This window comes from Numenius arquata, chromosome 7, assembly GCF_964106895.1.
Source record: "Numenius arquata chromosome 7, bNumArq3.hap1.1, whole genome shotgun sequence".
Lineage (NCBI taxonomy): Eukaryota > Metazoa > Chordata > Aves > Charadriiformes > Scolopacidae > Numenius > Numenius arquata.
This window is the reverse complement of record NC_133582.1, coordinates 23,090,548-23,234,726: the sequence shown is the minus strand read 5'-3', so window position 1 is coordinate 23,234,726 and position 144,179 is coordinate 23,090,548. Positions and strand designations below refer to the sequence as shown.

General features: G+C 41.1%; 1 protein-coding gene across 2 annotated transcripts; it reads right to left on the bottom strand.

Annotated features, from left to right (window-relative positions):
* Positions 1–51,599: 51,599 nt before the first annotated feature.
* On the bottom strand, positions 51,600–132,975 carry CCDC85A (coiled-coil domain containing 85A). Of its 2 annotated transcripts, XM_074150566.1 has the most exons (5): positions 132,559–132,777; positions 128,957–129,872; positions 68,909–68,985; positions 59,309–59,428; positions 52,799–52,888 (listed from the first exon to the last, which is right to left on the bottom strand). In XM_074150566.1, the coding sequence occupies exons 1-5, from the start codon at positions 132,775–132,777 to the stop codon at positions 52,799–52,801; spliced, it is 1,422 nt and encodes a 473-aa protein (XP_074006667.1). The 2 variants fall into 2 exon arrangements, with proteins under 2 accessions (XP_074006668.1, XP_074006667.1); XM_074150567.1 differs by lacking the exon at positions 59,309–59,428 and having other exon boundaries at positions 51,600–52,888; positions 132,559–132,975.
* Positions 132,976–144,179: the final 11,204 nt, after the last annotated feature.

Genomic DNA, 144,179 nt, shown 5'->3' with positions numbered 1-144,179 from the left:
GGTAAGTTTTATTTCTAGTTTTCTTCATGTCTTAGTGCTATGGACTCTGAGACTGTTAATGTCAGTGTCAGCTGAAATCACATGCAGTTTTGGAACAGTGAATAGCCATATATTGGCAACTGGTTTTAAAAAAAACCACAACTGTCCAAGAAAGCAAAATAATACAAAAAATGGAAAAAAAGTAAAGATGAGCAGGCATGATATTTTTTTTTTATTCTTGGCAAACCAGCTATACTGAGATTTCCATGTGATTAACTTTAAATATAGAGGGGTTTATAAGCTTGTCTTCATGTTTTCATTCCAGCACCTATGAAAACCACATGTGCAAAGGAAAATATACTAAATATGAAATTGGGGTTTCTTTTACTGAGTACCAGAACAAGTCATGAGTCACAGTTCCAGATGAATCCATTATGGAAGATTTCCCCACTATTTTTTGGCTTTTCAGCTGTTCTGTTAATATTTTCATTGAAGTTTGCCCCTGACTTTTCTGCAATATGTTCCTTGCCTAAGGAGCTTTCGGCTCACAGAGTTTTCTAGATTGACCTTACTGCTGTCCTTGCCATAATGTGCATCTCACAAAGGAGCCCATTGCTCTGCTAATGCCATTAAATAAATCTCTGGCCTCAGTAAATGCATGTCTCTTTTGCAGCGGGACAACTCCATGGGAACTTTGTCTAAACAAAGTCTTTTAAGATTCAACCTGTGCAGAGCATCTATCCATACACAAATGCAACTGTTTCCTTTCAAGAAATAATGACTAATAATAAAGTGAATCAGTGATCTCCACTGGACTTCAGGAAACATTACCTTCAGGAAACAACATATTTTGGCAAGTTGTCTGGTTTGTGAAGAACAAAGGTACTTCAAATCATGTCACAGAAGTGTGCCTATAGTCCCAAGCCCCATGTTGGAAAAAAAAGCAAAAAAACTCTCTTGAGTAGTTTAAACCCCTCTACCGATGTTCTTAAATAAAGACTTGCATTTGTCTTTCAATTTCATGTGTCTTTTCATTTAGAAATGTCTATTTTCTGTTATTTTTAAACAAAATGTTTTTGCAATCAAACTGAGGCCTTCCATTTTAGTTTGACTTGAAGCTACTTTTGAAAATTTTTTAAATTATTATTATGACATTCATAACTGCCAGTGAGCTGAAAAATAAGTTTCCAAACAGTTCTGATTCACTTGTTGTTATTCTGCAAGTCTGGCTATTACAGATGTTTCAGAATTTTCCACTGGGAGGCTCTGATCACCAGAATGAAATGATCAATTGCTCTAATTTAGCTTTTAAACTGAACTGAATCAGATTCTCCATGATGTCCTTGTTCATGGGTTTTCAAAATGAAGTCTCTTAGAAGAGGAGGGGAGAGGTACTTATAATGGCTGCAAAACAGCAGGCCAATTTCCTGCCATTTAACATCACAATAGTGGAGTCACTGCTAATAGCAAATTCAATTTATAATTCCATTAAAACAACAAAACAGCCTGATTTGCTATATAAAAAGTAATGGTTGTGTCCTAGAAGAAAAGATGTTTGTTTCAACAAGACAGGGAAGAGAGTTGTTTTTGTGATTACTGTCCTTTTTGCCCCCTCTGCTTATACAATACGCAAGATTTGTAAATGTTCTTACTTCCAGCAGCTTTCAGGGGCCAGTTTCTGCCCTCAGCTGTTCTCATGAAAACCTGCTTAAAGCAAGAACTGAACCAACATCTAATTGAGGGCAGACACTGACCCAAATGTGTTCAAGTAAAAAGACTCAGGGGCTCAGCAGGAATTCAAGCAAAAATGGGAATGAGAAGCAGGAAAGGAGGGCCCTTGTGTTGCCATGGGCTTTGCACTCCCAGCTTGCCTTGCCCAAACCCAGAGGGGTTTTGCCCCATCTGAGCTGCCAGTGCCACAGGCTGCAACCAGTGCTGGAGCTCCTGCAGGTATTTGCTCACCAGATTTTATTCCTGGAGCCTCACATCGTAATCTCCATAGGTAGGGTGTGTAAATGTTTCTATGATGCCAATAGTTGTACTAATAGTACAACCATTCAGAGTCAATTACAGTTATAGATTTTGACTGCAGAGATTTTGTATTCAAAACATCACAGTGAAGATTCTCAAGGCAAATATCAAAAACCTAGATCATTTTACATGTAAATCTTTGAGCCCTACAAAACAAATTACAGGAATGAACGATGCAGGCATTTGATAGAGTAATTGTTGTTAATTAGATTTTGACACAATCTTTGGGAGACAGACATTTGAAGGGACATTCTTGTATGTCATTCAAAATTCACAAAAAATGGCAGTTGTTGTGTTGAAAAGCCAGATACAGCAGCTTGGTGCTAAGAGAGATGATTCCGCACAATCAAGAGGTAAAGAGTCCTGAAGCCACCCATCTCTTCCCATCCCCGAGAAGCCTCTCCTGGCCTCAAGGGGTGCATGTCCAGTGCAGCAGCAGTGCTGTCTTGCAGAATCCTCCTTCCACCCCCTCTGCTAAATACCCTATGGATATTTCAGAGTCACATTCCCATTTTTCTCACAATCCTATTTCTTGCTATATGTCCTCCTCATCACGGTGTTTGTGTCAGTTTGTACCTTGCCTCACCTTAAAAATGGACATATTTCCTGACACCTGCAATAATCCACCCAATCACTCAGTAACATGGATGAAAAGAAGAAATTACCTTCCCAGTTATTCCAGGTGGGTCTGTGTCTTGTGCTGCCTGTCACACAGCCTGTAAGCTGTCTGCAAGAAGGACCATTTCCACGTTTTAACAGTAGAGAAAACACCGTTAATATATAACAAAAACCCAGCAGGTACTCATTTCTTAGGCCTGGACTGGACAAAAAGAGATGGGGAAAAACAGAGGAGGAAAAGGGAGATTTTAGTCAGAAAATGAACACTAAGAGAAAGGTTTGAGCTTTCCTTCATCCCTGCCTGATGGCAAGGAGGAATTTACCATTTTTGCTTCCACTAAATAGAACCATAATTTTATGGAAACTAAAAATAGATTTGACCTGTTCTTAGCTCCTTATGACTGCATATTCTATTTTACAGTTTCCTTCATGTCTTTTGCTTGAATAAATTGCACAGAGTGGTTGGTTAAATGTGTAGTATAGAGATGTTTTCCCTTCTTCATTAAGATCCCTCCCCAGGGAATACAGCCTCCTCATCAATTGCTTTTTTGGCTTTGAATAGCTGAGAGCCACATTAGTGTCCCCTTGACTGGAGCGTGGACTGGGACACCGCTCTGCCGGTTCTCACTTTCTTTCATCTGCCTCCTGAACAGCCTTTGGTAATCCTTCCATTTGAAACTTCCATTTCAAGTGGTTGAATATCCTTTTAACTCATTTGCACTATCTGAGGAGGATTAGCACTGAGGAATCAGCCACGTTCGCTCCTTCTCTCTCTTTTCTCCTGTGTCCCTTTAGCACTCCTGAGTCTTAAATACATATCACTGTTTTTTTACTCCTGAGTATCCCAGTGCTGTCCATCAGCTTCCTCTCACTTTCTGTTTTAAGGAGTTGATGGGTACCTCATAAAACTGCACTTGTGCCATGTTTTTTATTCCAGTAAATGTGCTTTCACCAGAGCAGAAGCAACAAATCATAACCTCACAGTAAAGGCAACTTTACTTGAAAGGGTCCTTCATGAGAAGACTTGCAGGCAAAGAACACATCCAAAGCTGGGGTCCCCCCAGATCTGAAAGTAATACAGCTGCATGTTTGGAAGCCCCTTAAATCAACAATGTGCAATTACTTAGTCCTTCTTCATTTAATATCTCTCTATATGTATGTGTTTGTATATTTGTTACCTAATAATTCTCTAGTAACTCCTGTGAGAGGCAAGGGCACCAAACACACAGAAATCAAAAAGAGAAAAGCAGGTCCCTTTGCTCTGCACTTGGTATTCAACAGAGTAAGCAACGCTGAAATATATGGAAACCTAGACCTACACCAAACCAGTCCCACCAAGGCCTCCTCTTGCTTTGGACGGGAGATGGCTGCTTTCTTGAACCATCTTCAGGCCTGTACCATGCAGCAGGTTCAAATATCCTGCTTGTTGGAAGCTTCTGGAAAATAAAATCTGATCTATGCGCATACACTTAAACCCTGAAATAAACAAGTCAGTAATCTTTCCATGTCCTGCAGTGAAATAGGAGAAATTTTATCTTCTGTGATTAAATCAGTGCTTGGCCTGCAAAAACAGTTGTAGCATATGATTACCCAGGATTACTTCTGTGTAAAACACTTTTCTTATTTTCTCTCTAATTCTCAGTTGCAACTAGACTCCCATTTTGGGAGATGACCATTTACTCTTACACATTTCACCCTGCAGATTACATCATGTCCAAGAGTTTTTAATTCACTGCAGCTCTCACTTGTATTTTTGTTTTCTAGCACATTTTGCTGCTGCTACCTTAACACATTAGGAGCCAAATTATCAAAAGTAAGCAGCAATGGGGACATTCATGTGTTTGCATTTGCTCAGATTTCATCATTTCACTCTAGGAGGTCCAGTAGATACACACATACATTTTTCAAGTGATCAATTATCCTATTTTTGTATGCTTGCACACTCAGTGCAGTATTTCCATCTTATTCCCATAGCATGCAAAAGGCTCAAATCTTATTTAGGTACCACCAAGCAACAGGTGAATGTTTATGTAGAGGCTTCAAGAAGGTTTAAAATAAGACAGAACAAACTCACTCTTCTCTGACAGCAAACATGAAAACAATAAATTGTCTTAACACAGACCGGTGGTCATGGCCAGTGGAAAATAATGAGCATCCCTGTCTGGTTTTGAGGGATTCCCTAGGGATGCTATGTAACCAGCAAACGCTTTTTTGTCTAACCAAGACAAATCAACCTGCAATCCTGTCAGCCTTTCTTGTAGAATAAATGAGACAGAAATACTGAAATAGCAATTATCAGTAGGCCCATGAATTATTTAAAAAGCTGAATGTTGGCAGGTCCCCCATTCACCAAAGTGGACTGTTTTGAATGCACTACCTACCATAGCTGCTCCTGCACGTAACAAATAGGATGATCATCTTGATAAAGTCAGCCTCAACTGCACCCTGCATTGCTGCAAATGCAACCTGTCCCCTGAGACCAATGCACCTGGTGGCTGCAGCTGAAAATCTGGCCCATGGTATTTAATGGGATTACACATCTGTGACTGAGAAATCTCCCTGTTATGTCCCAGTGTTAGCCAAGAAAAATGACAGATTCAATAGAGAGCTAGCAAAATGAAGACTAATTATTGGGTCTGATCTTTGAAATTCTGAAATGAAACTGCCTGGTTTAGAACCAGACTGTCAGAAAGAGGCATAATTTAGCTCTTTCTGACCCATGGGTATATCTACTGAAGCCACAGCAAGTTCATTAATAGAGTAGTTTGAGAGCAGAGCAATATCTTGAGTAAATAGGGCTGAGAAGGAGCTTCATGCTCCTCATTTATAAAGACAGTTACGGAGCTAGCCCATTTAGCTGAGAGCACCACTGAAGCAGGGGCAACATGAGGCTGAACAAGGTACCTGCCAGCATGAGCCTGCCCCAGAAACATCATTCTCTTCTTACAAAGCTTAGTCACTGCTTTTTTCTCATGAGTTTCAGACACAAAAAAAACAGACCCAAACCCCACAACATTTTCCGCATTTGTCATCGTGAAAAAGGAGATTCTGAGTGCAAGAGATTCAGAGTTGATAAAGTGGTATAGGACTTTCAACATGATATAGGACAAGCTTGGCTGCAACTACACTTTTAGGCATGAGCTTTGCCTCATTTCTACACCCCAAAACTCAGTCCTCTGTCTTCCTGACTGTGCCGGCAAAACCCTGGCATGGCACGCGATGCTAGCGGCTGCTTTTTGCTGCATGATTGGCAGTTCAAAGGTGTAAAGCGCTATTTCTGCTCTAACCTGATTTGGGGCTGGGATGAATTTTATAACGTTTGCAGATAGATATTCATCAATGCAGGCTGACAACATTTGATCTTGCACAAAATCTATAGCAGAAACTAATGAGAAATTTAAGAAAGAAGAGGAAAAAGAAGAAAGGGGAAGAGATAAAAGAAATGTATTGTTTCTTAAAAAACCCCAACCAACAACAATAAGCAGAAAAACTAGAAAGTAAAAGAAAACATTTTTCTGAAACCCTTCAGCTCTTTAGTTCCTGAGGCGTATGTGCTGGTGTTTGTGTCTCCCCTGAGTTTTCTTACCCTTCTCACTAATTCTGCATTATCAATTCCTCTAACTGCAGAGAGCAAAAAAACAAAGTACGTTAATAATCATTTCTCCTTTTAGTCCATTTTCGCAGTATACCTTTGCAGACTGTATTATTTACCATTAAACAATTTTATATTCAGCACTTCAGGATACATTTTCTTCAGTAACAGTTCTGTTTGTCACTGTAAGATGCAGCTGCTGACTTTAAAGCAGAGGGAATTTTAACAGCAGTCAGCAGAATTGCCACTATGTATAAGTAACTCTTTCATAATAAATACAGAAAAGTCTATTTAATTGGCATAACTCTGGTAGAACTGGAGAGAGCAGCTAAGGGCTGTCCTCTCCATGTAATACAGGGACAGGGGGAACATGCAGCATCCAGTGGGAAGTGAAGGGAGGCTGTAAAGTACACGTCACACTGTTAATCTGTTACCCTATTGCACCTGGGGGAGTAAAAGGCTTTACTGAGTTATTTTTCTTGTATGTTCTGAAGCCAGGGAAGAGAGAGAGGCCATGAAGTCTTTCAGGTACATTTCCTATGATTAAAACCTCAAGTTAATAATGTCAAATAATAATATATCAATAACTTCTGCAAATGCATCTCAGATGCTCTCAGCTGAACCTGTTTTGCCTTCTCTCAGGCTGACTTTGAGATGCAAAACGCTGCGCAGTTTTGGGTCCCAGAGGACCAGAATGATAACAGTATTGTAGAAAGGAGAGTGGGAAGAGATCTTACAAGGTCAGTTACTCCCTTCCCCAAAGCGGGATCAGCTCTACTAAATCAATCCTGACGTTATTTGTCTAGAGTGTTCTGAAAAATCTAGCAGTAGACCTTAAATTTGCAGTGCCAGAGTGTGATCTTCAACACCTCTCTGGCGAATAACTTTTTGCCACCACTCACTGCGTGCAGCCTTAGCGTTAGCCAAGCAGGACAGCAGTGGACCCCCTTGCAGCAGCGATTTTCAGGTGTTTGAGACTTCAAAGCAGAATAGCCACATGGTTCCTCTAAATACAGGTTAGAAATGAGGCTAGACATTTAGGACTTACAATTTGCATTGTGCAATTTTCTTTCCATACTCTCACAATGATTTTATCATTTCTCTGCTAAACAAGGAAATGCTTAATCCTTACATTAACCTTCTTTGGATATTCCAGTATTCTCATTTATTTCAGTCTCTCACAGCTCAAAGACAACAGCGAATAAAGCCCCACGGCATACTCTTAATGAAAGGCTAATGAATTTAAACCAGCCTCCATCCTACAAATGCAATATAAACCATAGGCTTCATGTAAAATACCACCAGACATATTTATAGGAACAAATCATCTTGCTTCATGCAACACTTTCACACTGCAACAAAATATGTTCACATTGCAAAGCTGAAGGCAGAGGCCGATGCGCTGGAGTTAGAGTGAGAAGAGCCTGTGCCAACCTCTCCCCTTTCCCACTTCTTGGTTTTCCTGTCACAGCTACTAACTCGATTTGGAAAGAACTGAAAAACTAATTTTTCCACCCCATCAGAGCAATGGCTCCTACCAGTGGCTGCACACATGGAAGGTTTTCAGAGATCCTTAAATCCCAAGAAGACTTAAAGTTATAGTAAAAACAGAGAAAGAGAAACGTTCGAGTAAAATAATTTTTTTCCCATTACGATGTTATGGCAGTAATAACTATGTCTTCAAGGCTGCTAAAATAAGAGCACTGCTTTTTCTTGAAAAAGAGTGGTGTTGAACTTTCATTTTAAATCACCCAAAACACACTCAGTTAGAGGTGATAAGGTTCAAAAGTTAAAGCAGTAAGAAAAAATCTGATGAAAAGTGGGAAATTCAACCAGCTGTTAATAAAACAAATGAATCATGGTATATCCATGGACTGAAGAGAAATCCTGTGTGCTTTTGAGAGAAATCATAATGTTCAAACATTTGTAGACAATTTTGATGCTTTCCGTTGCCTCTTTTCAAAGTGACTTTGAACCAATGCCTGTCACAAAACAGGGTCAAATACATTCCTTTGCTCAACAGGGGGAAAAAGCAAGTACCAAACAGATTTTTGCTCCCAAGTGCTTATGCATTAAGCTCTTTGGTCACTTGGACATTCACGAATGTGTTATCCCATTCTTCTGTAACAATATCTGCTAAATTATCCTCCCTGTCCCTGGCAAGGGAGCAAGCTTGGACAGAGGCCAGCCACCAGCTGAGAGCTCTCCTGGCCAAGTCTGTCAAGTAAATTCATTTTCCTCCAAGACCCTTTGAGCAAAAAGAAGCCATATTTCATCTCCTTTTTGCTCAAAGGTCCTGGAGCAAGAATCTCAAATTTGGACTAGAGGACACAAAGGGACCCAGGGACCACTGGCCACCTACAAAAATTTTGGGTGTGGCCTAAGTTTGGGCCATCTTGACAGCACAAGCCACTCACACAGACAGTTTCACTGTCCTCTGCAGCTGTGCTGGGCCGTGGTAAGTTGTCCAGTCACTCAGGGGACCAGAGATGTCAATCAAAGTTCAGAAAACCTCCCATTCCTCAAAAATATAGTTAAAAGGGCAAAGTGCAGTATGTTGCATGGCAGGAAGTCATGAGCGAGGTGAGTCCCTGTGTATACTTCTCCTCATGCTGAAGATGAACTTTGCTATACAGCCCCCATCTCCGTTGTCTCAGCTGCTATTGAGCCCACTGTAAGCACCATTTTGGGAACATCTAGGGCACATCTGTTCTCCTGGAGCTGAAAGCTTGTGTAGACAGCAATGCTGCCCAGTATCAGTGGCAGCCGATGAAGGATCAGCTGTGAAGGACCTCACTCATTTCCGAGATACAAATGCATTGGTCTGTCTGCTTGTTCAGTGCAGATATTTTTGAGGTACTGTGCTTGGTGGTTTTTTTTTTTTTATTTTCCTTTCCATCATACTGTTCCTCAGTTCATAGACAGTTCTGGAAATCCATAAAAATCAGCAGACTTGTGAAAAAAAAAGTAAATTGAAGATATTTGTTGCACCAGGGTAGCCTGTAACATCACTCTGGTGCATCGTTGCCTCAAGAGAAAATAACTAGAGAAGATGTATTGTGTACCCTCAAGACTAGCAGAGGAAATAAAATCTGAAGCCAAAGGTTTTACCACTGAAAATACCCACATTTCTGCCTTTGAAGAGGCAGCTCTTATGACTTCTCCTAAGTTTTGCAAGAAGGGAAGCACAGTAAAGACAACAGCATCTGTAACACTAGAGATGTCACATTTCTGGTTTAAGGACATATTATACAGCAGCACTTCTATACAAGCTGTGGAGAGTTGATTAATGTAATTTCTTTCATGTAATGGCCGTCAGTCCCATGTTTGCAATCACTCCTTGCCCTGGTCAGGGTGAGACTCTGTTCCCTGGGTCTTCAGCTAAATTGTTGCCCCACCACAGCCCTTTGCTCAGCAGCAACAAATGGGTAAATAAACAAACAAGAAGCAGCCTTGTAGTGATGCTGTTATTTTTACCATTTCAAAAGGAGTTGTGTGCCTAGTCCTGGCACTGCTCAAACTTTGGAATAACCTTTTGAGTCCTGATATTTCACATAAGGGTCTTATTAGCAATTGATTGCTGTGAAAAAAGCTTCCTACAGTCTTAATGTCTTTTTAATGGAAGTCAATGCTAAACACGTAACGTTTTAGCAGAAATATATCTGCCGTGTAAGAAAGTAAGAAAACTAACCTCTGCAAACTGTGGTCGAACTCTAAATGGTTTTATTTAAAACCTAAACGGTTTTGTTTTAATTACAATTATTGTTGCCAATTTCATTAGGACAATCCCTTTGCCTTACCTGACTTTCATCTAGGTTTCCAGAAGTGGAAGAAATACATATTCCATTGAACTGCAGCATTTCTGTGGAGCTTTCTTCACTTTACACTGAGTTCTTTCTGAAAACTTCACTTTACCTCATACACACCAGAAAGGAGAATAAGATGTGATATAATTTACTGCACTGTGAACACTGTCAGGCTTTTTGGTTTAGTCTATGCTAAAAACCAGCTGTGAAATCTAGGTTTTCATCTGGGCTTAAATGTAAATCATCCATTGGGAAAGAGAGAGTAAGGTCATTTCATCTCAGCATTTTATCTTGGATTTTCTACCCCCTCAGCTGGAACAGCAACCTGCTAGGTGTGATGAAAATCTTGTTTGGAAGCACTCAGATAAGAAGAACTATCACTGTTTATATTACAGACTTAAAATATGATAAAGTCTATTGTACCTTAACTCTCTGTGGCTTAATATAAGCTTTAATATTTCCCTTACTGATTGTAAATCCAGCCCCTCTCCAATTTTACCTTGCCAGGGATAGTTCAGAGTGCTCCAGGTCAAACTGTAATCGACCTCAGTAACACAGCTGCTCCTGAACTCCAGCAAGCACCTCGAAAGTGGCATTGGCAGTGGTCGGGGAGGATTAGGGGCCTGTGCCTGGTCTCTGCCCTTGCAGGAGTACTGGGGAGAGCCAGTCATGCTTTGCTCATGTGTAATTTAGTGCACCGGCTCCCCAGGATGCCCCTACTAAATACAGTCTCATAGAGACACAATATGTTCAGCTTTTATATATATAAGAGCAAGGATGATTCTTTACATCTTCAAATGTATGTGTCTGTCCATGGTGGGTATTGGGGATGGGAGTAATTGGGAATGGTGAGGAATGAAGATCTTTTTCTCAACCACAGAAGGGAAAAATTCTGGAGTAAAGGAAGGACTTGCAAATAGTCAGGCTCATCCCTTCTGTACAGGCATACAGCTCTACCCAGAAACTCACCACTGGCCTTGGACAGAGAATGAATCGAACTTCTTTGAAGCCCAGTTCTCCTTCCTGGCCCAGGACAGACCCTGGCAATGAGCAGAAGAGCTTGCAAACAGCACCACTGAATCCATCCTCTGCAATTTCATGATTTTTTATTGTCTCTTCTGTTTTCAAAAGCCTTCATCAAATAGGCTTGTTAGCAATTAATATGAAAATACAAGGATGAAGGCAATCAGATTGTTAGTGCAGAGTATCACTGCCTGCTGCCTGCAGAAGCTCTCCATATGAGAAGATGCAGTGGGAGACAAATTTGTGGTGCTTGATCACTGTAGAGAGGCTAAGCTCAATTATTGAACTGCACAACCACGTAAACCAAACCACATCACAATCACTTGGTGGACAAAGCCACTCCAAACCCTTCCTCCCACACTTGTATCATTCCCAGTCACCAGTGGAACCCCAGATCAAAATGAGGACAGTCTAAATCTATTGCAACCATTCAGCCATTAATGAGATGCTTCCCTATGGCATGGTGACAAAGAGTTGGGTACTACTGATATAGCACAAATTCTCTGATCTTTCTCCTTGGAAAAAAGGCTCCTAATAAAAGCAGCAGAATGCCATGAATCTTGTCTGTCTGAGAGCAAGAGGTACTACAAGTGTAGCCCATTGGCATGGTTTGGGACATACTGGCCGCTGAAACAAATGACAGATGCTCTCCCCTATCTCCCCTATCTATAAATTCCTTCAGGAATTTAAAAGAAATGAAAACACTTTAATGAAATAGTAATAATAGAATAATAAAAAGAAACGATAATAATATCAAAAAAAAGAAAACAATGAAATATATACAATATATACAAAACCAGTATCAAGCTCCCAGAATGACGATGATGTCACTGGCAGGTGCTGGTAAAGCCCCAGACTGGACTCAGTGACAGACAGGAACTGGATTCTGGATCTGGATTCAGGAACACACAGATCAGGATCAAAGGCAGACAAACAGACAGAGTCCTCCTCAGACACCGGCCATTGAATAAGAGGATTAATCCCTTTGATCCCTCAGCTTTTATACGGAGTGCGATGCATGTGGGATGGAATACCCCACTGGTCAGGTTTGCATCACCTGTCCTGTCCGCTTCTCCCCACAGGTGCAATCCCTCCACATTTTTTCACTTCCAACCCTCCAATGTGGGACATAGCAAAGTTAGCTGACCTTCGATGTTATAGCAGTAAGTATAAGCAATAGCCTCTCTGCACACCATGCCTTGGTATTCACTATAAACATCAGGTCTTATCACTGAAAAATACGCTGTTAATTTCAAGGAGTTCAGTTAGAAGAGCTTAGCTGAAAAGTGAAATTACTGAACAGAAATTTCATTCTATTTTACCTTAAACCAGGACATGCATCCAAGAGGGATGAGAAGAAATAAAACATCACAAATGGTCAAAAATCCATGGGGCAGATCTGCAGTTAGCAGATGTGGACAAGTTTGTTTCCACCTGCATATTTCAACGCACTATTACAACCTCAACAAGAGACAGGATGCACATGGAATTGTCTCCATTTCAGGAAACCAGTTGTGGACATAAAGAAAAACCAGTACAGACGGAGTTCAGCCATGACTGAGTTCTGCAAAAGCACCTTTGGGTAGTATTGTAGCTTTCTGTAAACTGAGGGGGCAGGGATTGCACGCAGGGCTTGTGGCTGCTGCTAGCGCCATGTGATGAGCTGGTCACCTATATGATGAGCTAGTCGATGTTCTTCCCATCAAGGCAGCCCTGTGGTGCAGCAGTGCGGGTCTCACATCACGCTTCAGCCTCCTGGTTTGCATTTTCTGGCATGAGTCTGCTCTGCTGCTGAATCCGGTCAGAGCAATGCCTTCAATGCATGTGTTGCCAAGTGTATGGAGATCAAATTGTTTTTGTGATATGCTCTGTAAAATCAGGCTACATTGTCGGGTGCGTTTGATCATCTCTCACTTAAAAACAGCCACAGCTTTTGCAAACTGTGGTCTATTCCCCAGCCTGGGAACCACTGGCTTTCTGTGCTCTTCTTGGGTAGAAAGCGCTATTTCCATAATCACAGGAGTGACAAAGCAGCAGGAAAAGCAGAGCACTTACACCTAAAATACAATCATCTGCAGGAAGAACAAGTATCAATGGGTGTACTGAATGATTCCAGACATAAAGGTGATACTCTTTGCTCCCTAGTGTGGCCCTTCTCTCATGGCAACAATCATCTAGTCCCCTCCAAGACCGTCACTTCAAAGCCACACATCTTGTTGAAGCACTGCATCACTTTCAAAACCCACCACGCTGCCTGACAACAGTTCTGGAGGGTTAAAATCCATCTACAAAATGTGCCTTTTTTGTATGTAGCGCCCTAGAGCACTTATCAGGTCAGATACTCTCCTGATTTGTATGTGGGGGTAGCTGAGCCTCCCCACCTGAAGATCAGAAGAATCCCCAAATCACTTCTAACCTTATTTTCCTGTTGCGTTGGTTGTATCTACCTGGGCACACACATTCATTTAAAAGCAAGGCTGATGCATTTTTTAAGGCATTGCTTTGCCTTAAAAAAGAGAAGTGGTATAAGAAGTCATAAAAACTGACCATCTGAACTGTGAGAAAAAGTTGGCAGAGATGTGGAAAGCTTGGCAGAGCAGATTTGCACTTCTCACAGCTGAAAACTAGGTGTGCTGATAGCTCCAAATCCACTGGGAGTGCAGGTCAGAGCACTGCAAATAGATTTCCTTGAGACATCCTCTTTTCACTTGCAAAGGGAGAACATTTCTGCTGAGAAATAGGAGTGACATAATCCAACTGATCAGGAATAAGCAGCATCCTTCTCCCTCTGCCCCTCGCAGACACAGATCCAAGCAGAAAGTTGATATTTACTTTCATCAAAAATCCCTTTCTTAACACAGCAACGCAAGCATAGTACATGACCCTGGTACAGAGATCCTCCTTACGTACACGTTGCCCTGGTATTGGCCGTTTGCAGTGCCCAAATCCTACAGTCCTGCTGATGACAGCAAGAGTCACAGCGGGGCAAATGGTGAGACAGCAGAAGCAGAGGATGATCCAAAGCCACAGGAATCTGTAGTAAAATCTCTGCTTCTTTCAGTGCAGGTTGGGTACTCCAAAACAGGGTGTGCAGGTAACACCTCAGCATAATTCAGCCAGTTCCTCCACAGCACCTTTGCTCTAAAAATGCAACTTCTAATTTGTCAGACAAAAATGTGTCTGACATTTTAACAACCAATCCATAATAACAGGAAGGATTGAGGCAAACAGACCTATTTTATATTCAAATAAACATACATTCTTAAAAGCATCCATTTGATGCTCTTTAGTGCAAATGTTATTTAGCCATTTGGTGGAATATCATGCAAATTTCCGTTCTTCTTCGTCTTAAGCACCACCCTATAGTACACAAAGAAGGAGGTAAAATCTTTATAAATCACCATTCATTTAACACTATCCAACAGGGAACCCATACTTGATTTGATGCAGTTTATAGTTTGCCTCATGCTTATTAAATATGAATACAAATAAACGTTCTTTATTTTCTGTTAGATAACAGCCTCTCCAGAGATAACCTTCATAAATCAAGGCGCAGTTTACCATACCTGACACCTCACTAAAGAATGAGGGTTCATGACTGTTCAAGCCAATAGCTGTGCATTTGCTGTTAGGAGGGCAGGAGCCAGCCCAGACCTGGTCCCACCAGCCAACGCCACACCACCACCAACCACAGCAGACCCAAGTCTGCCTGATGCTGGTTTACAAAGCAAAGCAAAACTCCATCCAAGTTTGCCAGCGTGACACACCAACTCATGGAGAATTCAAATCAGCCAAAAGAAACTTTCATCACAGAACCTCACTGACCTCTGAAACTCAACTCCACAAGACGGCAGAGGTCAGCAGTTGGTAGAAACAAGAAATCATTTCATCTGATATGGGCATCACACGTGGATCAAAGCTGCTGCACTATGGCATGGCACTTCTCCCCTGGAGACAAAAAATGCACGAATTTAACAACTGGCCTCACAGCCTGGGGTTCAAAGTGCCTGCTTGCTGCCATACAGGGAGGCTGCAAGCAGCACTTTCACAGCCATTTGGAGCCAGAATGCATATGAGGGAATCAGGCAGGGAGGTGTGGTGTATGACTGTTTCTGTTGTTTGCCTGGCTGCTACGAATCTGTACGTTGGCCTCAGGTCTTATATAGGCACCTCCCCAGCTCAACATCTTTTTTGCCTTTTGGGAATTATGCACTCCTGTTAGGCAATGCGAGGTACAGTCCAGAAAAGGATTAAACCCCAGAGCCAGGCAACTGCTACCTGTCTGCACTGATAGCGTTTCTCACGCCGGCAAGTTGCAACATGAGCATGCACAGGCAAATTTTATGGAGCTTTCTCTGAAGCACCAGGTATGGCTGGCTCTGAATGGATGCACCAGTCTGGGATCTGAGAAGGAGGAGGAGGAGCAATCAAGAAGCATCCCAAAGTGGCTGCCGTCAGGGTCACAGCCCCTTCTTCTCACCCAGGCTCAGAAACCAGCCCATCCTTTAGGCCACCCATTTGCCTGGCAGAGGCATCCCAGCTGCAAGCAGCATTGTTTGCAATACACATTATACAATGGACAACTCAGAGGGCAGTTGTACAAACACAAGTGCTCCCTGCCCAGCACCAGTTAATAAGAAGGACATTCAGGCTGAGGTAAAACAAGGCAATTCCTGTGCCTCACAGGTAATAACAAAATACACATGTAAAATTTACCTGTAAAAATAGGAGGGGAATGGAAATTGCTGACAGAAGTATGGAGCCCAAGAACTGCAGATTTGATGTTTGTGGAAAAAAAATCACCATACAGTATTGTTCTTTTTTGCCTCTCAAAAATGTCAAGACCTTTTTTCCCCCCAAAGTATTCTCCCAGATTTTTTTGTTTCCAAAAAAGAAAAAAAGATTTCCACAGACAATTCTGTAGAAAGCTCATCACTGTCTCACCAGCAGATTTGATTGCATATGTAATTAGTACTTTTTCCCCTTCTTTAGTAACTGCAAGCTGACTTTCTTAAAAGCCTCCTGCTGTATCAATGACTGTTGCAGGAAAGGCTTTGCTGAAGCCCACAATCAACTATGAGGTATAAATCCATGAGATATCAGGGTTTGTTACTTCCCAGCTCAGATAACCACTCCTCATTTAGCTGTCTTCGTAAAGCTGAGCTGCCCAGTGCAGTCGAAGCTCTCTTTTGAACGTCTCAAAGCTTCACTGATCTGCCGTGCTGACAGCCTGGCATCTTGTTCCCACTGTGGTTCTCAACATTATAGTTTCTACCATAGGCTGTCAGCATAATGGAAAAAGTCAGAAACTCAACAGATTTTTTGAGACGTATATATTTGGCTCAAAATTATTTATTTATTAATGCACTTAATTTTGCATAACCTAATGCCTAATGCATGCAACCTTTTGCTTTGAACAGCAAGAAAATAAAGAGCATAATATCCTGAGCTTTGAGAATGCACTGAAAAAAAGTCAACTGTCAAAACTCTACTCTTAGAAGAAGGTTTATTTTCATAGTCCATCACTATAATCAGATCAGTGTCTTCATCTCACTGCACTATCCCTACATTTCACCTTGACAGTAACAGTAGTCATAATAACAACGCAAGTCAGAAAGACATCAAAGACAACTCAGAGGTACAGCACAGAGTCTGCCCCCAGCATACAGCTGCGCCCATCTGCTGCAACTTCAAACAAACTTCCCTGGGAACTCCCTGCGGAGGAGAGCCTGCGCTACCGAGGCACACATGCATTTGAAAAACCTGAGCTTCATCCTGAAGTCCAAAATCCCTGGCTTTTGTGCATTTAGGCCACTGATGTTATCTTAATGCACTTGCCAGTCTTAAGAATTTGTGGGAACCTTCTGAGAGCTGGGCACAATTGATTTAATCTCCTTCAGGTAGGCTGTGCCCAGTCAATTCACCGTCTCTTTGGAATATATTGGCTTTCAATGGTTGCTAATACGCTGGTTGCTGCCAGGCCTAAAGTACCACAATGCAAGAAAACCAGCACAAGTAAAGCCAACACACGGCTTGGTGTTCCCATTAATGGCACTTCGGCGAGGACTGCAAGGAAAGGCAATGGAAGTGGAAGCCTTTGGTCAAAGACTCAAGTGTTCACCAGTTCCAGCAATGCAAAATAGGGAGATCAGAATCAGATCCCACCTAACAAGTAGCAAATATCCTTCAAAAGGGGAAAGGGACAAGGCCACTTCTTTGTTCAGTATTTGCTTTTACATATGGGAGACTCTCACAAGATCAATTTCTGTGCACTTCCCTCATACATTGGTTATCTTCTGTTTTCCAGGACAGCCAGGGCACCCAGCATCCACTTATACAACCTGGGGCAGCTGTGGCATGTGAGTCAAGAGCAGCCTGTAAATTTATTTTCTTGTTTCTGTGAGGATTTTCCAAGGGAAAAAACTCATCCATTTGGTTTTCTTATAAGCCCCCCACCATTATAGTAGCTGCTGGCGTCCAGCCATCCTCACAGCATGCTTCTGAGAGGTGAAATCCCTACAGACAAATCTGGATCCAAGCCAAGAGTCCAGCCCAGTGAAAGAGTGAACTCCCCCAGCACAGGATCACCCTCCCTATCAGCTGTAGGAGCTCTGTATTTCAGCAAGGTCTATCCTTAGTTTTCAAAGTGCAACAGAAGAATTAGACCTATCGTCCACAACCTATTGCTATTTTTTAGCACTCTGTGAGATATGTCTTCCTCTAGAAAGCATCTTCTTTTAGCAAAGACTATTCTTCAGCAGAACATGCCTCTGATTCATCATTTTCACCACTGCTTGTGGATTTATAAAACTCATACTCCCCTTTAAACAATCCTTTTGCCACCAGATCCTGAAAGTCTCAATCAATATTCCTCTCAGTCTCTTACACAGCTTTTTTTTTTTTTTTTTTTTTTTTTAAAGTATAGACCTCCAGAAAATATATTAGCTTAATGCTAGAATGGCTTGAACTTTCCTCCAGGCTGGAGCCAGCTAATTTCCAGTGGCAGCTGGAGGAAGATGGGGAGATCAGCTATCCGTGCACTGAAATGAAGCTAACAGAGGCAGAGGTGCAACTTTCATTTAATCCAGGCTCCTTTCATCATGGGTATTAAGGATTCATCTTCAAGCACTTATGCTCTTTTATTTAATCTTCCCTTATCTCCCAAGTGGTCCTAGAGCAGCTTCTTTGAATTAATAGGGCTCAGTGCTAATAAGCTCAGGAACAGCTCTGGAGCACACTGTTTTGGAAAGGCCATGCAAGACGCTCCGCAGCCCTCTCCCAAAGCACTTAATGCAAGTACTTCTCTTCACAATGCAATATCCACAGATTCATCTCCTACGTGCTGAGCAATCGCACTCAGATAAACAGATGAAAGCAGAGGACAAACCAGCTTTCAGAGGGTGCAAGTCAGGGGACACTGGTCCCATGGTTGGCCACTGCACTGGATGGGAGCAAGGGCAGCACTGTTCAGTGCCACAGGCTCATGGAGAGCGAAGAGGCTGGGTGATCACCCAAAAGCTGGTGCCTTAAACTACGTAGTTACTGGAGATCTTTGGCTGATGCAGTTACTTCCTTCTGTTGGGGGGTGGAGCTGGGGTTGTTGGGGTTTTTTTGGCTCTATGCTTTAGTTACGCTGCAAGGCTGCAATGCTTCTCAGCGCTCACACTGGGGTTCAGAAGGAGATTTCCTGGAGACAAAGCTCTAGTCAAACCAGTAAATCTCTTGTGCTGGTTTCTTGCCTCTATTATTACAAGCTGCTTCTCTTACAGCTTGAGCGGGAGATCCTTTCAGTATTACTAAAGCAATAAAGAGTTGAAAGAGAAAGACAAGAAAGGACAATGCAGATTTCTGCAAAGGGAGAGAGAGCAGACGGGCAGTGCTGTAATGGCAGTGCAACGAGACAAGGGAGAATGTCAGAAGAGCCACAGAAGGACATTTCAGGTATGTCCTCCATGCAGTCAGCCCAGGCTGTGAGCCAGGTTTTATCCCAGTCCTTCTCCTGACCACCTGGATGCTCCTTACTGTGGTTTTGGAAGTGCCTCGTTAATGTACAAAGATTAGAGCCAGGTCTGAAACACTCCTTTTGCTCAGGAAGGGGAAACTCATGGTTTTTTGCAAGTTAATGCAGTTGTGTTCGAGAGGGTTCCTTCCCCAGTGAGACACTACCGTACCATCCACCAAAGCGACCGACTGAAAAAAAAGTCATAGATCACAAAAAAATCACAATATATACCCCCAAAATGGCTGCAGAAATCACGAGGACATGATAATTTAGGAAGGGTGTTAGTACATCTACACTCACACCCAGGCTACCTACAGTAGTTGATCAGAGAATGTCACAGGTAACTGGGAGGGAACCCCACCCACAAGCAGTAAAATATATTTATTTTTGGTTTATGTTTCTACAAAGCCTAGCACAATAGAGTTGTGTTTCATGGTGAGGGCTCTTCTGTACTATTGCAAAAGAAATAAAATAGATTTAAAAATATATTTAAAACTCACTACCTACAAATTAAGGGCACAAGAAACGTGTGCAGAGCTGAGATTCCCAAGTAATGTGGCCTTGTGGTCTTAGACAGTCTCATTCTACCCTTGAATGTAAATGATAAAGACATCATATAACACGGAAAGGAATGAAAGTATCCCTTCACAACACACACACACAAAAAAATCCAGTGACTTACTAGCAGGCTCAAGAGATAAGAAACAGAAGATAATTGAAGGCAAGCACCACAGTAGTGTTTCCAAGTGTCAAACGCTATACCCAGACGAAAAGAAGAAAATCTATTACTCTTAGGAAAAAGAGTCACAGGCTCTCTATTCTCTCCAAGCATGAAAACAATGAACAATATCTCAAGACAGAGTTCATACTGCTCAGGAGACAGATGGGAGAGATGTTTTGTCATTTTTTTGTTGAACTTTTCTCAGCAAAGTCACTATTTTACCAATAACTCACTTTTTTCCTAGCATTTGTGCTATGACCTAATATAGAAAAAGGATTTGTAGAAAATGTGAGAACACAGAGTCCTTTCAAAACTAATCATGCATCATTTGATTGGGCATTGCATCTCTGCAAAGATTGCAGTAATAATAAAAATGAACGTACCCAATGCTTTCTTCAATGAATCATGTGCTAGACGTCCACAAGCTAGCATGGAGTCGTCTGTGAACATGTAAAAAAATACAACTTAACTAAATTAATCCTCCTCCAGAAACATGTTATGCTTCAGGTTATGTTGATTTTCTTAAGCAAAAATGGAAATAAACAGTTGGCTAACCCCAGATTTTGTATAGCTTTAGTGAAGCTTCTCAGCCAAATTCCAAGGAAGAGGACCCTGATTCAAATGCCAGAAAAAGCAATGGAAAAATTCCCATTACAGTGAAAGGTCTTTAGATGCGGGCCATCTACCATGCTCTCTTGGCAGACCTATTCATATTTACACCAGTAAAATGACCCACGATTTAGGAAATATCCTTTTTGTGTGCGTCATACAGTTACCTTATCCCAGATACACTCTAGAAACACCCCATGCAGACCATGAAGCACGCCACTGAAATTGTAGTCATTTAGGCAAGATATGCCATCAATGGGGTATCTGGAATCCAGAATAACTTCCTTTATCAGCTCCTTGTCTACTCAGTGAAGCAATTCACTCTCCAGCAAGTGCTTTATCACCTGCATTTACACATACGCTCCTGGGCATTTGAATAGAAACCAATGTTCTGGTTGTTTATTTTACAGGTATTCAAAATACAAGCACCTAACCTTGTTTACTAACAAGGATAGTATACCAACAAAAAATAAGCCCTACTATGTCCACAAAAAAGCCCTAAAGATGGCTCATTTTGTTGTTCCCATAATTTTTGCTGACCTGATTTTATTATCAAGCAGTTGAAATCATCATCCTCACTGGTATTTATCTTCAAAGTAGAGCCATCAGTTCAGCCCATGGCCAGCTCGTACACTTGGGACTGTACCTGGAGCGAGGAACAAAGGCTGGTCTCACACTGGTAAATATAAGCAAGGTCTTGAGCTTTGGGAAAAGATATTTTCAAATCTGATTAGACTGAGATACTTCCAAATGAGAGACAACAGTGAAACAGGGCCAAAAATACATGATGGTATCAAAGTAGGAATTCAAGCAGAGAGTTATGAAGAACTTAATTTTCAATCTGAAAAAGAGAATTTATTTCACAAGCTAGTTGCTAGTTATGGCCAAATCACCACTTCAAACATTGAAGAGATGGTGGGAGGGGAGATGGAGCAACAAACACTTCTGATTTTTATGTCACTTTACCCTCATTTTTTGCTGTGTTTCAAAATATTAATGAAAATGTCTATTTTTAAGTATGGGAGTAGCCCAAAATAATTCGGTCTTGTGTAAAGTTAAGCACATATATGCAGGATCACTTTATCTTTATTTAGGAACAATGTAATTGTCCATTTTTCAAGTGAACGTTAGCTCTTCTCAGAAGATGTTTTCCTTGATGTTCACCACCAGAAAGCATAATATATCTTTTTTTTCCCTTTTCTCTAAAGAGATTAATTGCAATTATTGCTGGAATTTGTCCTACTTCTTTACTGAACTGTTGCAGGAGACAAAATTTTCAATAGACTTAATTAAAACTCATGTTAATAAGCTAAAGTGTAGTGAACCATATATAGCAAATATTTTACTATAAGAAAAGATACGTAATATATTTTACTATATTGGCTATATTATATATTCAGTATATATTTTTATATTTAATATAGAAAAGAATATGTGATTATTAAATATAAATGTGAAATAAATAATATATACATATTTTTAATAGATATATATGTTTAAATGTAAGGAAATTGAACATCAATACTTTCTAAATTACATCGCTTTCCCTTATGGTAGGTAAAGAAATTACTTACTGATTTACTGTACAGCTAAAACTAATGCATTGAGGCTCTGAGCTTGTAAATACATAGTTCTGAAGTCCCTGCGCTATCACTAGGCACCCAGTGCAGCCTGTGCTGCACTCTGCCCAACCACTGATTATTTCTTGCAGCACTTTGAAGGCAATTAAGTCATATTTATTTGAACCTCCTGAAATACAAGATTGTACAGAAGTATCACAAATTATTAAAAACACAAATTACTACTAAAAGTACACATTCTTGCTGAGTGATATAGCTGGTTTGATAAGGACATGCACAGAATCGTTCCTTTCTCATAACTTGGCCCAGTTTTCACCATGTGTACAACATATTGACAGCTGGCAAAACTCTGCCTGGATTGCAAACATATTTGCTTTTGAAGTCAGTACCTCATGCAGATCAGATACCATCTGCTCTGCAGCGAGGAGTAAGCAGCACACAATAAACAGGTCTGGGATAACCAGCCAAGCTCCTTCTCTGTGCCTATTAGCTGCAGCTTGAATTACTCCTAGAAGCAATATTTTCCCTGGCTTTAAAACCTGAGTTTTGGAGTAAGTGCAGTGTCAGAAGGAGCAATCACTCCTCAGTCTGGTCTGTCAGCTCACCATCCTTTTCTTGCCCAGGCAGAGAACTGTACATGACTTTTCTTTTTTTTTTTTTTCCACACTTATCTACATTTGTCCTCCTTGCATTTCTCCAGGTTCACTCCCTCTGCAATATCAAGATGCAGTTTCCCCCACAGCAGAGGAAAAAACGTACAAAACTTCATTCGCAGCATACATCTATTTTCCTGGTCAAGCACAACCCACAGAAAGCCAGGTCTGGTTTAGACCTCAGTCCAGTTAAACACTGCAGGAAAACATGGATTACATGATCTTTTTATTATCTTGCTGATTTGGTATCGCTATCCATCAAGTTTATAAAGCTCATTTCAACTTCTGCCCATCACACAGACCAGTAAAACAAATTAAAGTAAACACAGCCCCGTGGTATCCTGGTTTGAGAGAATAGATTTTAGGTATATATTACATGCTATGATAGAGGTGTATTGTCAAGAACATCTATATTGTTTTATTGGACATAAAGGAGAAAATGTGCTGTAATAAATTGTAAAAGTTATGCCTTTTAGCATCTAGATGGCCACTTTAGAAATTTAAGACCTCACCTTTAAAAAGTGAAACAACTACGCTATAATTCATATTTATTTCTCTTCCACTTCCCCATCAAAGATTTTCACACCATGTACAACACCTTTTTTCCAAAAGCTGTCAAGAATGTAAGAAATTTTGCCGTGAAGGAAACCGCACAAGTATTTCTTGGTGTCCTAAAATATAATAGCATACATTTTAATCCAGACAGGGTCACAGAAATTATATTTATGCAGATTATATTTCATGAAATTTCATCAAGGCAGGGAATGATTGTTTTAGAAGAAAAAGGCTAAAGCTCCAGAAAGGATTCTGTAAGCTATTTAGCTAGGCAGCTATTCTAGGCAGGACCCAAAGAGCCATCCCACACTGTAGGCTCATCTCCTCCCTGAGGCCTCAGGGCTAAGCTTATCCGCCTCAGCCTTTCCAAAAGCATAATTTCATGGTTATGGAGTACAAACACATAATCTCTTGTTCAACGTATTTCTGAGCACATTGCACTTTGATTCAACATTGTGGTTATTTTGCTATTTCTCTGCTTACATTTTTGTTTCTCCAGGCAGAGGAGCACCTCAATCACGGACACCTAGAACAAGCAAAGTCACGTCTCTCTTGGACCACCGCAGTGCTCTTCATTTCTGCAACAGCCCACTTTTATTGCAAGTTGGGTGAGAGGTGTTTTCTCACAACTCTGAGTATCCCTATTTCTCTACAGACCTTATACACAGATTTTTACTAATGCAAAGCAAAACAAAGGCAAGAGTACAGGTCCTTCACTCTTCCCTTTTTTTGGAAAGCAGAACAATTTTGCAGCTTCTTCACCTCCGATGATGCAATGAGTGTTTCTTCTGCTTCACCCAGTTTAACCCACGCAGAATTTAATTGTGGTGTTTATTAAGGGTTCATTCCTGTGAGCCTGCAAACTCCTGTGAAATGCTGAGTGGTACCTATTTCTCCTGACTTCAAATTAATCCAGGCTTATGCATATCTTTATAGGGGAATTAAAGCTTTTTAGGATCCCAGCCCTTTGGGTCCAGTTTTGCCTTGGGTAATGGAAATTACCAAAGAGAATATGGGCTTATGCAGTATTTTATGCTTCCTTTACCAATCAATACACTATAAAATACATGCTGAGGTATATGCTGAGAGCCAAAGTTTACAAAAAGTTACACTTGTGCAGCCCCAATCAGCCTCACAGCATCGAAGCAGAGGCTTTCAGCAGTACTTCAGCTTCCTTCGTGCCTTTTGCCTGCAGAGTCGGTTCCTGTCATGCCCTCAGCTGGAGGACAAATCTAAGTCATTGCAGAGGGTTGCAAACCAGCGGCTGATTACAATGCACAATTAAGAAGCAGCGTGCAGGTCCCTGCGGATTGGTGCATCATGTAACTTTCCATGTTCAAAAAGTCAAGGAAAGTGAATGAGTTGGGAAGTTGGATTCCTGTCACCCAGGAAGCTCACTGCAAGCAGATTCTTGTCTTGTGGAGAATTACATGTATATACATTTAGATTTAATTGCAAATGGCAAACCAGTATGCCAACGAGATGATAGCAAGCTGGTCTACTGCAAGTATGCGAGCTTCAGCCTTCAGCCTAAGCAGGGGGAAAAAACCCCCACAACCTTATGAGCCTGGGAAGGTGATAAACTCTTCCACAAGGGTATAAGGATGTTCCTTAGCTGTGAGTGTGACTTGCATATATTCGTTCTCTTTGAGACATCTGCCTCATAAATACAGCCTTTACACCATGAGTCTGACGTGGCTTTCACTTACACTACATTTGCAGCACTTTCCTGCTGAGTTTAATGATATTCTAGTTTGGAGAAGCAAACCTCTGCGTGAGTTTTCAGTTCTATCCAATTTAGGCACATCCTTCCATATTTTAGATTACTACCTGAAATAGAGGCTTACCAGATTACAGCCCTATGTGAGCAAATGCAACTGAAGAGAATAAAAGCAAAACGGTGAACACACAGTTCTTTCTAGCAGAAGCCTAAGTGTATTTTCATTCTACCTGCACACCCCTGGCTCCAGCTGTTACCATAAGAATGAAAACTGAAGCTGATGCTGCAAACCTCACAGGCTAAGTTTTGTCTCTGTAAATAAAACCAGTGGTATTTTTTCTCTGAACAACATTTAGCAGCTTGATCCTGCCTCCAGGAATGATATTTCCCTTCCAGAAACCAAGTCTGAAGGGTAATTCACACAGAGCCACTAAATGCCGAGGAAAACCATCGGAGAGAGCAGACCCTCTTGCACCGAGTCTGCCCTGGGAGGTAAGCGCCACTCACTTTGATCTGCAAATCCTTTGGCTACTGGGGAGATTCAGTGCAACCTCAAATTTTTGTTCCATTTCTGAAAACTTCTCATCTGACCTTTGCTAGATTCATTGTACATTCACGTAGACTATTCAATGAATAAAGTTGTATACAATTTCTATTCTTCCCTGTGTCTTCAAGGGGTGATTTTCCTGGGTTTGAAGGAGTCTGTGCTGATTGTTGGGGCATCTGTTACCAGATGCTTAAAACTGCAGAGTAACCCACAAATCAAACTAGAAGTGGTGCAGTTGCACAGTCTGACCAGAGAAAGGAAGACTGACACTCTTAAAACTACTTCTGCTGAAACTTTTCTGTCAGAGGAATAAAGCATTTTTCAGTGAGGTTGAATTTCCCTTTTCACAATGCCTTCACTGGAGAGGGAGCACTCTCTTGGGCTCCAGAGACAAAAGATTAAAAAAATCTTTCATGTCTAATTTCAGCTTAACTTCTGTTATGACTCCCTGTCTCTGGCTCTATACCAGGATTTCCTTTGCCTTCTAAAGCAAGAGTAAACTCAAGTATTAAACAAAATCTTCTCTTTAAAAAGAAAACAATTGAACTTTTCATGTGTAAATGTACACATTTGTTCCAGAAATTTAAACTTAATCTATCATCTCTAACATCTCCATCAAAAAATCATGCTGAATAAAACTGGAGAGTTTTTCCCCTTTTGTTGACCTTACGATGAATAAATTCAAAACAAGAGACAACTATGCACACACAATATAATAGAGTTATAGCAACTGAAGACCCAATACTGAAAAGCTGATTTTCTATTAATTTTCTGGGCCTGAGTTATTCTCTCATGCTTAAATATCTATATTGCACTATTATTTCACAGAGGCTAGAAAAGCACTTGCAAATACTGATCCCTATGTCGCAGGTAGGCAGGTCCTGTACAAGGATGACACGCTGAGACACCCGCTGGCCCAAAATGCATGGAGACAGTTATAAAGTCAACCTTCAGATCTAACAATGAGAAAACAGGGACCCAAAACAAGAATGAGAAGATTCAGAATTAAAAGTTAAGCTGAGGACACAGCGCAGCCTTGATCTGTAGTTGATCTCATGCCCTCAAGACTGCTGGAAGCTCTGACTGGAGCACAGCAGTCATACATACACCAGTCCCAATTTCATTTACTTTGGCTCCATTGCTAGCAGAGCTTTAATGCAGAGCAAAAAACTTAGGAGCATACAAAAGCCAGCTGAGGTACCCCAGGGCAATGGAGATGTGCCCTTACATACACTTGGATGCGGAGACTGAGCTCCTTCCAGCCATGCTGAGAGCACTCCATGCCTATGGCAGGGATTTGGGCATAAAAGTAGCAGATCATAGAGGAACAGATCCATTGAAGTGGCCAGTGAGATATACAACCACCATCAGCCACTGTAGCTGCATTGCTTCTAAGTCTATTTAAAGGAGATATCAGGATGATACTCCATTAAATCATGAATCATGTTATTCTGGAAGTTGCAAATATTGCTGTTTGTGTTCTGTAAAAATCATAAAAATACACTCCTGACATGTATTTAAAAAAAAATAATAAATCTTTTATACTACCTAAGACCAGAGTATATAAGAAGTAGTTTAAAATGCAGATGACAGGTGAAAACTTGCCATGTTTATTCTTGCCAGGATGATGCTCCAAATTCCCCAAGAAATGTATTTCCTTATAAAGTGTTATTTTTAAATGAGCTTAAAATCCCACCAGTGGTCACCAGACACACATATGCTCACAGACACAGAGCCACATAATGTCAGGGAAACCTCCAGAAAGATTTCCAGGATATTTTTGCTCACAGGATTGCATAAAAGCCCACAGCCCCTTTCCAACAGCACTTGTCCAAGTGTGGCCCCCCCCATTCTCACATTCTTATCCACAATGTGGCAAGTCTGACTTTAATGGGGTATTTAAGTTACTGAGGAAGCAAAAGCCCAACACCCTCAACATGATTCCTTCCAGGGCAGAAATTTGGTGTTATTCCATAAACCACTTTATTTGTTTAGGTAATAACGGTCCAGAGCCAGGGCCCCAGCACTGCATAGCCCCAAGAGCAAGGGCGTTTCAGGTACTGAATAAAGGGATATGGCATAAAAATGTACTAACTTCTGCTGTGTAATTATAAGCTGCATCATTATGCATGTGCACGATGGAAGGAGAGGACAAACTGAGGTCACCTAGTAAACTTTGATGCTGGCGTTTCTTCACCTTCAAGTATCTGACTTTGCAGCTTTAATAATATTCTTGTCATGAAGGGGTTTTGTTTAATTTATATATAGATTATGGGTTGCTGTCTATTGGCAGACACTTCCAATATTGTCTGAATGCAGTTTAAAACAGCAAACCTTCCCTATGTTGACAATACCTACTTTAGCTAGAAGACCATTTCATTTCAGGTGTTACTTAACACTCTGAATGAAACAGGAGCCTTATTTTGATTCTGTGATATGCTCAGAGATGACAGCATCATTTAATGTATCCATCAAAAGTTACTAACTTGATCTTAATTGAATGGGGAATGGTGCATCTGACCTTTCTTTTGAATTACCATCACGGACTTTTAATGGGTTACTCAAAAGTTATTGTTATTAACATGAATATTACAGGAATGAAATCAGCCCGTTAAAGGCAGTAATCATAAAGCTTAAACAAAACTGATACCTGCAAATAGTCTGCTGAGGTATCAAGAACTGTTTTGTCCATAAAGAAAGACTAGATTGAGACAAATATATTGACTGATAGAGATAATGGTAACAGTATCAACAGAGTTAATAAATTGTTTTACTGAAAGTAATAGAGACAGTGAATTAAATGGACAGAAATTAAGTGGGGATATGAAGTTACTTTACAACGTATCCTGTGGTTAATAGGCATAAGCTGTTCTTCTGCATTTTACACACTTGGTTTGTTCATGATGTGCAAGTTAGCTGTATGGTGCAGGGTATTGAACTGCTACATATGCTGTGAACCTGCAGCTATTATCATGTAAGATCCTGGAGCCACTTATTACTAATGTCAGATTTGCAGGCAAGGTTAGTGAGCAACGCAAGGGAACAAATTCCTAAGCTGCTGTTAACCTCAATGGTAACTGAATCTTTTTGAAGATGACCCCTTTTTATTCTTATTTTAATATTAGGAGTGAATAAACTGTTTAGTCATTCAGGAGGAAGAAAAAAAAACTAATCCATATTTAACTCTGTTGGTTTGCTAGTAATCTTTCTTCAGTGCTCCCAACCACTAGGATCAGTGCTCCAATAGGTCTCAGCATCTGCTGTGTATAAATCTTGTTTTTCTCACTGGAGAAAAAAATACAGCAGTGGGTCTGGAAGATGTCTGCTTATTCATGGAAGAGGTGCAATACACACAGCAGTCATAAATCATACCCTAACGATCTCCCCTTGAAGCATATCTCAGCCCCAGGCTGAAGGGATCATCTCTAGGTTCAAGACAAGGGTTTGTGCCTTGGGCTTTTCTGCTAACAAAGAGGCTTGTTTTTATGGTGCGCAGATTTTTTTATAATAGCCTCCCATTTCTCATGGTCCTAGTAAAGAGTTATCAGATCACTGCCAGTAATGCCTAAGCGAGAACAGAGCCCTGACTGTCCTGTGTGGTCCTACAATCTTTTGTCCAATATTCCTCTTTACTTGATTTAATATGCTAAATGCCATCTTGTGAGCTAAAGTACCATTTACAGAAATCAATGTATAACTAAGTTACTAAGCATGTGAAATTGGCTACAAATAGCAAAAACATTCTTCCAGTGAGGATTCAGATTTTTTCTACCATGCCATAGTTTCCAGCTATTATTGCCATTTCTTAAGTATAATTATATATAGTTGGTGCTAAACCAAGTTTACAACCTTCTGTAATTCCCTGTTCTCATTTCTTTTTCTGCCCCAACAAGCCTAACTGCCAATAACAGGAAATATCAACCCCATTTACAAAGAGAAAACCATTATACTTAATTCCACAGATATATCAACTTAAATACCACAAATTTTAATACCGGGCATTGGAAAAGACACTTAACTATGTACTACGCTATCTACACTGACTCAGTGTATGCAACGGCTATGTAATACCAGTCACTAAAGACACCAAAAGCTATTGGAAATGGACCATATCTGGACCTGTGAAGCATCATGCCAATAGCTATGTATTATTTGCCTTAGTCATCCGGCCTTTTACCTGGCATTTGGCCAAACCCAATAAAACTAATTACCATGAGATGTTTTTTTACAAATGGAAATGCTGCAGTTAGATGCAATCTGAGTGCTCCACATGAGCACTGTGCATCAGGCGAACAAATGACTGCCAATTTTTTTTCCTGTGGAGAAAGCGGCTATTTGCTCTTGCTCACTCCAACAGAGAGTCATAGCTCTGTTCTCTGGATCTGCTGATCCTGGGAGACAGTAGCAGAGACGATCTGCCTTCTACCATTACAAAAAAGACTATTCTCGCAGTGGTCTTTATTGAAACACTTACCTGCAGATCCCCTTTCATTAATATGCAATTTCTTATTGCTTTTTGCAGGTCACATTTTCACACATCCTTCATAATGCTACCACTGCTGAGTTTCATCTAGTTGGGTCCAAGACACAGATACAAAATTTCCTGTTACAGAGAATCCCACAGACTGCTTCAAGCCAGCATTTATAGAAAAGCTTTCTGATAATCATCTATCCTCCGCAACAGCTACCAGATTTCACATCATAGCTGCTCATACGGCTTATGGTCTCACTGCAACTTGCTTTCAGCACGTGGCAGGGGGCCACTAGCGTGACGCAGGGTTCCTAGCAGGGGGAGAAGAGGCACAAGCAAAACTGCTAAGTAGCTCCAGTGCCTCCAGCCATCACCCAGGATGGTCTGCAGCCACCGCCGCAGCTCATCCCAATCTCACAGCCTGGATTGTGTTGGCACCAAAAAGCACTGTTGATATTTACCCTGGCCCTCTGAAAAATTAGTGGCAAAGGAAATGAAATACCAACAAGGAATATGAGTGTTTGCTCAGCATGACAAAACCAGGAAGGTTATTTGATCAGGAGAGTAAATCTGTCTCCTTCGCAGCAGGGGATAATTTAGATGACACTGAGAAGCCATTTTCACTATTCCAGAGATGCTCTTTTTTGCCCGTGACTACAGACACCACCTTCAGAGCTGTCAGATACAGCTAGCCCATCTCACAATTCCTACAAAACTCCCCTTTACACTACCAAAACTGCATGTATGACAGCAAAGTGACCGCATCAACTCCATTATGCTGCCTCACCCTGTGCCTGAATCCAGCCACATGCTTCAGAGCCTCCTGGGTATGGACTGGGGCTGCCCACTGCTCCCCACACATATCTACATCTCTATGGCTTTTGGAGCAGAAGACATAATTTTTTGCTGGACAGACAGTTGGAAGGCCTGGAACATAAATTTATCATGTTCTTTAAATTATTTGAGAATATTTACTGGAAGGTGCCAACACAAGGAGTTTCATTTTTTTGCTTATTTTCCTTAGTCATTGCCAACATCCTAAGGATCCTGCACTGAGCCCTCCTGGGAATCCATCAGAGACTGTCCTCTCCTGTCAAGACTAGCCCAGGAAACAGTGGCTGGTAAATGGCAAAAGCCATCACACAAAGTAAATGGCAAATGAATAGCAGTGTTTAGCATAAGAAAAACACCAAAGGTCCTTCTCCTTGAATGACAGGATTTACATCTGAGAATGTGTATCTGGCTTTACAGAGAGAAAAAATAGTATGGTATACGCAAGGACATATAGAAAGGCTCTTGGGAATGTTTTTACCTGAGAAGGAATATTTCCCTGGGAGTCTACAAAAAGCGTTATTTTGCCTCGCCTGCTGCCCCATTTACTATGCTGCTGTACAGGTCAAGAGAAGTCAGCTCAAAATGTTCATATACAATTGAACACATCTTTCAATCACCGGTCTCCAAAGGAGCGCAGGAACAGTGCTGCCATGGACACCTTCAGACCTGGGGGGCTCAGACCAGGATCTGTCGCTTCTGTGAAGTTTCAAAGGTGTTCCCTTCCTTTACCTACATGGTACAAAGAAAGTTGCCTGAGCAGATGACTGCACCATTTTGAAGCACTTTTTCCACTGCTGCGGGAATCTCTGCAGGCTGTGAGTACTCGGTCCAGAGTTTTCACCAAAGTCATATGAATTTTGAAACAGAGTGACTCTGCAGCCTTGGCCAAGGATTTCAACTGCATTCCCCAAGCGTTATGCTCACTGTGCTGAAAAGCACCTGCAAAGCATTTCTTTGTGATATTTACTTTATAAAATTAAAGCACAGTGAGAAAAAAAATAAATCAGTTTCTTTCTGCTATTCCTTAGTTTGCGTAAGCAGTCGATTGTAAATGTCAAATGCCAGTGGTGCATTAGAAAAGAATCACACTGAAAAATTCTCTCCTGAAGGCCGGAGCCAAAGTCCTCGCTACCCTCAAGACCATTCTAATTTCACATACAACATCCTGTATTAGGACCATGTACAGTAATGCCTAATTTAGCCATCAGAAGTCCAGTAGCGTGGGAGTTAAAGAGACTCCAACAGCATGTGTGCAGAGCGTTCATCCTATGCTAGATTTTAGGCAGTGCGCCTCTGCTTCAGACAGCTCTGTCCAGGTTCGAAGGGGTGAATGGGGAATATTGTGAGATCCGAGCTCATTAGAGGAGCAGGTGGGGATGTCTGCAGCTGAATAAGCAGGTTGCTTTGGGAATAACATGAAACAGATGTCCTGTCTTCGCACTCCCTGAACATTTTCTTCAAATAAATTGCAACTGCAGGGTTTAACGCTGAGCCTGTCATTTATCTCTTTAGCAACTCCTCTTCTGTTTTCTTCTGCCTGTTTTCTTTCAGGGTAGCAAATCTTTTCTGCAAAAGGATGACTTCAGAAGCTAGAGAGCAAAAAAATGCTTTTTGATTGAGCAAGGGAAATGAACTGCTCCCCGCTAAATGAGTTTACTGAAGTTTCAGGTAGAGAATACTGGGAGGTGCTCTGCACGTGGTCCAAGATAGGCATGTATTCAAACAATGTCAAAACTTGTTGAAGAAAACCACATATTAGGATTTACTAAGGGGATATCCCTTCAAGATGTTTTCTCAGCAACATTTATTTTTGAAGTTGAGGAGGGAGTCAGGGGTTTACATATGCTTAATATAGCTTGTGGTTTGTTATTTTGGCACAGCAATGCACTTATTCATAACAAATGTCTGAAAGAGATGGAGGGACACTGGTTCTGATTACATACCCAATGCATGGGAAATACACAGGCAAGTCTACAACCATTCATAGAGAGTTACCAAAAACGTGCTCACCAATATACTTACTAAAAAATTTGCTTTCCTTAAGTAAGAGATTACTGAAAGCACATACAAAAGCAAATGAGACTTGATTCTTCTTCACACATGAAGATTTTACTTTGAAAGACCAAAGCACCCAGATAATGTTTTGGGATGTCTTTTTTTTGGAGACACCACCCCAGCCTTTACCAGAAGACATCTATTGGTCATCAGAAAGCCCCTACCAATCACCATCTAGAAGTGTCTCAATGAGGTTCCTTCAGGTCCTCCAACCAGCCCTGTTTGTCAGGGTCCAGGATTTATACTTAAAAACACATTGCACATTGTAATGTACAAGGGTCTAAAACAGGCAACAAACTTCTAAGAGTTATTAACAGAAAAGATGGGACTTACATGTCCAGTGTCTTTGCTTATGATTGACAACTTAACCCACAGTGATGTAGGGATGCCATTTACTGTCTACTCTACTTCCTGTTCCGCTGGGATAACCTTTACAATCTGCAATGTTCTTAATAATGTGCATAACTCAGAATTGTGCAAAAGAAGCTTCTAAAAGTCTGCACAGAGAATTAGTTCAAGTCTCAAGACAAGGAGGCAATAATTCACCAACTCGATCAGCTCTACTAGAAGTTAATGCAAAATAAATTCCATGGGAGTTTGCAAAAATGTCAGATGACAATAATACTTCAGTAAGGCAGAGCATATTATATGCATCCTGCTCATTAGCTGTAAAGCCTGTCTGCATGACTGTTTTTTCTCATTTGAATTAAACTGTATATTATGAAGAGACCCACTGAGCCCTTTAATACATAAAGCATTTAAAAGATGTTATTTAAAAAGTTTTTTGGAAATTTGCAATTACACATAGATTTGTACACTTGCATTTATTGCTCCTCTTACTGTCAGTCTGCGACAAGCTAAAGACATAGGAGTCTACTTACACAGATGGACATTTGCAGCCATTATAGGCATGCTTACAAGAAAGTAGTATTCTTCCAAAAGGCTATAAATTTTAAAACCCAAGTTACAGAGCAGCTGTTTGGCATAAGTAGATTTGTCAAACTATTTTGTATTAAGTTTATACAGCCTCTTAACTTTGATACGCATCCCAGTTCCAAAACCAGGAACCCAGAAAATCCATGTTCATTCTAGGCCATGAATAGTGACAACAACCTTGAAAATGCCGTGTACCAAAGCTCCTCTATGTGCAGTATCTTGGTTAGTCTGGAGGCTTAAACATTTAAGATAAAGAAAAATCCCTTTGCAAGTCAATGAACCCAACTGCTTGTCTACCCATGTATATCCCCTCACATGAACTCAGTGTCCATCTTAAAGAGAAATTCAACTTTTTGCTTTACCCTTTATAGGAAGACACTTTTGCCAGTTTGATGCCCTCTTCCAATTGATACAATAAATGCAGCCACTACTAGTTTATCCCCATTTGCTCCTGTACCAGACACCCCTTCTCCCTTTCTGGTGTTCACCCTCAATCTATTTATGGACAACAGCATAAAATGTCCCGCCAGCCCTAAAAGTGAGATTTTTGGGCTAAAACCTCAGTTTTGTGTACAAGTCAGCCAAGAATCATTTCCGCACACAGAAATCTTCACTCTGCTAGCACTAAAAAAAGCAGGATAATAACAGTATGCAATTCACAGCCCAAAAAATCTTGGGAAATTCTTGAAATACAACAGACAAACAGGTTTTGCCCAGGCACCCACAGACTGTGATGGTAAAGGTTGAAGCAAGGGCAGCAGACCCAAGTGCTAAATGGATAAAATGGCATCCCCAGCAGTTTTTTTCCTCATTCATTATCAGTGCATTTTTAGAGTCACCATATAACCCTGCCCACCCTTCCCCACAGGGATATCAGTATCGAGTCATTCGTCAGCAGAATATTGTCACATTTTACAATATCACCCTTAAATAAGAGAACCCTCAACAAGGCAGTGCTGGAGGTTATTGATTTTGAACCACTGACGCAGCAGACAGCATCCCCCCCAGCAGGAGAGATGCCCAAGGTCAAATACCTTCTTAAAATACACATTTGGCTACCAGGAGTTTCATTAAGTTCAATAAACCATCAGGTATTGACTGGCGGCACTGTTTATAAATAATCAGCCTGTACAGTGCTGACCCCTTTTTTTTATTTAATGAAATTTGTTTTCTCTTGTCAGTGTCAGGTATTTTGAGTTAGTGAAATGCTGTGACCTCTCCCACGCTAAAAATGAAACTGTATATAAAGACTGTCATAAACGCCCAGCAGTAGCAACAGCTCCCGGAAATAGCATATATCTATTTAGGTAATACAAACAAGATGTCAAGTCTTTAAAAGCGTAAGCTGTTAAACCAAGCGCCAAACCATCCATAAACGTTTGCATATCACAGAGCGAGAGAGAGCCCTCTCCTTCCTTCAGCCTCCGTAAAATAAATAATGTATCATGCATGCGCAAAATTTGTGTTATTGCAGCAGTGACAACAAGTGATCCTGAATTAAGACATTCAAAAATTAAAGCTCTTCCTTCTTTGTGTGTTTCCTAGAGGAAAAGAATTTCCTAAAGGCAATATTTCTTGCACAGGAAATGCAATGTGTCTGACCACTGTGGCCCTGGCTGGAGGGTGCTTGCCAGGGCTGAGCTTCAGCAGAACCACCCAGCTCTGAGCTCCCAGTGTAGTGCGAATGTCCCGCTGTGCTCAAACCCCCACAATTTCTTAGTTCAGGATTGGTTTCTCCTCCTTATCCCAGAATGGGCAGCAGCTTTATCTACCGTAGGCTAGCAAAAGTTCATTTTGAATTAATGGTCCTTTATTTCCTTATAGACTTTCCTTACTTCTACTCTATGCCTTGGTGGCAGAGGTAGGGATCCTTCTTCATCCTCCTGCCCCACTGCTGGTTTGCTCACCTGACCTTTAAATTCTTCTGCACCATCCATAAGCGGGGCCAAGGGGAGGAGGGAGGAATCACAACAAAAAAAAAAATCCAGCAAACATAAGCTTGTAACTTCAGGCCATACTATATTTAGCAGTTCCCTGGTGTGCTGCTATGTTTTTAATTGCTGTTGTCAGAATATATTCGGGAGAAGTAGTTGCTGTTTTATGAAATAAGAACCCTTTACACCCAGGTGTTAAGTGCATGACTGTCATCCAACCAGTTAAGGGGAGCATCAACTGTCAGGGCCAAACACAGCACCTAAACTCTGTTATTTGGCTACGGCACTGCTCTACTGTGCTTGCCGTGGAAGTTGGTTGGTTTTGTTTCTGTGCACGCAGAAAAGGGTGCATTTTTGACGTGTGTACACATATTTCTACATATTATATTGCATCACGATATTTGTATTTGCAAGCGAGTAGCTTTCAATGATAAAACGTGTGTAATGTATATGGGGGATGGATAGATACGGTTATTACAAGGCAAGATTAAAACTCTTTGGTTGATCTGTATTGATTTTATTTTTGCAGTACTGTCTGCCTGATCATACATCTTCCCATTTCCACCCTGCTGCTGGGCGGGAGGGAGTGCACGATTTGGCTGAGGCTGCAGAGCATGGCATATATCTGCGTAGCAGAGAAAAAGCTGCCGGCATCCTTGAGTGGTTACAAATTACAGACCTCTCACTAGGGAACCAGTCTGGAGCCAGGATTCAGCTTTCAGTGTGCCAAAGCCAAATATAGCTAAATTATGCTCTCATCTGCTTTACCAAACAGCCACTGTGGAAGACGCAGTCTCTAGCAGGTCCTCACCCCGTGGCTGGGGCCACCTTGCATGGCCATCCGCACAGCCACATGCACAAAGCATGGAGGGGCCGTGCTGCAGGGGGGAGACCCTATTTGCAGTCTGTCACACTCAGCTCAAGTTTAGCCCTTGTACCAGAGCATGTAACACCCAAAATCACCTTGGAAAACAAAGATAAGTGTTGCACAATGCAAGCCGCATCTCCATACTCAGCAGCACCAGCACAGAAGTCCCCTCTTTGCAACCCAATAAAACTGATCTCGGAGCATCTCCTGTGTGACCAACCACTTCCCACCCTTCCTTACTGACTAAAAGGCATCAGATGATTTGAAAGCAGGAAGCAAACACACCCACATCACCTTTTCAACCTTGTTAGCATTTCCCAAGCATCATTTCAACCCTAACATTATAAATGTTTAACAGGTCCATACTGAAAGTCTTTGAACCTTGCAATCAATACAACTGAGCCACTGCACAAGATTTACCATTGATCCGCGTTTCACTTCATTAAATGTTAGTTTTACAAGGTTCAAAATGGGTCTGCTTAAAATTGTTTAACAACCTGTGGTTGCTTCATCAGCTCTAAATGGCCACACAAGACTGACTTGCAGGCAAACCCCCCAGTTTTTTATTTCTTGCCCCACAACAGTATCAATTTGGCAAACTCACTTTTAGAAGTTTGTGATGTGTTCAGCACTATTCACTTTAAGTTGAAGTATGCAGACAGTACCGCTTCATGATAATCTTTTGGGATTCAGACAAGGCAACATCACACCCAGCTGTCCCCAATGCAAAACCAAAGCTGCAAATACAGATTAGTTACACCCCTGAGAAGCTGCTGTCACACCAACTGCATTGCAGGTGTCTCCCCCATATTAAGGAAGGAAAAGTCAGTACAAAAATGAGAACAGGTTGGTAGTAGGGTATGTCCTCAGTTCGCACATCACACCGGAGGAGGACTGTTCATCTGAGGCAGAAAACAGTTGCAGGATTTATGTGTGTGTTTCAACTCACCATAGGTGACGCAACCTTCAAGGCAGTGGCAGAGAGAGAGAGAAGCATGAACGATAAAACTTATATAGTGGGCCCTTCTCTGTTGAACGCTGTTGATGCCTGAGCTCTGCCACTGCCGAGCTGCCCACCCTGTGGGCCCCAAGGGGGGGCTCTCTTTAAAATTCTTCTTTAAATATAGATTTTTTTTTTTTAAACATACCAGCCCCTCTAAAGCGGGCAGGCACGAGTGCTGCGGCATGTGCCATTAGTCCCTTAAAGACCATAAGATCCTGAACTGGACTGTGCCATACAGATTTACAGCAATATTACAGTACACACTCAACAAATTAATAATCAATTCTGCTTTTTGGCAGAATTTTGTGTGAAACACAAGATCTTAATCCATTCCTACTACACCAGGACGGGTGAGAGCATCTATCAAGCCCCTAGGTCCACACAACAGATTGCACGAGATAAACTATGATGACTGATAGCAAACCATAACTCTCCTATTGTCACTAACAAACACCATTATTTATCTTCTGGACAAGTTTAATATTTTAGTGCAAATGGTTTTATGTACTAGTATTTCCTCATTTCTGTGGCCTTGGGTCACCAGCCTCTGTATTTTCACTTCCACAGCCAAGAGCTAGTAATGAAGAACAATATTGTACATTCATTACAGAGGAAAAAAAAAAAAAAAAACCAACTTCCACATCAACATGATTCCTTCATACTCTGGTTAGAGGTTGGACTTTCCTCTTTATTCTTGTCTCCTGTAATTTGTTAAACTCTCTGCCACAATAAAATTAATAGCAAGTCTTAGAGTAGGTAAAAATCCATTTATGCAAACAATTGATACATTCCACAAACCATCATATAAGCATCAGTATTCTTCAAAATTAATATTTTAATTTTTTTAAAAGCATATCAGTTGCCAAGGAACTTTGCCACCTACCACTTGCAGATATACTGGGGCAGTCAGCCCCAGGCAGAGGCCTCCTTGCAGCCCCTCAGCTGGGAGCTACTTTTGCAAATGGAAATCTGCTCAAGTGTTTGGAAATCGCTACTCACTTTTGCTTGTGCTGAGATCCAAGGTGACAGTCCAGCAAACCAGAGCCATGACAACATCTGGGTGTGTTGCTCCTCTCAGCGCAGCGCTGTGGCCTTCAGAGGAAGCATTCCTGTTTAAGAATGGGGTGTCAGAGAATTAGACCAGGTTGACAGCCCAGAAATAGCAGCTCTCTTGTTCACAAGGCAAGTAATTAGACACTGCAAAAACCATAGAAAAGTGTCGGTTTTACAATGGTACTTCGTACTATAGAGCTGTGACCTGCCCAATACTAAAATCTGCCAGATGCTCTTTCTGAGGTGTTACACTTCAGTCACTACTCATTCTCTCTCCACCCCCGTCAACAAATGGGTCTTGCTAAGTTTTGAGAGAAACCTCTTTTGGTTGCTACAAGCTCCATGGCCAGGAGGGGGACACACGTATATATGTTCAGATTTGGAGGGCTGTGTTGCACAGAGTGATCAAAAACATCCCTGCAATTACATCACAAGGAGTTTCACAGAACTCATTAAAATGGTATTAGCAAAGGCATTCAGAAAATTGTCCTGCTTTGTGCGTTATTTCTCTGTCTCCCAGTTCTGCTTTGAGAGGAGAAGCCCCCCCTGACAGCAGTGGCTGGGAAGCAGTACCTCTGAATTGCAGCTGAAGCATCACGCAATGCAACGTTTTTGTTGTCACTGTCTGAAGGATAAATGGTATTTCTGACAGACTGAGAATTGTACACAAAATAAACAGATACTCCTATAGGATAAAAGGAGTGGGGAGCCACTCTGGTCATAGATCAGCATGATTTTCCAAAACCCAGCAGCCTCTGCCAATTTGCTTGGCAGAGCTACGAAACCAACTCCGGCACGAAGGCAGGAAAGGAGAAGGACTGAAATCAGCTCTCATCTAAAAAGTTTTATTCCTTTGAGCATCAACAAAATGTAGATGGACTTTTCTCTGAGTGAAGACCATTCTGCACCTGGAAAACTCAAGTTGAGAAGACCAGAAGGTGAAGGGGAGAAATCCGTTTGTACAGGTGCTTTGCTTTGCAAACTGAGCCATACCCCTCTAATCAGCAGCAAATGCTCCTGTGCACGGAGTACTATGTGCAAACCAAATGTCTCCCTCAAATACATTAAGGCATTTCTTCATGTAAATAAATATTTTGCATTGACTTAAAAAAACAACAACAAGAGGTGCCTGTTGGAATTTTTAAAATAGAGGAAAAAGGTGTTAATAACAACAGTGTTTGGTATCTGCCTTTCTTTTCTGAAATTATTTTGAAGGCCCAGGGGAGAAGTCAGAAGTGGACTGGAGGGACCTTCTCCCAGGAGCGGAGTTCAAAATGCAGTATTTTTCTGAGTGGTGTTACCAAGGAACACCATCAGGCACTCACACATATTCCCTAGTGGTACTATAGAAAATCACGCCAGGTCACATACTAAGATAACACTAAGGTAAGGCCAAATAAACTAGGTGTGCATTTTAGGCCTGGGTTCCACAAACGCAAAGTAAACCCTGTACAGACTTACCTGTCTCTATTGACAGTTACAAAGAGCCATCACTGAGCACGTTCACAGGGTTATCCTTCAAGGCACTAACAAATCCCACCTGACAGACTCCTAACAAGAAATTTTTAGCAAAGCATTGAATTAAAGAATAAGGCTAGGTATGGCTTGAAGGTTTGCTTAGCAAATATAACTTGGCTGACCACAAATAGGGGCCTACACCCCTGCAGAGCTACGATAAGTAACAAGACAGGAAGGTACCTATGTAGATAGCAATTGTGAGGCCAGCACAATGTTATCTTATCTCTGACAAATGGGGGGCTCCAAGAGGGAGGTAGCATATGGTAATGAGTTACTGGAAACTAATGAATATGTTAAAACTCCTTGCATGAATATGTATGTATGGTGTGCATATATGTTGTTAAACTGACTCTGTCGGGCACGCACATTTGGAGGAGCTATCCCCTGTGCGTCCAGCGCTGCAATAAAGGATACCTGCTTAATAGTCATCCCGACTATTGAGTCCTGATTTCGTCTTTCACGGCATCAGCATCAAGTGAATCACAGACCAACATGAAATGAATTTAAGTCCTCGTGACCAGAGAAACACCTCGTCCATGCTGGTGCCTTATTCATGTAAAGCTATCCCTGTTACATCTCCACTCCCTCATTGAGTCGTCCTAAGCTGCGTAAATTAGTAAATTAGCAATTAGGGAGCAAATGGGAATGGGAGATACCTAATAGATCCTGTAAATTCCCTTAAGTCCTTTGAAAACCTAAGCTTCAAAATGAGGAAAATATCTTTCAGAACCCCTTTAAGCTGATTTTTAATCACAAAGTATAGATCACTGCACTTCACCATGTAGATTTTTTTTTAGATATTTTGTTACAACACGGCTGTATTTTGTTGTAATTCAACTAGAACTGTAGTTTGTCAAGTACCATAGCTGCATCCTTTTGAAAAATACCTAATTGTTCTACTGAGCTCTACTATAGTTATTTAAGAGAGCAAGAGCACCTGCAAAGTACAAACATTTTTGTTCACAACAATTAGATTGCTACTGTATGGACCAAATTTTCCTAGGAGGTACAGAGTGGGAAAATCAACTTACAGCTGAGGTATATCAAATGGCATTAGTTCAGGAGCTTACCTAGTGTATTTATCTTTTATTAGAATAGCTTTGTCGCTTCCCTTCAACACGCATTACCATTTTTACCAGAGTTACAGGTTTACAGTCTCTGGGTCCCTTCCAGGGCATTCACAGCAGATGGTGATTTACCAAGTCACAAATGATGGACTTGTCTTTTCTAGCAACTGTGGTAACCATTGCTTCAAGACAAAAACTGTTTAAGGTGTTTTCACCACAAGAAATGACTTGGGAGGTTAAATTAAATTTTAAACCTTTTTAATTACTAGATTTGAAAATTGCCATGTAATTTACCTACCCCTCTGGAAATTGCAACAGACACACCAAAACAAGAATAGAAAATGCATCATTTTGAGATAATTTTCCAGTCATTTACATCCATGAAATGCCAGTTAACAGAACTACGTCCATGAGCAGCAGCAGAAATATCAAGGGAATCAGGTCCTTTCTTTCAAGTCAATGTCTGTCCAGCTAAACCAGTGCTACCTTTCCATGTGGATTTAAATACTGTAGGGATCACTCAAGTAGCTGAAAACAGAATTTAAAAAAAATGGTTTTGTGTGCTGTTACAGTTCAGCTAAGACTCTAGCATTGCAGTCATATTTTTCCTGCCCTTTGGTCATCTTTATTTCTCTGTAAAGAATGAAAACTTAGAAGATACTTCTGAACTGAGATCAAGCCAGAGTGTTATTTTGGATTGGTTATAAAGCTCTATTCTAATACCATCCCTTAATTTATCTCATTTTAGCTCCTCTTGTTCAGGCCACCAGAATACAGAGGCTAGTAATGTGTGAAATAGGAATTACAAATGTGTTTTATAGGCAGTTTAGTCAAAACCCTTTTAGGGAACATATTTAATTACTCCTAGGGAAAAAAAAAACAACAAAAACAGGCTGCCAGTATTTCCTCCCCATCCAAACAAATAGCATGGGATAATTAGACTAAATATATTTCCCTCTTGCAATTGCTTTGATTTATGGACTTTGCTGTTTATATAGTTTCTATGATGACAGAAAACTAAAATGTAGCAAATATGACTTAGAATACATTTTTTTGTAACCTGCACTCAAAAAGTTTTCCTCAGTCTTTGATACCAATGGCTGCTGAGCATGCAGAGGTACCCACGGGCAGTAAGCAGAGGAACAAATTATGTAGATGCCATTCTGCCCAAGGAAATGGGCTTTTCCCTCTATGACGCAAATGACTGGAAATGTCCAAATTCAAACCCATTTTTTCCCCTTCAGACCCTCAGAGCTCAGTTGGTGAGGGGACAGGGTTGTGCCCTTGCACACACAGAGTTACAGAGGTCTCAATACTTCCCAAATCTTAATGCCAGCCTGGAGAAATACTCACGAAGGGAGGGAGGAACTGGCCCTGCCCACAGCACAGGCCAGACGCCATGCCCTCCATGCCCACCTTGGAGGGGGCACGGAGGGGACAGAGAGGTACTTCAGCCCACCTGGAAAATGCAGAGCTTGTTGTGGGATCCATCTACCTTTAGGAAGCAAGTTCAGGAGGCATTTTTAATATATATCACGAGTACCTGCATGGGGTGTGAGTGCCCGGGCGCCGGCCGCCCTGTGAGGGGAGGCGGGGGCTGCCCCCGCCGGGCACCGCCCGTTCCAGCCGCCCCAGCCCAGGGCGCGGCCCGGCCCCTCGGCCTCCTCGGAGGCACCTCAGGGGAAGCGGGTTTAACAACAGACAAAATGGCACCCGGCAGCGAGGTGTGAGGGGAAAAAAGGTGAGAAACAGCCCTGTGAGACAGGAGGGGAGAGAGGACCCAGCCCCTCGGTCCCTTCGTCAACAGCACAGAACCAAAACGGAGGAGGAAGTTTTCAACTGGCACGTTAGCGTCGCTGAAGGATGCTGAGCGTCAATTATTTCATCAAGATCAAAGATAAGCCCTTATCTGTGCTACTCTCAGCACTGCTCAGTAGCAGACCAGATCAATGTCTGAATGTTATCAAAAGCCATCTTCTCTCCATTGTTCCTTCTTCCTGCTAAGACAGGGATATTTGCAGGGAAAAAGTCAAGTATATGGTCACGTGGATCTTTCATCTGAGAAAAGCAAGAGCTTCAAAGGGCCGAGCGAAGCTGCTCGGATAGCCTGAAGTAGCCACCTTTTTTTTTTTTCTGTTGAAGCGACAGCTCTTTTTTTTTAATCTGAAAAATTCTCCAAAATTATTTTAGAGCAGCATGTTTATTGCACACTGCTGGCACATACTTGCCTTTACATTAATCTCAATTTTCCATTAGCACTTGCAGAAACATTTTGCTAGACACAGTAAAGATATTGCTTAACATAAGCACATATGGATTATGGATGTTATATGTGAATATTCCTGTAGTTTCCATTCTGTCACAGTACCAACATAGCCTTTGTTGCCACAGTATTATAGGGCTTATAAAATGGGGTTGCTGAGGGAGGTGACTCTCCCCTTCTCCTTAGCACTAGTGGAACACCTGGAGTGCTGGCTCCAGTTTTGGGCTCTCCAGATGGACATGGACATACTGGAATGAGTTCATGGAGGTGACCAGGATGGCTGGAGGCTGGAAAACAAGGCATGTGCCTCTCCCCAGAGGTGCCCAGTGAAAGGATGAGACACAAATGGGAACACAGGAAATTCTGGGCAGATATAAGGAAAACTTTTTCACCATGAGGGTAATCCGAGTGGATCGAACTCGGATCAACACAGCGGCTGGTTAGGAGTGACCAACGCACAGGGATGAACCCTGCACATCTGGTACAGTCTGGCCCAAGAGTCTGGTCCACACACAGCTCCCTGCGGGCACTCAGCCACTGGCACATGCCATGGCCAACAGCAACAGCTTCCCCTGCAGATGATTGCAGGCCACTCCTATCCTGTTTACTTGTTATGAATTGTTTCAGCATGTTTTCCAAAGCCTGATTAAATTGTGGTAACAGCTCGTCTGTTCACAAGTGGCTTGTCAAGGTCCTCAGGTGCCTGACCCCTTTCCTCTGCTGTCACGTGCAGTCAGGCCCGGACGTGTAATCACCGGGCAGACCCGCTCTGGCAGACAGCTTAATTACAGCCACATGCTATTGGGGTCAATGCAGAATTTAGAGACTGAACTCCAGGTAACATCCAGCACAATTTATGATTACAGAAATATACTGGTGCCTTCCTGCCTTTCTCCCTCTCTGCCCAGTTATGCACATGGCTGCAAAACATGTGCAGTGCATCAAGCCCAAACAGCCCTTTCCAAGCGGGCGAAGGATGATGGCAGCTCTGCTTTGCCACATCAAGACCTCGGTCTAGGGACAAGCTGCCAGGCTCTCCCCATGGGACGCAGCAAGGGTGCACCTGAACTGCGGGGACTGCTGGCCCTTCTTGAGGGTATTTTCCTGTACAGAAACAGACAGTAATGTGCTAATTACATAGCTCTGCTTTTCTAGTGAGGCCATCTTGGAGTACAATGCCTTCAACATCTATTTCATTTCCCCCCCTAATGTTATTAATGGGATTTATGGAGACAAGGTTTAATCATTCATCATTATTTTACCTTTTCTCCCCTCTTTTAAAGTTACTAGCAAAATAATTAAGACGAACATTTCAATAAAGGTTTCTAGCTAAAATTCATCTCTGGTAGGCAAAAATCTTTTGTTTTGTTTAACATGTACACATAGTTTATTTACTGTGATTAAATGAAGAATCTTGGAGTCCTCTTAGCTACCAGTTACCTCATCTGGATTTGAGGTGCTCTACCTATGTGTGGGAGCAGAGGATCCCAAAGGAGCTTGTTTTACTTTGAAATCACTCATTCAGATGCCACTGACTGACAGGATCCAAATAATCAGTTTGGCTACAAACTTTTTTGCTTTTGATTTTACTCTGGGTTTTCCTTTTAACTGTTTGGTACCAGATCAGTACCCTGATGAGGAAAGCTGAGGAACTGTGCTGAGTGCCTTACCACGAGAAAGACACTGCCCTTTGGGCATTATAGCAGAGAACAGACTTTGCACAGAAGAGTGCAAGACTCCATCTGCAACACCCTCTAACTGCACTATGCACCCAACCATAAGCTAACCTAAGTCCTGTTTCAGTGACCTTCAAATAAAGCCTGGTTTGCACACGTGTGTACCTGCATGCAGACCCACAGAGCATTTGTGAGCACCTGGGCAAAAGGCAGGCTGTACCATGCTACATACATATTGATCCTGACAACTAGGAAACTAATAATACATACTATTCTCTTACTATACTGCACATAAGTTCAGTAGCAGCTCTTAATTCATGTCTCATTATGAAAGGCTCAATGCTTATGATGTGCTTTTTAAATATTTTTTTTTTAAGTACTTTCAGCATTAAAAGGCATCTAACATATGCTCTCCTTCCAGCCCTAGAGACCTGTTGGCCATTTAAGGCTGCCAGCAGTCCTGCCAGCGAGGTGCAGTGCCCTGGTGCACAAGGGTGATATTGTGCAGACCAATAGACTAATGTTTCTGCAGGGAGCTGACGGATGGGGGTGCCGGGAGGCAGCTAAGCAAGGGCAAAGGCATCCTGGTGCTGCAAGACAGAAACTGAACCACAAAGCCTGAGATAACATGCCATCTGTTATATCTTGTTCCCTTGAAGAGAAGATTTCTTCCTGTGCTGTGGAAGATTTGTCTTTCTAGGTGGCACTGCTCAGAGTAGAAGGCCTCCAAGACGCAGTTTTTGCAGTTATGCATGTTCAAAGCTTGATGTGAAAGAAAGTAAAACTAGAGTGATTAGTAGGAGCTGTTACACAACAGTAAGAAGCAGCCTTCAACCCCAGCCAATTCCTACTGCATCTTTTCATCCACTTCCTACAAACTTGGCTGCACATCCTTATAAGTTCATCATTGCTCCCCTTTTCTATCGGGCCACGTGGCCACCGGGCCTGAACATCAGTGACTCCAGTCCTGCTGCCCAAGTGTAGAAGGTGATTAACCAAGTCTGAGAACAACTCGCTTCTGGCATTCAGTATCACAAATTCTTCTCTGCCACGTTGGTTTTTATTTGTCCATGGCTACAAATGCTAATATTCAGCTAAGCCGCTCTGAGACACCACTTGCATGCTGCAGGGGAAAAGCATAGGAGGAAAATAAAACCTGCAGCCAACATTTGTAGGCTACTGGCTGAGTAGCCAAGGCACTGAGAGTGCCCAAGTGACGCATCCAAGACCCAAAATACCCAGTACAAAACTCCAGAATCTTTAATGAGAAGCCAAAGAGATGCTGCAAAATAGCCATAACAACAGGCTTAAAAAATGAAAAAACAAGAGGAAGTGTAGAAGTCCCAATAGAAAGGAAATAATACATTGCTTTAACATCAATGTAAGGTGAGAACATACAAGAATGCTTGTAAAGAAGGCTTTAAAATAAGTTTCATAATCTGCTGTGATTAAAAGAAAGGCCTTATTCAAGACATCATTCATCTTGCACTTAATTGTAAGCACATGTTGGGGTTCCAGCCTGAAGCAAGGAGTTAATTCTCCTATTATTTCACAGGATTAGAACTACATTTTTTTTTCTCCAGGAAATGTAGTGTTATTGTGAAGCCCATCCAGACATGCTATTTCATAATTAATACTAAATAAAAAGTGAATTCTCTCCTTTGTCTAAATAGTTTGCTTTGGCTCAGCTAGGAGCAGCAATTAGCAAGACAGCCTCCCTGAACGTATTTGATCTGCTACAGAGTTTCCTGCTGCGTATCAGAAGAACAAACCTGATTTCACACAATCCATGGGGTTTATGTTGGCTGAATGTGCTATAATTAAAATGATCTTTTTTCTTTTTTTTCCTGAGGACTTTGTTTATATGCTTGTGGGTTTTTGTTTGGTTTTTTTTTGTGGGAAGGCACACATGTACCTAATTTAGCAGTTTTGTTGATTTACACTTCTGCTTTTTACTGGTTCCCTTTGTAATGTTCACTGTTTGTAGTTTGGTGCAGAAATTGGGACCTGTTATCATTTGTGTTACAAGTCTGTTTTATTAGCAAGAATAGAGGAACAGTTCCCATGGAAACATTTCCGTGTTTCATGGTGTGCTTTTCCTGGGATTTTCAAGGTTTTGTCGGGTGGGCTCTGGGATGCTCAGTGGCTTTCTAAATGGGCACATGCAGCAGTCTGTGAACACTTCCCTTTCAGGAGGGGGAGAAAAATAACGTATTTTTAGACTGTGTATTTCCTCTCTGACAAAGTCTAACGCCTGTGAAAACAAAGCAGCTCCACAGCCCCATGCCACAGGTTGATGTTCAGGCCAATTCCCACCACTCTGACAACACACCAAATCCTATTTTGAAAGGCCATCTCAAAACTTGAGTGTTTTTCTTTCATTCTCTGACCTTTATGCTTAAGCCATGAGCGATGCTACAGTTTAACAGGGCTCAGCGCATTCACCTGAGCCAAGGTGCCCTTGTATCACTAGGGACTTTCAAAACTTCTTGAAAAATCATGGCATCAGTCCCCTCCTGCTCTACAGCTGAAGTGTTCATGCCTAGGTAGCCCTACCGCCCATGGGCCAACCCTGTACCCTGGCATTTATCAAGAGGAATGATAAAAAAAAATAAATAAAATCAGATGTGAAAATGTAAAACCACCTCCTTTCTCACACAGCCTTTTTCTCCTGCCTCTATGACTGCCACATGCACAGGTGAGTTGCAGAGCAAATGGATTGTCCCACTAGTCACATTAAGCACTGCACAAGATTCACCTGCAGCCCGGATCCTGGCAGAACAGGTCCCCATCCCCCTTCCCTTCGTCCTCGTTCTTTCCAGAGTCTGGGGATGTGTTCCTTAGGTTATTTTTTCCTTTACTTTTTCATCTGAAGACTTATAAATAAATTATGTTAAAAATTTACTTCAACATATTCACTGTAGGGGGTAAACCCCACCACAGAAACTTCAAACTTCTGGGCCATGACTATTGCATTGAAGAGATAACTATAACAAATTCTTATTTCAAGTGGAGAGTAATTATGTTCTAACAAACATATTAAGTAATTCATTATTATTATTTTGGCACCTCTTTGTGAACCAGATGTTTAGGAAGCTGTTTCAGATGGAAGCATGTAATGAAGTCCCTGGGGTCCTTCCCCACCAGCCATTAGCATGAGAAGAACCACAAATGCTTGGACAGAGCTGGAGCTACCCAGAGCCTGGCTCCAGCACGGACAGCAAAGACCTCGTATCAGTATCAGAAGATGCTATGGTTTTATTTATTTTTCATCAGTCCTCATGAATATTTCTCAGTTTTCTAATTACTTCCATGGAAATATTTGAGCTTTCTCAGATAAGAAAGATTCAAGTAAGGTTTATGTCTCTGGTTCGTGTTCTCTCAAGTTTTTAAGATATTGTAATATTTGTATTTGTGTTGGACTATTTATAACTTTATTTTCATGCACACTACCATTTTTGGCTTGTCTGACCCCCCACCAAAGTACCCAGGAGCATCCCTTCCCCTCTTCTCTGATCTTTTTGTGACTTGGCCCCAGTATTTGGCCTTTCATAACAACTAAAGTTTCTCTTCTGCATATTGAAAACCTCAGTGTTAAGTCCCAGTTCAACTGTTGGTCTGGGAGGTTCATAATATTTCCAAGCATGTCAGACTCTTACACTCAGCCACACCATGCTATTTCTGGGATAAAAAACCCATGAAGAGTTTGAACTCACCAAGGAGGAAGGGAGAGAGGTTCCTCTTTAAAACAAAAAAAAAAAAAAAGAGAGAGAGAGAGAAAAACAGCCAGTCATTACTAGCAAGACTATTATTTGCTGTTTCTTCCTTTTGCAGTTTCTCCTTCCCCCAGCTCCCAGTACCACCTGTATCAGATGGGAGTTGCCAGCTCTGGCAAATGCCATCTCGCAATCACTTTGGGGCCTGACTATGTTTGCTAGAAAGTACCACCATCATGAAGCAGCCCAGCAAACGCCTGTTCCCTGGTTGATTAAATAATGAAGAATCTCCATTTATTAAACCTAGACAGACCTGCTATCGAGTCAGCTGTTCTTACCTTCAGGGTTTTGGATGACCAGAATCGCAGCACTAGTTGCTGGCTTGAGGACATTCATGGCTGGGATCCCTGTGTACATGCTTCACTTGAGCCTGGAAAACACAAGTATGGAGATATAAGGAGGCCTTGGCATTATATATCTGGCAGCTGCATTTGCTAGTCCATTCTGCAGGAATTCAAAATAAAAAACAGTCTCATCAAGACTTTTTCTGCCCTGAAAGTGGGGAAAAAAGTGGCTGAGCCACTTTCTTCTGCATCAAACTGGTAAGATCAGCATAAAGAATTCACACTACCCTTGGACTTACTTCAAAAACGTATAAAGAATTAAACGAACAAGTGCCCCAGCAAGAGTGGTATTTATTGGGTGGGTACGGAAAGCCTGTGGGGCATTTGGTGTTTGAGAAGTTTGGGCAGCACAAAGGAGCATGGGGCCGGGTGCCATCCCCACGCCACAGAGGCTGTTTGGGCTGGCTGCGCTCAAAATGTTAATAAGGGCACGCGGGCTTCGTGCCACGTTCATAAACATGTCCATCAACTGCAACCTTTGGGGAATGGGCTCTACTGAAACCATTCACTTGCTGAAAAACAAACTGCCATTCTTTACCTTCTAACCCTTCAGCAAAGCAGCTTCTCTCCACTCCTGAATGTAAAATCCACTCACTACATCCACTATGCAAGTGCTATTTAAAATTCACTCACATAGTGAATTTTATAGCTCATTCACGCTCAGCTCAGAAGCTGAGAATGGCCCTGTAACAACATGTGCACATTTTCGACTGAAATGGAATTATGCTAAAAACAACTGAATGAGGAGTCCATGAGGCTTGGCACAATTACATTGTACTGAAAAACACCTAACCGTGTGGGCAGAGAGCAAGATGGATGAGATGAAGGTCCTTAACTACTACACCAACTTTTATTCATTAGCACAGAGACATATCAGCAGGCTACAGGACCCCTCCAGAGCACTGACCCTCTTCACACACGGCTCACTTTCTCCTCTTCATAAGCTGTATTTTTAGGAGCCCCCACAGGATTGATCAGCTTCAAGATATTGATTGTACTAAGTATTTTTTTTCCAGAAAATTTAACGCAAGTTTTCTGCTCACTGGCACAAGGAGTAACAGGCAGCCCTTTCGCTGCACTTTCCCCCAACACGCACAGCCCATAGTGGGACGAGGGAGCACAGTCCAGGGGGCAGTGATGCGGTGGGCACAGGAGGCCACCGACACACAGCCGGACACAACCGGCCTCCCCCCGTACCAGCAACCTGTCCGCATCTCTTACCTGAGGGAAACGGCTCCAGGGTCTCCATGTCACCCCATCGTTGCCTCAAAGCCACACTGAGCAAACAGCGGGGAGGAGGGGCCCTGCGGGGGTGCCCTGGGGCTGCCCTTGCAGCACGGCTGGGGACTTAACGCCTCGCACCTGGGGCACGCAGCTGGTGGCAATCTGGAGCTGCTGCACAGCACCTGCTGCCCATATATACTACATACAGTAGCTACCCCAGTTAGCATAAAAGGTATAAGCAAGTCCACATATCTGGGATTTTTTAGGACACCTGGAGAGCAAATGAACAAAATCCACAACATGCAGATAATTTCTCAACCAAGGAGGAAACATTTCAAACAGCTCCTTCAAAGCAACCTGCACGTGAGCCCAAACACCTCGCGGTTTCCGTCATTAAAGGACAGCAACACCGGTGAGATTCTATAATTTATTACCATTGCTAAGATGAACACAGATACTTGATACCCAATCTTATGCAGAACTGTAAAAAAATAGTTTTAATACAGTATCAAAATTTACACAAGTGTCGTGTCAAAAGACCAGTGTCCCTCAAATTAGCCCCTGCACATACATACTGCAGGCACAAGTACATGTTTTACATCTTTTCATACATATATATAGATATATAGGAATACAACAATTTAAGTTTAACTATGCAAACAGTATGTATGGGAGAAAACAACATGTAAAGATAACAGACAACACAACTGTTTGGTCTGAGTTATATATAAGAAATTACACAAGAGTGCAATGTTTCAAAATGGAAGGCCGGATTCCGCATTTCCCACTCCAGGAGATGGAGTGAACAGGAGTTTTGCCTGAGAAAGCAATGCTAGATCAGAGGCCTTAAGTCAAATGGTACCAAGTAAAAATAACAACAGAAACCAATATAAATACTGCTGCAAATTAACACACTTTTTCTGAAGACAGTTAGCAGATTTACATCATACGCCTATATAACAAAAGATTGTACAGCAACTGAGCTACATTCCACTGCAAATAGGCCACGACTACAGCACGTTGCAAGCTCAGAGAAAACAGAGGTTCTGACTTTGGCTCAAATCTTAGTAACCAAGAACAAACCAGAAACCCAGGAATTGTTGCATTCCTATTTTTTTTTTAAACTTTTATTAATCTTTTTGATGCTCAGGTACAGTAAAAAGTTAAGCAACAGCATTCAGTCACAAGCCTGTTGCACATTCATACATGAAACTATCATTGCTTTTAGATATACACAAAATACCTATCATTGCAATTCAATACACACAACTAGTATCATACACAGATAAAAATAAACTAAGCACATCTAGGGTGCCGTCTGGTCAAATCTCAGGCAATCTGAATGACACCTTTCTGCCTCATAATAATGAAAGACATGCTCTGAGTATAATAAAACCTTTTTCTTTGAAAGAACGCAAGAGTGGCAAGAAAAGCTTTTTTTATAATGCAGTGCAATCTTTTAAATCTTTGTAGACTCTCGTTAAATGAACCAGCATGTCTCTAAATTAAACAGTAGAAATCAGCATCCTGACAACTGGAAAATACTTTCAAAAAAAAACCTCTGATGGAAATTCTGATTTGAGACCTGTAATAGTGATACCTAAGTATTCTGTTCATTAAAGGGCTGCGAACATCATGCACGTCTTCAGAAGATGTGCATCAAAGTGAACCAAAAAGAAAGCTATCTTTACTTTCATTTAGAAAGAAATTGCGTTTCACTACAAGTACTGTAGTTATGCTACACTACTGGCTGGTTAGGAGACTTTATGGTCTTTTAGCACCTCCAAAGGCAGGTATTCTACCAAAGCAAAAAAAATCATCTGGAAATTGCCTAAGCACCATTAACCAATATTTTACAGACTGAAGTGTGAGTTACTCAGAAGTGACCTTCTCAAAACTGTGGAGACCAAAGGCACAGTTTATCAATGTCTCTCCAGTCTGGTGAAAAACCTCTGTTAAATCCAGTGGCAAAATTTATTCAGACTTTAACTAGAGATTCACTGCAACTAACCAAAATAAAACTTATTTTATTTAACTCCTGCAGAATCCCAATTATCTTTTAGTTAGGATGTAAATACCTCAGTGCTTCTAAATGTGGTGTTGCTGAAGTGTCGATGCAGCAGCAGCATTTCACTAGCCAGTATACCGGAACAGCAGTATTGGGGAACGCTGACAACATGGCTCCTCTCAAAGACCTCTGTGCAGAATCTCAACAAAGTCTCGAGTAGTGCATAGACATCCCGTTGTCAGCTGGGAAGTCACTGTGGACACAGTCAGTTCTTTCTCTCTCATCAGCAGTTCAAACTCTTTCTCTCAGAGAGAGGACTTGCTCAGGGCCTTTTACATAGGTCCTTTATACTGATTTCCTGACAAATGTTGTCTAATTCCAGGGCACGACCCTGCAGCATCTCCAAGTTTCCTCCACACAACCTAGAGGGAGGGATGAAAAGAGATCTCATTATCACCAGTGAAAGTATACAGGCGTTCATTAGACATGCATCTGGAAATGCCACACGTTCATTAAGCAGACCATGCAGCACAGGTAAGGACAGAGGGGAGGGACGCACAACAGGGAAGAGAATACTTCTCAAGGGATACAACACTCCTTCTGAACACAGAAAGCACATGCTTCCAGGTAAAAATGATTAAAAACAGAGACAAATGAACTAGCACAGGCATCACCAGGATATTTTGTGCTTCAGATACAAGACTGAGGGCGTTTACAAGCCTCAACTGAAACTTTGTTCAACTATTTCCCAAACCACATCTCTTGCAGAAAGCAATTCAGAAGCACAAAGCTCAGTCTAGAGGAGTCTAAACATTTCTAGTTTAAACAGCACACAGCAGTTCTCCCATTTTTCAAAGAATTTATTGTTCTCTTAAAAGTCAAGCAAGACATTAAAAGTGCTTGTTTTATTTAATTTGTTCTTCCTTGAGATCAGAAGAATTGTGCATGTAGTCACTGTTCTATACATGCTTGTGTGTTTTGTTGAACCAGAGTGAAATCTACGATGCAAAAGAAGTTAGCAATTTTTTTCTTAGTGTAGACTATACATTATAAAGGTTTCCTTCCTCATACTCACATCTACTCCCATTCATGATTGCATAACATCCATGTTACAATTATGGAATTAAAAATGCAGAGAAGTTATAACAAAAAAAATTTAGGAAAGTATTTTATAATGATTTATAAAAAGATTGACAGATTATAAGCAGGAGAATCAGTTGCTTGTGTTGTATCACCAGGCATCTCTTCCAGGGCCCACCAGAAACAAAAGTAGTGATTACCACCATACTATGTATTGCAATTTAAGATTATTTCTGTTTAATAATAATCAACTAGCAACCAACTAAATTATAACTGCTACTAAACGACTCATTAATCTCTGCAGCAATAGCCCTATGACAGTTGAGAAAAGCAATGGATAGCTTTTGTGAGAAGGCACATCATACCTACATATGCCTTTCAACAATTTTTCTGGTCAATAAACATTAGATGATATTTACCAAGCAGCTAATGCTGACACAATAATAAACTAAAAGGTGACACTTCCCAAAGTCCTTTATTTCCAGCTGAAAAAATGACCCCTGATTGCTAGCAATGGAAAAATACATATAAGACAGCCCTGGAAAGCTGATATCCTAAGCAGAATTACAAGGTGGGGTCAAAAGGAATAGTCTCCTGCCATTTTCATGGGTAGGAAATAGTGAAATCTTTACCAGTAACCACTTTTGCTTGTGCATACAGTGCAGCAGATACCTGGGTCTCAAAGGCATCACAGTAATTTGATTTGCCTTCTTTTCAGAAACACAGGATGATATAGCTAGATTTCTGCAGATTTATTACCAAACTCTCCTTTTGTGCTGGCATATGTACAGCTCTTTGCGCAGTCATCATAGCTGTACATATTGCTGCCTTCTGCGCACAGAGTTATTTGGCCCTCTGTATTGTATATGCATTTTGGATTTGCATATAGGGTTGTTTTCTTCTCAGTTCACTACTTCAACGCTGACTTGTCACAAGCAGCACTAATGGAAGTACTTTGCATTTACAAGCATTCAAAAGAAAATGTAACACTTGAGCATTCCTGAATGTGTTTTAAATAGTTATGACAGTAAAAAGCTCAGTACCAAAAACCTCACTCAAAATTTCAGCAGAAACCTTGACTGAATAAAGGACAGCTCTGAGGTTGATTATATTCATGGTGATTAATTTCTAGCTTATTCCCAACACCCAAGATGAAAGGACAGAGAAATTATCTCCCTGGAAGCCAGGCAGAAACCTGCACCCTAACTGCAGATGACAACAGCTCTGTCACCTGCAGGCTGTGGCAGCATTCAAGGCCCATGGTACTTCACGTGCAGCATGAAATACTCATGGAGATCTCTGGGCTCCCTGATCCCTCTTGCCCAGCCACCCCACCAATCCCATCCGGCATCTTCCCATTGGCTTCCAGGCTCCCAGCCCAAATGAGTGTGCTGCAGCCCTGTGAATAAAACTTACCAGTAGCCTGATGAAAATAACAAAGAACAACCCTCCAGACTTAATCCAGACAATTCCTGTGCTTTGAAATTACCTCCACACTCACAAACTACCTCTAAACCTGATGCTACATATTGCTACATTCTCCTAAGACAATGCAAGTATATAAATACAAAGCAAAACCATTCCCAAATAGATTATTGATGAGGTGGTACCAATACCATACGCACATCCTGAGGAGAGAATTCCCACAGCCATTACCTTAATAAAATATAAACATGCTCATATAACACCATAAAGTTCCTACAACATGAATTATACATCCAAAAAATGCATTTTAGTACCAATCAAGACTATGCACCAAAATTACAGAGCCCAAAATGAAACTTGTCATCTTTCCACTGTTTTCAAAGGCAAACGATGCTGTGGCAAATGTTTCATGTAAAACACCCACAGTGCATAAAGCTGGAGCAAAACAGTGAGCTACAAGCTGGAAGGAACTGCAATGAGAATGCAAAAGAAAAGAAAAGTTATAATTAGTTTACCACAAATCCACTGTACTTTTAACATGGACTAGACAGATATAAGAAAAAGTAAAACCAGAAAGGAAATAACCAACTACTTTAAAAGTATAATAACATATCAATAGTCAAATCAGACATAGATTATAAACGTCAGAAGAAAAGGTAGCATTTCAATGCCAGCAGCAGAGCTTTGAATGGCTGGCGAACAAAAGAGACAAGGCAGAATACAAGTATATATTTGGGATTTATAAAAATGAATTAATAATGTCAAATTTAGTATATTAGCATTTTAGAAGTGGCATCACTTACATCACGAGAACTTTTATGGATTACTATTAAATATGCATTAGTTAGAAACTGCTTTTTTATCCATAAATTACAAAGGAATAGTGTAGGCAGGAAAATATATAGGTGCCATTGTACAGATGGGGAAACTGAGGCTGCCAGATTTTATCATACTTGCCAAATTTTATTCTTAAGAAGGACAAATTCAGTTCAGCTGAGTCATACAGTACTTTGTTGCAGAAATATTATCACACATAGATTTTTCTGATCAATACTAACCAACATGTTAAACTTACGGTGTTCCTAATAAAACAGTAATTGCATTACAGAAACAGTAATTGACTTAATTTCCATATAAAATCTTCAAGGGCATATTGTCAGCATTTAAAAAAAACCTGCTTTGCACCTTCAGGTATTTCCAGGATCAGCATAGAATATAAAATTAAATACCTTAAACTTATACTGCACATTTATCCAGCCAGTTTTTTCTGTCTCACTAAGGTAGTGGTAAGAGTCTTAAGAGTCTTTAACAGCCTGCTCGTTTATATTTTCCTCAGCTTCCAAGACAAGGGTAAGTTTAAAAAAAAAAAAAGGAAATTTTATTTTACAAATTTCTTTTGCAGTCACAAATAAGAATGGTACTATAGTTAAGCTTTCATGAGTCCTTCCTGAGCATTGGCATACATATATAACTGACCAATTGCATTTAAAGATAATTAGACTGATTACAGTGCTCTGGATTTCAGGGCAGGAGGGATCATTAAATCTTCTTGCCTGACCTCCTGGGTATCACAGAACACTTACTTTTCTGCAGCAACTCCTGTACTTAGCCTCAGACCTTGTCTTTGATTAAAGTGTACCTCACTTTAATTTGTAGATGGCATAGTGGAGTTTCCAATAGGTGGCATTGAACTCAGGACAGGAAAGCCCAACACAAGTTTTGCAGGTGAGGATGGGCCCTTGGTTATTTGGGCAGTCAGACTAGGTAACGATCATCTCTCCAGAAAAACAAACCCTCCTCTGCAAAGCAAACCTATGTGGAATAGGATGTGCCTATTCCATGCATATGACCGTGCGGTTTGGTCATATGCTACTTGCAAAAAGAAATAAACACATCCTGCCATATGAAATAACTACTTCTATATCCCTAGTGATACCACTTGCACATAGGGAATGATCCCACAATACTGGCAGGGTAAGGAGGATCGCCAGGTTTCAGGCATGGGGATACACACGGCAATTTCTTCTTTCAGCCACCCTGCATGAGGGATCAGGTCATGTAGGAGCCTCTCAGACCAGCTGCAAGGCAAAGCTTTTCTCTCTCTTTCAGACCACTGTCTTCACCAGGGGAAGATTCACAGGCAATTTTTTTTTTTAAGTCTCCTCATTACTCAGGAAAAAAACATTGCTATTTTTAGCAATGATCTCCCTCTGTTTTCTTGTGGATCTGTCCCTTTAAAATACATTTCCTGCTGTGCAGAAAGGGATTGTACTAATGCTGAGGTTTTGTAACAAAGACGGTTTCTTTTTTGTGGGAATACCAAATTGGCAAATTTGTAAGGAAAAGCAGGCTCCTTACTTTGGCTTGTTCTTCCTCCTGCATCTGATTCTGCTAAGTGATGCATGCGGGAGCTCTGCATTCCCCAGCAAGGCAGGATCAAGCCCATATGCTTCACTCTGGGAAACAGCAGGGTCTCCTCCCTGGCTGGGGATGGGGAAGGTTGGGCAGTCTGTTTAGCTGACAGCTCACTTTCCATTTCGAATAGAACAGTGTCATTTATATCTATTTCTGCCTGCTGCAATACCTCCTAGCAAACTAAAAGCTGAGCTTTCATATCATATTGAACCAAATTCTGTATATTTCTTATCAATCCATTTCAGCAACCAAGGTATCAGCCATTGTTCAAATATTTCACTTACACCAACCAGCTATTACAGGTTGTCAAAAACATGTTGTTAAATGTTCCACTCAGGGAAGTATCTTTGCCAATGGGTATTTTAAGAGAACTACAAAAGAGGGGGTTTTTTCCCAATAATTATGCGTGATCTCTTGACAAAATTAATTGCCTTAGTTTTATTTTCTAGGCACCAGCTGGTGAAATATATGGAAGATACACACAGGACCTCGAGTACGGTTGAACTGGGCACTCCTAAGCAGCCAGGAACGGTGGTTCACTGTACCTCTCCTGTCCGAGCGGAAGATCAGTATGCTTGCGGGCAGAGTGCTGCTGATGGGGACCATTAGAGCGGGGACCTGCAAATGTGTGCGTGTGAAGAGGGGCTCAAGCACTCTGCTGCTCCTTCCCCCATTCTGAAGCCAGAAAACCAGGCGAGGTGGCTGCGGTGAAGCCCCACGCCAAGTTTTATGTTACAGGAAGGGATCTAATTGCTGTAATTTGTGCACAGTTCACTTGCATAAACCTATTTCCTCAGGCTTCACAGAGGAGAAGTCAATGTCACCCAGTCATGTGGAAGATAATCACTCTGCTCATAAACTCAGATGTCCAGACAAGTCAACAGCACTACTGAGCTCTTACTGTGAACTGTGCATCTCCATGAAGCTTAAAAACAGAGCAAATGTCTACACAAGTCCCTTCCAGCTCTTCCCTGAAGGAGTGCAAACCTACATCCTCCAAATAACCAGTATGTCCCTGCAACGTCTGTATAGGTGGGAATAACACCCACTTAACCAAATGAATATTAAAGCAGTTCAGCTACTGAGGGAAGTACAGGAGAGAAATGGTGCACAAAACACTAGAAAACAATCATGTCAGAGCCAGCATTAGGAGACAGGAATACAAAGTCCATGCTCTCTGCTCAGCTCACCATCAGTTTTTAACCCTCTCCAGAGGAGCATGGACATGTCTGACGCACGTGCTGCAGTGGGACACTGAACTCAGCCAGTTGCATTGACAAACCACTGCAACTTGTAACAGCTTTCTAAGTTTTCTTTGCAACAGTTTCACTGTTGACATCGGTAAGAACTCACAATTTGTCCCTCTGATTGCTCGTGTCAATTGCTGGTTATCAATGCAACGGGTCTTTGCAATTCAACCCTGACTTCAGAGTAAATCACAGCTGCTCTCACAGAAGTTTCAACACTGACCTTGGGATCATGATGCATGGTCTTCAGCCCAAAGTTCTGCTATTTTTATTATGAATATACCATGTGCATTGGGTTTATCTTTGCATTAAAGTATCTCTCTCTGCATGGGTTACAGGAATCCATTATATTCCACTGGAGAACAAATATGCATCCTAGATGACGTAGAAAGACTTCCTTATTCAGAAAAAACACCACTTTCAGCTTCAAAGAAAAACTGTACAAGTGTAAGAACTTGGAAAGCAGACACAGCTGGTGTCACCCCCATTGCGAGGGACGGATCCCTGCCCCGAGAAACACACAGTCCACAGATGCAATGAGTGACAAACAGAAAAACAATCCCGCTCATGACAGTAACATCCCAGTGGTGGCCACAGGAATGTTGCCAGGACAATACGACACATGTTGAGTAACAGACAGGACGTTTTGCATGGACTGTACCGGAGGAGCGTTACCTTCAGAGCATTTACCACTGAGTCAGACTGCTGAGAGGCTGAGCCATGTCCAGTGGCGCTAGCTGGCTCGTTTGCAGAGCAGTAACTCCCCTCCGCCCCTCCTGGCATCCTAATGGGATCCTTCGCAAAAAATTAAAAACTATTTAATAAAGAAAAGGGTTGGTAACTAATTAAAACAGATGGCATTTTTTAAAATTTTTTTTTTTAAAAGGCTGAGAAGCACTGAAGGCATGTTTCACTCCATAGTCCCCCTCTTTCTGCGCCACAGTAACCAAGACCCATGTGATGCAGCTCAAGTGCTAGTGTTGAGTGTCACCCAAACACTCTGGCCCTCAAGGGTGTCTATCTGGAAAATCAGGACATAGTATTAAAATTTCTTATATATGTACGTTGCCTAACAAAAGTGCAGCAAGGTTCAGAGAGATGATTTTAACTCCAGGGAAGGTTTTGAGAATGTCTAATTTTATCCCAATAATTCTGGAGGTTGTTCCTTCAACAAAACTCACATTTTTAAACATTGCTGCAAGGTTTGCAACACAAGCTCAGCCGCAGCCGACCACGGAAGGAGCCAGGAGCTCCAGGCTGCCAGCTCACTCCTTCCCTGCCTCTGGCTGCTCCAGTGCAAGGGCATGGCCCCCTGTTGCCTACGAGATGTCCATTTATACCCAACAGTGACAACCTCAGGGGCTTTTTCCTCCCAGTAAACACCTGGGAGCGTTCTTCAGGACACTGCCAAACAAATGCAAGCTACCTAAACTCTTACAGCACCATCATCTCAAACTTTGCAGGATGTAAAGCATCTCCTGGAGCGACTGCAGTGCTGAGGTAACCTGAGCAAGCAGCCTGCTTTGGAGGAGTGCTAAAAATACCCCTGCTGCATTCACGGACAGCAATGGGATAGCTGCACCGACAGAGATGGCCCAAGTAGACCATTCCAAGGTGCTTTCAAGCTGACCTGCTCTTCTAATGTCATCTTTCACTGTCATTCTTCATGCAGAATTTTGCTTAAAAAAAAGAAAGAGAAATATAAAGGAGAAAAACATTTCGAAGACAGAGAGAGGAAAATTTCCTTTCTTACAGAGTGAGAAACACTGTAGGAAACATTAAGAAATAATGTAGCAGTAATTCCTGCTGGAATGTGTGGGAAATGCATTTCTGAAGGAAAAATAATGACAGTGGAAAGAGCCTCTGATCAGAATCAGTGCCCTGATGTGCACTAATTTGCCCTGCTGAGCAAGCACATAGCACGTTAGAGTCTTTTTGGGGGTGTCTATAATCTAAACAATAGGAAGAATGAAGGTGGGTGTGGGAAGAAAAGGCCACAGCAAGATGACATGAGGCCGAACTGCACAGATCCAGTCTGCCTGAAAATGTTTCACTGACAAGTAGCCCAGTCCAAGGCAAATTTATATGCTGTGCATGACTTTGTTGGGATATGCCCAGGCTGTTGTAACCACCACCACGCTGCTCGCAGCAGTGCCAACGGGGCACATCACAGAGAGAATCCTTGCAACTACTGAACACGTTAGACTCCATCCCAACAATTGTCTGCATCCAGACTGCAGGACTGAACCTCACATATTCAAAAAGCCCTAAAATCAATTAAATGAAATGAGAATGCCGCACATGCTAAGCCCACAGACAAGTTACCTTGAGTCTGAATAGGAAACCCCACTTGGTGCACAAACTCATCTCCCAGTGCCATCCTTCTGCCGAGCAACAGTGCAGTGCAAACCGCAACAGTGGGCACTGATGGGGCTCATACCTGGCTGACAATACCGGCACACGCTTAGGGCAGCGTGCAGTGCATCATCCTGCAATTCTCCACAGCAATGTCTATTAACAATTTGCTGTGATGTAAGGAGCAAGGCTTAGGACTTATTTCTCTTCGGGAAGGATTTATAGATCTGTTAGTAACTGGGCAGACTTAATGCTATACTTTGGGAAAGGAAATGAAAGAGGAAGGAAAAGGGGTAATAAAGCAGAATGGAGCAATTCTGGTTTAGGATAAATTCTCTCAGTCAGCTTTGTCTTTTTTATAATTCAAAGTATTCTGTTCCTTTACTGACTCCAGGGCCAGGAAAGATTTTGGTCAGTTTTGAATGGTTAAATATAAATATTGATATTAAAAGGCTGGGAAAATTAGTATGATGAAGCTGTAGATCATACATCTAAACCCCTTGAATATGAGAAAATCCAGAACTCCTGCAAATTGTGCTCCTGTCAGAGTTCAGGCCTTCCTCCAGGCAGCTGTCCTCCACTGCCTCTTCTGTGCCATATGCAGTGTATTTCTGTCTCTCTTCACAAGAGTGAGAAACTTGTTGTGGACACACTGCTTTAAGCAAACAGCATTCTCAACACATGTTGGTAGGAGACTGAAAATTAGTATTTGCCCTGTGGACATCCTTCTCCCTCTTCCTTCTGTCTTTGATAAGAGATATAAGCTTTTCTTAGAAAAAAATAAGGCTGGTTTTGTAGTCCTGGAGCCACATCCTCCAGCTCAGGGACTTATCTCAGGTGATGCCACTCCACAGAGGCAGTACAGCTTCTGCCTTCTTTGGAGGATGCTTATTGTAGCAGATGATGGGGAGGGGACCAGCCTGAATATGGGTCTCCTGTTCCTCAGCAAGTCCTGTGAGCCTGTAGACACTTCAGCAGTACTGACTGCATTACAAGTTTCTGAGGCAGTGAAGCAAAACAAGAGGAAAAGGCACTTTGCCAAAGTGGCGGTGTCTGAAAACAAGGTGCCTTAGGAGACTAGAAGAGCGAGTGTTTCAGACCTATCATCGCAGCTGCTGCTTGCCAGCGGGGAGCATGACAATGTTTAGCCTTCCAACACAACTTGACCTGAGTTTCCTTGCACTGAGTCCCTTCTCTGCCACTGCCCAACCCAGATTACAACTGGATCCTAAGTAGGACCTTGAGGATGGGAGAAGAAATCCTGGTCCCTTCCTCCTCTTCTCTAGCTCCGCACACAGCACTTGCATCCCACCACTCAAAATAGGCATCCTACACGTCCACATTTTGGACAGATCTTTTCATTCACTATCCAGTAACAAAGTTGTGGAAGTGGAACCAAATCAGACAGAAGGGACAAAGTTGTGGCTACGTAGTACTGAAATCTGTATCAACTTTAAGTCTCTTGAGTCATTTTGAATAAACAGTACTGCACAACACCAGTGTCTGAGAAAGAATTGGGTTTTTTGCTCATCCCACTCTGCTAACGTTCCCTACCACCCCCGTCCAGCCCTTGTGCCCAAGCTAAAGCATGGTTTGCATGTTACCTCCTCCATGGCTAACGTCTACTGTGTGCAGACTATATCGCTGCAGAAAGCACATTGTCTGAAGCTGGTAAAAACCATGTAATATCTCCTGTACATTTTGCCACAAACATAACAGAGGGACCTGAAATCACTGAATGTGCAGTTCCATTTTCTGTTGCAAGTAAATCTACAAAATATCTAATGTCAACACGAGACTCTAGTGAAGAGAAAGCACAGGAAATCTGACTCAACCCCATAATATCACATAACAAAAAATTAGATGAATGGAAATTTAGCATCTCCTTCACATTGACTGCAAAATGTTAAGGATACTCAGGCCATTCTCCCATAGCGCCAGAGGCAAACCCTGCACTGTACCCTGGTCACAGTCAGAATAAAGACCCCTGTGTAGAACAGGATACTCTTTGAGGGAGAGAACTAATCATAAGCCTTTCTACTTGAGCCAGTAGAAAACATCATTTTTTCAATCCATACTGTTGATAAGGACAGTCATGAATGAAAACCACTGTAGTGCAAAGCAGTTTATCTGCCAGCCCCTCCGGAGGAAGCCTGCTGGTTGCTGCCTGACTCGCAACTTCCCCACGGCACGCAGGGATAGCTGAGGAGGAAAAAACACAGTCCATCTCTGCCCTGAGGACACTTGCAGTCACCTCACTAAACCTTCTGAGAGAACACAATTTTCCTGTCCACTGGGCACTGCTCTGTTCACTTACCATCGGAGACCTACCTCAGCACATGCACAAGACCTCATTCTCCATCTGCCTTTTATCCCAGATGCAAGTGGTTTACTGGGAAGTGTATCCTTCCTGCTGGGTAACTGCCACACCGGTTCAATCGCTACCTGATTTTCAAAGCTTTTTTCTGATTTCCCCAGCCCTCCGTTTCCCCATTAGCTCAAAGAAAACACAGGCCGGATTTGTCAGCTTGTTTCAAACAGGCAGGAGAAAAGAAAACCAGAAAGCAATAAACTGCAGTATGTTGCTCTGCTGGATTAATAATGCACTAAACAAAACAGCAACAATTTTTTTAGGGAACATTCCTGTCAATTAAAATACACAATTTTAAAACAATGCAGTTATTCACCATAATTCCTGTTCTCAAAGAACTCAGTAGAAACCTCTACTTCTGCATATTGCTGCCGAAATCCGCATATCCTCATTGCATATTTGAAGTATACTCAGATTTCTGAGTGGCCAAAACCGTTGCTGGCTACACACCTTCAGAAACAACCTGAAAGTGCCTGGTCCTTCATAAACCTCTTTTGCTAATGAACCTGTATGAGAAAAATGCTCTAGACTGTAGCACCTCCAAATCTCGGAGGCCACACGTATAAAGACCACCGCTATTTAAAATCTGGAAAAATCAGTGGACTGTATTAGAAAATCACGACTACAAAGTAATTCCAGACTTTTGGAAAATACTCTGGAAAAATAATAATCTGTCCTTCCTTCTGAACTGCAACTCTTTTTGTACACCAGGTTTTTCTTGAATTTGTATTTTAGTAACATCAAACCTGCATGCTCTTGCCATTCAGCCTGCCCATGCGCACCAAGATGGAAGCACTGTGCTTGGGACACGCTGAGACAAAGACTGGTCAGAACCTCAGCTGTTGTAAACTGAAGTTGTTCCATTAATGACCCACTAATTTAAACTGAGGATGACAGCACATGAAAGAACAGGGTGGGTGGATGCTGTTGATTTACTTTCAGCAAATATTGGATGACGTCATTAGGTTAACATGGGTTCGTTCAATGGGTTTTAATTACATTTTAGTTGAAGGATTCCCTATTCTTCTACATGCTCTGGAAGGGAGGAGACAAACATTATTGTACTGAGTGACACAGATTTTACAAAAAAAGAAACTACTAACCAAACAGTTCCCATCTTCTCATTAGATTTATAACCAAAACCATACCGTGTAGAGGAAAAATAAAAGCCACAAATCTCAGCAAAAGGGTTTTTGAAAGATTTGGAAATGGGTTGATATAAAATGTGATAATCTAACAGAAGTGGGAAGAAAGAGGGAAATGCAAAGTGTTGTAAGGGCTTAAAAATAAACTAATGTGTGCCTAAGGGTCATACCTGCCATTTCACACTTAAATGTACCAGGACTGGAAAAGGCTGGCAAGGATGCAAAACCCAAAAAAAGTGCCTGAAGCAACAGTGGAACTGAAAGAAAAACAACAAAAAGAGATGGAAAAGGACCAAAAGACATGCAAAGTAAAGAATGAGGAAATAGAGGCAGAAAAGCCCAGGTGAGAGGGAGCAGAGGGCTGCGGTTCAGCCCTGCACCGCAAGTGCCTTGTGGCTTTGGTGCTGCATGTTGTGGAAGCCAGGAGCTTCCTGCATCCAGCCTCCGGCTCCACTGGCCCATGCAGTTTGTTTGCTTAGAAAGCAGCATCCTGGCAATACTTCCTCTCCTCTTCACTAAAAGGTAAAGCTAAATTATGAGGACAAAGAGTTAGAAGGGGTAAATGTCTGACAATTCCTCATCTCTGCCTCTTGCTCTCTCCTCCCATGAAACAAATAAAAACTGAAGCAATTTAAACTGGGTGGCTTGCCAAGAATATCTTTTGCAAATGCATTCACTGTCATTATATGACAGATGTCCGCATTTCCATAACATTTCAGCTGAGCTTATCTGCCCTGAAATACCCGTACGAAAATTCAGGGATATCTTCAGTTAATTGACATGTGGATGCCAGATCTTGATCTCGCTCTTCCCAGCGTAAGGCATGGACAGCAGTTATGCACCACATCAAGTCTGGGAGGACCCTCCTGTTTTCAGTTACCTGAAGTTACTCGCTGACATAACAGATCTGTCACAGCCCAGGAAGCTGTAACTGGGATCCGAGTCCATTGTTTGGTCCCTACATATTTTCTTAATTACCGCTGAGTATCTTCATTACAATATGCACAGACACTATATTCTGGCTAAAGCACTGGCCATACTATCATGCTGGGGTTTTTTAATGTTAGCGGTAAAACTCAATCCACAGTGATGCTGTACTTTCATGTAAATTTTGAGGCAGTTGAAGGCGACAGCACTGCCAGAGCCCACGTGCTGCCGAGAGCTCTCCTGCCTCAGCCCCACAGGGGAACTACTCTGGCCTGAAATCCATCCATCAAAACAGAAATGTTCTTGCTCAAATGCTTTTGCCTCTACGCACTGCTGCCACGCACCCTTACCTACACAAGTGTTTGAGAAGCACCAGCACAAGCTGCACATCCCTTGTCTCGGGCGCAGCCGGCACAGTTTGGCATTCTCAACAGAAGACCCAGCTGCGTACCATAAATCTTGGAAAGTATCTGCTTTCTTGCACAAAAATCCTATTTGTGGCCAGAAACTGAAAGGGTCTGGATCATATCTTGTTATATGCTATTTGAGAGGATGAAAAAAGGAAAAACAACAACAACAAAAAAGAACAGCTAATTAGAGCTCTCACCAACACAGTAAACCAACAACCCATCTATGGCTTCTCATACCTTTTAAACCCACTACTATGCTATAATCTGCCACCAGAACAACTGTGCAGCACAGGAAGAGACATTAACAGGCTTCGGTGCATATGTGCATTTTTATACCTTTCCTATTATCTGATCAAACTAAAATATTGACTCAGTGGTGGTTCTGCATTTCCCCTGACAAAGAAGCCCTTCAGTACAGCAGAGTGAACTAAAACTCAGATTCCATTTGAACAGTGATGGCAGCACTTAAAACCATTTTCTCTGGAAGTGTTCTTCCCACTAAATATTAATAAAACCTTTACATTAGAGATCTGTGGGGTTTTGAAAAGAAAACTAGTAAGGTATGGAGAGACACAAGCAAAGCAAAAGAAATTGGAAAAGAACCACACCTAAGTGAAAGATGAAAGGAGTGATTTATTTGAAGAGGCTGTCAACAAGTGTGCGGGTGCATTTTCATGAGTGACACATAAGCAGAAAAGGGGGAAAAGAAGGATATTGAAAGCAGAAAGGAAAAAGAAGAAAAGCAGGGCAGGAGAAGAGAAAAAAGCCTCAGAAAGCAAGGCAAGGACTCTTCAGCAAAGACCTAGTAGAGGCATCGCACTCACGAGTGTGTCTCCTCACCTCTCTTATAGTAGTGCAGTCCTGCAATTCCCAAACCCTCCCAGAGCTCCAGTGAGCTGTCAGCAAGGTGCTGTGCAAAAAGCAAAAGGCACTCCCTTACTGAAGCAACTGGTGAAATGTTTAAGACCAACACTCTAACTGGGTAAGAGCTGTGCCAAAAACCTTCATCAGATGTGGAGCTCATCGTATATTTTCAGCTGATTTGTCAAAAGCACTTGGTTTGGCTTAACACCCAACAAACTCCCATTCCTCCTATTAAATGGAATCAAACCAGTGCCAGGAGCTTATGCATTTCCATCCCACGTCCTTGTCTTTGTGAGAGGGCCTGATCACCGCTGAGAGCACGTTCAGGGTGTTACTCACAGGAACAACAAACCCCCAAAACAAACTCACGTAAATGTAATGCTGAGGTAATCAAATGCACAGGCAGAATAAACTTGGTGTCTACATTTCTTTCCTCTCCCCAAAACAATGACTTTTGTCAGGAAGACAGGTAAGATATGCCAGGAAACATGAACCTTTGTCAGTCATTATTTCTTATAATAAAGTATCCAGAGATATAAGCAGATTTTTCAGAACTCTACTACAGATCCTTGTGCCAATAAAACCAAACATAAGACACTCTGACCTGTGTATTTAAAAACAAAAAGTAGTTTGCAGTCTTGGTCACCTAGTTCTTCCCCTTCAAAACTCCACAATCAGCATATTTTGTTTCAATTACTTTTGCAACAGCTACAGGCTTAGGTGTTATTTTCACAAGCACTATTTTCTGGTTTTGGCACCCCATCTAAGAGATGTTCGATGAACTCAACACCCATAATGTGGGTGTTCCAGTCTTTGGCAAGATCTGGTAATGCATTTCATGGCTCTTTACCTGAGCACCTCAAACTCCAGACAAATAAAACATATGGCCACTTCTAAAGATTTTGCCCACAAAGAATCTTCTGCACAATTTATCCCCCAGTATTGTTCCAGACCCAAGACAAACCACAACAGTATTTTTCAGACAGGTTTGTTAACATTTGCCCTGAACACCATTCTCGACAAGAAAATAATATTCTTTATCACTGAAGATCAACCTTTGTCTTTCCTATTGAAGACTGAACACATGCTAATGGACAGACATGTAATCATTCTTGCCATCCTTCTTTTCTAGATTAGCAAATTAGAGTACAGACAAGTTACATAAATTGCTGTGTCACCTAGCAAGTCAAGAGCTAAGCAAGAGCTATAGAGGCCCTTCCAACTGTCATTTTACAGGTGAAGAAAAAAAAACACCACACTTTACATAAAATCTGCCTTAAGAAAGGAAATTGTTAGCCTGAGGCTGAGATCTTTGAGCTCATCTTGGCTCATACCAATGAATACATCAGAGCCAGTGGAGTTTACTTCTTACGACATTTCACTGCTACCTTAGATTTTACATTCAAATAACAGTACTACATTCAATAAAAAGCTGTTTTCTTCTTCAGACTAGTATCTTCATTTAAACAAGTGTTTGATTTAAACAAAATGCAACTTCTTTTTTCTTCCAGTGGGCAACTTCATTTGCAGACTTTATGGATTTTCCTAAGAATTACTTAACGAAATATAATACGAATACACTCTGGTTCGCATGTGTATATATAAAAAATACAAGTGTCTCTCATTCTTAATGACTTTCAGAATTTTTCATCCTTAAAAACATATTGGGAAAACTTTCAACTTCATATTTGCTTATTTATTCAATTTAATTTCAGTCTTGCATTTACGTATCTAATATATTCCTCAAAATTAAAAATAATATAAACCAATTATTATTACTTAAAACATTTTCATTTTTAAAGCAAAATATTTTCCTTAACTATAAAAAGTACTTGGTATTTTAATAACAAGAAGCTCTTGGAATAAAACCAGAATGTAAAGGGTCAGTTCAATGTGATTTTCAACTCCTAAATTAATTAACTATAAGTAGTGGCTTCCAGTGAAATTTTCTTAGCAAAGTATCAACACCTGCAAAGGAGAAAAATTAATGAAAGCATTGTCATGGTCTTAAGTAAATATCCCACTCAATCACAAGCAAGATGAATAACAGCTGTGAGTGCCCTTGATTACCCAAATGATCAGCCTGAGTGTTCAAATGCAGTAATGTCAAACGACAAGTAATACTGGTTTTATCTCAAGCACGAAGACTCGAGCGTTGCTGTCTAGCTGCCGGCTACTGTTCCCACCAACAGAAGTCACCCACCTGGGGCAGCATGCGATTTTCCTCCTCCAGCTGTCTTACTCTTGCCTCCAGCTGCCTAACATAGGACAAGGTTGATTCTAAAAATCAAAAAGAAAAAAACTCATATTATCCACTGAGATCTGCTTGTGTTTACTAGTGTCAGAGCCTGTGCCCCATTCTGACTCGTACTCACAGCAGATTGCCTCTCTCAAACGTCCATTAAACATTCAGCTCTGCTCTTCACAAGGGCAGTGCAAAAAGCATTGATACTAGAATAAATCCAATCCCTTGTTGCTTGTGATTATAAACTGCTGCGCTTAAAGGTGGTCTCTTCTCAGACACAAGGTATCTTACAGAAAGGCAGCAAAGACTTGAGTTCTTCCAACCAATCCCCAAAGCTGTATTTTGGAACTACTCCACAAGAGTAATGCTTTATTCCACCAAGTCACCACTGAAAAGCCCAGGAAGACACAGTCAGAGTGGCCCCTCCACACAGTCCGGCAGAGTTCTGGTGGCACACACAGCCTCTACCCCCTCAAGCCGTCACCTCGCCTGTGGGGAAGCCAGCAGCTTGCCAGCACGGAGGCTGAAGCCTCAGCCAGGGACCAGACACGTTGTCCCAGCTCGAGCCTGTGCTAGAAAGCAGATGTGTGTCCCTAGGGCCCTGAGATGGTCTGGAGCCTGGTTGACAGCACAACAGCCCTGGGTGCAGTGCTGTTCACAGCACCTACTCCTCATCCCACGCAGGCCAGGGCAGTGTCCTATTAGGACAGCTCTGCTTTGCTGTGTGGGCTCAGTTGAAGAGCAAAATCTTGCCCATTCTATTCACAAGTAACCTCACTGACCTTCATAAAATAATTTGGTAGATTACGGAGAATATGAGACACTCCTAGTCTGCTCTGGTTCCAAGAACTTAATGTAAGAGGAGATCCATGATTCGTCCCTAAAAGCATCTGAGACCTTTCTTATCACACATTTCTTGAGTCAGACAGAACTTCTGCTATTAAAGTCCTGTATCTAGGAGAAATACATGCCTGAGAAAGTAGCACTCATTGATTGTAAGAGAAAAGATATCTTCTCAGTCCAGAAATCTGCTGTGACTCTTGTACCTCCTTGGATATAGATGGAAGTTCACCGTGTGCTTCTGACTCAATGATCCACCCAACTTCCTCTGAAACATCAATTCCAGTAACATATTTGTACCATGTAACTAGTAAAATTATCTCTCTGATGATTAATGGCATGGAATCCATAGGTATCGGGACAGTACTGTCAGCTGAGACAGCCCTGCAAAGCTGCATTGACAACAGAGCTGTTTACTGGTTTAAATTGACAGAGGAATTTGTGCACCAGTTTCTTCTGATCCCTAATCACCATACCAGCCTTCCCATAAAATAAAGGTGATGGGAAATGAGGTGTCACTTACTGCTCTTACGAGACTGCAATAGGCTAAAACATGCACACACAGATAGTGCACAAGAATTTACACAACATGAAGTAATTTGTCAAAAATGATTAATACACAGCAAGGTACTGGATTAAAAATAGCATTGTACAATAAAAGGGAAAGAGGTAATCTGAGGTTCTGCGCGCTCTGCTGCATAAGGATTTTCATAGCTAGTGATGGGTGCATCTCTGGAGAGTTGCTAAGCCTAGCTCAGTTGAGCACTTAGAAGATGAACAGCTTATTCAATTAACTGTATACGACAGGGCAGGGTCCCTCCCATCAAATCAGCTTCCTTCCCAGCAGCAGCACTTTTGGGAGGAGCCGCAGAAGCTCCCTCACCATTGTGGCCATTAGCATAGGCAATAGCTCCCAGCACATCTCATCTCTTCTCCCTCCTGTTTTCTACAGAAGATGGTTTCTGTGGAGCCATCTTTTTGCAGGGATTGAAGTAGGTGCTTTCTTTGGCACTGGCCACTTCTAAATTCACTGTCTACAAGTCCACTGCTCTGTTAGTTTGGGCTCAGGCTTCATGCTCGTTCTACTTCCCAGCTGTGCCCCACCTGCCCACTTCATGCAAACTCACTTCCAGATTTTCTTTAACCCTGGGTGTTGTGTAATTTTCAGTTTTACCATTTATTAGCTCTTCATGTAGTGTATAGCTCTTGGCAAAGTTTGCCTCTCAGTTCTATTTCTTCACTTGGGAGTTGGGAGTCCAGAGCTGAGATCTCTGCTGCTTCAAATCACACAACTCTGCTGTCAGTTCACAGCTTCCCAATGCCAGTTCATACCAGCTGAGGATTTGGTCTGGAATCTCCATGCCTGTTAACCCTTCTAAAGTGTGAAACAGTTATTTAAATCTCCTTTTGTAATCTGATCAAAACTGAAAATTAGGTCACCTACCAGAGGCTTCATCTAGCAAATCCTTATTTATGTGAGTCTTCTTGACACATAGACTAGATGCATATATATTTCAGTATCTGTTAATATATTTATGCTGTGATGCTATGAGCTTAGAGGAAAAAATGAGCAGAAAAGCCAGTCAAGGGCATAAGAGACAGAGGAATTGAAAATACACAAAGTGAAACGCTGCCATCAAACCTGAAAAAAAAAAAAAAAAAAAAAGAAAAGAAAAAAACTTGCATCTTCTAAGTATTTATGGGAAGGCCTATATGATCCATCTATTCTTAATCAGCCTGGAAACCAGTAAAGAGCTCTAAATAAAGAGCAAATCTTAAAATGCCGTCCAGAAAATAGTTACCTGATACCACTCCCATTGTCATTCCAGGCAAATTTTCACAAGACAATTAAGCAATTTAAAACTGAAGCAGAATGAACTGATGATAGTAATGCTTCAGCTTCAGTATCTGAGCTGAAAACAAATGTCTCCCAAAGGGAAAGCAGTACAGAAGCTTAGCATCACTTCCATAACATTACTGTTGTCTTATAATAAAGCATTTAATAAGATGCTACAGTGTGTCAGGCAACCACTGCTCTGAAACATAACCTGCGCAAACAAGATGATCCCCAGCTGATGTCATTAGTCATAAAATCTTTTTGTGGTTTATCCTTCCCCAGACAGATTTATCTCACATTACTCATTTTCACAGAGCTGCAAGTACACATAAAAGCCCTCCCTTATTTGCAGAATCTTAAACTTGCATTGTAAACTGCTTATAGATAAACTTCCAAACACAAATCTGCCGAGCTTCCTCTGCCGAGAACACAACCAGTGAAAAACAGCATCTGTATTAACACCATAAAAGCTCAACTACTACATTCTAGGTAATAGCTCAGAAACTGTTAACTATGTTGAGATCAAACACGTACTCAAATTAAAAGAGACAAACAATTAATTTGGGCTCACATCTAAAAAAGATCTGACCACAGAATCATGACACTGCAGTAACCAAACAGTTCCATCACCTGTGGGCTTCTTGGTTACATTATTTCCACTCCTTCCCATCTTCCCTGGCTGGGCACTTCTACAGGAGCAACAATTTCACACAATTCCCATTTCCAGGAATGGATCCCTACCAAATGAGCTTCCCTACTTGACCTTCCTGTGCTCTTAGCATCACTGAAAATGTGATCACCATGTGGTGCTTTGTTCCAGGGCTGAAACTAAATTTTTTTCCAAATTATTAGAGAAATAGTAAATCTTGCTTTTAGGGAAATTCAGTGACAATCCACCCCTTCTCTACATCCGTCACTCTAACATGTTATTAGAGAAATCAATATTTATGTAGCTGATGTCTTTTTCTTTTGACATCCACACTGTTGAAGCTAGTAGATATTTTGGGGTTATGTCAAACTCAAATCAGAACTCCAGAGAAAGCAAAACACCAAGGGTTCAACCTACACTTCGATTTGTTCAAATGAGCTTGAGTAATAAGCACAATACAGCAGGTGGAAGGGATTTTATCTAAAGATCAGAGGAGTATTTGAAGTAAAGAAAGAGTAGGAGACGCAACACCTCTAGTACTGATATAAACACAAGAAGTGCTTTAACACAACAACTAAAATCCCATTTTTTCTTCATTTTGAAAAAAATTACTAATTCCAAATTATAGTGGCTATCTGCAAAAACTGAGCATGGCGATTCCATGGACCTCCTTTTGACTATTTTTAAAGGATAAACTCATCAACTCAGAAGATGCTACTTGCTTCATGGAAGTTAAAAAAAATGTATAGAATCTTTTAACTTTGGAGAAAACTGGTAATACAGTGGATAGGCAAAGCAGACATTCCAGAGGAAGTAGAGCAAAATCCTCCAAGCTGAAAATACTTAGAAGGCTGGAGGCATTAGGAGAAAAGATTAATACTGTTTGCCTGGATTCCTAGCCATTAATTTATGGCCAGCACAAAGAGAAGATGCTATGCTGGATAGAAGGCTGCTCTGAAGCAGCAGCAGCTGGTCCTTACATCCTCATGGCCAGAAAACGGAAAAACACAATTTTATCATAATGCAAACATCACCTCGGTTCCGTTAACATCGACATTTTCTGCTTCCATGGGCTCAGCTCTGTTTGGTATTCACGTTCCTAAAGGAGGTCACCAGAATCTGGAGAGCTGTCACATCCCACTATGTATATTTTAAATGCTTAGGGTATAAATGAGGGAAACTGCCAGCAGTTTACCTCAGCAAAGAATTTAGCATGTTATGTGTAGCGATACTTTGATGTATGGCAATGAAGGTTCAGTTAAGGTATATTCAACTTCAACAGGGAAAGCCATTTGTTATACTGCTCTTCCTGCACTGTGTTGGCAGGAATGTAATAACTGCACATCAAATCAGATTTTAGTCATTCAAATCCACACCCAGCACCCCGCAATGAAAACTTAATAATCTTTCAATAAATTGAAGATGAAAAACAAGGCTGTGCAAGGGCTATTTTAAACCCTCCTGTAATTAACTGACAGCTCCATACGTTTATGAAAGGGTTTCTATGCGAACTGGGGAGCAGATTCAATGACACGCAAAGTATCTCCCTGTCCTATAATTCCTAGCCATCTGATTTAATTACTTCAATATTAATATTCATGACTAAAACATGTTATTACTGCAATCCATCCCCTTTCAGCTACCTTGGTTGAATATAAGAAAAAAAAAATCACACTGCTGGATTTACACTAACGCAAATTTACACCACCTGCATCTCTAAATTGGGGAAGCTACTCAGTGTTTACACTGGCAGCATCCAGCCTCCCAGTGGCAGGATTAGATGACCTCCGAAGGTCATTTTTAGCCCTGTCTTCTGTGATTTTCTATTATGGGTGCACATCTTACATAACGCTCTTGTTGAATAAGTGCTGGAGAACATCTTATTAAAGTGCAGCCGAATTCCCCTGTAACGCAGCGACATTAGGATTAGTGCTATCATGTAGACAGAAAGACGTTTGCCTAAGGCAAAATTTTATTAAGCTCACCAGAATGTTTAGGAGCTATTTACCACTAAGGCACACATTCTCAGAAAGTTTTGGGACAGTGAGCACCGCAGCATTAGCATTACGATAGGTTTTGCATTTCTCAATATTGCTGTTGTCTGAAATTCTCCCACCCCAAGCTGAGATTTCTTGTGATTAAGGATCCAGCACTTCTTGACTTCTCCCTGTAATTAAAAATATAATTAACTAAGCTTAGCTAGTTCACTGAGCATTTCAAAACTGAATCCTAGCAAAGGGAAAAACTTACATATGGTAATTCAAACACCCGGAATGCAACGTTACCCCTGCCAATTAGCTTTATTTCTCAGGCAACACGTGCCATGTTTCCCCTTTTCAGCACACAACACACACAGACATGCGCTAACTACGTTATCTCTGTAATCAGATGCTTTTACACAGATTTCATATAAAAATGGTGTTTTCTCAGTTGTAGCAGCTTTTAATCACGAACTATCTATTTATTACAAGAAAAAACACTTCTCAGTGCCTTGAGGCAGCTCTAGCCGTGCCTTTAATGATTCATTGATGCTGTCTGACTCCGATTGCCAATGTGTTTGCATTTGTCTCGATTTAAGTGCCACTTTGATGCTGTAGATTATGCAGTTGTAGCAAGTGGGTCTGGGCTGCGCAGGCAGCTGTGCACATGCTTCCCTGGGGCGAGAGGCAGGCATCGCTCTGCTGCGGCAATACCAGGGGTTCCACTCTTGCTGAGGTCACCCAAGGAATGCTCGAGGCCACCCAATTGCTGCCTGTGACACAACCTACTAAAAATATAGGCTTAGCTTCCACTTCAGAACTTTAGTGATTTAGGTAGGCATTTGTTGGAGGTTTTGTTGCATGTTTAGCTTTGGGGTGCAACAAAATTTCCAGTTGAATTAATCTAGAAAAAAACTCCAAACAAATCTTAAAAAGTTTAAAAAACTCTCATTGAGAAAGAGGATTATGACTACAGGAGAACCTAAAAATGATACCAGATGTCAGACAAGGTAAGGTTTTGTTTCCTGTTTCTCTGAAAGTATCTGTAACACTCTCACTAACAGCTAGATAACACTGTCACGCTAATGGTCTGCTGTAACACTAACCTTGGTTTGTTTGGGTTTTTTGGTGCTAGAGGTGACAACAGCAAAGCTTTTCTTGCTAGCCTGCTTGATATCCTGTTAGCTCCACTTCAGCCTGTGCTAAATGCATTTGCCACCTTATTGATGAAAACTGAGAAAATCAAATCCATTATGCTATTGCTAAAACCTTTCCCACTGGCTGCTAACTTGTTCTGGTATTGATTTTGTGTGTTTCATGATTGGTAAAATCCTTATCGACTCCACTTACTTAACTGCTTGGGTTTGTCCCTGTGCCATCACACTCTCGTTTGCTCATTAGGAGTGTCCCCAAACTACAGGCACATGCCCCCAGACTGGAAGCCCAGCAGAAGGAGAGGAGGGGTGTTCAGTGGGCTCCTCTGAAAAATCAAATGAAAGACTAGAAAAGGCAAGCCTGAGAATAGAGAAGGATTGTAGATGAGGGCTGTCTCAGAGGGAGAGTCTCCTCATAAGGGAGAGCTTCACTACTGGTACATAGAAAGAAATCTACAAAAAGACATTATGACCTTACACCAGTGCCTCCTGATCACACTGATTTGCATCTGTTTAGTGGTCCCTTGCTGAAAAGGCCCTGGGTCCCCTGCAAACAGATGGCCCAGTATGAAACCACGCACACCTTCATGATCCCATGTATCCACAGAGACACCTCGAGCTTCTCCCAGTTCTGCTCTACTCGTGTCAAGTAACCAGGGGTTTAAACCAACTGCAGTGCCAATAAATCCACTAGAAGTCCATCCTCATCCCTGCAACTTCCCACAGATGCTCACAGCTACCTTTCTTATCACGAAGAATTGCATTTCATAGGCTCCAATCATCAGATGTTGAAGAAACTTAGTGTGGAAAAGTTAGTTTTGTTGAGAATTTTAGTATTGGTACAGCAAATTCTAGGTAATAATTATATTGGCTTCCACTTGCAAGACTGCAATGTAGGCCAAAATTGAAAACTGCATCTATGGGAATTCTGAATCAGATCAAACCTGTGAATCATTTTTATGGTCATCTACTGCCTTGTTAGGAGGCAGTTATCCAACCTATAAACTTTTTCATGGGGTACTATTTGTGTAACTCAAAACCAAATTCAAATGATGCTCCTAAGAGATCAGAAATAGAAGCTTTCACATCACGTAAGGCACTGAACAACAGCACATACACTTTTTCCTGCTGCAACTACAAGATAGATGCCAAAACTCAAAACAAAGATCGATAGCCATGTGCATATGTGGAGGAACAACCAACTCACACACCTCCTCCTTGCTAAGGCATCTTCTTGTGTGAGTGAAACCAAGAGTTCAAATTCCGAGTTTATGTAGGGGCAAGTTTGGATGGAGAGGCAAAGGCTGGAAAGGATCCTGTAGCTGCCTACACCATTAACTAAATTGGTCACCACAGACTGCAAGTGTTTGGCAGCAGACTGTGTCCCACTGTCTATAGGCTGCAGACCACGGCACGCAGCAGTTGTGTCAGGGAGTCATCCTTTCCTGACCCCATGCATCTCTCCCAGCTCACAGAGGCCTCCAGTGAGATAGTCTCACCTGGGAGAACCTGGACAACCATCCATTTGCAGCTTCAAGAGGTATTTGGGCAGCAGGCAGCGCCACAAAAGCAAGAGGGGCAGTAAGAGTACTCTCTCATGCTCTGTTTTTAGTTCCTAGGCTCAGTTGCAGTCCTGCTGTCGCTCCGTTTCCTGACACAGAAGCATCCCGCAGTGAGCTGCGGTGTGCAGACAGCAGCACAAAGCCTTGCATAAGCCCTGCCAGGGAGCCAGCATGGCAACAGCATCTCCCATGTGCAGAACAACGCCGGCACACCCAGGCTTCAGGGGAGAAGTATCACATAATAATAACCGAAGAAAACAGTCAGATTTAATACAGCTACTATCTGTGAGACTTTGCTGTCCCAGGGGTACAGGAAAAGCTGTTGAGAGGGTCAGGAGTCTTTTACGTTCACTCTTAAACTTAGATGTACAAATTTACACCTGACATGTCAAAGATTAGGAAAAATGCAACCAACCACTTACAACACTGTTCGGCAAACTTCTTAACTGCATTACACAGCCACCCCCCCACCCCCCCCTTTCATTTGTTTGTTTTTCCACCAAACTTTTTGTGGTTTCCCTTACTTTTAAGTGTTCTAAACCATTCCTGCGATACAGCAATCCAGACTGCAGAAAGGTTTTCAGAATGCAGCATGCTGGACAAAAAGAGTAGCATTTACATTTAGCAAACACAGGAGGGATAGTAACTGTCTCAACCAAATGAAGAAATCAATTCCTTAACCAATGTCAGAGAGGAGAAGGAAGAAGGAAAAAGCAAGCCGAATGCCAAGATGCTAAATTTAGATCAGCTCTTATTACCACTCCGCAAGTATCTGCAGACAAAGAACGTTCACATTGAGTCGCCATTGCAGCTCACACAACCTAAAACTCAGAATTAAAACACACGTCCTGAATACCACATTACAATGGCAATCAGTTCTGCACAAAACATATCAAAACACATCAAGCTACATGAATTAATTAGGTAAATTAAGAGACTAATATCCCAGATGTTCTTACTGCTTACATCATTTCCCAACTAAATGTGAAAGTAAAAATATGAGAATTTTTAAACGGTTCTGCCATTTGATCTCAATCAGCACTCAAGCAACAGAATAGAAATTCTCCTACATCTGTCCATCTCACTCACACATAACAGAAACATTATGATCCTTCATTGAGAAAACCAAGTCAGTACACAGCCTGTATACCATAAAGGAGAGAAGAAATTTAACGTATTTATAGAAAGCTTTCACTTTATCTGTAATAGAAAACCTCAGAGTCTTTTCATAATATTGTGGTTATGAAATAAACATATCCCAGTATTTTATGGATGATAAGGTGTCGATAAGGGACACCATTATTCAAATACAGATACAAGATAAATGCATTTGATAAATAGTGATGAACTGCACTGATGAAGCATCTCTGTGATGCTTCAAGTCCTTATTTCAATTCTCAACCACAGAATGGAAAAGAAAAAGGAAAAAAATTATTTGGGTTTATTGCCAGAGCTGTATACATTTCCAAGAATGTCGTACTAGCTGTGTTAAAAGCTCTGCCAATATACAATTTAATACTGGAATAATGAATCATATTTTCTAACAAGCGTGAGATTTAATTTTGTTTTTCAGACCTGTCCATCAGTGTGTCCCCCTGCTGCACGCCCCTGCCTTGGTCACAACACGTGCCAGGTAGCACTTGAAGGGACAGCATCACAGAGCCTGCGGCTACACACAGTCCCTGCCTCCTGGAGGACTGGACTGCATCATTAAGTGGAGAGGGCAAAGGGGGCACCCACACCTCTCACCTCTACAAACAAAGGCATCAAAACATCCAGCATTTCCACATGCCCACAGGCATCCTCTGGCCCAGGGCAGGCTGCCTGTGGGGCCGAGATACCTGTCTCAGTGGCTGGTCCCTGCAGCAATGAACACTTGCCAACAGTGCGGCATCCCCTCCTGGAGGCAGAGCATCACCAGGAGACACCAGCCACAGCAGGTCACCACTGCAGCACCAGGACACTCTGTCCACCTAAAAAGAAGTGAGAGAATGTGCTCCCCAAAATCCTAAGGGTATTATTGCAGGATGGATATTTACTGGGAAACACTATATAGGGAAAACTATGAAAACAGCCGGACTCAGAAGGAAAGAGAAGCTAGATTTATACAATGACCCATTTCTCTGAATGAGCAATGAGGAGCACTCCCATCATCAGGCAAGAGGAGAAGCTGGGGAACTGCCAGAGGAAGACAGGCTAACGTGAGCAAACGTAGTGCAGATTCAAAATTATCAGGACGAAAGGGGGATTGGGATTAATTTCTCTACACATAGCAATTAAGACATAGAAGAGACTATTCAATGTAGTAAAAGATGTTGCAAGATTAAATGTGTCCTCTAGTCTGAAACCATCCTCTTGCTTTTCACAGCCCATTAAAGAGCCATCATATAACAACGCCCCCCTGTCCGTACCGAGACTGGTCACATTTGAAGCAGAAAAGATGACCATTTTGTAAAATTACGTCAGCAGCAATCTCAGCACAGAATCTAGTTCTGAGGAAAAATATCCATTTCATGCTGGCAGCTACACAAGGAGAAGGCTGTCTCTATAGCCTCCATTTTTTCTGGAAGACTTTTTTGGGCCGATTGTGGAAGGAACTATAAAAATAAATATTCAAATGACATGGATTTTAAGCCAAAATCTGTCAATGCAAGTATGTCACTATCTGTAGGTACTCCATCTCCCATAGCCTGTCAAGCCACATAACCTGCGTGCCTGGGCTGCTTCCTCCTCAGCCAGAGCATCCATGTCTCCAGACAAATTCCCTGGGAGAGGAAAGCCTCCAGAGATCAGGAATTAGTCTAAGTATCCAGCTCCAGCTGAGATCAGCACCTTACCAAACTACTTCAGCACTTTGAAAAACTCTATAGTTGTCTCCTGCATCTCCTAGATACATCAAACAAACTTGATCTCAGGGACACAGAGATGCCTGTACCAGAGCAGACGAGGCACCCAACCTAACGCAGGATTCTGCCCCAGCTTCACCTCTTTATTTCCTTAATTTCTGGAGCTCTGACCCTGACAGGATGCTGAGATTAAGCAATTAATCCAGTGAGACTCTCAGCAGTCATTGCTTCTTCAGAACCACATCCAGGGCAGTGACTGCCAGGCGAAGGGGACTCTGGTGCTGCATGCTGAACCATGCCACATTGCATTTTAAGCATACACGCTCTCCCAGGGACAGGGTTTAGGCACCTTTTACACATTTCACCATGCACGTGATCAGGCATACGGTTCTCTCTAGCCCAAGCCCATGTTTTTCCCTGCCTCATTGCTTTTCCTGCCTTCCTTGAGATCTCTATGGCTGTATCCTACACTGGTGCTGGGCCTTAGAACTATTCAAAGACTGCATTTTGTTTTGTGAAAGTATACAAATACAAACACACCATTAAGTGATTCAGAACAATAGCACTTGTGAGAGGCATGACACATGGGAACCTATGCTTTATCAGGACTTCAGAGGAAACCCAATGTACCACATAAATACAGTTTTCTGGTTTCTCAGTCCCTTTTCACAGTTATTTCACTGCAATTATAATATGCTGCTATTATATTAACATGACGCTGATTAAGATACTAATTTAAAAGTAGTCTCAAACACAGGTAACAAAGCACATTGATCTGCTTTAAAGCTATCAACTTAATGACTGTATAAGGATATACTTCCCAGACCCAGCAAACGGTGGCTGAACCCCCCTGTGCTCTCTTTCCTTTTCTGCTAGCAGTGTATCTGCAATGCCTTCGTAGCAAAACCAGCTGAGATTTCCTAAGTCAGCATGTTCAATAACCAGCTGCCCATTTCCTGGTCAGCATAACTGATTTCTCCAGTGACCCCAAATAGGTTGCATGGGGACAGCAGATGTGACACGCTATACCGCCTGTCCCGCTGGCAGCCCCTCCAATGATGTGACTTTTGACCGGTATTAATGAAGCAAATCCTTGGGCTTTAATATGATGTGATCATCTTCCTAATCAAGGAGGTTAATGAAGGGCTTTCACTTTACTACACTTTCAAAACATTTAGGAGAACGATTCAAATGTATCTCAAAGATGCCTTAAATAAAAGATACTAAGTCTTCTGCAGAACTGCCCACGCAGCTTTGTTGCTACCATTGCCATTAATCACCCAGTAAGGCCATTTCTGAATCCACGTCTCCCTCTGAAACACATGAAACGACGCCACGCTGCTGTTGGCTGCCCCTGCACCTTCTCCTTTTATGTTTCAAGTACCATTTAACTCAACAGGGACAGGATCAGTAAAATACAGGGCGTACTCTAGAACCTGAAAATGGTAAACAGTTGCAATAATTCTGCAAGTCTTTAAATCTTCTGCATTTCTTTAATCAGGGATATAGTACTTTGTTCAGTTGTACAAGAGGCTTCGACATCCAGCCAAAGCTTAGAATGATTCACAGAGCAGTCGAACTTGAGAGCTCTCACAGCTGCTTATCTACATCATCAGAACAAAACAAATATTTTAAACAAGGTCTCCTCTGTTTATTTCCTGGTTACTTCACTAATGGGAAAGCAATTTACGTATTTCCTCTCCCCAAACATATAAATAATTGAGAAAAGCTTTTGGTTACAAAGGCTGTTGGAAACCGCCATGTCCTTCATGCTGAGCTCTACACAGAGCAGTTCATTACCATCCCTTCTGCCACAGCACAAGGAGAGGGGCTGCGCGAGCCCCCGTTCTTGCCCCATTCAGCAGCAGGTCCCTCTTATGCTACACCATGCACACAGAACAAGAAGACAGGCTTCAAAAATCAAGACCGCACATGTTTTTGTGTGCACATACGTGTGAGGTGAGAGTCTTTTTATTCACTACCTGCCTTAGAGTTAGTAGGATTTCTTTCTGGCCACAGCCTGAAGGCTTTTTTCATAGGATTACAATGACTGAAAATTCGCTCCTTCAGCAGACAAAAAGACAGAAGAGATATTTTTTTCTCCTTAGCTGAGCATTTCCTGAGCAGGTGGTGTGGCACGGTCACAGTTAAGACATCTTTCTGATTAACACTAATACTAAAACTGAAATATAATAATGTTGGGAAATATAATAAATTGTAGAAAAATAAAGAATACTGAGGTTTTACTCTCCCAGCAGCTGCAAACTAGGACTGAATCTCCTGAGACCTTCTAGAATGAAGACAAAAAGACATAATTATTCCAAGAGTTCTGGGCAATAAAAGGCATACGTGACTGTAACCACAAACTGAAGGAAAACTACAAGTAAAACAGTTGGGGTGGAGTTACAAATCAGATTATATTACATACATACAACCCCTGCAATTCATGTTAAATAAACAACAAAACATGACTACCCACTATTTTATTACACAGGGAGGAGCTTGGATACTATAGCGCTGAGGGCAAAGAAGGTAGAATAAGTGTATAAATGAGCTGTCAGGGTAGCTGCTGTGAAAAAATGCAGACAGCATCCTAAAATTTCTGAAGAAAATTGAGAAATATAGACGGCCTCAGAGGTTTAACGCTAGAAAAATGCCATTAAAACAATGCCGTCTGGCTTCCTGCCCTGCAGAGACAAAGGAATTTTGAGAATAATTCCAGGAATGCCCGGCTTCCTTTTCACTGGTGGAAGTGGATACGGTCAAAAGAAGGCTGTGGGCTTTTTGTCTACATAAAATTTTGGCAAAAATGGAAAAGCAACTGGACCAAAATTAGGTTTATGAACAACATTTTTCATGTGACATAGGACGTAAACATAAGATCTGTAGTAATAAATTATTGCAGGAGGTTATATTCTCTAATTCTGTGGTTTTTGTGAAGTTTGACAACCAGTTCCAATCCATCTGCATTACTTCCTGCCATTCATTAGGATAACCTTGCTTTCACGTTCACCAACGGAAACAGCAGGAGAAATCCTGTATCACTTATCCTCCATTGCTTCATTTACATCCCATCACACACAAGAAGGAAACCCGTCTGCCCCAGCCTGCACAGCACCACCGGAGGACATCCCGTGATGCTTCCTCCATCCACCTGCTCCTATGGGGGGTATGGGAAGAAGCACCGTAGCACCAAGATTTGTCATGCTGCAGTTAAGTGTTACCAAAGTCCCTAAATACAGTGAGAAATCTTACACAGAAGATGACTCCCGACAACCCACTGGTATTTCCCAGATGGTAACAACTATCTGGCCTCCACCAGATTTTACCAGAGAACTGCCCTTAGCTCCTCTCAGGCACAAACTGGGGCTTACGGGTCAGGGACAGGCTTTGCACAGGGCTTGTGCCACTGGCCCTAGAGAAGGCAAGGTTTCACAAAAGGCTGCTGCTCACAAGCTCAACAGAAACTTCCAGTCTTAATGAAGACTAACAGAAAAATCTCAAAGCATGGGATTGGAGAGTAAAAGGAATCTCCTTTCCTCCCATTCTTCTAATAGCAGCAATTACGACATACGGACTCCAGAAACGGTTGACACACAAAACAACTTCTTCCTGGAATTGTGCCAGGAGCTCAGGAAAATTATAAGCTTGACTTTCCTGTAGCATAAACACATTTCAATGAAGCTCCACAACAACAGCAGAATTATCAGGCAGAGCAGCCGCTCAATGCTACCTGCCTCTCTGCTGACAGCCGCCAGCACAGCCGGGCCAACCCACACTTTCCAAGGAAAATGGCATTTTCTCAGACAGCTGAGATAACCTTTTCTCAAGTACTCAGGATCCAGGGCTGGCAGGAACTGAACTCTTCCAGCGGAGTGGCAAGTTCCATCATTTCTCATCAGACAAACAGAATTTGGTAGACCAAAGCACTTGGGCAGCAAATGGAGCTACAAAAATGGGAATTGAATGCTTTGTTTTGGGGGGGTTGTTTTGGTTTTTGGTGTTCTTCGTTTGTTTGTTTGGGGGGTGGGTTGGTTTTTTGTCCCACTGTTACAAACAGGCAGAAGAAAAAAAGGCATTTAACACATCTCTAAACCACTTCATAAGCTGTAAAGTGGTAGTGAGTTGATGTTTTTTTTCACAGTTTTTTACTGTTCTCACACCTGCTTGTTTCAAGCAGGTCTGTGGATAAAGTCCTTGCACACCAATGACTCCCAATATTCCCAAATTTCATTTTCACTCTTTGTTAAGGGAATGCTTGCAGGGGCACCTGACATAGTTGGCTGAGTTTTGCTGAGAGCATTTGTTATATCATGACCAGAGGCCTGGTTCCACAGACAGAACAATTTACACTGTATAGCACAGCACAAAAAGCGCTACAGTTGCAGAATACGTGTGATGGCTACAAGGAGGTTATTAAAAGGCCATGGGCTTTTTCTGGTTTGAATGAAGTACTTCCTTTAGTAAATGATACAAGGATAATATGAAGGATTAACTTCACTGATCAGAGCACCAAGCTGGCATTTGATACTGGAGATGAGCATGAGGATTTGGTTTCCGTATTCCCCACAAAGGGAATTGTTACCCGCTCTTATGACAGGCAGCGAACATTCTTGATATCTCTGTTTCATTTTGATTTTCTATAAACTAACTCAAATTGCTCTAAGGGGCAAACTCTGCATATCTCAGTAATACCCATGCTCCCACAAACCCTGACTCCAAGGGCTGCTCCCCATGATCAGAGAAAAAGGAAAAGCCCAAGATTCAACAGTATTATACCAGATTTACCCAGCTGTACGAATTTGGTAACCATGGTGGAGCCTATAAGTAAAAAGAATTAAGAGTTGCCCGGACAACATTTTAATGTAACATTTATCACTGTGTCACTGTCATCGTTTCAGTTGGGATGGAGTTAACTTTTTTTGCTAGCAGCTAAGCAGTCAAGGCCTTTATTGCTCCTCACACCACCCCGCCAGCGGGCAGGCTGGGAGGGCGCAAGAAGTTGGGAGAGGACACAGCTGGGACAGCTGACCCCAACTGCCCAAAGGGATATTCCATGCCATGTGATGTCATGCTCAGTACATAAAGCTGAGGGAAGAGGAAGGAAGGGGCCGAGGACGTTCAGAAGTGATGATATATGTCTTCGCCAGTAAGTATTACACACGATGGAGCCCTGTTTTCCTGGAGATGGGTGAGCACCTGCCTGCTGGTAGGAATCACAGAATGATATGGGGTTGGAAGGGACCTCTGAAGATCATCTAGTCCAAGCCCCCTGCCAATGCAGATCCTCCTAGAGCAGGTTACACAGGAACTTTTCCAGGTGGGTTTTGAACATCTCCAGAGACAGAGACTTCACCACCTCTCTGGGCAGCCTGCTCCAGTGCTCTGCCATCCTCAAGTGAAGAAGTTCCTTCTCATGTTTAGATGGAACTTCTTATGTTCAAGTTTGTGCCCGTTTCCTCTTGTCCTGTCACTGGGCACCACTGAAAAAAGACTGGCCTCTTCCTCTTGACACCCACCCTTTAAGTATTTATATGTGTTCATCAGATCCCTCCTCAGCCTTCTCTTCTCCAAACTAAAAAGACCCAAGTCCCTTAGCCTTTCCTCGTAAGAAAGATGCTCCAGGCCCCTTGTTTTGCTTTGCTTGCATGCACAGCTTTTGCTCTATTAAACTGTCTTTATCTCAACCTACACATTTTTCCTCGCTTTTACTCTTCCGATTCTCTCCCCCATCGCAACCAGGGGGAGTGAACGAGCGGTTACATGGTTCTAGCTGCTGGCTGGGGTTAAACCACAACAGTCACCTAAACATCAAGAGTGTAACTAAACATCATCTAAAAATGACTGAATGCTGTTGCAGTTGAGAGCGCAATTTTCAGATGAATGGAGATGAGGTACAACATTGTTTGCAGCAACATCGTTTCCTGTAGGACTGCTCTGCCCCTAAACTTCTGGTTTTGACCTCACACAGAACTTTAAGCATGGACACTAAACGCAGATGATTCTGTGACCAGGACACTGCTCCAGGGCAATAAGTGATCAAAGACCATCCTTTTCTTTCAGACTGGTCACTGAACAGACAGCAGCTTTCCTTACAAGAAATACCAGTAATGAGAAGAGCCTCTTGTCAACTTCCAGATGTGCTTGCTGATTACCCTCCTTACCCAGGACATTTTATTTTTTGATGAAAACGCTTATGCTTGTGTTAAGCACAAACCTGTAAGTCACTGCTCTGTTTTAGAAGAATACAAGATTAAAGGGTCAGGTCTCAAAAGGATTGGATCTCTTGGTTAGAAAAAGATTACAGGATAGACCCACACTTGGATTTGAAGCTTTCAGTATGGAAAAGAGAAAGAAAGGGAGGCAGAGTCTGAGAAAGGAAACCTGACCTGAATTTGAACTAACAAGTGAGACAAATCTCTTATTGTGGAAGTCAGAGGAATGCAGACCTGTTTGGAAAAGTAAAATCAGAGGAAGTAAGTAATAACCAGTAAACTTATTTTCAGAAAATCACCTTATCTTTACTGCCTTATTCCTAACATGAACACAATGTTTCTTATGTTATGGTAAAGAATTCTCTGTAAAATTAAAAAGAAGTAATTTTTTTTTCTAGACAGTTTTCTTCGAGTCACCCATTACCTCCAAAGAAAGTCTACAATCCCTTGAGGATCAAAACATTTACCACTGAACATGTTAAATGTTGGCAATAGCCAATTTTGTTTCAGAAACACTCACTCTGCAGAATCAAAATTCCTACTTTTCACCACTAGCTCTTGTCAAAGCCCAAATAATATCCGCTGCTGGTGCCACCTAACCAGTTTCTTCCCTCAGCTGGCAACTAAGTACATTTTAGAACTGTAAAATAAATACATTAAAATAAGTTGAAAGTGTTTTTTGTTGAAAGCTCTTATGACTGTACATTTGTTAAGTACCATAATCATGGAAACAATAGGTGCAGTACTGCTAAAAGAGACATTTCACCGTTTTATTAAAAATATTTTTGCTAGCGCATAAGATATCTAACAATTCCAGTCAAAGCACAAAACCAGAAGTCAGCAACTCCATCATAACCAAGTTCTCAAGATAACACACAGAAAGCTGGAAAAAAAAAAAAAAAGAAGTATATACTCTGCAACTGCACAATGTGTTTATAGTACGAATTAGCCAGATCTAATGTCTGGCATCTTGATCGATACAAAAATTTCATCTGCAAACCGTTTTTCCCCACTTCTATATAAATGTTCGCACATATGAGTAAAACTAACAGCAGAAATGACTGTTCTAACTGAAAACAAACTCTGTTTCTCTACAAAGCACAACAGCAAGTGTTCTCGCTCAACTCTATAGTAGTACAGTAATGGTAAGTGAACATGCCAGAAGGCTGCCTGGAGTGATTGTGCCTAGAGCTGACATTTGGACATGCCCATAGAAATGTCAATTTCTATGAATTTTGTAAAGGTGCTTCAGTCCATAATCCCCAGGTGTTCAGATCCGACTTATATCACAGGGATTTCCTAGGAACAGGACAACCTGTACTGCTTTAAGAACCAAATCAGTTTTCCTAATCTTTAATCAGATGCATATAACTTCTTAAAAGTTTAACACACTGACCTAGGAACTAATGCATGACAGTTGTGATTTGACTTTCAATTTTAAGAATACTCGAAGTCGCGAGATGCTTTTCCCACAAAGGCAAGACTAAAATTCAGCCCATGTTTAACCTTTTACATAGTCTTTTACCTTCATCTTGTAAGAACATTCAATCAAATTTGCTGATTCAGATAAATGTCTTTACAGGAAAAAGGATATCTGTCCTTTGGATTCAGGTTTGGAAAATATAATGGAAAACACAAGTTTTCACAAGTCATGTAGTAACTGCTGATATTCTGCAGAAATGTCTTTGCAAGTTATTTACTGCTTGGAGATCATTACTTGAAGAAATTTCACGTCACAGAAAAGCTTTCCCACACTGTAAAACAAATAATTTCCCATACTGCATATTGTGACCTTCTCAAATTAAATTCCTTTTCCCCATTGAAATAATGGATCAAACCCATATAGCCTATAGTTAATTTAACGCACTGAATAGATCACGTATCAAGCCAAAGTCACTTTGATCCTAAAAAAAAACCCAAAAAACTGTTGAACCAGCAGTGTCATACACTAGATTAAATTTGCCGCTAATCCAATCAGATACACCACTTACTTTGTCCTATATGTTAAACGTGCACCCCCACAATCTATTAAAGACCATGTATACCATTAAATAGTGCTGGTTCATAATTTCCAGTTAATGTCTCAGCACAAATTAAAAGGGAGTTTAAATTCTACTTCCCTTTGCTGATGTGTATCTTTGTGATCGGCTGCTTTGCCACCCCTGGCAGGGTGTATTGCCACTAATCGCTTCCGTTTTTACAGTGCAGTAAAATGGGTCGTATAACTTTGGAGATGACTGATATCAGAGCAGACACGAGCTAGGAGCCAGTGTAACTGGGCACAAACCACAAATCTGGCCGAGCCCTCTGCTCAGCTGGGCACAGATGATGCCAAGGCAGAAAGGAAGGAGCGAGCCTGTGTTGTAATATGCAACCAGCAAAGGGGTGTACGACCTGCTCTAAGTTTAGTTGTACTCCTGGGCAGAGATAGATAGATAAATAGTATATTTATACACTTTTGATATTTTTATTATTTATTTCTATTGGTACATATGCTTCAGGCAGGCTGCTGCACCCCCTCTCTGCACCTTGGCTGAAGTTTAGCTGCACATCACTGCTGTCTGTGGCAGCGCTACCCATAACTTGATGGGTCGCATAAGACCCAGGGGAGGCATGACTCTTCATTTGTAGAATTTACATATTAGCTAATTTAAATACCCAAAGTGGAGACCAACGCTAAGGATAAATTTGGGCTCTCCCCTCACCACCTGCCCAGTTGTAAAAAAAGCTTCACCACGTGAGTTGCAGCCTTAGAGCAGGGCTGGGCCAGCTCTCCCAGGACAGTCTCCTTTGCTTCACCAGCAGCCTGGAATCAATATTATTGGATTGGTATATATTTCCATCATGCTGAGAGTCATTTCCCAAACACTAGTCTTTACCTGCTAATTGTTAAGTTTACATTTTCACCAGTAATTGGCTTTCACCTACGGCTCTTGCTGCTATAGACTTTAAGAGACCTTAAACACTTCTTACCAAGAGCTCAGTCTAACCAAGCATGGTGAGTTGCTTCACACTATAATTAAGTCTTCCTGGGTCTGTGAATCACAATATAAAAGTTAATCAAGCATAAAAAAAATTAGGGATGTTGTTACTCAAAACACCTAAATTTTACAAGTCATATTTCTTAACTGTGAGATTATTTCACATCTGTCATTCATTTATTCTAGCTTCGCTGTGAAAAGACTGCAGAAAAATTATGTTTATTTGAAATGTCACCTTTAGCAATCTTCATACCAAATTTTAGCTCAATAAGCTCATACTACATTAAAGTGAAAATCTGTTGAATGAAAGATGAGTTTGACTGAACTGCAGTTTTCATAATGTAATAGCACATAATCAAAGGTAAGATTGCTATCCCCAGCAGAGCTCTCTCTAGTAAAAAAACTGTTTCATGGTAACAGGATAGGTTAATTACTATTTCCCCCCAATAAAATTACTTTTATATAGTTTTTGCTTATTACATTAGAACAAACGATGCATGCACATTTTTAAATACGGTTTCTCTTTTCATGAAGGTAATCACAATTAGCAAACTCCTAAGTCCTGTCACAGCTTTTAGTCTTTTACTTGAAGAAACTCTCACTAAGGATCAGAACAAAGTCTTCAGATTTTACCCCATTCTTACTAATGTCATTGTCTGACAATTTCTGGGACTGCAAATTAATAAATAAGCATTTTCCTTACACTGCAACTTCCTTACATCTTCATATCCATCAACATAACTATTAGCTTGAACACTTAGAGATACACCAACAAAACCAACTGAAAGCCTGTGGAAAACAGTAAGAGCGGACATATGCCTCCATGTCCTCAAAGTTTTGCTTCCTATCTTCTTGTCAAACACATCTCTTGTATTTGACATGTTCATCAGCTGGATAAATATGCGCATTGTCAAATTTCACACTCAAGCATCATTTTGACCCTGGGGCAGACATTCACATTGTATATTTTTGCAGCTGGAGAACTTGCGGAAGGCAAACATGCTTTGAAAAAGGCAGCAAGATCGAGGACATATGAATGAAGATTTAAGATTAAGATTTATTTATGCAAAGCAAAAATGTTAAAAATAATAATAAAAAATTCCCCAAAATAATGTTCAAATGAAGTTAGATCCTGCTGCAAAGAAAAGTCAGAGCACAAGTTTCAAAAGCGTGTGTCACTTAGGGCCTTTTTCAAAGTGCTAGCATACATACAGGAACTTTTTGAAGGGTTGGAACTCGATGATCTTTAAGGTCCCTTCCAACTCTAACCATTCTATGATTCTATGAATGCTTATACAGCTATATTTAACCTCTAAAAAATATGTACCATTTAATATTAGTATGCTGCAGATCTTGTATTTGCTGTGAGAATAGCTCTACTGCCAATTCCCATTAATTAATTCAGCATTTTACAAAAGTATTGGAGGATGAAATGTTTGACACAATACAAACAGAGATTTCATCAGAGCATTTTGAAGATCTGCAAAAGATGTTCCTTTATGGCAACCTCAGCCCTGCGATGCGCAGCTTACCAAGATGGGCAGTGGTATGAGAGCACTTACGGAAAAGTAACGCCCGTTCTGCACACCAGTATTTTCATCCCCGTGTCTTCACAGCACTTTCATTTTCAACCAACAGCTTTCTCTCACATGTAGAATTTGCTACACAGCTGTTATTTAGGACATTCAAGGGTGGATGAATGATCATAGTAAAACTAAGATAATCTGAGCCAAGATCGATTTTAAAATCTCCTTTGCATGCCTTTTCATGCTGAAGGCTTAATTACGCTATTTTTTTCAGATCAATACTATCATAAGGAAGGCCTGTATTTGGTCGCAATGTGGTTTGTCATTTCTTTTTACCTATCTGACCTGTCATTTGTACTTTTGCTGGTTTGACTGTTTCTCTGCATCACCCTTTGCAGCCAGCCATGGACCCAAGAGTCGTTTCTCAGAGATTCAAGTTCTGCCGAAGTCATACATTCTAGTTTGAAAACTGTCACTGGCCATCAGGCACATGCACCATTCGAACACCAATGTCCACGAGCTTCGCAGGGGTGTTGTTTTCAGTGACTGTCCTCACATGTATCCTGCTCCTACCATGTCTGTTTTGCTATAGGAGCAAGTAATAACCCTTCCAAATGGGAGTTACAAGAACTCGTTGCACATGGTGTTATATAGTGTGGAAGGAATAGAAAGAGAATAGAGTCATGAAGGACCTCCTTTAATGCAGTTCAAGGAATTGGTAATATTCATAGATTCATAGATTGGTCCAGGCCGGAAGGGACCTCCAAAGGTCATCTAGTCCGACCTCCCCGCAGTCAGCAGGGACACCCCCAACTAGACCAGGTTGCCCAGGGCCTCGTCGAGCTTCACCTTGAATATCTCAAGGGAAGGGGCCTCAACCACCTCCCTGGGCAACCTGTTCCAGTGTTCCACCACCCTCATGGTAAAGAACTTATTCCTAATATCCAATCTAAATCTCCCCTTCTCCAACTTAAAACCATTGCCCCTCGTCAATGCCATTGCCCCTCATCCTGTCACTGCAGGCCTTTGTAAACAGACCCTCCCCAGCCTTCCTGTAGCCCCCCTCAGGTACTGGAATGTTGCTATGAGGTCTCCCCGGAGCCTCCTTTTCTCCTTATCTGTCCAGCCCCACTGCATGTCCCTCTCTCTGTCCCACATATATCATACAGATGGGCCAAGCCACACACACGGGGACCCAGAACAGATCCTCTACTTTAAGTGCTCATTTCAAAATGCGAATTGCCCATTTGTATTTCTGGGGCCTCTTCCCACCTCCAGAGAGCGAAGCCCTCCTCAGCTCAGTTCAAAGAGTATTCACTCACTGACTTACCTGCATGGGAAGAAAGTTAGAAAGTTATAAATACTTATTGTATTTTCTTTTAAAGCTTTCTAATTCTGAAAGTGTCATAAATGTCATGAACACAAAGATCTATATGTTTGTGGCATATACTTCCTGTAATAAAACAGTTCAAACAAAAACCTCATCCTAAAGAGCTACAATGGGAAGCTGTATGGTTAAAATTATTAATGTGCAGGGGCTGAGTGAAAATTTGGTCCTGATTTGTTTACTTGAATTATTCAATGCAAGCAGGTGTGAAGAGAAGCAATTTTCCCTAAAAATAAAGGACAAGCTCCGTATTCTTTATTCTCTCTCTCTGGCTTCTGTGTCAGAAAATCAGAAAAGCTTTCTAGCTTTCCTTTTAGAAAAAAAAACATAAAAGCTTTTTTAAATTACAGGAGCTGTAAAGTGAGTGACTGAAATGATGGGAGCCTGTCCAGGAAGCTGTCCTAGAGGACGTGCTGTCAGTTAAGGATTTGGTTGCAGCTGCAGCAAAGTTGTCAACAATCTGAAAACACATCTTGCCCACAGCCACTGGCCCTCCGACAAACAGGAACACAGTGGAGCCACAGCTCTTCCTGAGCGTCTGGACCTGACATAGCTGCCCTTGAAACACCAAGTGATGCTTTTTGAGAGAGACACATGGACGCCTGCCACAGTGTGCCTCTACCACCTACATGTGCTTATGGTTTCAAGTGTGATTTAAAAGAGATTTTGACACCTATAACAGGATTTAGGTGGAACTCAGACTACTACATCCAAAACTGTGCTCTCTTCTTTAAATGCACTGGCTTGGGGTCCCTCAATAGGCAGAATGCTAAGGACTGAATTGCACCAGCACAGAACAGCAACTGTTTTACACAGCAGCATGTTTTGCGTAGTCGTGCTGCAGCACATCCACTGCGTTTCTCTGGTTCTTTCCGCTATCAGAACACCTGCATGCAGCTCCATGAAAGCACAGCAGTCTGATTTTCACTTCAAGTTATGTAGATACCATACAAATATTTACATGTATTTGCATTTTCCTATACAATCACTGTATTAATAATTGCTCTAGGCACTATAAGAGGAACTCTAGCTTGTGTAAGAAGCACAGTCCCACTGAAGCGACCGGAGAGCCAGCCCCAGGAACAGACCATAAACTGCCACCGGCAGCAAAGAACATGGGTGCTAATCCCAGGTTGAGACACAACTTCCTTTGTAAATCACAGGACCTTTTCATTTCTCTCTTCCCCTCTTTCAGAGGCAACCACTTCAGTAAAAGGAACTGCCTCATGCTATGTGTTTGCATATTCCAGCAGAGCTGCCATACTGCCTGGTCTGATACACAAACACTGAGCAAACCACATGCCGTCAAGACAAATTCCCCAAGAAAGTGCCCCCTGCAAGTAGCCAAAATGGAACAGCTTGGCCTTGGCTGGCAGCCAAGCAGTGTCCCAGCTGAAGCTAGCAGTAACTCTTCCACTTCTGTAATGATTAAACTAATGGGTATATTTATAGTGTAAATGCTGCATATAACCACTGTAAATGCTGACATCAACTGTAAATCCACTGTAAATGCTGACAGTGATTTGTTGTTTAATAAATTATGGGTCTGATTTTCAAAGGCAGCCAAGCGCCAGCTCTGTTCCAATTGAAGCCACTAGGAAAAAATACCTCTTGACTTCAGTACTCGGATGAAAACTCCAGACCTTTCAAAATTCTTAACTATAGGAGATGTAAAAGCTGACTGAAACAAAATAAGTATATAAAACATAAACTGCTTAAACAATTCTTTAAATTTACATCAGACCAAATTGTGCAGTTTGCAGGTATTTCATATCAAAGCCATAACAGATGTAAAAGCCCAAAAGAGCAAGAGACAGAGAGAGGGAGAATTGAGATTCATGACACTTATGTTTCTTAAACCCAGGTATAATGCATAATGACTGAGTCTTAACCTTGCTCTGAAGTATAATACATGACAGTACACTGTTTCTTACAGAAAAGGGAGCTATATCTTGTGGCAGTAACATGTAAAATTTAAATGACATTAATAATTAAGAAGAGATTAATAGATACCTTAAATAAAAAATAAGTTTCATGAAAATAGCATCACATACATGTTTTAAACCCCTTAACTGGAAGTGTAGTAAACAGTAAAGCACTTGCAGGAAATAATGTACTTTCACAAAACAGTCTATCCATTGATAACGTATTTATATCAGTAGCTACCATATATCCAGAGTTTCAATATAGGGTTTTCTTTAGGGCAACTTAAAGTAGCTGGGTTTTTATTAAACGTAAGCAAGGATCAGATCTTTTATCTTTACTCGTGCCGAGCTCATTTTACTCAGGACCTGATACTGCACATATGTTCAAAGCTGGTATTAAGAGTACAAAGGTTTAGCCATGTATCATAGCCCCCGGGACAAAGCCCATTTCCTCAAGAAACCCCAATTTATTTCAAAAGTATCTCCCCATCCAATCGCTAGCAGATGTGATCCTCGGTACTTAGATATTTAGCTACATCCAAGAAGCCAGATCCCATAACATCTGCGTTAATGAAAAAGGTATTTCCAAAAGAAGTGCCGGTGAGAAGAACCACCTCTGTCAGGCTCCTGCACCCTTTCAGCACTTACAAGAAAAAGAGCAGAAATCAGCAGCTGCAATTCACACAGAACTAACAGGTCTTCCTTGCCCTCGAGGCAAAAGACAACAGTTATAAGAATCTAATAAATAATTATTACTAAAATAACTTCTTGCATTCTACAAATATATTAGGTAAATGAAGGGCACTTAAAACAGTAAAATACTTGCTCATTTGGAGTTATTTGGGTGCAACAAACTCTCAGCAACTGCTCTCTACTGTAAATTATGACAACAGGCTACATTATAAAATACCCTGGGGAAGGGACAACATCGGAAACCAGCCACAGCTTTTGATTGCACAAGGTGGACAAACATCTCTGCATTTCAGAAATCATTCTGCAGACCAGAATACTGAGCCCTCAACAGACAGCGCATTTCCCATCTGTAAGTGCGTTCTCAGCTGAGATCTTACTGGTGAAAAGCCTGAAAAGCAACAGTATTGCCCAGTACACCATGCGGCCCCCCCTCTCCTCCTGGTGCCCCACACAAAGCTGAATTCAGAAAAGCCACTTCTGAGGAGCTCATGCAACCCAAAGAGCAGTTAATGGAAGAGAAAAACTTCCCTTCCAGGACACCAGAGACCTCGTGCAGCAGATTTCACCTGAGAGTAAATGTTTCAATGTTTGAGTTATAAACCTCCAGAAATAGGACTTCAAGACTATAATTTTCACATTCCCTTGGCTAAGGTGTTACTCTAAAAAGAAACTGCTAAAGAGAGATCTATTACCTGAGGTAAGATTAAAATTAAGGTTTCAGGGCAAGTAAGTTAAATGCAGAATGTATACGTATTTAAGAGACCCATTTATTCCATGCAGTTATATTTCTCCCTGATCTTCCTTTTCTCTTCATACGATTATACTTAGAATTAATAGGATTTAGAATTATATTTAGAATTACATAGTCAAAACTGTAGAGCTGTGTCCATCTTTTTAAGAAGCTTTCAAAACCAATTTTCTCAAAGATTTCTCAGCCAGCTGAACTAGATATGGATTTGTTTTCCCATTTTGCAATTTTCCAGATATCTGGATTTTTTTTAAAAATAATGCTTATACAAAATTCGGCTTAAAAAAGATACCTGCTAATAACAACCATTTGCTTAATGGTAGTTGTACAGACACTGCAGTAAGAGATTGCTTACATCTGCAAACAGAAACCATTTATAAAAATTACTCTTATAAACCACCACGCATAAATCTATGGGAAATCAATCCCCATGGTTTCTATTAGGAAGTAGTAATGAATTATTACTTATCCAAGAAGTAAAATAAGCTCTTTTGCTTTTCTCCCCTGTAAAATTCTGAATGCCAGGTCCAAAGGCCTGAACAGTCAGTGAAGCTCTGCGCTGACTTCTGTGGGCTTCAGATGACACCCTTCGCCTGTCCTTAATCTTGTCAACAAATTCTATCATATCCTTCAGAGAAAATCCTGTAGTTGTTTTAAGTATGTCTAATCCGTAAGGACAAAGCTTTAATGAGTTTCTAAATTTATATCTTAAGAAGTAAAATAAAATAAAATAAAAAAAAAACCCTGTGACCTAGAATCTCTTCCAAAGCACTGCTACTCTTTTCATGGGATCCGCACTCTCCTGCAGTGGAGTCTCCAGATCAGATTAACTCAGTATATGAGCCAATAGGCAGAAAACAGGAAAGAATTCTCATGCTACACAGAAATATGGGTTTCACCATATCCCTCAAAAGACAGCCAAGGGGCCACGCTCTGCATACCCACTGTCAGCCCAGAGAAGTGACCACCTCATCTACCTGCAGGTGGAAGTCAGTAAAAAGCTACATGCATGAACAGTGGTTATACAACTTGACATACACTTGCTAATGGCACATGCACACGTGTGTGTGTGTGTATATAAATGCTTGTGTTAATAGGGAGATACAGAAAATGTATATGTATTTAAAGAAAAGATAATGTAAAATTTACATGCAAAAAAATCTTCACTACGATCACTCTCCAGCACAGGGGCAAAGGCAGATTTTACCTGTCCATGAACAGTGTCTTAGTTGTTGAGCCAAACGCAGCAATGGCTTAACATTCACCAGAACTTCCTTCAATAAGGGGACTGTGAAGCAATGGCATTGACAGCCTGGTGAGACTGTGAAATGTTTGTCACTGGGGGTCTGAAGAACAAGTTAGAGAAACGTTTGTCAGGGAGGGTTGGGATGGAGCTGACTCTGCCCTGGGCTGACCATAGAGCCCCTTCCATGTGAGTTTTCTGTGAGAGTGTGTGTGTGTCTGACAGCATCACACCAGCTCTAGATGAGAGATACTGCTTTTACTGAAAATGAGAAGTCAGATAAATGAGGGATGGAATAGATCCCTGGGAACAGTAACAGATTTCTTGATTCTCACTGTCCATCCCTTAGGTGGTTTAATAAAGGGCAGGATATTGTACATCATAAAATCAAAGAGAAAATTCATAAGAACTGCTTGTGTTCCACTGAGTTTGTTTATAATTTGACAGTTCTGCAATTTAAAAGGAATTGAATGGTACTTGCCACACAGGCTTTATCAACCTGAGAACAATAACATCCTAGTCCATTACCTAGGGTTTATTACACTTCTAGGAAAATGACAAATGAAAGCAAACACCAGCCTTTCACTTGTTCTTATTCAAGAATTTAAATTCCTTCAAATGACCCAATTCTGTACCCTACAGGAAACTGCAAGTCAAAATCATTTACTTAGCTCCTCTTTATTTAATTTTTCACTTAAAGTGAACAAATTTAAGGTAAATAAAAGGAACTAAAGCTGGTAAGCAGCTAGGGGAGTGGAATATGAGTGGGTGAATCCATGGGAAAAAAGAAGGAAATATACTACACGCATGCAGAATGTACAGAAAAATATATGGAGAAATATAAACAATAAAAAATGCATTTATCACACTGATCATTATAGCTGCCTGTACTGCTCTTTGCATCCCTTTTTTGCTTTTACTGGTTTTTCTTAGTATCGTTGTGGAAAGAACACTACTCCTTTGTGTTTTCACATTGCCAGGCTCATTTGGGCTGGTGCTGGGATCTAGCCCACGTGGACCTGCAAAGCTAATGTAAGATACAGCAGGGAGGACCAAGACAGAAAGTAGCAGAAGGGCAGCAACCAACATCTGCTGCAGTAGACGAAAGTACAAACCAACTTCTTTAGTCTTCTCTGTTCTTGAACAGATTTGGGTATTGCTCTTAAGGCTTGACCTGGAGTAAGTTGTGACTACATCAGAAAGAGGGCACAGGGCAAGAAAACATAACTTCAAGTTGTCACACCTTTTGACTCCTAATGGTGATAAAATAGTCCCCATTGACATTTTGACCTTCGCCCACCCGGTGCCAGGCAGAATCCTAGAGAAAGATTTGTCTTTTGTAAAAACAGGTGGGGTGCCAGGCACACAACAACGAAGAGTGCTCCCCATCCTATCCCTGGTGTACAAAACTGAGGGGATGAAGCAGGTAAAACCCCAAACCAAGAACCTCTTGTACTGTGCACCTCTTTATTTTTGGTCCTGCAGCTTCTGTCCTGCTTGATCCTGCTGAATACAGAACAAGTAATGCCTTTTCTCTTATCTGTGAATACTGTTGGAGGGCTTCTCCCTCACTCTTGTTTCATGTTTATATCTATTCAACCTCTTTTCTAACTGTTCAGCCACATTTTCATATAAAAATGTGTGTATATCTTTAGAATTCAATCTGTATGGTGTTATTTCTGAACATATAGCCTAAACAAAGTTTCTACTTGCAAATTCCCTTAATTATAACTATCCACGCGCACTAAAATAAGCTACAGTATTTAATGCTCACAGACTTCAAAGTTACAGCATCCTCAGGATGAGCTCACTTTGAATGCCAGCCAGATGATGCATACAGGCTGTGTCTACACTGCAAATACAGGCAGACTCTGCATGGAAGATTCCCCACCAAATGAACACATCTCCATGCACCGAAGTGATCTATTTGAGAAAGAAGTAACGCAAACAATGGAATAGGACTTCAGTATGAAATGAAGCTTCAGCACAAGAGGGTAAATACAGCCTTTAAGTGGGCAAATCAAGTTCCCATTTCAGCAACACAGGAATTGCCACACTCGTCTGACTTCAGATAAGTCTCTCAGAAATTAGTTCAAGATGCTGCAGGGAAACAGGCAAATACCCCACCACAGGCTGACACAGGTTAATTTGTCCCTCTCAGTAGGGAACACACCCTGTTCTTTAACAGACAGGAGTAAACAGAATCTTGAAATCTAATTATTGTGGAACAGTTTGTTCCAGTTGGTTATAATGACCCTGAACATTCCCAATATCCACATTCCAGTCTTTTCTCAATTATGAATACCTTTTAAGTATCAACCACCTCTTTTGGTTGTAAATTTCATTTATATCTTTAAATAATATGTTTGTTTATTTATTTTTAATTTCCAGCTATTGTATTTCATTATCTCCTACATTTTCTATAAGTAAAATAACACTTCAATTGGTTTTCTGCAGTTACACATTGTTTATATATTTCCAAATTAATTCTCCTCCTCTCCTCCTTAGAGATTTAAAAAAAAAAAAAAATCTTTTCCAGCTGTCCTTTATCAATTTATTGGTTTTTTTGTCCCCGAGACAGAGACGATCAGAACTTCACTTCTTATTTACAACAAAGCTTACACAAAATACAGATGCATTACAACGTTCTCTGTAGCATTCACTACTCCACGGGGCCACCTTTCTTTTTCTAACCAATGCTGCAGATGCACAGGACCCTCCTTCGAGCTGGAATGCTCAACACCGGGGTGATAATGCTATCATTTTAGCACTTTTAGTGCTAAAATCACTTTTAGTGATTTCACTTTCCTATTAAAGTTATCCTTGCTGGACAGTACAGTAGTCATACCGGGGCCACAAACAGCGGCCTGTGTGCTCTGTAGCCTCACGAATCCAAGTAACAGGAAACGACTCACACCACCAAGGAAAGAATTACATAAAAATGGAAGAGAGGCGCTAGCGCTACCAAGATAGATAAAAAGACAGAATATATTTTTTTTAAATATTTAGGTTGATGTAATACATTGACTTTACATAAAATCCCAGTGTAAATGGATAAATTTATGATATTCAAGTAAGTTGATCTTGAGGAAGTTTGTTTTGCTATGGAACACATAGTAAGTTCATTTTTCCAGGCATGAGTCACATATTAAGCAACCACTGTTCACAATGTGTTTTTACTCCCAAAGACATTTGAATCTTTTTCTTAAGAACTGACAGAAGGACAAATATTTGAGAACTCCTCTGGGGAAAATCTTTGTTCACTTGCTACTTGACTGGGATTTTCTTCCTGTACTTAATCACACCTTGGTTGTGAATTCTGCAGACGCTCCCTTTGCCGTCTTTCGAATGTCACTCTCTTTTCACGTCCTAACCATTTATTTAAAAACAGTTTTTCTTACTTGGTAAAAGGGTATTTGAAGGCATAGCAGTAGTCTAACATTTTCAGTTCCAGTCCTATACTGTGGCAATTTAATCTCATCCCTTGCCTCAAAGTCCTTTTATTATTCTTGTTTAGGAACTTACAGACGTGTGGCAGTCATCACATAGAGGCAGAAAGAAGTAGTATGTGGCATGAGCTTAGAGCAAGCTAAGAAAAATTAACAAGCAAAAGGTAAGTGTTTTTACTAGAAGTAACAGTGCTAGATATAGTACTGAAGTGTCCCAAATCCAATAGCAGCACTTTCTGTATGTGTGCATACACTATAAATACCGGATTTTCAGGTGGCAGACTCTGGTCGAGTCCAGGCGAGGAGTAGTATTTCTCCTCAGTTGAAATGCCAGCGCTTTCTGTAATTTCACAGTCAAGTTCACAAAAGGCAACTAAATCGCTAGAAGCACGTGCCAGCAAGGAAACAGAAGCAGCTCACATTCACCTGCAAGGTCAATACTTTGTCGACAGCAAAAAGCATTTTCTGTGTGAATTTGTAGGTATTTATTTCCTTGGTTGCTCCCGCACTGGTAGAGCAAGAGCCAGTGACCCCAAGGAGTATATACAGGTGCCAGCTGGGACCCCTGCTCTTGTAGTTCACAGGCCAGCCTTGTGTTAGTGGATAGCAAAATGCAGGATGATGAAATTAAAGGAAAGGAGATTTGGTTTATATAGATATGAAGGTATTTGCCTCCTTTTCTTTAACATAATGTGTTCCAAGATAACAGTAAGGACCATCCTGTCAGCAAAGGTATATAGAAGTTGATGTACCCATACCGATTAGACATACTTTCAGGTACAAACCAAATGCAGAGTAATACAAATGCTGTTTTAAGTAAGAGATGGGTCCTGCTGTTTAACACCACTACAGCATCTGCATCATGTCCTAACCTGTTAACAGATAACTGGACTTCCCACCCAGGCCTCTGTGAAATCTGAGCTGCAGCTGAGAAAGAGGCTCTAATATAAGCAGCACAACTAGCCCACTAGTTGTAAAATGCTGGATATTCTATTTTAACGTAGTACTGATGCTTCTATGCTGAAGTCTTCCTTTATCATTCCAAAGAAATACTGAAAAAAAATCTGTCATCTTTTAGTAAGCTTTAGTTTTACACCTTTAAGGAACAAAGCTAAAAATTAATGGTGTTAACATATAAGCACAATAAGAATAGCAGCTGATAAAAATATGTGTAAAAATGAAAGACAGCTCATTCTTCTTGCAACTCTACATGCAGCTTGTATTTCTTCCTAAAGCTTCAGAAAAGGCCAAGAAACAGGCTCAGAAAACCATCAAGACAGAATTTCAAGTCAAGCTAAAAAGATCCCAGCTGAGCTGCTCACTTATAAATAAAAGAACCCATGGCTTATGGTAAAGAGCTTGATTTCTTTAGCTTTGAACCCCAAAGCAGAATGGTCAAACCCAAAAAAGCGTTATCCACAGTTTAATTCATCTTATTTTTAAAGTTCTGCTGCAGCATCAATCACCTTTGGATTTGCTATCAGGCCTTCCTTGTACATCAGACTACAAAATACACACATGGCCCCGCTTCAGCTGTCAGCTTATTCAAGAGAGCACATTGAACGCTACAGCACTATGGAGACAACCACAAAACTACACTTTTTGCATAGGCTTCTATAAAGGAGGAAGACAAGCAAGAGTTTGGAGTAAACTATGCATACCAGGTGCTATGGTAATGGAATGAAGTTAAATAAAAGCATTGGAAATTTACCAAGATGCATGTTATGTACATGGGATTCCTTAAAAAAAGTTCAGTACTGGAGCCTGCTTTCAGACAGAGGTTAAGGCAGTTATGCTTTTGACAACAGTGACAGAAGAGTTATGGGTACATAATACCACACCTTGCAACTAGATCTACTGTGTATAACATAGCTTCAGTGAATTCTAGATCACGAGTTACATAAAATACATTGGCTGAGCTTACCAGTTAAAATTGACTCTTAATTTATTAAGCAGTAAGTCAGGGTATGGAAGAAAGATGTAAAAGAAAATCTTATGCATCACTGGGATGGCCACTATCCAAACCTTTGCAGCTTTCGTAAGAGCTGTCATTATGTGATGTAATGTATGAAATAGCTTGAAGATCTGAAAATCTAAGCCAAATTCTTAATCCGTCAGAAGTCTGTTGCACTATGCCACCTTGTATTAGCTAAGGATTTGGCATCTCATCCCTTAACATTTTAAACTTTTATTTGGTGATTTGGATCACCAAAACAAACTGGTACCTGTTCCCCACGACTGCAGGGGGCTGGTTGGATGGAGTCACGTTCGTGAGGTCCTTCTCTTACCACTGCTAAAGGGAAGGAGAGGTTTAACTTTCACAGCTCTTTAGTCAGGAATCATTTTCTCTCCTCCTCACTACAGTGTCCTTGAATTTCTTTAAACTCTTTTGGGAAGAAAAGAGAAAGAAAGTGAAAGCAGCAAGATATATTAAGATGTATAAATAAGTAAACAAAAAAAAAAATATCCCTGTTTTCCAGCTATTACTAAATGAGATTAAATTAGCTCCTGTAATCAGACCCACTCTTATCAGAGAAAGGAAAAGTGAAGAAATGGCTGCGAGATAAGAACTGGCCTCAAGAAAAACATCATCATTATTCCCTTTCCACTCCACAACCTTAAACATATTCAGTCTTACTTGATTTCATCAACATACTGCCTCAGCAAGTGAAAAGATTCCAAAAATAGTGTCAGCACCAAGACTACTTGCACTGCAACATATTCCCGGACACTTTCCTTCTGATCTATCCCTTCTGACATGACATCCAGAACATCACTAAAGCTTAGTATCAGACTGTGGCATTCAGCATCTGATGCTGCAGCAATTACAGTGTTACTGTGATTGAACATCTCTCCCTGAGTAATCCCCACAGACTGGTACTCCGCATGAGAATTTAACTTCTGAAGAGAAGACTGATCTTCTACACTCTGACACAGGATGTGTTTCCAGGTCCTGCGCATTCAGCATAACTCAAAGCAGCCCTGATAAGAATTTCAACCTGCAGATTAAAGTTCTGCTGTTCTGCAATCTCTACTTAACTTTGAAACAGTGACTATTTATGTCTTCTATCTATACAAAAATCACCCACAGCACATCCCATTGCTTCCTAGTTTCTCCCTTTTATTGGCTCTAGTACAGTATCTTCACAACTTAATACCAAATCTGCTCATTGTTTTAATCACTCATTGCATTATGTATAATGAATACTGCCTATAAACTCTATCTTGCCCTTCACTATCCTTCTGCCCTTCAGAGGCTTTTATGATTCCTGCTGACACTGCCTACCTGCCCTTTTGGTTTCTCTAAGGAAAAGAATATGCAAGAAAAAAAAAACCACACCCAAAAAACAACAAACAAGAACTCGATCAAATCAATTGCCTTACTCATTAATCAGGCAAACGTTGTGGGGTGCTTATGTACAAGAGCTCTATTTCTGTTCCATCCAGATTAGGAATCAAAACTTCAACTACAGCACATGCCAGCCTCAGCGGGTGCAAGAGTAATGGAACTTTATGCACAATAGAGTTGTTTCAAATTTGTTTTGGATTTCCAACACAAGACAGACATTCATTCCTTCTCAACTACATTTTTGCTATTCCTTTGTCATTCAACTAGGAAAAGCTAAAACGAAGTGTATAGTGCAAAATAGACACATGATACAAAGTGCAACATATCCTCAGGTAGGCATCAAATCCAAATTCTACCTTGAGACGGAAGCATAAAGCTTCTGCAAGTATCTATTAGTCCATCATTGTTTTCTATTCCAAAGTTTCATCCTGTTTCAAGATTGTCTCTCATTCCTTGCTGTCTGACAACACTTTTAGCTTTTCACAGGTTCCAATTCTACTAATTATTTATATTCCAAAGAGTAACATTTTTGATGCATATGCTGTTCTTGGCCAAAGGCTTTTTTACCCCTTTTTCTACCCATGTGGCCTGCAGAACCATTTTTTTTTTTGCTAAAATGTCCAAAGAAGGGACACTTTTACCAGCATTAAAAAACACGGCATCTTTCTTGTCTTCTATATAAAATTAAGCCCAACCTGCCATCTGTTCAACCTGTCACATCTAACACTTCCTGCAAAAGCGAGTTAGTTTGATCACCACCCATCTAGACTCTGATAGAGTGATCATAGGATCCTGTCTAAAGGATAGTACAAATTTTAGTATCTCTTCTGTTAGCAATCATAAGGTATTTTAAACCTATGATGAGATTCAGAATTATGGAAAAATTCCCCTATTATTCATAATAATAAAAAATAAAACCTTTTATTGTTGTCATTACTTATGTTGTAAAGAAAGTGAGGAGTACCCCATGGAGACAGAAGGGAAACTGCAGTAGCAGTTGCAATAGAATTGTATTTGCAGTAGAAAACAGTAAAACATATTCTACCGTTGAGAGCAAAGCCAAGGCTGAGTGGTTCTGGGAACACCCATGGGAAATGTGGGAAATCTATACCAGGGGAACAGCAAACAGATCCCAGATTTGGCCAGGTTTGTTCTGTTATGTCCAGACAGTTGTGTACAGTAACAGTACAGCCAAATTAGGACAAATTCTGAGAGCTAGTGAAGAGCCCACACAGGTTTGGCTGCTGAGGAAAACAAATAAAACTATTTCTGACCTAAGATGCTTTTAAAAAAGATTTTTCCATAACATCACATTCCAGAAGTCAATAATTTGAAATCATTGTTTTATGACTACTCTGAGCATTAAGCTTAGACCTTGAAAACAAATCCATGTCTGCTGCAACATCAACATCCGTTCACTTTTTACAATTTTTCCAAGGGTGAAGACTGCGATGCCAACAGTCCTTTAAGGAAACTGTCTCTTTCATATCTACTGTTGTTTAGACAGTCAAGCCAGATTAAGTATGAAAGTTGAAACACTGATCATTCTGATAAATCCAAGATGACAGGTAACAAAACAGGAAGCTGTAGAAAGAATAACCATGATTGATTTTTACTAAACTCTATATTCACTGGCTTGTTGCACTGCAGGGCTCAGTATCTGTAATGTCTAGCAATCAGTTGTGAGCAGCCCAGAGTCAGAGGGCACGGCAACTGTTCTCACGGAATCACAGTAGCGGGAATTGCAGAGTCACCTGACAGTTATTTACTTTACCAGCCAGGAAAGGCAGAAACCTGGCTTATATATTTTTATATTCTTTAGGACTGAATTTTCTGAAGATGCATAGGAAAACATAAGGGAACCAGCACTTCCAAGAACAAAAACAGGTCAGATGAGGAACTTTTTCCCCAGAATGGGAATGATCTCTTCTTGACATAGTCCTGGACATGTTCCATCTCAGCAGGCGTTTTTGCTTGTAATTAAATATATTTTATCTTCCAAAAATATAACACTGAAGAGTGGCAGGGACAAGGGGCAAAGAGATGATATAAAACTAAAGATGGTTGTGATAAAGAGAATAAATAGGTGCTGTGATGAGAGAAGAGAAAGTGACTTGAAGCAGACTGGCACACAGGGCTGTGTTGTGTAGAAGCACAACACAGCATCACACAGCAGTTCCTGACAAGAAGTGAATGATAATACATTCCACCACCAATGTTTGCAGAGAGCCTTGGAAAAAACTTTAAAGCTCTTGGTCTTTGGGACTTCAAATAACAAGCAGAAAGAATCTCAGCTTAATATTTCAACCTTTACTCTCATAATACTTACGACTGACTCAAAAGATAATGGTTTTTCCATCAGTAACACAACTTTGTTCTTTCCAGAGGTTAAAAATCCAGGTAATGACCCAGGCTGACCTTGCTCAGCTTACAAATTCTGAGAAGAGCCTTGCTTGCAACAGTACAGCTTCTTTTATTTTAAATAAAGAATTAAATAACACACTGAGTCTGTGCTTTTGTTTACTAAGACACTGCTGAGCTCTTCTGTCACTCTGCAACTGCACAAGAGCCAATGTATAAAGTAGGATTATGAAACAACCTCTGGACAAAACAGAGTCATTGGCTCACCTGATCTCTGTAGGGCAAGGACCAAAACCACTAAGCACTTGAAAAACTTCATATAAGTCCAACATTTAGGTGCTACTGAGACTGTCAGAGCATATATCCTATGTTGCCTAACTCCATGGATTTATGAAGTGCAGTTGACACTGATGCTTCCACCAGTAGATATGTATAACCCTGAAGCCTGATGCTGTCGAGCTGCTCTTTACTCCAGCAAGACTCAAATATGCATTGCTCACCTACAGGATCCAATGCACCATCAGCTCATTTGACATATTCAAGACTACCAAAGTGAGAGTTCCAGTACAGGCTAGCTGTACGCATTCACGTAGAACTGAATTTAAGGAATCCACTTAGGAAGCAGCATAGGGATTTTCAAATCCCCACAGTGCAAGAGTCAAACCCAACTCTTGTTTGCACCAAGAGAAAGCCCCAAACTTGGTGCCATTGGGTGCTTGCTCTCCAGCCCACCGTACCCCAGCTCAGTCTCAGCTTTCTTTCAGAGAGGCTGCCTCTAACACACCTCTCCCCTCTCCAACTTTTGCTGGATGGATTCTCCTCAGTTTTCTAGTTTTTCCTAATCCTGTGCCTGGGGTTTAGAACTGCAGCCTGTCAGCTGAGATCAGCCCACAAACTGCCCTGGGTAACAAAGGTCCATGCAGAGAGGGATGATCTATACACTTAAGCTTAAGTCAATCTCCTGAGAGCTTTAAAGAATAAGACCAGTAATTTGATAAGGAACCAGAATAAAGTGATAATGTTGCATCTTTTGCAGCATGAACTGCTGCTAGATTAGGTTTGTAAAACATCTCATGGGAAAAGGGGGGTATTGTGAAAAGTACAAATTTAAAATAAATAAATAAATAATTTTTGAGTGTGTTTTTTAAAAATTGTGTTTATCAATCATATAAGATTCCATGTAGTACAAGCAAGCGATAACATGAATAATCCACTGAAAATTAATTCTGCATGTTGGTTCTACAGTTTTAAAGCTAATATATCATCAATCACCAGCACAGGACCACAGCATCTATTTCATGCATGAAGCAGCACTTTTATCATGGTAAATTTAGCTGTGTCTTATTAAACTGACTGCAGTCTCTGGCCAGCTAGTAGAATCTGAATTTCACATTATATTCCTCAGAGCTCAAAATAAATCAAGAAGTCTCAGCTTCTTGTATCTTCATGATTTTTTAGAAAATGTCTTAACCATTTCCATGACTGCACTACTCAGCAAGCTCAACCAGGTTCAGTAGTCTGAGAACTAAGAGTTCAAGGAAAATCACTCCTCGTCCCTTACGGCTCTGGCATAACAATCATATCAAAAAAGTCAATTTAGTCTCTATGCAGTCAAGTAGATTTTGTTTATTCATTTTTTTTGTTTGTTTTTGGTTGGGGTATTTTTTGAGTGTCAGTGAATTACTTTATACCAACAGAAAAGCATAGAATCACAGGCAAACAACGCAGCTATATCCTGTTTCTCTAGAAATCAATAGCAATATTGCTACAAGAGGATCAAGCCATGTATGATCAATTTCTCATTCAAATTCATTTCTTCTTCCCATCAAAATGAAATTTAAGCAATTTAAGCATTTTCCAAATCCCTCTGTCCCTTCTCCCCATGGCTCACTGGCCATTCTTTTCTGGAGGAAAGAAATTTTCTCCTCTGTTTATGTTCTAAAGAATGTATTACATGTGGCTGACTTTGCCAAGGTTTTATTCCAACCCCACCTGTTTCCTTCACTATATACATACTGATTTTTCATAATTTAACTACCGCGGGAAGCAAAGATTTAGGGAAAGAGTTGACTATCAAGTATGAAACATATGTTCCTGTGAAAATAAAAATCAAAAGAGAATTCTTGTGTGACCAGTTCTTTGCAGCAAGATAAATTTTCTCTCTCCTTCTGGCATTCAATTTTTCTTAAAGATCTAAATGGGGTTGAACAGGTTGGAAACAATATTTTGGAACTACCCATGTCATCTGCTAACTTACAGTACCCCAAATGTTGCGAGGTCAATTGCTGCTCCTGGCAGGCATAATTCTTATTCCTGCTTCAAAGATTCCACTGTTTGGCAAGAAAACAAGCCCAACAATCCTAGTTGAATATTTTCTTGATACTACTTTGAGTCTCTCTCCTCTGCGTGTATAAGAAATAACAGGATATACTTGTACATAGATTTCACTTTTTTTACATCTTTAGTGAAGAGGGTAACTAAAAAAGTATATTATGCTCCTTTCATTTAAGATACTTAAGGACCAGAACATCTAATGTTAAGACACATTCAATGGTTTCACAGAGTTCTGCGGATTTACCTGAAGGATTCTGGGCTTATCATTACAACATGCCTGTTACTGTGATGAAAATAGGGTCCCAGCACTGGGATCTGAAATGCTCACCACACTGACAGTCAGAAGCTAACAAAGCATATTCACCAAGGCAACTCTCTTGGCTTTCTTTAATCTGAGATATTAAAAAACTAAAGTTTTCAAAAGAAAAGTGTCTGATAAATTTAGAAACACCTTTTTCATCTATGTGGAGTTATAAAGCTTTGTACCTACCACAGAGTTCTGCTTGCCTGACTTTTTACTCTGCACTGCTAGGTAAGTCCTGTTCATATGGTCATCTTCATATGCCTATTCAACAGGCCAACTGTTCAGAAAAAGGAGTCAGCGCAAGTACTTCCACTGACTTTAACCTCACTTAAAGTGGTAACAGGAATAACTGCAGCACAGCAGAACATCATCTAAAGACTGCACAATCCTTTACTTCTCTCCACAGCTTCAACAGCAACCATCATCACACATTTCCCCACCTAGTTCTATTTTCCTGAAAAGCAGCGAAACATTTCATGCAGTTCCTTGACTTAAGAGGAAAAAAGCTCTAAACCACACAACCAAAATCACATTCACAGTAATTGTGACTTTTAATATATCAGAGACTAAAATATCAGCATTTTCTCAAGGAGAACAGTCATTTTATCACTCTATCATTATCTACTTAGCAGGCAAACACTGCTGGCCCTTAGCTGTCACCAGAGCCATGTCAAAAGGAAACAGGCAAAAAATTATTCTGATCTCCAGAAATGTAATCACAGTTCATGACATAACAGCTTGAGTTCCACTCACATATAGTTCTTCTCTTGAAGCATTAGATATAGCTTGGTGCATAACAAGGATGTCTCATAGACTTTCATAATATTAATACACTGCAGAGAGCAATTCTAATTTCCTGCCCTCGGTACAGTAATAGACTAGCAACACTCTTGTATTAATTCTTCTTTCTCTCTTACTGTTCAATCTCAGACAGCCTGTATATTTAAGTATTGAGCTTATTTGTATAGCTACAATATAACCTATACGTTAGCACATTGTGTACATTCTTGCACTTGACCTATCCTTTTGAAACACATTTAGAATTTCCCATTAATAGGTTCACATCCTACCTGGAGTTTTGTTAAAAAGCACATACACTGCATGAAAGGAACGGGGAAGGAGGTGTGTCAATGTAGCCCACGTCTATATATTTTCCTGAGCACATACTACCTTACAATGAAACTGGAAATATAAAGATCCTCTCTGACAAACATTTTAACTTTTCACCAAATACCCTGGCAGGGGGTGGCAGTCCCCAGGCACAGGCATTTGATTATTCAAGAAAGCTTACAAACCTACTGACTTTGTAAGACTATTCAGCTAAGTTCCTTGATAATCTTGAAAACAAAAAATGCCAAACCTCATAATGATTGACCATGTTAGTTATATGGTGCCTTATATCTATGTAGCATATAATTAAATTATTATCAAGCAATGCATGGAAGCCTTTGTAATTTAATTTAAGTAAAAGCAGTGGATTAACTTCATCTGATATGATAATAGGTATACAGATAGATGGGACTATGTGTGAAGTTGAGTGAACATTTTCTATTTGATTTAAAATGAGACAAGCGGCCCCCTAAATTAATAAATGCTACTGTGTATGGACACATACAATGAATCATCAGATTCTTCCCCCATTCAATTAATCTGAGATTTTTTTTCCAAGTGAAAAGCACAGGCACCTATAGGAACTTCATATTGCCATAAACTTCATGCTGCCATATTAATCAGAGAGCACTGTCAATTAAACAGCTGCTAGACAAGGACTCACAAGAAGAACCAGGAGGAATTCCTACATTCCTGTCTTACTCTGAATAATACATCACCCACTATCAAAAATAAATCAAGTAAAAACAAACATTTTAGAAGAGTCATCTTTTTAGTGAGTGGCAGATTTGCAGTGATACATCTCAAGTGTTGGTACGGGTGAAAGTCAGCCTTCACAGGAACAGGCACAGCGCTGTTGAAGTACAAAAGCCATGTCAGGTCTGGATAGAATTCCAAGCTTATCTGACAAGCTGTGTTATACAGAGTAGAAAACCCATGCAATAATCTTTTACCAATATGCAAAAGAAATTAAGGGTATTTCTCACTACACTGCCCTCAATGTATCAAAGGCAACAAAATATAACCCAAATAGAAACCATTAATTAAGTGCTGCATCAAAGCAGCACTCAGAGGATGACACTGTGTTCTACAAGGACAAGACAGTACTCTCACACCCAACTCAGCTGGGTTTGTGTTGTGTAAGAAAACAAGGGCAGACCATTCTACTTTTTGAGGATTCTGGTCAACAATATCTGTGAGTTTGATCTACTTAACATTTCTTTTGCAATGCCCAAAGCATAGTTTCCAAACCCAGACTTAAAGTTTACTTATCAACATGGTCTGAACTTTAAGTGTGCATCAGCCTCCCTGAACCACATGATTTCTTGTACTGCCAAGTTTAATGAAGAATACTTTGCCCTTTTAAAGACCACATCCTCAAATCAGCAAATGCTGCTTTTGTACTTAAAATGAGGAACACACAGAAAAGCTTACAGGAGACTATAGCATCACTTCAGCACATTAGGTTAGAGCTGTTTGTAAATGACCGCAATTCAGATATAAGGCTATACAGATTGAAACTGCATCTTCAGTGCATTAAGAAGACTGCAACCAAATCTATCTAGTAAGCTATTTTTTGTTTCAGAGTAATGTGCATTGTCCCTGGCCTGGTGGACCATTCTGATTATGCTTACACATGCAACACTACGCTGTCAAGTGGCTCTACAATGCTGAAAGAGTAACGTAGTGAAAGCATCTGGATCTTCCATTGAAAAATCTTCATGATGTCCTTCTGTACAGCAGGACTCATCCTTTTATGCCACTTGTGCCAGGTTGCTGAATCTGTACAATTTCGCCACTGAATCTTCAGTCAAATCCCATCAGATTAAAGCAAGTGCAATGGATTTTGCATTTTGAAGAACAATGGCTTACAAATTCATTTTTAAGAATATGTACTGTTGCAGCAAAAAATTCTGAAAAGAGAACTTAGCTAATTAATAGCAAAACTGAGAATCCAAATAATTGGATTGCCTCCATTCTTGTTTATAAAAGGCAGCAAGACACCATCTCTGCCCCATATAACTGATAGAGAAACTAGTACTGCAGAGTTTTTAATCTCACATTAGAGTTTTAGTTGGTCTTCTAATGTAATTGCTTTTTCATCAGCAATAATCATCAAAGGACTCATAGGAATGCCTTTCACAAATCGTTAAGATTAATTTAGTTAAAAGTGGATAGAAAACATATTTTGTGTTTTCCTTTTTAAATAGGAACGCTCAGATTTAATAGCAGAGTTCATCAACTAACACAGGCTTTTCACTGATGCCACGGCAGCAATTGTTTGAAAGATTAAATGTTTAATAATGAAAGATTTCTGCCTTCCAATATGCAGGTGAAGAGTCCTGCTTTAAAGAAAATGCTGGTAGAAGACTAGAGGGTATATAAAAAGAAATTTACATTTCTACACTATTAAATGTTAGGATTGCTAAAGTAGCTGCAGTCGTACTTCTCCACTCTCAATCACAAGAGAAGACCTGCAGTAGGCATCTCCAAGTGTTCAAGACACCAAAAGCCATGGGTAGCTCAGAGATGCTGCTGAAGTAGAAATCCTGAGCGCCAACCATGAGTTGGTCAGGATGAGCAATACCAAAATGGCTCCACCATGACTGGCAGACACTGCAATAAATGTTCTATTTTTAATTTGATAACAAAACGAGGGGGGCAGGATATCAAACTGATATCTGCAGCTGAATAAAAAACTGCACGGTCATTAACAAAACCCTTCAATAATTATTTTTATCACCCACAAAAAAGTAATATATAAGTGGTCATTACCTACACCATTTCCTACCATTTCAAGTTTGGAAATGCTGGAGCTCTGGTTGCCCCTATAATCTAAATCTGGTCTCCTGCACCTCTGTTTTCCGGAAGCAGGGATACTGTTAAAAAACAGTGCAAATTCACCAAAATCAAAATTTTGGTAACTGGATTATGACATTTTCCCTTCTTTAGAGTCCTTTACTTTGACATTTTCCTCTCTTCAGAGTCCTTCACTTCACAACCTATACAATCCTTAATATAACTCTGAACCTGTCTAACCTCATCTGGTTTCTTTTTCTCAAAAAAACCCTCAGAAACTACAAATTCTCTTCTGAGTAACTTTATTGTCTGTGCTCACTAGGGTGCAACTCAAACCCTCAGCATCAAACACAGCCTGCTCCCATTATAGCTACAACACTACCTCCACATCTGAGTGACATTTCCCTAGAGTTGGCAATCAGCTTCTGAACCTAGTTTCAGGAGTGAGGAGAAATGAGATCCTGTTCAGTTTGTCCTTCTCTTTCCTTTCTGCTTCCAGCAATTGTGCACTTGCTGCTCCATCTATAACGTCTCTGGGGAAGAGAGCTCTCTGCTCCATGCTCCAGCCCCCCAGGCACGACTGGTGGGGCTGCTCCCTCTCCTTTTCCAGAGACTGAAGATGCTTCATCCCTTGTAGTGTTCTACGAGGTATATGGTTTGTCAAGAGCTCTGTTCTTGGTTCAGTGTTTCCAGTGAAGCAGATAGGGAGCCCAAGATGCTTCCCCTGCTACTAAAAGCTGCAGACTCAGCTCCTACTGTGTCTTCAGTGAAGGCAGGAGCCTGGCCCTGGCGTGATCAATGAAGGCAGCACCCAAGGGAGAAGGCGGCCAGAACGATTTTTTGACTGTCCTCAAACCTGGACTGAGAGTCTCCATGTCAAATATAAATCTTACTGAAAACAGACAGTGGAAGAATAGAACTTCTAAAGGAAATCTTACAACTTATCTTTCAAAATCAGAACATTATGGGCAAAAAGCGATTGCTGCCTGCTTCCCCTGGAATAAATTTCCAAGTCCAGCTCATATTTTCATGACACTACTTAAAAAAACCCCACCTGCTTCTAAAAGCCTGTTGAACTTGGTGGGAACATGCAAGTATGTGAAGTCAGCCACTTGTATAAACAAAAGCAGTATCAAACCCTAAATGATGTCATTAGCTAGATCAGTATCTCCAACATGGCCAACATGGCAAGTTATTTTGTTTTCAGAAGCAGCAAGATTACAGCACACATCTGCACACACATGATTTTCACTAGCACAGTACACAAAAGTCTAAAACAGGCAAGCAGTCATTTATTCTAAGTAGCAAGAAGTGCTTCAGGTCTTGGTTTAACACAACCTGGACGTATCTTCTGGCAGCTTGTCTTTCAAAGTCTGCCTAAATGCATCCTTACATGCACTCAAGCTGCTGGCTCCTGGATAACTTCGCTGCTGGGAAGCAGCACAAGACCCCGTCATCAGTCTGGCACCAGTCCTACACCTTACAGTATCTCCTAGAGCAGCAGGTAATACAGGTGATGCTCATCACATTCCCATATCTCAGCAACATACTTTACTTCAGGAGGACCACATTAATCAGAATCCTAGCTTTCCCACCACTACGTAAGAAGAGTAGTTTTAGATCTGCAACATGCCCCGAGATAAATATTTTTGCTCATTTCTAAAGAAGTTTATCCCCTCTCACACTGGGTAAGAGTCTAGCAATGCAGACAAAAGTATACAAAAGTATTTTGGTTATTCTACTCCCCTAACTTTTCCAGTTATGCCAAACTCTTCAGTCTCAGAAATATTTTCAGTTTCCCTTCATTGTACATAGATGAATGTGTTGCTATTTTACACTTTTTAATACATGTTCATGACTCAAGCTTCACATGGCTCAACCAGAAACACGATCACTTGAAAAGTGTGTTCACTGGACTGAACACAAACCATGAGACGTAACCAGTTACCATGTGAGTACTGTATTGGACACTGTATTGGAAGATTCTGTGTCTACTGATTGTCACTGGTATCTCAAGAGCTCAGTTTAAAAATAAAATTACTATTTTGGCCCTTTCAAAATATCTGGGAAGTGTTTTGATAAGCTATTTTATTTTATGCAATTATCACTATTATATTTCTTACCAGTGTCTTTGAATTTCTAACTACTTACTGTTCATTTTTCTTATCTTATTTTTTTTTCCAAAAGCTACTGCCCTGAGAACTTAAAAACATGCATTTATTTAAAGTGCCAAATAATCAGACCAATCTAATTAGGAAGGAGATAATTAAAAGACTAACAGGTTGCTAAGTCATGGTCAGGACACACAACCTGGTGTTTGCTCTAGTTTATAAGATTAAAATAGTAACAGCACCAATGTCCCTTTAATCTCTGCATAGGTTTGAAACACTAAATTGCACTCAGACCACATCTCATCATAAGAGGTGCCATTAAAAACTCACTACTAGGTACCGCAGGAAGCTGCTGGAATTGCAGTAACTTTCTACTCATAACCAGAATTGTGACTGTAGTCCTGTCATCACATATCACTGACTGGAAGTGTTTAGGCTGTCATTTTTGAATGTCAAAGCCCGATTCCCCACTGGGTGGACACTACTACAAAGCTTTAAAATCCTGGACTGAGTTCTGATCAGTGCCATTCATAAACATTTCTAGAAATTACTCTGCTACAGTTACTTTGTGCAGGAAACCTCCATCTTTTGGCAGACAGTGAGAACCTTTACCCAGTCTTCCCTCAGACACGGCCACTGCTTCATAGGACTTTAAGTAAACCTTTCAGACTGCAGCATTTGAGAGATCATCAGCAGCAGTCACCTACCTGCTAGAAATGAGTCCACCAGCATTCAGCCAAAAAATTTCAAAGTACACTAGTTCAAAAAGTTCTTATCTTCCACATCTGCCGAGTCACACAGATGTTCAGGCTGGGATTACATGGAGATTTGTATCTGCTATGTACCACTTCCCCAGCACATTCACAAGATGCCACACTATTGACTGATACTAAGGGCCAAACGACCATCTTGCCAAAATGTTGTGTTCTCATTATTTTTTAGTGTATAAGAGCTTTCATTTTCAAATTTTATTCTGATGAAAGATGGATACTCCTTCTGATTTACTAGTTTGCAACCTGAAATCCTCAGCTGATACCTGACCATGCCTCCAATTCTATCAACGTCTTGATTTCCCAAATGAAGACAACTACAGCCACACAACTATTCTGCAACGCTAAAAAAGGCCACAAGAGAGAAAAATATAGTCTCCTCTAATAAAGCTATCACAGCACTTCAAGTCTGGATTAATTGTAAATCACTTGCTATGTGCAAGGACACTTTTAAGCACCCCTATAAATGCAAAAGGCATGTTAATAACTTCTAATATGCCTGCTACACACACACAATAATTAAAAATAGCTTTGTTCCACTGGTCAGGTTAGCATAATTCAGGAAATTCAGGAAGGAAGGAAACGTTGTCTTAAAAGTTCATTTTGAAAGGAAACACATTGAAAATGTTTGTATCAAGCTCATTGTTCATAAAGGTGTTTTCTAGGCATGTGAGTAACCTCAGCCCCAGTTTTTACACCACACTCAAAGCAGACTAAGTAAAAAGCTGTTAGAAAAGTGGCATGATGCAATGGAATAATCAAGAGCTAATTCCAGGAGGTTTCCTGGAATAATCAGGAAACCTGGATTTAATGGTTAGTTGGTAGCCGATTAATCCTGTCTTGTCATTTGTTTAGCTCATGGTTCCTCATACACAAGATGATGATCACAATACTTACTTTGTTGGTAAATTGTTTTGAGAACTACTGATAAAAAGCTCTAAGTAATAATCAGGTGCAAGAATTTACTCAGGTTAACAGCGCATCCATATCTCTTTATACACATCAAGGTCTCAACTTCACAAAGCCATTTTTTTCTGACTTTGTGCAACTGATATCATGGCTACATTCACACGCATAAATCAATGCATGTTCCACACATTGATGCTATCCTGGTCAACACCTGAGAGATCTCCAGGGCTAGAACTACCATGAGCTAATCTACCTACAGCTGGAAAGCCAAGGCTGTCTAGTCAGAGCTGCTTTATCTCCTAACAGTCAGGCAAGACTGGTCCACAAGCCTCTGCAGGCTCAAATTCCACAGTTAGAAGCTGGATCAAGGAGAGGATTTGCTGATGGCTTTCCACAGCAACCAAGTGAGCAAAAAAAAAACAAAAACCAGCAATGTCCTTCTCTGTCTCTCCTGGCTGGTACCACAGTACCCACCTCCAAGATCACAGACTTGCTTTAGACCCCTCAGAAGCTCACAGGACTCATTGAAACATAGAAGAAAGCTTACACAGCACGAACGATGGCAAAAGTTTTGGGCCCAACAGAATGGGCCTGAAAAGAATAAACATACTGCAGTGGTAATCTCCAGAAGGTGCATAAAGGTCATTAGTCTGATGACCAACACGTGACAGATTTTCAGTCCTTCCCTCTGCCAGATGTTCACAAATTCAGCAGAATTTAAATATAACTCTGACACATAAAATAGATATCACTGAACATTTATTTTAGTGGCTTGAGTGAAATACTCAAACCCAAGTATATAGAGTTTGGCTTTGTGTCTCTGAGGGTAAAGTTTTCTGCACAATACACAATTAAAAACACATGCTTACAAAACCAGAGCGAGGTAACAGGACATAAGATCTGATGACCCCACTGCAGTGATGCCATACCAGAAGGTGAAGGAAACCACCTGAGCAGTGAGGAGCATACCTTGGCTCTGAGGAGGTTAGAGGATCTCTCTGAGAATACTCCCCACACTATGGGAACAGGCATTAGCAAATTTGTATGCAATGAAATTGATACCAAGCCTTATCTGACTATCACTGAAGTCTCACACCTCCACACAGTCAGCCTCCAGTCCAGCTGACTGGTTTGCAGCTACCAGACCACATCTTACATGGCATGGAAGACGAGCACCAGTGGAGTTGAAAGCAGACAGGCTCACAGATGACATCATGCCAAGCCAAGATCTACAGTTTCATCCATCCCTGGACCTCCACAGATTTGCAGCTGGCTTGAGCCCCGAATTAGAAATACATTTGGATTGCTAAAGGGATGGTGTTTATATGCCCATGAACCAGGCCTGCAATCCATAGGTCAAAGAGCTAGTGCTGATTTACACCATAAAAACAGAAATCTGATTGTTGAAATATGTTTCTTTACATATGCAACAAATGTCTCTGGATGTGGCTAAAATTGAGAGTGTTCTCAGCTTTATCCTCTCCAGGTTCCTGATGAGACTTCTGGAGCAGTGAAGAAACTGTCTCTCAAAGAACCTTTCCGACTGTGTTTCACCAGATATAATGGGACACAAAATTAATACTCCACAAGCACTGTACCATCAGTCATGCTAGCGCGATGAGTAAACTAACTGGCTGGTTTATTCATCATCTAACTAGCACGACTATTCACACTCCTGAGAAACCTGAATACTACACGATGGATTAAAGAAACCAGACACAGTGAGGCTCAGTGTTTAGAATTAAGATGCTCCTGGTTCCCTGGGAAACAGCATTTCCCAATAAACAGAACCCAAACATTATTTGGCTTTTTCTCACTGTGGGCAGTGAAAATCTACCAATCACTTTCATCTTCTATTACAGATCCTTTCCCACAAGCTTCAATAACCTCTTGCTTCCTGTGCATCATGATGTATTTCTGAGCAGCACTGCAAGAAGAAATCAATTAAAATCTAACAAAATTTTGGGGATATTAAAAGCACTTAATTAAAAGTGTTAGATTTGAGAGCAAGTGTCACCTGACTGCATTTTCACAGTCAACACCCTGTTTCTCCTGTGAAAAGCAAAATGAATATACAAAATTCTCACATTAGTTTTAAGTGACTTGTAGAATTGATGTCTAACATCAATTAACTGAAAAATACATCTGCTAAATGCACCTCTACCAAACACAAAGTGGACAGAGCCAAAGTTTGCTACATTTAAAAGTATAGATCTTTTCACATTGATGAACTCAGATATCTTGCCCTCAAAGCAAACAAATTATTTCTCATCCAAACATTCTTCACTAATCCTTCAAATATCCATTTCTCAAACTGGTATCAGAATCAACTCTGTCGATTTTGTTAGTTAAAAAAAAAATTAAATAAAACCACAATTAAGCAGAGGTGGAACAGAATATGTTGCCCAGGAAACTGACCCTTAGCTTAAGTGCCTGAAGTACACATTTCCAGGGGGCAGCTGATAAGCGTTGTCTTGTCATTTAGGCACATACAGTTTGTTCAATTTAGATTGTTGTAAAGTTATGAAAAAGGGCCATGCAAGTCCTTTTGTGCTACATTTTGGACTTCCCTGAGTATCTTTTCAGTATTCCATGGGTCTACAACTGGATGTAATTGCAATAGTGTGATCAATACAACTATCCAACGCATTCTTGACAAAACCAGGATGGAGTGACTTGAGAGGACAGAACTCTGAGATCCAAGCTTCCAAGACAGTCTGATCAGTCACTTCCATACTGTCAGGCAATCCAACAATTCATTTTTATCAGCCTGCACACAACTCTGTAGTACACTCTAAAAGGTTAAGAAGTCTCTCCATTTTATTGCTTTTATAGAGAAGGTAAAATATGGAAATACCAAAGCCTTAATGCTGATATTAGGACTTCTTTTAATATGCTCAGGATGCTTTTTGTCCTCCTAGTTCTCCAAAGTATTTGCACATGCTATGGTTGCAAGCAGTCAAAATGCAACAGTGTTGATTGGAGTGTAGATCAGGTGTCAAGTTCCAGAAATAAGGAATAAATCGAAAAGTTCTTAGCACCTGTACCTGGAAGAGACATAGATTCTGGTATCTTCTGCTGTTTAGTTAAGACTGCAGAGCCTTTGGTCTTGTTGGTTGAAGAGCTGGTTAGGAAAAAAAAAACCATTGTTGGAACGCTTTGCTTTCATTTTTCCTTTATGGACTTAATGATACTGCAAAAAACCCAAAATTTGAAATTTAACTTCGGGTCACAAAAAATCCAAAAATGGACAAAAGCAAGCAAGATGAATGACAATAACAGAGAAATGACTTCATTCAGAGCACTGCAAGAGCATGGATATTTAAACATCTTGCTTCTGTCTGGGCATCCAATTTCAGTGCAAGTCAGGTACCCAACAAGGAGTGATGTGCTCAAATACTTTGAAGGATCTAAGCCAATTTTCAGGTTCTACCTCATAGCATTCGTATGCTTGTGCTTGATGTATTCAGCTACCTTCAGTGAAACGTTCTTTTTCTCTCTGATAATCAAACAGTAATTTTAGAGACACATCTTAATGTTACCAGTAACATTTTCAGACCACAAAAATCGTAAGATGGATTTTAACATCATTAAGATTCAACCACTGTAAAACAAAAATAGACTCAGAAACCAAGAGGGGATGTGGGTCACCTATCAATGCTTTTCTCCAGGCTTATCTGAACTTCACATAAATGTAAGCTACATAGTGATGAATCAGCCCTGCAACTGTTGTAAAAAGCATACACATTTTTTTCTTTGAATCCAAGTTACAAGTACGCACTCCAAAACCCTACAAGCATTGATTAGAGCAAATTTTCACAATTCACTGGAAGTTAAATGAGATGCAGTGAAAGAAATCTAGCAAGTTTTAAAGCCAAACATTTGGAGGAGGTATCTCACTACTGATCAAATTAGAGAAGTTTGATACTACAGGCATAAAAGCTCTGGACTAATTTGGGTAACCTTGAGGAAGCACCAAGATGATGACCTTTAGAAGACATTCAATATTGTTGCTGACCACATGGTTCACTGTGCTCTTTCAGCTACAACATATCTCTTACTCTTGACAGTGCTTGAACACCACTCTCATTAGTCTAAATAACCACTTCAATTATATGAACTTTTACAAATAGATATTACCAACCTTGTCACCATCCTTCCCCTCTCCATAACCTGACACAATATTTGTAATAATTCAGTGCAAAGTTCACACAAATCATGCAAATAAAAAAATAAAGGGTTGAAGAAACATGTACTTGCTGAAGTATGCAGGTGCAGAACTGCTGAGTTCTTCCTCTTCCCAAGAATGTACAGAAACAATGCAAATACGCCAGAAGTTTTATAGCAGAACTGACAAGTTGAGCTAAGACTATTTGTTATTCAGAGTCTTCACATAACTGTTCATCTTTTAAGACAGTCTGGCTCAAGACAGCAGCTTCACCATTCACAATCAATAGATTTGCAAACATTTTCATGCTGTGTACCAAATGCTCAGACAGATCTCAAATCACGATCCTGACTCTTTTCTGTTTATCTTGCAGAATTAAAAACACTTTGAAAAATTTACAAAAACAGTAAACGTGCACAGACTACAATCACTTGTGTATTTATTTTTTAAAGACAGCTTTAGGATACATCCTTCCCCTCGCATGTTATACTCGTACAATTAATTTCCTCTGAAACAGATTACTGTTATTACTAGCCTATCTCATTGTCTTTCAGTCGCACTGTACAAGGTCTCTCCCATTTAATCCTTCCCTTTTCTCACTTCGGTTGGTATCTTTCTCTTACAATACTGTCTAAAAATCCCATCTCAAGTGATCAGATTTCAAAAGAAGTAATAGCACAAAGAAGGGAAAGAAAGAAGGGTGGATTTTTCTCCTTCTTTACTTAAATATGCTTTTAGATTTCTTGATTGTGAATACCCAAAAGACTGGAGAAGATTCTTAATTCATGTATATAAAGGAACCAAAGAACATTACTGAAACCCTCCGCAGGACTTCAAGTTTGCACTAATAGTGAAGACCATATTATTAAGTCCTTCAGGAATATTAGAAGCCACAGCTGCAGAACGAGTACATGGAAAAATTGTATCCACATACAAAGGAGCAATGACCAAAAGAACCACCTTAAAGAAATTAGAAATTGCCACACTGGATCAGAACAATGCAATTAGTATTTTATCTCCCCCCCCCCGCCCAGCTGTTTTAGAGAGAAGCAAACAAAAACTTCTGCCATTAACAGCAATGGAACAGCAGACCAGACTGAAATTCACCCTCAGTTTCATAGAATCACAGAATGGTTTGGGTTGGAAAGGACCTTTAAGATCATCCAGTTCCAATCCCCTGCCACGGGCAGGGACACCTCCCACTAGAGCAGGTTGCTCAAAGCCCCATCCAATCTGGCCTTGAACACTTCCAGGGATGTGGCATCCACAGCTTCTCTGGGCAACCTGTTCCAGTGTCTCACCACCCTCACACTAAAGAATTTCTTCCTAATATCTAATCTAAATCTCCTCTCTTTCAGTTTAAAACCATTACCCCTCATCCTATCACTCCACTCCTTGATAAAGAGTCCCTCCCCACCTATTCTGCAGGCACCGTTTCAGTACTGAAAGACTGCTATAAGGTCTCTATATAAGGTTCCTATTACTTAGAAACCAATGTTCACCTTACACCAAATGAGGCAGATCTCTTCTCATAAACACCACGGATTCCCATATTACCTTTCATTTTGTACTATCCAAAGAAACACATGATACTTCTCAGGACTTTAACCATTTCTGGGCTCTCTGCCGTTTCACAGCAATGAGGGTCTGCCTAAACCTGCTAGTGTGGCTTAAGAGTTTAGTTACAACTGATCACCCTACTTCTCCAAATTCCACGGCACGGTGCTTTATCCCTTTTCTTTACTAAGGCTTAATGCCGCAGTTACCTTCAGACAGACAAGAACACTGATGGTTACACAGTGGACTCTTCTACAGATTCAAGTATAAGGTTGTGGTAAAACCAATCACACCACAAGCACTGTATAATTTGGTTTTCATCTTTCCACAACTATGAATGCTGCATATTAAGTTGCACTTCCTTCTGCAATAAGCAAAATTCAAAGCTCTGTGTTTCAGTCCTAGCTGATTCTCTTAACAGAGCTCACCCTTTAGCTATTCAAGCAGCACATGCAGACAAGATTTATATCAAGATCATGACTTGATAATTCTCAATGCTCTCTCAGTAACTATATATCTGTGTATATGACAATAAGATCTAAGATAAGATGTGTTTCAGTTTACTAATTAGGACATGACTTACTAGCTCAGAAGCCAATGAATTTTCATTGCTAGAGTCATTGTCTTATGTACACAAAGCTTTATTACACCTCATTAAATACCCTGTAATTTGGAATGCCTCACTGTCCTTGACTCCTGTCAAGGTCTATGCACTTTGTGTGTGAACCGTAGCACAGAATTTTAACCCCCCACTATACTGAGTGCTATGCTCTTCCCTAATTGTTAACTAATTCAGCTCCAATCCCTGCACAACTTGCAGCAGCTCTCCATTGTTAACTTCCTAATAAAATTTAAAAACTAAAAAAAAAATTATCCCATTAGTAAATAGAACAGGAGACAAGACATTCTTTGATTAACACACACAATATATCCAACAGGGCTGAAGTTCTTAAACAAGCAGCACATATGAAGAGTTATTATAATATTCTAACTCTGCATTATAACTGCCAGAGTTCAGAGAATTTGACAATTTAATCAATGTAATATGTCTAAAAACATATTTTACTATTATAAAATCATAACACTATAACTCAGAAAGCTGTGGAAAAGACTATGTTACATGAGGTCCTGTCCACAGGTTAAGGATATTCTCTCAAAGCAGGGAGCCAGACAAGGCTTTAATGTGAGGATTCTCCATTCTGGTACTAAAAAAATTAAAATAAAAGTCTGCCCGCATATTTCAGGCAGACAACACTAATAACTGTACAAGCTCCTGATGAGCTCTCAGAGGGAAAAGCAAATGTCTTGCATCTTGACCCCATCACCATGAAAAATAAATTAAACTTTTCTATTGTCTTCAGTACATAGTGAAACAAACTCCCACTCACTACTCAGAAAATACATTATTTTTTTAAACATATAATGAAATAAACAAAACAAAAAATCAGTATGTCAGATCTATCCCAGGTGTAACACAAGTAAAGTCAGGATGCGCACAAGCTGGCTCAGAGTGCTTGTCAAGACATGTCAATAACGGCACTGTGATTTATTGTTAGCCTTTCCCTTCTGTTAGGTCTGTGGTCAAATGTCGGTAAAGTTCCAACAGATGCTCAAAACAAGATATGGCCACACATCTCAAACTAATCAGCCAGCCAGCATAGCTGCTAACCTCCACTTCATACTGGTTAAATGCTTGGAAGATAAGGGCACTATTCCCAGGTCTGAAGGGAGAGTTACTGGACAGGCTGTATCAGCACTTCTGTGGAACTGTGGCATGAACCAGGGGAAATGAGTAACTGACTCATTGGCAGAAGCTGTACAGTCATCACTAATTCCCTCCCTCCTTATTAATACACCCACCCATCACAGTCTAACATAGACCTTGTTCTAAAAGATATATGGTGTACTGGTGATGATTTAAAGATAGTATATCTATATTCCCAACTCTGATTCTTGCAGTGAAAGCGTCATTGCTTCCATCAAAGAAAGACCAAATTAGCATCAAGTCCTTACTGCAAAACAAAGTCATCTGTGTAGCAGGATATGCAACCTACAGGAAAAAGGAAAAAGTACTTGAAAATAGCTACTTCACACATGGCTGTGAGGTATTCATAGCCCTGTAACAAGAGAGGCTGTTCAGCTGAATCCTTCCTATACTTTCCCCCACCATGTGTAGTGCCGCTGTCTACCTGGCATCAAATAGGCAGGGACAGAAGCAAGCCTCTGCACTCAGCACCAGCCTGTTTGCCACTTTGATCACCCACTGAACTTTTCAGTAACACCCATAGATCTGTTTGAAATTAGGCAAGTTTCTTTATAAGAAGAGGCTTCAGTCTTCCCATTAACATACCAATAGTTTTGCTGGAAGAATGATCCACCTCATACTGAAACACTCAAAGCAAAACTTGTTTTGTCAGTGAAGTTAAAGATACTTAAAGTTCTCCCAAAAAGCCCTACAACATGAGTTTCTAGTATGTTCATTGCTTTGATATTACAAGCCATATTTTCAACTTGGTAAATTATTCCACAAAAAAATGAATTTGGTAATAAATACAGCATGCTCTAAACACATACATATTCACATATCATGCCCCAGTTCTCTTACAGTGTGTAACAGCTAAAATTAATTTACAAGTCTGACATAAAACCTATGGAATTCAATTGAAAGATTCCCACCGACAAAGTTTCAGAGTTCCACACTTAAAATAATAAACTTCTAAAATAAATAGCAGATCACTTCATGCTGGCAAGCAACAAAATTCTATCAATCCTGTAGCCTTTGTTTAAGCAACAGGTTACTCTCAAGAGAAAGTCATGCTGTATCAGGCTCCCAACAGCAGATGTACAGTGGTGGGTGCCACCAGGAAAGCTTGAGTCACACACAAAGTACTGCACACTGCTACTAATGAGAGGCAAATTATTGCTAATTCAACTTTAAGAAACGTAACACATAAGCAAACCTACATCAAAACATGACATCATTTCACTCTTTGGCAGCAGGATGCGAGCTATTTCCACAGAGAGGATATCAGTTAACTCAGTAACATTAGTATAAGTTTTTTCTCTCTGAAAAACTGATACTGCGGTTTCCTCTTTTAATGCAGCATAGTATTTTCTGACTTTTATTCTCCTTATAAGAAGCACATTTATAGCAGAAACTGATTAAAATTTAAGCTGAGTCTCCATTTAGCCTACAAACCCCTTTGCTCAAGGAGAGGTGCTGTTGCATTTGTTCTGTAAGAGCCCTCACACCTCCAGCAGTACATATAGTGCTAGTCAGCAGTTTTACTTCTCTTCATTAATAACCTCAGCAGGAAGCAAAGAGCACATATGAAAGCCTTCTGATACTTTCCTTTCACACAAAAGTCAAAGCCCAGAGTAAAACAAAGGACTTCTTAAAATAGAAAGTTTACAATAAATTGCTTCAAATAAAAAACACCCCAGATTGCAAATGCTGAAAGCACATTGATTTGTATAGTGGCACTTGTACCCCACATATTTGCGCCAGAGTTAAACTGTCAAGTATTATTCTAGGTCGCATAAATGTTCTCTTTAAAATGTTTTACCACGGGTATTTTCTATTCTAATTACAGCAATCTTTCTATCCCAAATACCTCTGTGCTCATTACCCAGAACATTTAGGTGCGATCACAGCAAAAGATTGTTATCATGTTTTATTTGGTTAGAGCCTTTACAATGGAATACATATGTTTCCAATTAACAAACATCAAGCCAAATTTAGCTCTTACATCCCATTTTCTGTCATTCCACAGGTCGAGGACACCCATTTCAGAAAAACATGTAGGAGAACTCTGAAGTAATTTATTATTTTTCTTTAAGCTTTATAAATCTTATAAATGAAAGCTGACATGTCATACAAGAAAAAATACCAAGATCAAACCTTTGAGCATAGAAATGAAAAGAATTATGAAAGGACATGTTATCACCTCATCCGTAATTCCTTCAGCTGTGCCTGTGGACCAAAGGCAGCTTCAGACTGAAGTAACTTCCCGCATACCTCATGACAGCTTAAAATATGCATGAAGCCCAGATGATTAATGCACATACCATATCCTGTAAAGCAGACTACAGCTACACATCAGATTTCCGATACCATTTTATATTTCAACTGCTTCAACTTTAGCTTAAGAGTTTGTCAGAAACCTGGAAATACTCTAACTCCATTCCTCATGTCTTTACATACAGTCAAAAGTTCCGCTCCAGATAATTGTACACCACTGCATACATTGCTTCCCCGGGAGCATGCATGTGCTAACAAGACCAGAACTGCGGGTAAACGGAGCCGTCAGCAGCGTATGGAAGCTCTCATTTCAACAGGAATAGCTAGGCCGTTTGCAAACACACTTTCCAATCGGGAACAGCAATTTCAGGTAGACAGCATAGTACTCTTTAGAATGAGGTTTGAAATGCAGAGGAATACCTTCTCCTCTCAGACCTGATTCAGAGTCCAGTTAAGACCAAGGAAGATGGGACAGGCCTGTACTGAGTTTGGCAAGTTCTGCTTACATAGTTAAAATATATTATTTTATTCCTTTATTTACAAATGCATCAAAAGGTGTTAGTTTTTGCTATTCATCACTTAGGATCAAAACCCCTTCACTGTTGCTGCTCAAATGACAGTCCCCAAGTACTTCAATAGGAGTGGAAGTGCCCTGCAAAACAGTCACACAGATGTGCAATCAAACATCTACTGGCTAGATATACTCCACATTTTAAAAAAAACTAAGTTCCACCAACATGATATAGTATACTTACTACACAATTTTGGGATAAGAACCAAAAAGAGCATCCTTTCATATTGCTTGTCAGAGTTTAGGGCCAGGTTTCCATGCCGCTTCCTAACTCATGTTTTCACCGCTTCATCATTCCTTACAACAGAGGCAAAACATGAGGATTTTCGTTGCAGCTAAATGCAGAGTTCCCCACCTATATTCCATTGGCAGGTTCACGTATACAGGTATACACAGAACATGCAAATTAAGATTTATACATTACTTTCACAACAATAATGATAATGGTCAGCAGTTTTACCACTTCTATATTAGCTGTTCTTCTCCACACCTTTACAGTAGCTGACAAAATCAAAACACAAAAACCCAAAATGCCTTGCTGTGAAGACCAAAGGTTTCCCTGAAGTTTAAGGTCTCTTCCTCAGAGCAAAGGTGTCAAGAGTTTTACTGCTGACCAAGGTCAGACAAATGTCAGAATTAAACCTCACGCTTGCATCAAGTTATATAAATATGAAAGAAGAGAGGTTTGACAACTTACTGGTGAGAGAAGTCCTCTGCAAAACTGTTTATACAAAGTGTAGGACAGGCAAAGCTCTGATTAAAGTCAATAAACAGACTCCCAAATCACCAGCTGCCCTCTCCAGTATCTTGTGGCCAGAGTCCAAATTGTAAATAGTCAAAATATTCAGCACAAGGACACCAGTCAACTCAGGTTTAATATAACAATTGCTTTCACTGCATTGTTAATATTAGAGCTGAGTTCTTAACAAGACTATTTGGACACAAAACCCCAAAAATATTGGAAAAACACCAAGAGCAGAAAAAAAACCCCAAACCATATCTTTGTTTCTGCATGAGTTTTTAAACAAATACTTAAAACCTTAGATCACCTTTCTACATAACCAGTGACTGGATTGATGATCATCATGAGTGGAAGTTAGAAGCCACTTTTAGGAAGTCTGGTTCCATATTTCACACCACCTAAAGCCAGGTTAATTTTAAACAGAAAGAACCGAACGGAGTAAGAAATACATCATTTAATGGAAGTTTCATAAGACCAACTTTTATAACTTATGTATTACACATCTTCACACAGCTGTCATACACACATCTTATTAATCATTTTAAAATTATTAAAAAGAGAAGTCTCTAAACTTACCACTTTGGGGTTTGTCAGCCCCGTCTAGTATACACATTTCACTTAAAAGTAATCTGGACTTGCCCCTGCAGAGCAAGTTATCTTATCTCAAGGCATTCTGTAAGTTAATCACGACAGGAAAATGGCCCAATGTGAGAGAGCGATGTGATAAATGATGAGGACAGCACTGAGCTCACTGTCTCCTCCAGCAACAAGTGGTCAGTTCCACCGATGTCAACACAACTTCTCACAGCTGCTTATAAAATGGAAATACATGAACTGCATCCAAGACAATTTATTAAGGCAAAATCATCATTTTCCACAGAGCTTGACTTCAAGTCTAAGAGCGAAGGTCTAAGAAATGGGTTTTCAACTACGACACTAATTTCCTTCATGAAAATCTCTCATAGCACAAAGAAGAAACAAAATGAAAGAGACTATAGAAATTCTGCTAAGTCTATAAAAAGTTATTTCTACAGCATAATAGGATGTTCGAAGTTTGGTTTTAATCATTTCATTAGCTGTATTTCATTCATTTCAATACAGTTGTAACCACTTGCCTTTCAAATATAACAAAATACTTAAATTGAGACTATCTTAAAAAAAGTAATTAATTTAAATCAGTGAGGATACACAGCCCTTAAAAGCTAGGTATGTTTATTGGATATCTTTCTAAAATGCAGCAATAACACCACAAAAAAAACCACCCTTACGATCTTCCTTAATGTTTAACTTGTTATAATTAAAAACATGCAAACTCAAAGCTTTGAAAAGCATTAGGAGCTATCAAAGTCATTTATATTGAGCCTAGCTGTTCATTTGGGGTCTTTTCCAAAGCTTATGGAAAAGGATATAAGAAGCCTTCCACTAATAAACAGGAAATTTTCAAATCCTTAAAGCTACAGACAGGTTAGGTTAGGAAAGTGGAAATGACATTGGAGACATTCGCCTCCATTCTGCTGACTCAAATATACTCAGGACAAGAAACATACGCAATTTCTCTGACGTAAACAGAAATCTACACAGGAACAAACAGCTTACATCTACCAACCCCAGAGCAGGATCAAGGCCATGAGCCACTTCTTGATACCCTGACACTCAAGCTCTACTTTTTTAATGCACCCAACACCTGCTGGATGGACAAACAGGTATACACCGGTTAATTGAATTGCTAAGGGAATAATGCTGACACCAGACTTGTCACCTTTCATTTCACATAAAACATTATTCCTTTTCCAGAAATAATTCAAATAGCACTGAAACTACCTTCATAATTTTCAGAGTGAGTTTTCACAAAATGTATTGACCCACCATTCATTCCATTGTATATACTTCTGTGGTGAGGCGACAGGTCATCTGTTACTTGTCTTCTGAGGGTACCTTCTCTGCTGCCTCCACTGAGGTGTTTGAGATGCTCTGGACTCCCTCCATAGTGTTGTTTGAGATGCTCAGGGCTCGTACCCCTCACTTTGTGGAGATGTTCTGTACTTCCACTCGGCGTGTGCTTTTGAAGGTGATCTGGGCTGCTACTGCTGTGCTTTTGATGCTCAGGGCTACTACCAGGCCTCTGCTTTTGAAAGTGTTCAGGGCTACTACTCAAAACATGCTTTGGAAGAGTTTCTGGGCTGCTGCTGCTGTGCTTTTGTTGTTCAGGTGCTTTGACAATGGTTTTGTGATGTTCCGGACTTGGTCCTTTCAGGTGGTGATCAGGACTGCCAGAACTCCTAGGCTTCTGGAGGTGCTCTGGGCTGATACTCCTGTGTTTCTGATGCTCAGGGCTTCCTTCACCCCGAGTTTTTTGAAGATGTTCTGGACTAGTACTTGGATGATGTTTATGATGGTCTGGACTGTCTGTACTTCCCGTGCTAGAAGTACTACTCCCGTCACCAACATCTCGTATGTAAGTACTTGTCGTAGTTAACTGGCACAAGCTGATTTGGCTGTCGATAGAGCTCCGGCTGCCTGCTCCACCACTTTTCTCCTCATCCAGCAACACACACAATTCTTTCAGCTCCAGGTTTTCCTTAACCACTTCTTCCTGCCTCACTTCCAGTTCTTTCAGCTTCTGTAAGTATAAGGCAACCTCTTTGTGCATAACACTAGCGCTGTATCTGCCCAGTCTCTGCCATTCACGGGACACTTTCTTGCCTTTCTGCCTGTCATCATCCAGAAAGCAGCAAAGGTCTCTCAGTTCTTGGTTATCTTCTTGCAGCTTCTGGTTGATATCCTTTAAAAGAAAGACAATCATGACAGAGAAGTGTCTAAAAGAATTAACATCACACTATTACCATTGTACAAGCCAGTAAGCAGCACTGCTCTAAACCCATCATCTAAGCACTCAAGTGAGGCATAAATAATTGTGTGTGTAGATCTGGCATATTATAAAAGCATCATGCTTCAAACAAAGCAGGCTGCTGCCCAGTATAAAGCAACTATAACGTGGAGATAATCTTGAAGGGTTCAAAGACTAACTTCTGATATGGCATAAAAGTTTCAGGTGCTTAATTAATTTTCTTGCTAAATATCAGAATAAATCCCCCCCTGAACTGGGCAAAGATCATAAGCTCTCATGATGATCTCACTCCCTGGAGAAATATTCACCTGAGAGTCATTGCTGAAAAGAACTACAAGGTACATCAGTAATGTCACTTAAATAATTAGTTATTAACATTTATACTCTCTATTCCCTAAAAGATATTCACATATAAAGATGAACTTTTTACAGATTTAAAATATTTGGCGTTTGTTTCATTTTGTTTTGGATTTGCATAAAAGAATCTTGTCAGTCATCACTTAATCAGAATTGCTTCAACCACACTGAAATTAAATAATTTGCTTTAACAGATTTTTTTGCTCCTAACAAAATGAAGTACATGATTCCGTACCCTTCTTTAAGTGAGGAACAGTCTGAAGCAAAAATGTTCAAGCTATTACTATAGCAGAATAATATGCCAAAGAAAATATTTTCAGTATTTCATCCTCCTAGTTTTACTGAACTGGCTTGTGACCATATTTATCTTTCTGCCATCTAAATATTCATTCCTTCTTACATATGAAGATAGAAGCAGAGATTAGCCATAATTCTTAAAAATTTAGCCTTATGAAAAGACCATTTTAGCACTGTTTCTTAAGAGAAGCTTTTGTAACTTCATTGGATTTTTGTGCATGCATGCTTTTAATCTTTGTCTCAAAATAACTTTGAATTTAACCAATTTCAACCCATATCTGACAAAGGATAAATCTCAATGAGGCTACAAGGTATCCTTAAAAACCTGTGCTGGTAAGAAATATTTAAAGTGGAATAAAACAAGTTGTGGAAGGCCACAACTCAATCAGAAGCAGTAGGCACCCATCCACCAAAACCAGGCACGGCTGGTCATTGTTACTCATGGACCAGTTATTTCACACAGGACAAAGGAGGTAGACGTTCAGATACCACACAGGACTCAAAACCTCATCCTCCCAAATTTCTTTTAAAAGTTCCAGCTGAGGCATCTGAACAAAAGGTGGAAGTTAAACATCACTTAAGGATTCCAAAATTGAGAGAGGAATTTGTCACTCCTTCCTACACATCTTAGTGTGTTTTGTTACTTATCTAGAAGATGCATAAATCTCCATGATGTCACATCACCTTTGCACATAACTGGGGGAGACAGACTATTGTTGTAACTTAACTTACATTTAAAATCCTGTCATTTAACTTGTATTTTAAATGTAAGCTTTATTTTTACTAAAGGACTATCATCAACAATAGTACCCCCAAGACACCATATATTGTCAAAAAAAGGACGGGACACACACACTCATACTTTGCAGAACAGAAAACTTGGGAGACAGGAACAGTCTTCCCCCACGTGTTATTTATTCTATGCCACACTATTATCAAAGACACTTTCACCATAATTCAGTTGTTTAAAGCCATTCTACAAGTCAAGAACTCTCTTCTAATGTACCCTCTCGTAACAATTCAAAACCCCACACTGCATCTGTCCCTCCTCTCCTTCCCTCCAACATTACCTCACTGAGGGAATTTCCTAAAAAACCCAATGTCCTTTCCCAAAGCCACAGGACAGAAAGTGTTTTGTATTTATGCCTACTTTAAGATAACTTTCTAGGTCTATAACACATGTGTAGATACTACATCAGGGTAATTATCTGTCAGCAGTCACACTATCTTCCCAGTCCTCAGAAATGGGAAGGAAACAGGGACTTTGTTTCTCATCCAAAAAAGAGTTAACTTAAGAGGGGCTAAGTCATTACAGAGTTGGTCTGCCTCTCACTGTAGTTAGTCTACAGAAGCATACAATCAGAAATGGTTTGATCAGATGTCTGATAACACATCTCTTTTTCAGACAGTAAACTAGGGATTGGTTCTGATCATCCTGAAACTGAGCCCAAAGGTCTGCCATCACCTGCCATACACTGCGCTGCATCCTGGAACAACCAGCTCTCTCCAGCAGCCTACCAGACTGCCTGACAGATGAGCAAGTCATCTTAAAATAGTGACAGAAACCAGCAGAAGCTACACAAAGCCTTTTGAATGTCTGCAGCTCTGCACACAATTCTTACAGGTGCACTTCAGACAGGGTCATTTAACCTTACTAAAAACCAATGAAGTCTAACACCAAAGTGACAACACTTAAATATTTTCATCAACCCAAAGCATACTGGGCCAGAGCATACAACAGCTGTGCTCCACAGCCTACCAAATAGTTGGTCATCTCTTAACTGGACACTCGATTTTTAAGCGGTATCAAACGCTATTCACTCCAGTCCCTGTTCACTTCTCATGAGATTCTCGATAACAGCTCCTCCCAGACCATACACCTGATGAGATCGCTGCCGGCGGGGCGGGCGGGGGACGCGGAGACATGGCAGAAACTTCAGGGGTCCCACCCCGCCCACCCCGCTACCTTCAAGCCGCGGATCTCGCCGAGGTGGAGCTGGAGGCGGCGGTTCACCTCTCGGATGAGATTGCTGTGGTCCAGCATCGCGCTCATCTTCTCCGCCTCGGCGCGGCGGAGGCTGCGGATCAGCTCCTCCTTGCTCCACTTGAGCAGCTCCTCGTCCGACACCTTGGACAAGTCCTCGGCCGGCGCCGCCCCGCAACTTTCCGCCGCCACTTTCGACATGGTGGCGGCCCGGCAGCCCGGGGGGACCCCGCCGCCGAGGGGCTACAGCGCTCCCGGGGCCGCCCCACCGCCGCGGGAGGAGAAGGACAAGCCCGGAGCCCGAGGAAGCTCCTGCGGGAGGGCGGGAGTGCCCCCGGCTCCAGCGCTGGCGGCGGCTGGGGCGGGCTGGGGGTTCCAAGGCAAATCACTTCTGGCCCCAGGCAGCAGATCCTGGAATAACGGAGGAAGAGGAGGAGGAAAGGGCGTGGAGGAAGCCGAGCCACAGTCTGGGGAGCAAAGTTCCCCCGGCGAGAAGAGAGAAACGAAAAGAGACGAGGACAAAGGAAGCGCCAACAAGCCCGGTTCTTTCAACAGGTCAGCGGCCGCAGCGAGCGCCTGGTCCCCGCTGCCGCGCCAGGGCTGCCTCCCTCGGTGACCGGCGCCGCTGGGCGGAGGGATGGGAAGCCCCGAGCCGGCGCAGGGCGGCAGGCCGGCCCGGCTCCGCAGCAGCGGGAGGAGCGGGGCGCGCGGGCGCTGCCGGCACCAGTGCCGGGCGCGGGGCGGCTCGCGGCTTTTCACCGAGGCGCGCGCCACGTGCGGGCCCGCGCGGGCGGGGAAGGCGGAGGGGGGGCGGCGCCGTCCCCGCGCGGCTCGCGGGCGCCACCTGCCGGGCGCTGTCCGCCCGCCCCGTCTCAGCCTCGTCCCTCCGCTGGGGCGGCTAGGTCTATGACGTCACCGCCAGCGGGAGCAGCCGAGCCCCCCGGCGCTGCCGTCAGCCGGAGCCGGACACGGCTCCTCACCGCAATCCCCGCTCTCGCTGAGGGTTGCGTGCCTGGAACGCGGGACCCAGTGTCGGGGTAGTCTGTAACCCTCCCTTGGGAACGTCCAGCGGCGGGGCACTGCCCAGCTCCCTGCCAGACACAAGGGCCCGGCGTAAACCTGCCTTGCTGGTGATCTGAGAGTGAACCTCCATAACCCACGCGTGCGGCACGCGCAGCCAGGCCACACGACATATCTCCGCGGCAGAAGTGGATGAACTGAAACGATTAGGGGAGTAACTGGTTGGATTGCCATTTTTAAATTATCTATATCCCCCTGAACAATCCCCTGCAGACAGGGGAAGGTGCCTCACTTAATAGGCCCTTACTACCTCCAATTTTGCAATTTTATAATCACTTAGCATTAAAGAAAATTTCTGACTCCTGAGGGGAAAATGTGAAATACCGAGTATCAGCACAAGCAGGGCTGGCTCTGCAGAAGGCAGCAGAAGAACACGTGCCCGGCCCATCCCAGCATCACTGCCCCAGCTGCCTCCCTTGGCACTTTGCTGCCTCGGGCAACTCCCTGCTGGAAGACCGGCCAATGCCACAGCACCAGACTAGCCAGGGATTATTTCCTCTCTTGTCCTATTTAAAAGATGCTACAAGAATGGTTAAATCAAATGCTAATCTTTGTTCTTATTCCTAATCTTCTCCTTGAACTACCAGCTGTCACTTGATCGCAATAAAAGTTCTCCTGCTTTTGTCCCTCTTGGGCTACACTTTGCATTTTCCCCATGCCAAAGTCCTGCATGTTTTCCCTTTCTGAGCACTATTCAGAGATGTTCTTTCATCTGATCCATTTGTCATGTACCTCCACTTCCCCAGCCAACATGCCAGACCCTCTGGTTCCACCCAGCTGTGTCCAGGACAACCCAGCAAGGGCAGCCCCAGAAGCCCGTACTGGCTTCCTCCCATAACAGTCACTTGCCAAAGCCCTAGCAGAGGAATCACATTTGAGCCGCCACCACAGGTACAGGCTGCTCCTCGGGACGCAGGAGAATGTCCCCCAACCCCTACCACAAGCGGTACCCATGCCGCAGAGCCAAGCGCAGACAGATGGGCATGTCTGCTGAGCTGCGATATGAACCCTGACGTCCAGCACTCTCAACACAAGTTTCAATAAAGCATGGAGCTTTGCCACCATGAAATCCCATTTCCTGATCAGCGCTAAGTATTGTGTGAAAATTTTACTTTCGCTGAAAACTCTCCTATCACTCTCTTAAATCCTCTGAAAATTTTTCCACTGCAAAGAACAAAGCTTTAGATAAAAGCATCTGACCAGCCACAGCAAAAATACAGTAAAAGGCCATGAAAAGGAGCTGTCATCTTTTATGCCCAAATATATTCCATTTTAATGCAACTAAAAAGAACGGCTTGGGGAAAAGGAAGCAACAAATAAAGGCTTTTCTTGCTCTTCTAATTCAGCAGTGTATTAGTTGAAAGGTCATATGATGTTAGATTTTTAAAAGTTCAAATGTGTTTCTTTCCATGAAATAAACAGTTGAAATGTTTATTGAAAAATGCCTGAAAATTTTTAATCGAAAAGCTTCAAGAAAGACTGTCCACTTGCCTCAACCCAACGTTAATGGCATTTCTCAGGAGCAGCATCTCAAAGCTTTTGATCCCAGGGTGCCATGGAAAGCACAGATCCGAGATGAACGGCTTCAGGGAACACTGCGTTCTCCACCAATATGAAACGCCTCCACGCTTGTGGCTTCAGAAGGCACAGCTTTATTGTATGGACACACATGTGAAAGGAGAATTCATAAAGTATGGCCATTAGAAATAGTTTAATAAAGTCAAACTTCATAAGCTTGGGACAAATGTAGCTCTAATAATGGAACCAAAAATGTATCAAGTGAAACTAATCTGGAATGTTTCTATAAGGAGAAGATCTAATTTCACATTCACTCATGCTTGTGTAACAAGATCAAAACGAGAGTGGGAAGTGCGACATAATTATTCCCATCTCCTGGCAATTTTAAAACTTTACTTTCAGATAGTCCACCTTATTGCTCAAATGCCAAGTTTGTCCCTATGCCTGGGTTGTTGTCATCAGTGGTGATGACAACAATTGCCCTGAAACAAACACTTCATTGTTCAATGAAAGCTGTTTTTTTGCAATACTTCCTTACTCCCCTTAGCAAATCTCATTCACAGGCTGACATGGGAAGAGGCTGGGCAAAGGAGCGGGGGGCTAGAGTGCTGGGATCGCTCCAGCCTTTGCCCAGTGGCTAGGGGAATGGCAGAACCCCTTCTTTTCAGTTCTTTGACACCACGCACCAAATGCTAGCAGCAGTGTGGACCAGCGTCCAAGTAAATCTCCATAACTGACCATGGTTTGTCAACTCAGCAGCATTTTCGCTGCTGTGTCCTGCTGCCCCCTGGATATGCAGATACACAGCCACCGTCGCTAGCAAATTCTCCTGCAAGTTCTCTTGCTAGCACTGCCTTTTCATCGCCACTTGCAGACTACCTAGTGCTTTAAGTCTCTGATTGCTGGGTGGACTCTCTAAGCGTTATTACAAACAATAGTAATTATCCAATGATTTAAAAAACACTTTTGGACATTTCTAATGAGGCCCTAAAGCTGTTCAATAGCCATCTGCCAAAAATGTGTCATAGCAAATGATTACTTTCATAGCCGTCATTTTACACAAAGATGGCTGAACTGTTTTTGTTCAGACTTTCCAAAAATACTTTTTTGAGAAGAGTTCAGACTTGAAAAATGTCATTCCCAAATTGGAAGGAAGTGGAAAAAGCTTTAAAAATGAAAAGTTCAAGTCATTTTAGTTATAGTTACTTCTAGATATTCTACCCATCATTCGTGTGTCTGTAGCTGACACCCAACACAGCATCACGCACACTGGCTGCTCTCTAATCCTGGCCCATTAGTTCTCTGCTGGTTTATCACCCGTCCCTAGGCAGAGCTTCAGACCTTCTCATTGCTAACAAAAAAAGATGACTCCCCCTCCTTGCCTTCCCTTCGTGTCCGTCTTAAAGAGCGTCTATCCATCCACAACAGCACCCCAAGTCATGTGAACTATCCCACCATGCCTCCATGATCCCAATGAGATCATGGCCCTGCAACTCCAAACAGACCTCTAATGCTTTCTGTTTGTTCCCCATGCTGCCTGCGCTAGTGTGCAGGCATTTTGAAGAGGCATCCAGTTGTGCTGATTTCCCAGGAAAAGTGATAAAGCTTCCCCTGCAATGCTGTCCTCTCTTGGCACCTCCTCACTTAGGTGGGCACCCTTCAGTCCTGTGTGTAATTTCTGATGTCTCTCTTGTCCACATCACCCCGCATCCCTTGCTTACAATCTGGTCCGCTATTTCCTCACTTGTCTGTCATCAGCTCTCTCCTATCCATTCCTAGGTAAAAGTTCTCCTCACCAGGCTTACCAGCATGTTGGCAAAAACGCTTTTTCCTGATTTGGTCAGGTGGATCCCATCGCTTCCTAACCGTCCTTGACATTCAAACAGAGTTCCATGGTCATAAAAGCCAAATCCCTGTTTGTCACAACACCAGCTGTACAAGCACTCATTGACCGCAGGATCCATCCACTTGCCCTCAAGCCCTTTCACCACTGTAGGAGTCTTCATTTTCCAGCCTGACAACCACAGACCCTGGCTGCCCCTCCTTTATTCACTAAACCAGTACAAGTTAGATTAATGCATGCACATAAGAATATTTTACAATGGAATGTAGAACAACTTTTCCTAACAGAGTCTCATACAGTGTTCACAGAGTATTAGCACATATAAAAATTAATAGACTGATACTAGGCAGTCCATATAATATTTTCTTCTTCATTGCACACCCACTTCCATCACACAAGGGAGATTAGGGGTAATGCAATCTAGCTACAGCTGGCCAGAAACAAAATTCTTCATCACACACACCTTCTGTCATTTACAGACAGGATCCTCATCTTTCGCTCCTGACTTTACAATAGTTGAGAGTAAACAGCCAACTTTGAACAAACCCAAACTGCATTATGTTCACAACTCAATATAAATGATACTCACATTCTCTGGCTTAAACCCATTGCTTAGGCATGACTTTTTTTATATTGTATCTCTTTATAAATCTGTAACGGGTATAGATACACCAGCACACTTCTCAGCTTTCAATGAGATTAAAGACAGTATGTTACTTGAAAGGGAAAGTGACTCAAAATACTGGTTGGTTTTTCAAAGCTCCTGTGCCCATGTACCCTTGGCATTTCAGAACGCCTCTCACCATTCCCTACTTCGACAGGGTATCGCTTGTGAACTCCCTCCCAGACAACACTGGCCACCAAGCACTGCACCGCAGCAAAGCCAACACACCAGTAACAGCTGTGGAAAGTGAAAAAGGAGTGGAAATAGCAGAGACTGCATGCCCCTAGGACAAGGCTGGCTCTGTGAGGCCCCACTGTGCAGTTCTTAAACCCTCTTGCTGATGTTTCAGCTTTATTGTAACCTAGATGACAAAAAATTCCACAAATATAATTTCCAGTGCAATAAGCAATTTTTTTAAACTAGGCAACATGCAGTTTTCTCACCCCAGAGATATTTTTTTTGAGAGAAAAAGGTTCATGTATTCCCTACTACAAGAAAATGTAGAAGAAATCTAGACAAAATGTTTTCAAATTAACAATCTGGAGAAGGGAAAGAAGCTCAGCTTGAGTTAGTCATTGGGCTTTTTAAAACTTCAGAAGTTTCAACTTTAAGCCCTTTAATTAGTTACCTACAATAAATAGCTACTATTTATTCTGTAAGAAAAAACAAACAAACAAACAAATAAAACCCTCTTTTCGTCTTGAAATAGTTTAAAAGCTTATCTCTCTTTTTCAAAACTAAGAATTTCTCATGAAACAAAGTTTGCTATGAACTTCCTCCTACTGCCACCTCCGCATTTCTCATGATCTAGCTATCGTGCAGTGTGTGGTGAGCTGGATCAGCTTCATGAGTCAATTAAAAAAAAATTTAAAAAATTAAAATCAACCATCTAAAAATAACGACTCATTTTCTAGTGGGTGATTGCACTGGTCTGGCTCACAGTACCTATGTTGGATGCAAGGGAGGTGGAGGGAACACACAGCCCTAGGGATGGAGGTGGAGCCAGCCCGTCCCTGTTGATGGCAGCCTGCATTTAGAGCCCATCAAACACTCCATGGCTTCAGGATAGCCACCAAAGATGCCCCCGGCAAGAGGAGTAGAGAGCAATCGGCATTTCCTGCTAACAGAGTATGTGGTGACTGGGGCTTGACCAGGCTTGCAGATTTGAATTGGAGTCTATAATAGAATGAGAAATCTTGAAAGATCTTATATGTGCACTTCACTTTTTATTTCAATTGGAAAACTGATTGGAGACTTTTGCGGCCCTCCTCCAGGACAAATCTGGGATCCCCAGTTCACGGATTCCTCAGGGGAGACACCAGGACAAGGTACTGCCATTCAAACTGACTCGAAAATTGCTTTCACAGGTCTTGGCCAATCCTCCTAAACCATTTGTTAATTGCAGTGAGGTACATGGAAATGAATACGCTTCATAACTGCTCAAGGTTAAGCAAGCGGTTAGATGACTGATCCTTAGAAACAAAGTGAAATATAAAAATGGGCACCTTTCCAACTCAGCAGAAAACATACCTGAAACAATAACTTAAAGGCATCCAAAGCGGTTAGAATGAAATCATTAATTATAATGTTTTTATGGGGTTGATTTTATTGTGAAGAGCTTGGCAACTTTTCTGCACAGCTAACAGTTTGTTCTGGCTGGGATCCAACACAGATGCATAACCAGAGCATCTGTGGGTTTGTTTTAATTGTACTTCTGTTCATCGTTTGGGTAACACTGGACTTCGTTTTGTGTTCATATTTGATTAGTGAGTTAGTAAGGGGCCAGATGCTTCTTTCCACTGTTGCTCGTGGAAGTAAAGTAGGTGACTATGTGATGGGAAGTGAGAAAAGGTGCATGCCCTACAGCATAATCCTTTGCTTCCCCCAACCATGTAAAAGTGGCGATTACTGGCACTGTATCTACAGGGATGAAGATGGAGATCTTCTGTCCTCCTCTAGCACACCAACATAACTGTAGTACAACATACTTAGTAAGCACAGCATTGGAATGAGATTAAGGTAGGATAAATCGGGGGTGGGAGGAGAAAGCAGTTTAGGAAATTAAGCAGTACCATGCTAGGAAGACAGGCACCACTGTCTGGAAGGAGGAACACAAAAAAATCCTTTGCCCTGATGGACACTGAATACTGTACATGAGCTTTTTTCCCCCTCCTCTCTTCCTTTCTATGTCTTTTTTTCAAGTTTGAGCTCTGGTATCATGAATGAAAATTGACACAAATTGACTGGAGCAGTGGGTTCCTTGATAACTATACAAAAAACAATACTCAGACTTCATGTCCATTCACATCACACCAAATCCACTGTTCTGTCCCAAGAACAGTGATCCAAACCAGCCATCTAATGAAGGGAAGAGGAAAGCCCCTACACTTTACTATCATTTCCCTGAATCTACAACATAAAATACTCTATTTTCAAGCTAAAAGCTTCTTTTTTCATCTGTCTTTTCAGTGACATTATTGTAACTCGTTAATAAAACCTTTTTGTGAAAAAGGGATTATTCATTGTATTTCTATAAAGCTATGTATGCTTAAGCAAAACTAATCTACAACAAGAATATATGGGACAGATCTCCAATGGTTTGTAATACAGTAGTTTTCATTTGGAATAATTTTCACTTATCCCAAAACTTTTAAGTCAAACAGCTCCCACCAATTCTGGCTACATGGCTACATGAAGGCTTTTTATACCCATCTCCTTTGTTGGTAGGATGGTATCTTGTGGTTTCAACAAGTCTCCCCACTATTCAGTTGTTCTCTGCAATAAGGTGGGCTTTTGTGTAAACTGGATGGATCAGTAACTTATCCATCGCTTTCCCCTTTGCCAGAGGGACACTAGGGGTCTATTGCTGAAGGTGATTTCTCCCTATATCTTGCTGCTTCACAGTGACAGCGTACACAGTGGAACTTGGTGGGAAACAATACTAGGAATTTCCAACTTATCTCAACTTCTCATTCTGAGGTGTTCATGTCTTTACTAGGATTACCTAAAGAGAAGCAAAATTATATTCTTTTGAATATTTCCCTAGACTCACTTTAAATACTAGACTAGCTTAAAAATACAAACAAAACCATTCTTTCCAGCTAAGCATCAGTTCTTGAGAACAAAATTAGAAACCAAGTAATGAAAACAAAGCATAAAACCAAGGAACCAACACTGTTCATGTTCACTGTTCACTGATACATGTTCTGTATCAGTCTCACGTCTTCACTGCAACTCTGAATTCACCTACAGCACTTCTCAAAGCCAATGGCCAGACCAAAGCATTTAGATGCCATTCTTCACAGTGGGCCCTCTCTGAGGCCTTGTTTGGGTTCAAGATTCAAGAGCCAAGACAGCAACTCAGGAACACTTCATTTCCTAACAGGTGTTTTTCAGAGTTAACCTGCAATGTTGCATTGCCAGCCCTAAACCCACACTTCATCTGAGGGGTGCATTGCTCTGTATAGCTCTTTCTGCAAGACAGAATTCCAAGACAAAAACCTTCCAACTTTTATCTAATAAAAAGCAGCAGGAGTAACACAACCTTTCTAGCAGATGTGGCTGTGATAACATTCACTTCCTTTATACCAACTGCAGCTCTGATAATTCCTGTTCTTCTCCCCATTCTTTATAACTGGGCTTTTTTTTTCCATTCCTTTTTAATTAAAAAAAAAAAAATACCAAAAACCAACCTTCAATGCTTGGGCTTCTGTGATGTGAAGAATTCAGAGCTTATCTAACAGAAAGCGATACTTCCTGTTGAATGCACTCCTGGTGTTGCTACAGCAGTTTTAAAACTATTGCAATATTTTTTTAGAGTATATATCACATATCTGATGAAACCCACAGTCTCCAACTCACTGGTAATTCTTCACAGTGATCTGGTGCAAGATGCTAATAATATGGATAAAGAAGCCAGCATTCAGAGCCTGTTGGGCTTACTCAAAATATTGATTGCTTCTCATTTTTTCCAGTGAAAGCAACACAGAACAGCAGACACCTTTTATCTTAAAAAAAATAATAATAATTGTTATTCTCAGATGATTTTTTATGAGAAAACCCAGAAGAATTGTTGGAGAGGAAAGAAGAATTAATGATATGTCAGTGAAATTATCACAATGTCTAATGAAGTTGCAAACTTAAGCTGGAACTAGAGCAGTTTTATACAGTCATTGTCTTCGCATCAGTTAGAAATTACATGAATGTAAAAGGAAACTGCCTGCTAATAGATACACTTTTCACTTGCTCAAGCCTTATGCAGATACCACTGGCTGTAGCAATTCTAGCAATTAATTATCAATTCTGATAATGCTATTCAGGACGAAATAAAGACTGTAGTGTGTTTAGTCACCTTGAGCTTTATTTATTTATTTGTATTGCAATAGCACCTGAAACCTCTAGTGATGGAGTATGACCCCTTTGATTTGGAGCTATAGAACCACAAAATGAGAAGACTGTCCTTAATATACTACATAAAAAGACAATGCTCCTAGAATTTACAAGCTACACCTTAGACCTCTGGTTCCTGCAGGGGAAGGGGCAGAACTAGTTAAATAAGACTATATATATAGTCTTATTTAACTTATATATATATACTAATATATAGTCATTTTTCACTGTAAACCTACACAGATATTAAAATAATGAAGGAACAAACACATTTAAAAAGTAGCGCAAGTCAAACAGGAGGACTATAAAATTTGCAATGAGAAGAGAAGAAAAATGGATATTTAAGAGGCAAAGAAGAATTCTAAGGAGTGTAGTAGTAAGACTTACGTCAAGCAGTTATAAACTCAGTAATATAACCTGAAAAGATTATGAAGGCCACAATAGCAAAAACAAAACAGCTACCTCAAAATGCCTGGGCAGACGATTTTTATGAAAACCTTAGAAGCATTGTGGACACAAGGTATTGAGCTGTAACAGGGGTAATGACAGAAGTATTTAAGTCCTCCAAGCAAGGATGGTCCTTCTGCAAGTATGCCTCAGGCTGGGCAGCCACAAGGAGGTTTGCTGATGTGAAATGGCTGAGAAGAATGGCATGCTGTCCCAAATGACAACAGCCTTTAGGAGTTGAGATCACAGGGTCTGTAGAGATTTTGCAGGGGAGAAAAGGTGACTGTCTTCTGACAGGCAGTGTTCTCACGTTGATTCACTCAGTCTGGTTGAAGTGACTGTTTAGCTGGTGCAGTGATGCTGGAGATGGCTTTGTAAGCGACACTGTGCCTTGGCCTGGACCTTCCTAAAAGCATTTCTGCTTTTAAAACATTTTGAAAGTGTACTGTTGGTGAAACATGCAGAGAATGCCCATGAATCCCGTGATTGCAGGCATCTAATCTGCTTCCGTCTCACTGCTCACCTCATGTTTGCTCCGTGTTCTGTTCTGACTCTTTGAATGTGTTCAAATGATGTATTGGCTTTGAAGTATATTGTCAGTTCAGCAAAAAGTAATCAACCTCATATTTACCATTGTGTCATGCAATAATACTTTGAAATTCTTGACTGGTTTGGGTCTGCTGAAATATGCATATACATGTTAATGCATGCAACACCACACTTGGAAGAAAGGTATAAAGTAATTGGAAAGGCAGCTCACGAGGTTATTGAATGAACAGTGATCCCCAAAGATCACCTTCCTTGGTAACTTTCATCTCCATGAGCACACTCTTTAGTTATTCTGCTGATTCCTCTCGGCAGGAAAAATCCATTAAATATTTAATTAAGCTGTGTTCAATATATTAGGTAAGTGAACTACTCTATTTAGTGCTAGCTTAACATTACATGCTGTATCATAATGTTCTGCATGATGATGTTGCAATGATATACACATTATTGAAGATTTTGTTCTATTTGCTTATGAACAGTAAAAGCAAAATCAGGATTTCTAATCTAAGTGCACTCCTTTTAGCTATTCTTATTTAGCCAATTCAAGAGCAGATGCATGAACTCTGTGAAGCGCGGGTGCACTAATAGGTGGGCATCCAAGTGAGGGTTTTTTGTTTGCTTGTTTGGGTTTTTCAACAGAACAGCAATTTATTGGTAGAGAAAATCCCTGTGTATGGCTTGCATAGCCACAGGCATGCCAGACCATAGCGAAATTTTTAAACTGAATGAAACGAGGTAAAACGGAGAAGGGGGCAACTTGGCGATTCTGAGAAATAACATTTAACCCAAGTACAGCACAGACCACTGCTTCAGAACTGCCAACAAAATCTTGCCAGCCTCAGTCATTTCCCAGCAATTAGGGATGACATACACCGTAACGTTTGGAATATACAGGGAGAGGAAAGAGAATCAGATTGCTGTATGTCTTGTCACAGCTCACGTATGACAACTGCCGAGGGCAAGTGTTTCTGAAGATAAACTGATAGGCTGCAGTTGAAACAATTGCTTCCAACAAGGAAATATTAGAGGCCAAAAATCCCCCTCAGTCTTCAGGGGATGAGTATTTTCTCTGTAACATTAGATAAACAATGTGCACAAAGCAAGATCAATGCA

Coding starts and splice junctions, on each gene's coding strand:
- CCDC85A (XM_074150566.1), bottom strand. CDS start 132,777: ATGTCGAAAGTGGCGGCGGAAAGTTGCGGGGCGGCGCCGGCCGAGGAC. Junction 129,873..132,558: donor GCGAGATCCGCGGCTTGAAG/GTAGCGGGGTGG, acceptor TTTCTTTTAAAG/GATATCAACCAGAAGCTGCA. Junction 52,889..59,308: donor CAGTGGTAAATGCTCTGAAG/GTAACGCTCCTC, acceptor CCCTCCCTCTAG/GTTGTGTGGAGGAAACTTGG.